General features: G+C 30.7%; 4 protein-coding genes across 7 annotated transcripts; 1 reads left to right on the forward strand and 3 right to left on the reverse strand.

Moving 5' to 3' along the window:
• Positions 1 to 6,431: 6,431 nt before the first annotated feature.
• Positions 6,432 to 8,415, reverse strand: LOC136972770 (uncharacterized). Its single transcript, XM_067267410.1, has 2 exons — positions 8,272 to 8,415; positions 6,432 to 7,757 (listed from the first exon to the last, which is right to left on the reverse strand). Exon 2 carries the CDS (start codon positions 7,699 to 7,701, stop codon positions 6,481 to 6,483), a length of 1,221 nt encoding a protein of 406 aa, XP_067123511.1. The 5' UTR covers positions 7,702 to 7,757; positions 8,272 to 8,415; the 3' UTR covers positions 6,432 to 6,480.
• Positions 8,416 to 21,702: 13,287 nt separating this feature from the next.
• On the reverse strand, positions 21,703 to 51,251 carry nau (nautilus). 2 transcript variants are annotated; one of them, XM_067267420.1, is made up of 4 exons: positions 51,057 to 51,251; positions 46,501 to 47,179; positions 33,252 to 33,327; positions 21,703 to 22,202 (listed from the first exon to the last, which is right to left on the reverse strand). In XM_067267420.1, exons 2-4 carry the CDS (start codon positions 47,164 to 47,166, stop codon positions 22,084 to 22,086), a joined length of 861 nt encoding a protein of 286 aa, XP_067123521.1. In that variant the 5' UTR covers positions 47,167 to 47,179; positions 51,057 to 51,251; the 3' UTR covers positions 21,703 to 22,083. The 2 variants fall into 2 exon arrangements, with proteins under 2 accessions (XP_067123521.1, XP_067123520.1); XM_067267419.1 differs by lacking the exon at positions 51,057 to 51,251 and adding an exon at positions 50,010 to 50,280.
• On the forward strand, positions 50,249 to 96,414 carry LOC136972779 (uncharacterized). 3 transcript variants are annotated; one of them, XM_067267425.1, is made up of 5 exons: positions 50,249 to 50,544; positions 73,491 to 73,584; positions 84,961 to 85,013; positions 87,754 to 87,928; positions 95,897 to 96,414. In XM_067267425.1, the coding sequence occupies exons 2-5, from the start codon at positions 73,527 to 73,529 to the stop codon at positions 96,052 to 96,054; spliced, it is 444 nt and encodes a 147-aa protein (XP_067123526.1). In that variant the 5' UTR covers positions 50,249 to 50,544; positions 73,491 to 73,526; the 3' UTR covers positions 96,055 to 96,414. The 3 variants fall into 3 exon arrangements, with proteins under 3 accessions (XP_067123526.1, XP_067123527.1, XP_067123525.1); XM_067267426.1 differs by lacking the exon at positions 50,249 to 50,544 and adding an exon at positions 72,384 to 72,687; XM_067267424.1 differs by lacking the exon at positions 50,249 to 50,544 and having other exon boundaries at positions 73,393 to 73,584.
• A 7,110-nt stretch (positions 96,415 to 103,524) lies between these two features.
• ple (tyrosine hydroxylase ple) lies at positions 103,525 to 126,678 on the reverse strand. The gene is made up of 13 exons (XM_067267444.1): positions 126,591 to 126,678; positions 121,836 to 121,970; positions 115,573 to 115,689; positions 115,312 to 115,492; positions 115,160 to 115,248; positions 106,274 to 106,341; positions 105,862 to 105,912; positions 105,526 to 105,671; positions 105,310 to 105,445; positions 105,105 to 105,231; positions 104,926 to 105,021; positions 104,575 to 104,708; positions 103,525 to 104,055 (listed from the first exon to the last, which is right to left on the reverse strand). Exons 1-13 carry the CDS (start codon positions 126,645 to 126,647, stop codon positions 103,887 to 103,889), a joined length of 1,506 nt encoding a protein of 501 aa, XP_067123545.1. The 5' UTR covers positions 126,648 to 126,678; the 3' UTR covers positions 103,525 to 103,886.
• Positions 126,679 to 128,519: the final 1,841 nt, after the last annotated feature.

The following is a 128,519-nucleotide window of genomic DNA, read 5'->3' on the forward strand; positions in this document are numbered from 1 at the left end:
AAATTCGATTCTCAAATATTCGGAAAAGCTCATTTGCTTTGGGTCTCAAAGTATTTTGGAGATACGATCTTAGGGAGTGTCTACTTCATTAGGGTCGGCATTTCACCAGCTGTAACAGAGAACAACGTAACTTTTTAAAAAGTTAAGTGGAGCATTGTTTCGTATACATTTTGTTGCAAGTCTTCGTAATAAATTTAATTGATGAATAGGTTTTTTCTGAAGGTAATATAATCTTTCACAAAATGTATTCAATTTCTACAACGTATTCTCTATTCTCAGACATTTTCAGAATTAAGTGTTATATGAATCTCTGTGGGTATTGTCAGAGGATTAATAAAGCGTGTTGGATCAAATGGAAATTTATACATTCCTAGTGTCCTGAAATAGTCAACTTCTTTTGCAATAGTTAAAAAAAAAAAAAGAAAATTGTGCAATATTTGGAAGTGTTAATGGCGTTTAAGGCTGGAAGTCTAGTCAAAAACGTTTTTTTAAAAACTTTCGATGGTTAACATCAGCCATGAGCAACTTACAGCCCTAATAAGGTGTACCCAGGGGTTCGGCAACGTAATTTTCCTGTTTTCTGCCTCGTGCCATAATTTAAGCTGACATTAGTGACGAGCATTCAAACTAAACGACTAGTTAAGATGGAAAACTATATTACTAGTTTTCTTTTTACCATATGTTGTTTGAATAACCTACCTAGCTTGCAAAAAAAGTTTCTATTTAATCAGTAAATGTAGACCAACAATAGTTCGATTGAAAATTATTTACCAGAAATCAAACTAGCAGTGGGCCAAACAGCACCTTTATATTGGTGAAGTTTTGAAATGGTTTGGATCAGTGGCGTAGCGTGAGTGTCAGCCGTCCGGGGCGGAGAAAAATTTCCCCCCCTTAAATACGGGGAATCCCTACAAGTCAGTACAGACGGTGTTGTCAGTCGCTACAATGAGCAAGATGTCATTATTATACATCCATTTAAAGAAAGGGGATTCCCTATTTTCGTCACAGAATAAGTAATGAAAAATTCCGTGCTCATTTCAATCGGTCACGAATCGTAGGTGCGACAAAAATATGAAATGAAATGGTTCAAATTTTTACAAGATATTATTGTGAAAAAATGCCGCTCCCTAAAAGTGCCGCCCGGGGCGGGCCGCCCCTGCCTCCCCACTACGCTACGCCACTGGTTTGGATAATGAGAGTTAAATAATTACAAATTATTCAGAAAAGCTTAAAAAGGACATTTTTGGTTTTTTTCTTTTTTTTAAATTTTATTTTCTTTGGTCAAAGTGTGAAGTGTTAAAAAAAAATAAAGGCAGACTATTAAATAAGTCATTTTTGCCCGAGATAAATGGTTTCGTCAGACATGATGTTTACAATTTTAAGCATACTTAAACTTGTCAAACGTGCAAACGGATTCATGCTCAACTGGCGAACAGTGTGCGCGCATTCTTTTGTAGCTGACTAGACTAGATGTGGGAAATCCAGTTCCGCATCTGGAATTGAACTGTTGGAACTATTCAGATTGCGGAACTGTTCCTCGGAACTGCTTAGTCTGTTGAACTAGACCAGGAGTGGCGAACCTGTGGCGAACCTGTGGCAAACCTGTGCGGGAGAAATCATCTGGCACGATTTCATATCTGTAATATATGAAATCGTTCCAGATTTTTCATAACAATCACACAATTTTAATTTTTCACTTGTATTTTTTCAATCATACGGTTTATTATCTGACCATCCTTTTTCAATCAGATTCTTTACATTTATTCGAATTAAAGTTTATTATTAAAGCTTAAAGCATTTCATTTCTTTGATTATTGTTATTCGAAGTCTAAAATTGCGGCAAAATTATACATATAAGACACATGGACTCAAATAAGGTGCGCTATCCTTGGACTAGTCTAGTCCAGGGATAGCGCACCTTATTTGAATCCTTTTTTGACTTCCTCATCGGTTTTATATATACAATGAATCTACTTATGATTACCTGGGAGTTGAAATTTTTTATAAAAACCGACTAATAACATAAATAAAAGATAAAAAATCATTATTGAATTAAACTCAAACTGATTACAATTATACATTTGTACAGTACAGTACAATTTATCTTTATCACAAATTGTACATTTATACAACATTACACATTTATTTATGCCAGGGCTTAAACTTTTTTTATTCACGACCCCATTTATGATTGTGATTTTTTCGCGACCCCCCTCCCCTAAAAATATAAAATAAAGATATGTATATTGCAAAATATTTATATAAGAAATACAATGAAAATATACATATATATACAGTAGAGAGTCCTAAATCGGCACCCTGGTAATCGGAATGGCCGGTAATCGGCACGATTTTCAGTCGGACTGTGTCGTGCTGAATCGAACGTTTTTGATACTAGATTTACTTCTAAAGTATAATTTTCATGTTTTTATATTCTTCAATATATTTATTTGTTTGTACAAAATGCAGAAATAATTTTTAACGATACAATAGCCTCGATGATTATTATAAAAATTTTCGTTAGGCTTAAAATCGACGAAAAATTCAACACGAAGCGACACGCAACGGAGAAAAATTTGAACATCGGACAGGTTAATATATTTTTTCGTACATAGACCGTAATCGGAACAAATCCCTAATCTGAACAACCCCAGTCCCCAATTGATTCCGATTTTCGGTTCTCTACTGTATATTGAAGATATATACAAATTTGTAAAAACAATAATGGTGTACTACCACAGTTCACTCTTGTGTTACAATGGAACAGAGACAACTGAATACACTGAAAAGCAACAACAATACACTAGTTCACACTACAATCAGTGTTGCTGAATCGTTGTCTCGCTTCACCAGAAGTGACACAGAGTGCAACTCACGAAACCTACGACACAAAGCATGCCATTTTCAAACTACCACAAATTATTTTCAATATTTTGCATTAAAATCTCATGACCCCAAGATTTCGCTAAGCGACCCCAAATGGGGTCGCGACCCATAGTTTAAGAAGCCCCGATTTATGCTACATTTATAAACAACTGTTTTTCGGCAACAAAAAATTTATTTTTAAAAAGTTTTCAAGTGTTGTCTGTGATTTGTTTGCATTTATTATTTCCTGAATATAATGCTTTTCGAAGTTTGTTGCTCTATATTGCACACCATCACGAAGAACTCGTAGATCATCTTGCATCTGCGCATTAGTTGAAGGAACTGAAATGTCTTCTATAAATAAGATAGATCTATATTTTTCTGATAATTTGGAGTTATCAGCAACGTCTTGACCTATTTCCGATACTTTCATTTCAGCCTCACTTCCATTTTGTTATCTATACCCACCCAATTTTCAAACTCTCCTTTAGACAGTCGGTCTGAAATTCTTTCGCAAATTTTAGCTGTAAGGTGCTTCAGAAACAGGAGTTTCAGTATTTATTTTAGAAAATTCATCCTTTCAGAAGCAGTTTTCCATGGTTTACTCTGAGACTTCTTTCAAGATCTTTTTAGCAAATGCAATGTATCAAGAACGGAAAGTTTTCGCAATTTAAGATCAATCTGCACTTGCATCAGATTGATCTTAAATTTCATCTAGTTCAGTTATAACAGCTATAACTTGCGAACGAATTTGCCTGCGGCAATAAGCTTTTAAAGTTCGTACGATACCTTAGTAATATGGCGAATTAACAATGTAATGTTTGAAGATAATATTTTAATGTTTTTAATGACAAATTGATTGTGCGCGCCGTGTAATTGTCTACTAACAAAACGATTTTTCGCTTCAATTCCTACTTAATTAACCAATTCTTTAAAATGGCGTCATCCAAGCATTTCCATTAGAAAAGTAATCAACGGGCAAACCTTTGCATCTTTAAAATGCTGATGATTTTTACTTTTTCCAATCAGCAAAAGGTCTTGCATCTCGCTTATCATATTAACACACCAAAGAACTGCCATTCGCTCTTTCGAAAATTTAAATCCTTTAGCAGTTTCATTTTAAAACAAATAAGTATGTTTAGGCATTGATTGCATGAAAATACAATCCAGTTTCATTTGTATTATGAATATCCTGGAGTGAATATTCAGCAATAATTTTTGATCATTCTATTTTTACCCACTCCATAGCTGCTAACAAATCGGCACTTTTTTCTTGACCATGAAGACGTTTATATACGATATTCTCGAGCTTTTCCATCTGTTGAACTATCCATCAGTTGCAATGCAATTTTTCGCCTATTAATTTGGCTATTATGCATCAAAAAGTAATAGAGAGGTTTCAAGGTCGCATGTCACGTGAGAAAACACACGTTTGCTCCGCCCATTCGCCATTTTTGTGGTAGTTTTCGTTCGCTTAGCTCGCACGTGGTTTGTTGTTCGACGCCTTTTTTTTAGTTTAAACGTTCGAAAATACTGCTGTTCTGTTATCATGGATAAAGTTAAAAAAGATTCTTTTCTTGCGGGCTATTCTAGCAATCTAATAGGACGAGATATAGCTCTATATGAAGAGAAAATTTCGTTATGTGGAGGCGATCCATACGAAGCCAGTTTATCAGACTTCGTCGTTGATCAAGAGTTGTGGCCGAAAGTAGAATTTGGTGACATTATAAACTATTTGGTTTTGACAACAAATTTCTACACCCTGTCACAAATGAAAGCGTATAAATCTTTAGAGGCCCATAACTATTTAACAAGTGGCTGGGTTTCTCCTGATATCAAAGTAAAAGTCATGAATAACAACAAAGTAATATTGCTTGGAAAGGTATGTTTTCTTTTGTTTGTTTAAACTCGTGATTTTACGTATTTCTTAACTAAGAATTTTTGTCTGAAAGTAAAAAAGTCTTATTAAAAACAGCTGTGGCAATTTTTTTAATTCAAATTGTTCAGTACTTTTATTTTCTAGTTGAAATGAGTATATAATAAGCCTACTTGTTTTTAGTTTTAACATGTAATGTTTATAAGTTTGCACTAGCTAAAATCTGAAATTACATTAGTTCATTTATAAATGCACTATACCTAACTAAATTAATATAAGCAAATCAGTAAACTCTTTTAGGTTTTAAAATATAAATTAGTGTTTATTAATGTTAAAATTAAATGTTAATATAAATGTTCTAATGCTAGCACATTTCTTGACATAATTTTCTTAAATTCTTGAGAATGCTTTTTTCACATAATGTCTATTTTTTCAGGTTAGTCATTCTCAAAGCTTGAGAGTTCCACCTTTAAAAGTGTGGATTCTTGGCAAATCTTCTGGAGAAATTGTAACAGCTCACTGCAATTGCATGGCAGGTTGCTCTTCAGCATGTTCACATGTTGGTGCTGTACTTTTTGCTTTAGAAGTGGGTGTTAGAATCCGGGAGTCAAAAACATCCACCGACAGAGCAAATGAGTGGTTGCCTCCACATTCAAGAGTTCTTGCTCCTCGACCATTAAAAGAAATAGATTTTAGTTCGTCAATCTCAAAGTATAACTGCATGACTAGTTTAAATATTAACCAAAGGTCATTCAAAAAGAGAAACATGAAGGTAACACCTATGAATGACAGTGAGCTGGATTCATTTTTGTCAGATGTGGCAAAATGTAATCCACAAGCTTGCATTTTGGCTGTTACACCAAGATTTTCAGATCATTTTGTTCCAAGTCAGGATATACCTTTTCCTTTAATGTTTGGAAATCTGTTTAATCCATCACTTGTTGATCTGGAGTGGCCTGAGCTGGAAGAATACTGTTGCAAACTATTTCAAGAGTTGCAACTTACAGAAGACCAGGTAAAAAACATATGTGACATGACAACAAAACAATACAAACAGAAACTTTGGTTTCAGTATCGAGCTGGACGCATAACTGCATCTATTATGAAAGCAGCATGTCACACAAGTTTAACAAATCCAGCAAAGTCATTGATTAAAAAAATTTGTTACCCATTTGAACATCGATTCAAAAGCCCCTCTGTAAGATGGGGATGTGAACACGAAAGCCATGCACGATCAAAATACGAAGAAAAACATGCTAAATTACATCATAATTTCATTATTAAAGAAACAGGATTTCATGTGTTACCAGATCATCCATTTATTGGTGCCACACCTGATGGTCTTGTAGAATGCAACTGTTGTGGCCAAGGAGTGGTTGAAGTAAAATGTCCTTGGTGTCAGCGACAACAAAATATTGATGAAAACACGCCTAATTTTTTAGTTAAGGAGAATGGTATTTTCACAATTAACAAAAACAGTAATTATTACTATCAAATGCAAACACAAATATTTGTATGTAATGTCGAATATTGTGACTTTGTAGTTTGGACAGAAAAAAGTTTGCATATTGAGAGAATTTATAGAGACTTTACATTGTGGAATACAATCATTGAAAAAGCAAAAAATTTTTTCAAATTATGTATATTACCGGAACTGACAACACGTTGGTATTCAAAACAATAGATTTAATAAATGTTTTTTTTTACAATTTCAAACATTACACAGTGTAAACTTGATTTTATTCAAATGGCACAACACTATTACATAAATTTATTAAAGAACAACTGACATGTACAATTTTTTCTATTGACGTGACATTGTCATGTCCTTTTAGTGTCACATGCTCAATTGGCAATGTTGATTCTAAAATTTTAAAATTATTTTTAATGCGACCGATTACTCGCTCTACATGGATTCTCAAATGAGATAGCTTTCTGCTTTCTGCTACTTCCAATGCAGAAAGTTGTTGTTTACCTCTGGTAAATGCAGGAACTGCTAGCTGTGCTCCAGTAATTCCAACACTATCTGTAATGTTGAAACCTCTGTCTGCTAGCACTAAATCCCCAGGCAGTAAATATTTAAGCAATCCCGAATGTTCGGTTAGGTGTTTGTCACTAACCCTTCCTCCCCAAGGTTCTGATATAAAAGACACAGAACCTTGAGGAGTAACACCTATTAAAAACTTTATTGTGTTATGGTGCTTATACTGGGACCATGTCAAATAGCGAGCATCTAACGATGAAGGCCGTTCAACAAAAAGCTCAAAACAGTCTATTATTACTGCAATCTTACTGCCAATAGTTTTTTTAAATTCTTTGGGCATAGTTTTTTGCAGCACATCTCTTTCAGGCCAAACAATCAATCTACTTAACCTGATGTATAAAATGTGCAGCCACTTGTCAAAGATTCGGCATATTGTTGCCTTTGAAATATTAAATCTGTAAGCCAAATCTTCCAAACTTAAATTTAAGCGAATTCTCATCAAACATACTATCATCTCTTGAAAAGGAGTTAATTTTCTGGAATTTGGATGATCAATTTGTTTACAACAAAGGTTCAGCACCAATGATAGCAATTTAAAATTGCTGAGTCCAGTAAAAAAACGAATCTTGTTGTCATCACCCTCAAAAAACTCTTCATTAAGAACATATGTTTTTTTTAATAACGAAACTTCAGTTTTCAAGTTTGCACACTCAAGTTGCAAGCTTTCTATATCTTTAACTTTAAATTCGGTCTGGCAAGTGACAGTTTCAAGTAAAGATGTAGTTTGTACCCATGCATTAGATTTTAAAGGCTCTGCTTCTTCCATTTCTGCAGTTGTAGAGATATCTGCGTCTTTAACAGTAGAAGGTTGGGTGCAAGCTTCAGCTTCTAAGGCAGCTCGTTGTATCTTGCGATTACGTGCTCTTTCATAACGCTCCTGATTTGCAGTTAAGTTGTGGCTGCTCTCATATCCCATGTGTAATGTTGGCACCCAGTCTGGTGATGACTCATCATACAATGAAGAAGGTTTTCCTTTGGGGTGAAAAAAACTTTTTAAATAATATATTATGACAATTTAATATTAAATTAAACACAGTGTATTAATAATAATAATGTTATTAATTTCACATATTAAAAAAAACTTATCATAATGGTATGTTATATATAAATAATAAATAAGAATTTGTCAGGAACAAGTTGAACATTACTATGTAATAATTATTTGTTACTAATGTAAAAATGCCAAGTAAAAAGTAGCATCTTAAAGAAATGTTAATGTTGCTCACCAAAATAACCTAACTTAGCTATTTGTAAATGAACAATGGAAATTATTAGTTTATATCTTAAAAATACACTTATTTATGTAAATTAGACTGGAGGAAAATTGGCTCAAAATGCACTTCTAATTCTTCATCTGCTAAGTGATTATCTTTGTTTAACACTTTAATGTTAACTCTACTGCATATTTATTATAAGCAGACACTATGATACTCATGCAAAAGTTTATTTAATTTATTGATAACTAGTAATTTGATTTATTGCTTACCTGAAATGAAATGTTTCTGACAAACTCTTGTATTGATATTCACTTTATCTGTATTGAAATTTTTCCGGTTAATTCTCGAGAGCCATGCAGTTTGCCTTCGTCGTGAAAGCTCCTCAGTTTGGGATCCTTGATGACAAATAATGCCGGGTATTTTAAAAAATGATGTTCCTTTGTTCTTGAGTGAACTAGCATTACACCCAATTACACAACAAATCACCATAGTGATATTCGCGACGAAAAAAAACAACACAAGAACTCCAGTTAAAGCGCACGTGAGCACACACAAAACGTAAACAAGTCACAAACAGTCACAAAGATGGCGCTGGACAATTGCGCATGCTCATGACGTCACTCGTGATGTCGACATGAAACCTCTCTATAGTAGTAAGTCCATTAACCGGAGCATTCTTTTTACGAACATTATTGAACCAAATTTTAAATGCTGACTCAGCTTGACTAGCATTCTCAAATCGTTTTCTCTTCCGATCCATAAAGTAAAGAAATATCTACGTTTGATCTGTTTTTTTAAGTCGGCGCTATTCGATGAAATATTTTCATCGTTTTCTTCAATCCTGTTTAAGTAGCGTCAAGGAGTAATATTCGTTTGAGAGATGAATAAACAAAATTTTAAAATTTTCACTTTAAAACTTAGGTTAATATCATGCTTTTTAACCATAAGCAAGGATTTTTTGTTATTTAATTTTATGATTTTAAATTATTTTTACTCTAAAACATTGGCTTCATATCCTGCGGTAAAATTTACAAACGGCAACGGGTTTGTTTATTCTGTCAGATATATTTACTTTTTATCTTCTCTATCTCCATTATTTATTTAGAGTTTAAATAAACAGTAGTAATAGAGAAGATAAATCACTTTAGAGACAATGTAGATTTTACATGATCTCCATAGTGATTTTTGATTATTCTCCCGATCAGTCTGACCATCTTCCTGTTGTTCTGTTTCTGATGTGTGATCTCCATTTTTACCAGACGCATTTGGCCGGACATATAAATCATCACAACGTCGTGTTTCCTTAGCAGCTCAGTTGCTTTCACTTCACGTTGTGGGCATTTTTGCTGCTCACTGTTATATCCAGTAATAGCTTTTGCAGACCCCATTGCGCAGAAGCAGATCAGTCAGAAACATTCACAGAGCAAAATGTAGAACAGGGCAGTAAAAAAATAATTTAACGCAGTCAGTCACCTTAATTAATCTATGATATGTCTGCTAAACAGTAATGTATGAATTCATAATTACAACGAAAATACTCTCACGCTTTTTATCACGTCGGCTATATTTATTCACGGTCGCGGGCTTGCGGTTTTTTTTCGGACAACATACTGCTCATTGCTCATGTTCACTACTCGCATACTCAGAACATCTACATAAATATGGTTCATCTTCTGATTCTTCTAATAAAATTGCGAACTCGCAGTCATCCATTTTTTACACAAAATATGGCAAAAATTCGCACGTAACCCTCCACACACTGAAGAAGTTAGTTGTATGAATGTGATAAGATACGGTATGACTGATCAAAATAATTCGAAGTAACTAGCACTAAAGAAAGAGGTCGGAATGCAGATACAGCTTTGTAATATTGAGTCTTGAGAACATAGGATCGCACTTTGACTGGCATATGGGATACCATATGGTAGATTACAACAGTTAGAACCGTGGCATAATATCTCTATTTTTTATATGTCAGTTAGAAACCCGTAATCCTAAGACGGCGAAGCGTTGTCGGACAGCAAAGGTATGTGATGATCGTACAGGAACAGCCAAAAAGATAAGAGCTACTTCGCAATGCTGGAGGAATATTGCATCCATCAGCCAAAAAGATAAGAGTTTGGAGGATAAGGAGTTTTGGAGCCGGAACGTAATTACGGGCAGTTCTTTCCAGGGACGGAACACGTTCCGGAAGTAATACAGTACAATATTTGAGGATGACTGTACTTTACCTTTTTGATTTCTAACATACGATATATTTCTATGTTGTTCTAGGGACAGCAACGCCGCTGCTAGGATATTTCTCATCCGTTTGAGAGTCCTTCCTGCGCCCCTTAAAAATAAGAGTTCACAGTATATGTGAACTAATAGTTTTTAATCACTATCAAAACTCTTTTGAATTGGGTTTGGATGGTACGAACTAGAGGTGGATAGTTCTGAATTAGAACCGTTCCACACCGAGTGTCGAAACAGTTCAGATCGGAACTACCAACGAGTCCTTCGTTTTGTACTTTTAGGAATACGGTTTTTTACGGATTAGATGAACTTTATATTTACAAGTTAGTTGAAGTTTAAATCCAGATTAAAATATAAATTTAAAATTTGCAGAACACAATTTATATTCCTAAATACAAAAAACAAAAATAAAAATTTTTAAAATACTTTAACTTCTTAATTAATTGTTTTTATTAAAAACTAGCAGAAATTTTTTTTTGCCGAAACATCACGAGCATAAAAAAGATAAACGTTAAAACAATGAAGTGAAACAATATTAAAAGTTTGATTATTTTAGCTTACCATTGTTATGTCAAATCACGCACTGTCAAGATCAAATCGTGAAAGGGGTAGTGTCCAGGTTTTATGGTAGTATATTTTCCTTAGAGTCCTAGGAAATAAGCATGAGAAATTTGGAGCAGATTGATCAAAAAGCTTATTCCGACGGACCATGATTGTATCTCGGAACCATTCGTCCAACAAAGTGGAACTGTTCCCAGTGTGAAACTGCTCAGCAATTCCAGTTCCAGAAGCACAACTGGATTTTTAACTGAAACGTTATAATATACTAGTCCGTAAAAGTTTTTTCTTCGCTGGACGAGAAACTCACCAACAGAGCAACGGGTTTGATTTATTAAATACTATAAATCTATATAAATATATAATGCATGCGTTCACACTTGGAGGTTTTACTTTTTCGATGTAATGTTTCGTTCTATTGTCATTTTATAATTGAAATAGGATAATTAAGAATTTTTGTTAGCATTCCTTAACGACAGCATCCGCCTGAGCTGCACACCATAAACGCCCGCTTGCGGCGACACTAAGAGATAGTGTTTTTAGGCTGCTTCACACACTTAAAAAACCTTATTACGAATTCAAAAGCCAGTAAGGAAAAATATGGGGATACTATAGATTTATATCTATGGAATTTCGGGACTTTGAGTATATATCTGAACTGAGGGGACCGAGACGAGTTCAACGATACCCTACTTTTGGACCGGAGACGAAAAATAAGAAAGTTATCATAGTTTTTAAGTTATCATACTTTTTTAATGCTTTCATACAGACGATACCGTAGTTGCTAGTGCTGCCATCCCACGGTAAAATCTGCAAACAAATTTAAAAAAAAACACGCTGAAAGGCAAGAATTGCACGAACAGTCGAACGCCACTTCCTTTTTTTTTCTTTTGTTCAAGAACTACCGTGAATCAATAACTAGTGACGTTAAACAATCGGCGGCCTGCCGGCGGCTCCCCTCCCGGGGGGAGTCCGTCGGGAGCACGAACAGTCGAACGCCACTTCCTTTTTTCCTTTTGTTCAAGCATCGCGACTCCCGATCGCGATAGCGCGGTCGGCTCGTAGTACTAGCCGACCGCGAGCGATAGCGAGACTGAGGGGCCGTAGCCCCCGAGATCGACTAGCGAGGATGTGCGAAAAGGACTTAACTCGAACTGTAGACGATCAGTGTGCTCATGGATCAACATCTGCCACTGTTGAAGGTATATATGGCCGACTTGCCGGACTGCCTGTTAAACACGCGATAGGCTTAGCGGAGAGAGCGACGCATCTCTTGATCATCGCACGATCGGCGAAAAAAGTATGATAACTTTCTTATTTTTTGCCTCCGGCCCAAAAGTAAGGTACTGTTGAACTCGTCTCGGTCCTCTCAGTTCAGATATATACTTAAAGTCCCGAAATTCCATAGATAGTAATCTATAGTACACCCAAAAAGATCATCAAGCCCTTATATCGAAAATCGTATAATTTTAAGCATTTCTCACCTCATATAGAGTATCAGTATTTTCGGCTTTATTTCTCCGATAGAGCGATATTTCTTTTCGATGAGCATAGATTTGGATTTCCCGCTCCTCGAGTATGGCCATACAGTAAACGTCAGCCGAAATTACTGCTTGGCCATACGCGGGAAGCAGGGAATAATGCCTTCCGAGGTCTTTTAAGCGTAACTGTCCCCTATTCTAACTGTCTCCGATTCCAACTGGCCTCTATTCTATCCGGCCTGAATCCCAATTTCGATTTCTTCCCTAAGGAAACCCTTAAATCTCATTTTTAGGTGAAAACCTCCTTTCGAGGAATTAACCCATCAACCTGACAACCTGTCCAGTACTTCGTTATAAGTAAAACTTCATTGCGGTGAACATTATCAATACAAAAAACTAATGAGATTCATTCGATTCGTTGCTGGATATACGCAAAAAATCAACTGTTTCGTTGTAAAACATGAAGGTTTTAAAAAGATGGCGTATGGCGAGGAAGCGAAATTTTTTCAGCCACTTGCTGGCGCCATCTTACGGCAGAAAATTACAATTTTTAATAAAAATAATTTATTATATCAAATTAACTCATTATCAGAAAAAAGTTTGTTTTAAATGCTACTTTGTACATTAATAAACAATGAGTATAAACTAATTTTTGAGTTTTACACATTCTTGTTTTGAATTTTTAATTCATTGAATGATATGATAGAATATTGTATAAAAATGTTTGAAATTTCATAAAAGAATGACTTAATTATTATCAGCAGAAGTGATTTTTACATAGTTGCTAAATTTAATTCACGTATTTATTGGTATATACAATGATGATAAATATCATCCTGAATTCTATTAATATATTTATCAAATGCAATATTAACTTTGAGATTTTATAACGATTTCTTTTAAGTATAACATACATAATCGTACTTTTTAAAATTATAAATTACTTTTATCGAATAATAGTTGCATATTTTTTACACTGAATTATATTTTGTAATGATTTTAAATATTTATTTTGAAATCAATCACGCATAAAATTGCTATTTTAAATTGCTTCATTTAAAATTTCCGCTTTGAAAATTGCTGCAAATGCGTTAAAAATAGTTTAACTAATTATTTAAAGTTTTTTTTTTTTTGCCAATTAGCAGGTCCAAAAACATGAATACAGCAGAAAAACTTTGCAAAAATATAAGGTAAATTAAAAGAACATTCCCAAAGATATATAAGCTATATTGAATATAATACAATAATATATTAATAATATAATATTATAAACACACACATATATATATATATATAAACACATTATTAACATCTTTTCGTGCTATCAGTGATAACCCCCAATTGTTATCAGTTTTAACCAATGCTTTAAACGTTAAACATTTAAAGAATTGATTTTAATCGTTATATGTTTGCAATACGATAATTTCAATTGCTGCCGTTAGCCTATTCTAGCCGTTGTTGTAGTTAATAATAATAATACAAGATTAATTAATATATTGATAAATAATAAAAAACTAGCGACGGGTTCCTAGCATTGCTCGGGTTTTTGAGGCGGTGTGGAATCGAGAGTGTGATCAAAACAATGGTCGTAGTAAATAAAATGTGCATTTATTGACTTCAGTATTTATAATAATGAAACTGTAAAAAACAAAAAATTGCTCGGACTTGAGGGACAATAGACAAAAGATCATCTCGTTCCTTTGCATAACTTTGGTGATCCAAATTTTGCAAAGCATTACTAGTGCTCCAGTTATGAGATGGTAGTCCAACTGGCTCCGAGGAGTTTAAAACCTCCACCGGGTAATGGAGGTTTTAAACTCTTTGGAGCCAGTTTGTGGTTTATGTAGTAAGTTTTATCAAATTAGTATCCGGATCATTAATGAATTTGCCATTATCGATACGCAAAAGTTGTTTAGCAAATTCTCTGCAGATCTCAGATCTGTCTCCCAATAGATGGACCGTCATCTAAAGGGACAACTTTTTAACGTGATTCCAGTGATGATGCTTTCAGGCAGGCATTAAGCTACTCGGCAAGAGTCGGCTGAGAAACTGACAATATATTATCAACAAACCAACATCAATTAACATTTATTTATTATTTTTGCCAACAGGTGGTGCTACATGTAAAGAATTCAGATTCTATAAACTACCGCAATATTTTGGAGTAATATATAGCTTAGTGTCGATAGCTTAATAATAATAGCTTAGTGTCGATTTCAGAGTCTAAGTAATACTCATACAAACTTGATCCAGATCGAGGAATGACGATCTGTACAAAAGACAAACCAACAAAAATTCATTTTTATATATTGTATATAGATTATTACTATTATCATTCATAAATCTTTAAGGTATACATACATTTTTACATTAGCTTTTAATATTATAATCAATGAAACTAGAATTTCCTTTAACTGTAATCTTATTTACTTACTCCACTCAATATTATCGGTCGGTTATTAGTTCAGGCGAGTCCCGAAGTGATTACAATAATTGGAGCCTAGTGTAGTCTATACATTGTTGATTCTAGAATGTTGGCTCAAAAAATCTTTTCGTCCATGTAATTCCGAATGCTGGAAGTTTAACTTTAATTACTTTTGATAATGCCGAAGTTTCGGTATCCGATAGTAACGAGCAGCTTTTTTCAGTTTTGACTCTTTCCGCCCTGTGGGCATTAAGAAGGCTTTTTTCCAGGTCTGTCGTGGATTTAGCCTGGCCCACAATAGGCAAGTAAATTATTAAGGATATGGACCGATGTATCCGGGACAGATCGTTCATAAAAAATTCCTATGGTTCACTCATATTCGATCTCGTATCCCCAGAGTGGTTAGACTGGTACTTTAACCACCTCGGCCATTCGAATAGTCGTAGCAAGAGACTTGTGTGCTTATTCGAACGTCGAAATGGAAGTAAGTGCCTAAGAGTCTAACTTCCAGTAATTTATATTTAAGCCTTGTATGATTTCAAATATACTATGTAATACGCCTTTGAGCGAACTTTACTCAAATGCTTAGTACGCTTTTTTATATTACCAAATATGAATTACTCAATTTCACAGAGAATATAATTTATTTAAATTAAATAATTCTGATCACAAAACATTAAGTTTAAGAGATTAAATCCTCTAATTAAGAAAGGAGAAAAGACGCTACTTAAAACTGCTATTTTAATTTTATAGCGTTTTCCATAAAACAGATAACCTATGTCAAGGCAAGTAATAATAGCATACAGGAAAATTGAGCTGCTTTTAATGTTTGCAGTATCAGTTCATTGAGAATGTAAGAATAGACTACATATTAACTCTGATATGCATATCCTGAGATACAGACAGACTAATGAACTACTGTATTTGAAAAATATACTTATAGTGCTGGCAACAAAACCAGTTTTCGTAAACCTCGGTTTTAGCGAAAACTGAAAAGCGTTTACTTGCCTCTTTTTACTTTTAGTTGGCATAATGCTTGGATTCAAGATGATTCCACATAACTGATATATCACCAGAAAATTTCAGTGTAACATTTATAATTTGGACATGGCATCAATTTATCATCCTTGACTTTTACTTTCTCGGCTGTTATGAATACATAACAAGGAAAAGTATTGAAATCGTGTCAAATTTCATCCTCAGGGGTTTTTATTATTATTATTTATTTATGTTATTATTATTATTTTTTAAATCTCCACGTTTTGAGACCTCCTGAACCCAAATTCAAGAAAGGGGAAGAATTTCGTGGATGTGTGGTGTATTGGCGTCTATTTCGTTAATATCTCAGGATGGGGTAATGATTAAGAAACGAAATTTGGCACAGTCGCTTATGTTTAAGGGGTATTGATGATATTATATTTTGGTGGTTAAAGACGAAGGGGGTGGAGAAATAGAACGGATTCATATCTCGAGAGGGGTGAAACTTAACGAAGATTTTACTCGTTATTAGCATTTACAATTTTATTTTTTATAAAACTTATCTCTAATATCAAAATTAAGCATTTTATAATAATAGTATAAAAAGTTTTTCCTAATAAAATATCGCAACAGATGGTGCCTTATCCGATTTTATTTAATCTCATTAATAATATAAAAGTTATTTTTAAAATAAAATCTAATAAGAGCAGGGAAAATTAGGCAATTTGTTTATGGATTTTTTTAAAACAACACTCATTTCACAATCACTCATGTTTAAATTAAAATTAATATGAAAATTAGGGCGAATTAATTTTAAAGCGATAAAGTTTTCCAACGTTATTTGTTAATTACTTAGACACACCATCGAAGAAACACTGGACTCTTTTTGGCTGGAGTAATACTTGATACAAACATACTCATGAATTTCTGCTTATATTGAATATTTACTGTAATAGTTTATTCATAATAATATTGATAAAATTCAATAATAAAACATTAATTGTATAGAATTAAAATCGGTTTTGAAACTGACTTGAAATCCAATATAAAAATAGGTTTTGTTGAAAACTGTTAATCGATTTTCGAGAATTTTCTAGTATATACGAGCGATAATATTGTACTTATCCTTCACATTCAATTACGGCTAAATACGGGATTCCACGGAATACAAGTCGAAATTTGGACCAGCATGAAACGATTTTTTCCCCCAGAAGCTTTCGTGTTTATTGCATAAAAAAATTAAATTTTGGAGGCCATAGGCGAGTAGCTCACTGACTCCTGTCTGGTTTCGGATTAAAATATTGCTTTTAAAACACTCTTTCATAGCTTTTTAAAAACTGTTTTAAGAAAATTGGTTTGGTTTCCTGTTCCGTTTTTAAAGACACATTCTTTATTTTAATACAATATTTTCTATTTTTTTTTTTTTTTTAAATCTCTGCCCTGTGGGGACTAAGAAAGTCTCTTTTAGCAAGCACATTACGAGTTCGTCCAGGCCCACAATGGGGACTGCCGGATGGTGAGGGACGGGGCACAACATATTTGGACGGACCACCATCTGAAAAATTCCTGGGGATTTTTCGTCCGCCGAATTCGATTCCGGGTTCTCCAGAGCGGTAGGTTATCATCTTGATCGCTCGGCCATCCGACCTTAAATGCTGGATACTGTACTCGTATTTTTCTCGAAATAAATAATATAATAAACTAAACGGCAGAGATAATTTTTTAAAATTTTAAATGGTTTCATAATTTATAATACTAAACTTGGACTTTTCTCTTGGTAGTTTTAGTTCTCCAAATTTAAAGAAATTCGTAAAAACATACTTGTAATTAATAGTTTCTTAGTCGCTCAAAATTTCTGATACAAAAGAATTTACAATTGTTAAAGTACTGTACATAGAAACATGACAATGAAATTAGTATTAAAATATTCCGAATAAATTACAGGCATAATCCAGTGTCCAAACTTCTATTCGAAGTTTTGCTACAACGAATGATATTCTTAAGAGATCGCGATATTTAAATCAAGTAATTCCGACATTTTGAGTTTCGTTCAAATCGCATTTGTGAAACTATTGAAAGTCGCTCTAGTAAAAATAAAAAGTAAAAGCTGGTTCCTACTTATACAAGGTAAATACGATGCGAAGTGACGCTTTACGTACAATATTACGTCGAAGTTGATAAGTGTTCTACTTTTTACTCGTCGCTCGACGTAAGTAAAGCAGCTAATCACACGACAGACACAGACCATTTTGTGTCAATATGGCCGCTGAATGTATTCGCGTGCCAAGTGATCGCAAAGAGAATCCAGAAAACATAATTGCTCTCAGTAATGAACAATTTTCGAAAGAGATAAGAAAGAGTCACTTTCTTTTCGATATAATGAAGAATACAAATACAGTATCCATATTGAAGGAGAACAGACGAGCAGCAATAGGACTGAATTTCGTTTAAATTGTTTGTACTATTTGTTTATTGCAACCAGTGCATATTCTAACGTTCAATTGGACACAAGATGTGTAATGAGAAGTTTGAATTATGCAGTGGGAATTACATATTTGTGCAGTAATTAGTTGTCCGATTCTGAGATTTTAAATATTTCTTTCGTCTGATTATATTAAAGTAAAATATTTACGTAAATTTCAGTATATATATATAATCCGGTTCACAAAAAAGAGCTACAGAATAGATAGCAATGAAGAATGTTGGTAGGATTTATCATTTGTATCGAATATATACAATGGATATTTTTTATGCAACCGTAACATTATTGTTATCAATTAAAACTATAATCAACAATCACAGCGCACTTAACGTATAGTAAATTGTATCACATGCAGACGCATAGTGAACATTGTGCACGTTTAACGGTTAAGATTGAACGATGATTGAAATTAATAAATAATTATGCAGATATAAGACTTGTATTATTGTCCTTATTTATGCCGTTTATAACAGCTTATTAACACTAGAATTTATAGGCTTGGCTAAAACATTAACTCATATTTTTGCAGTAGGAAAAAACTTTAGAATAATGCTTAACTCCAATTGAAAAACAAATTTTCACAAAGTTTCACCGTTTACTTGTAGTTATTAATTTTATTAGCAACACAATAATAAGCAAAGTGGAAAAGTTTGCGTGATAAATTCTAAAAGCTACAAGTTAAAGAAAAGCTGTATAAATAATAAATATACTTACTCTGAAATGCATAATAAATACGTGGAATCAACGTAATAGGCCAATTAAAATCCATTTTATCATGACTTAGCTGTTTTTTTTCTGCACACTTTCCTTTTATTGAAGCTTGATAGTGCAACTAGTATAAAAGAAGTCAGATACACGAATCAATACAACTCGACAATGTACAGATCTGTCCTGAAATTTTGTGAGAATCATCAACCAGTCAAAAGAGAGTTTCGTTTTTACGCGCGCCTTCCCTCTTTGTGTGTGAATAACAGTACTCTACGTGAATGTACTGTACTGTACAGTTCAAAATGTAAACGAATCTACGTCGTTTTCTTACGCCAGTAGAATAAGCCTTAAGAAGCGACTACTTTCTTGGCATCTGTTTTCGTTTGTTTCAGTGGAATTGTGTCTTTACTTTTCTGCAGTTGTGATGTTTGGTAATTTTTATCACAAGAATTCAGTAGACTACAGTCTTACGTGTTTATTCTTAACAGTTTATTACAGTCGGTTCCCTATCTAATTTGTTTATTTTCATTTTCCTGTTTTTTATACAGTAATATTTTAATATAAAATATGATGTATCATTACATTTTTAGAATATTTGTCTTTGTGAGTATAATGTATTTTAACTTTAGAAATGCCTAAAAGTTTGTTCTGCAAGTAAATTGGAATTACCATAAAAAAATTCTATTGAATCGGATAGAATATACCAGTCAATAGACATTTTAACACAGGAACCAAAAAACCAACAGTAGTCAAATGAGACTTTTCTCCAATGTGATACTCCCTGCACGCAGAGATTCTAATTTATCGGATCGCTTTGTATTTAATTTAGTGAGTTTGTGGTGTCCTCGCTCGAAAATTTTGTCGAAAACTTTATAATACAATAAAAATTGTAACCGATACATAATAAAAAAGTTTTCCGGAAATTTGTTTGGTTTTTAGAGAATTTCGACTGTTTTTTTTCACAAAAAGAAAATACAATCGAAATCTGCCTAACAAAGAATATATTTTACATCGTATTAAAGTAGCAATGGGAAAGTTTGATACTATAAGATTTAAAATCTTACAGGAATATATAATATTTTTAATTAGATTTCTCACCATTGTATAATCACCACTAGCAATTAAATGATGTAGAGATAGATTTCAACCATAGTTAAGAAGACATTTTCAAAATTTTGCATTTGCGTAAAAGTATTATCTTTTACTTCTAAATCCGACCTATAATACTTAAGATTTATGTTCCCTGTTCTCGAATATTATTGAAATAAGAACGATTAGAAATTGCCAGTTTGTAAAACTCATTAATTGCCTGCAGTTAAGACGATTTTTCATTTCACTTTCGAGATGTTTTGAAACAATTTTTTAAATCCAATTCGCGTTTCTTCATTTGGTGTTCCCCAAATCCTCTTTGCCTAAATATTTCGTTAGAGATAAGGTTTGGTTTTTTTTATAAGAAGAAATTTTATTACCGAAGTAAGATGTGTCATATTCAAAGATTCGCATAGAAATTTTCTCAAACATTTAATCGGCATTTTTTTAAAAAGTGAATGGAAAGCGGTCGTCTAGAATTAATAACGCTAATAACTTTCTAAATTTATAATTAAATTGGAGTAAAACAAAATAATTCTCCAGTGAAAAAGTTGCACTTTAAATGTTCTGTTATTTGAAAGGATTTATCAAGAGTTTCGTATGTAACGGAGAAGCGAGTAACGAGTAACGAACAGAGTAACGAGAGCGGAAGATTTTTGCGAACTCTGATAATCGTAGAAAATTAAATAAGTCAAACTATTTAATCACGTTTTAATGGAATTTGGCATACGACATTTCTCTGTATCCGAAAGGCGCCGGAACGAAGATTCTCGTGGAAAATAAACTTTTTAAAACTTTCTAAAATTGAAAAACGTTATCGATTTCGAGTATTTTGGAGGGGATAGAAATAATACGAAAAAAGGAATAATGTGGAAAGGAGAAACGCGACGACGTCCGTAACGACGTCGACGTAAGCTTTAGACCTCTGCGCTCGTATTTTACAGTGTCGGTGGCTACTCGGGTGTCTGTCTGAAATGTGGGGAGGTCGCGACCGACTAATTTTCCGGCTGACGAGAGTCGCGTCCAAGGAGACGACTTATGTCGGCTCATCCGCTTTCAATAACTCCTCTTCTGCCCCAACCACCACTTTCGTCCGCGTTTCTCGGCCATATTTCGCGCAAAATTCTTTTCTCGGTTATTCGAATGTCTACTATATTGTCAGATTCTCTTCTATTCTCGATCCTGGTATTAATTCCAGGAGAATAGAAGAAGAAGCAAACTTAAGTCCGCGTTACGTCGAAGGGTGGGGGTGAATTAGTGCGGTGGCGTCTCGGGGCGTGGAAGGGAATGGGGAAACAGATGTCGAGAGTCTCCCCGGTCGTAACGCTCCGGTGGGGGTGGCGGTCGTAGTTCGCGTCGCCGTAAATCTTGGAGGACGCCGAGTTCCAGATCCGGACCGCGGCGATTTATGTCTTTCGACGTCTTCGTCCGTCGGAAACGCGGGGGGAAGACTCGACTATTCTTTAAAAATAAGGTCCGACCCGGAGAGCGGCTCCTCCCTTCGATCGGAATTATCGACGAACGACCCGGGAAAGGAATAAAGGAGGTGACGAGACGGCGTCGATTGATGGACGCGGTGACGAAAGCGTTTTCCGATCGGAGGTTTAGAGTTACGAGGAAGGGACGAGCGCGCCGAGTGATTAACTGTTTCGACCTCGGTACCTTCCGACGCGACGCGATGAAAAACTCTTCAACCTTTATTAAAGACTTCTTCGAACTCGAAAAAAGGGGCCACGGGTAAAGGTGGGAGTAGAAAATGCGGAGCGAAGGGCTCGTCGTCCGTTTTATTAAAGGCACTTTCGGTTACGCGAAGTTCCTTACATCGAATCTTTCTATACAACAAATAACTCTTAAAAACCGATTAAATCGAACATCTCCGTCCTCTAAGAGAAACTCTCCTTCTGTGACGTCGACCGATCCATTCTTCGTCCGTAATTCGTGGCGCCACTTCGTTGGGAGTTCCAGGTAACGTCCGAATGATACTTCTAAAAATACTTTGACGTTTCGAAAAGCTGGCCGGGACGGGAGCGCTGCGGCCACATTGCCATTGTTTGAAGAGCGGAGAAACTAAACAACGTCTCTATCTATGTAATCGCATCGATGGCCGGCACTCCCGGTCGATTTCTCAGAATTGTCGTTCCGACGTGACGGAACTCATGATGTTGGCGGTGTGAGGTGTGATGCTCTCCACGATCAGCGACAGGCAGTCCAAACTGGAAATGGAGTTAGCTTGAGATTCCATTCCTGCCAACAGAAAGAAACGGTTAATACCCCGGTTACGCTCTTCTTCTCTCTCGCGCTCGTCGAAATAATAACTGTCGTATATGGAGGAAGATAAAAAAAAAAGTCTGAGGACGGCCGAGGAGATACGGTCTGGATGGTTCCGAAAACAAGGGAGAGACTGTTAAAGGAATGTTATCTTCGGAATGAGGTTATGTCTCGTAGAAATATTACTTTTGAGATAAAAATGACGTAAACTTACTCGAATAAATTACAGAATTTGAAAGTAAGCTCCCAAATATATTTAGATACTTCAAAATTATAAAGCTAACGTGGGTTTGAAGACGTTAAACTTTCAAATCGCTAATGAATCACGTCTTAGAAAAGTATTAAAATCTATTCGTTCTACTTTAATATTTTCCTAAGATCTCATTTATTAGACAAAGGGAAAAGTTAACCAAAAAATCGTCTATCAATTATGCCAAAGGAATCATTATTACCGTTTATTATATTCTAATTTAATACAATATCTCCGTTTCAAATAATTAAAAATATCCGAAAATATTTAAAAATAAATAATAAAATTGTAAAATATTATATGACTATAAGAAATATTTTAGCAAACATGAAAAAATAAATAAATAAATAACTCGAAATAACGGATTTATGTTATTTATCGGAAAGAACGAAGAGCTAAATGTGTAATCCTGTGTCTGGCCACGTATTAGATAATATAGGAATAAGAATATTCGCAGATCTAAGCGTTGTTGATTCTACTTAGAGCCAGACTCGAAGCGAGTAATCTGGGTGGATCGAGTTACCAAAGTGATGCCGACGGTTTGCCCCGGGGTCATAAAATAGCATCGGTATTTTGCCACAGTGGTGATTTACGTACGACCAGACGTAAAAATACTCGAGTAAATTCTCCAATCTGGCAATCTAAACAAGATAAATATACCGTTAAGAGACAGGTTTAGAACCGTAATTCTCATACCGACCTTTTTTAAACTTCCAATAACGCCAATCTCGTTCTTTTCCTCTTACGTCTAAAGTAATCCCTCCTATAAAATAATCGACCAGATCTTCCATCCTCCTTAATGTTTCCCTCCCCCGTCTTTAAAAAGGCGAGACGAAACTCTCAAAAAATTGTACTAATTCGATATTTTTGATCAGGAATTACAGAATGCATTCAGAAACTCATTCCTTCCTACTAATAGGTCTACTCTTCTATATCGTCGGCATTTGTTTCGTAAATTTAAAAGCTTGAGAAGAAAGAGAGACATAATAGCGGATTGTTATTCGATAGGATCCCTTTTTCGTCGATCGAGTAATAATTTCGTCTTCCTTAGAACAAAGAATGAAAAGAAGGGGATCGAAAACGTAAGGCCAAAGAACCGTTAACGCGTCGAATGAACCGTAAAAATCTGACAGCTGTTTCTAACACAAAGAAATAGTCGGACAGTAAAATTAGCTACCGATAAAACCCAAAATTTACAACACCAGGTTGGCGCAATAAAACGCATTTTAGCGCTAAAGACCGCCCATCTCATTAGATTAAACTATTATGACAACCAATGAAAGAGCGGCGTCTCGGTCGTACCACAAGTCATTCAGATTTATAGGTGTGTAAAAAGGATGTACCAATTATAGCACTCCGAAGCCAAAGTGTAGAAACCTAGTAAATTATATCTTTTGGCTTCGGGCCCGCCGTTTTTTTATCCCCCTGTTTTTATAGACGGAAACCGAATACGGAACTCGTGTAATTTGTTCTAAATGCTCCTGCTTTTAATGAAGACGACGAAGATTTCTAAACCGAAACGAATTGGAAGGATAAAACTGTATTTAAAATCATGCCACTCCATTAAATTCACTGAAATCCGCGGATAAACTTTAAAGAATTTCGTACTCTACAAAGAATGGCTTCTAGCTCGTTTTCCTCATAATACGCGCCCTTATTTAATTCCTCTCCAAGCAAAGATTCGTTTAATTATTTAATGACAAGACGTCAATTGAGCTAACGACTAAGAAACAAAATTATCTTTTTAAAATCACCTTTATATTCCAGAAAGGAAATTTGAGTTAATCAATAAAAAGTTTCAACGTTATTTCAAATACTAAACGAGTTAATAGATTTAAATCCGGCCTTTTTGTTAAGGCGACATGTAAAATTTAATTGTTTAAATGTTAAGGCGATGAAATAAAAAAGAATTTTTTAGGTGAATTTTTCGGTTTATTTGGTAATTTATTATATACGAAGTAGGAAATATACGAGCATTATCGAATGAAAAGGAAAACAGATATTTCACAGAAGTCGGAAAAATGATATCTCATTCGACGCTTCCATTGGCCTTGTTTGTTTAACGCGGAATTTGCCAGAATAACTATAATTCTCATTCGTTTAAATTATAAATTGCTTTTAATATCTCTTAGAAAACTTCTAACATAAGTTTTATATTTAAATAAAATTTTAAAAATTGATTACAATCGTTCGGATCGAAATATTTTCTGAATTTTCATTCTGTTAAACATTCAAATATACTGTAATTAAAAAGTGAATGAAATTACTAACTGTTAATAATGAAATAGTCAATTAAATGGCTTAATTTTATAATTATAGCAAAATATTTATTATTAACAGTATTTTAATAAATAATGCGTTTCTAAATTATCAGAAACGAGAAAATTTTCGTAAAAATTTTATTTCGAAAAGTTTGGTTTAAAATTGTTTTTAGTCGTTTCATTTTTAAATGTATTGTTTCTTTTGTTCTTTTTTGATATTTGATAAACAAAAACGTTAAAATTTGAAGAAAATATTTCGAATAGACACAAGAACCATTTTAACAACGATGTCTTTAAAAATTGTAGACCGTTTTCATCATTATTTAATAATGTTGAAGGTGAATACTTTATATAGGCCTATTCAATTCCACAAAGTACAGCTTTTATATAATTACGATTATAAAATTTAGTAGACATTATTTACTCGTAGATAATATTTGTTATTCTCTTTTCGACATTTTGGTTAAATTTTCATTAATATAAATTTCGAACTTTCCGATCTATTCGCATCTGACATTTTCTTTAGAAACAATGGTTTTTGATACCGGAAATAAAGATTACTGTCACATAGTTCTGGAGTATTTCTGCGACTTTAATTTCACAGAAAACGTAAGAAAATTCACATTTTACATTAGCTTCTCGGATGCATGTTTTATATAAATTCGAAAATTCGGAAGAAATAAATCTGGTTTGTTTTAACGAAACCTCGTTGGCAAAGCATTTAAACTATTCGAAGTTCCTTCGTTTTAAGTTTTTCATAAAAGATTAGAAGAAAAATATATCTAACAATGAAAAAATAATATTTTCCTCTTTGTTCAAGAACGTAATTACGAGTAATTACAGTATAAAACGTTTGCGAAATATTTTAATTACTGTTTTAACTGATTCTTCCGAAGATATGATCTATTATTTGAGAAATCTCGGTGATGGCGTAGACTTAAACAGTATGAATTTTATATTATTTTGAGAAAATAAATCGTCTTTCATTTGTGTTTCTCAGTCTAGTTAAAGCACGCAGATTAAAAAGTATTAAAACAACTCAAAAAATTAAATTAAATTCGTCTTACTTTAGTCCTTTAAATTACCTTAAAATTTCTAATTTTATATATCAATTATATATTTTCTTTTATGTCTACAGTCGAAGAAGCATCTCCGAATTCATTATATAGGACCGACAAAAATCACTTATAACCGAACGAATGCATTTTCTACTGCGAATATTGAATAGCATAAAGCAATCTATATATTTTAAGGAATTAGCCTTATTAAATATTAAAATTCTTTAGGAAGAGAAAAGAAAAAATTGTTCGAAGAAATTTGAAAATATCCAGGATTTTGCGGATTTAGTAAGTCGTCTGAGCTCGAAATATACAGAACTCGCTCAGGAGATAGCCTAGACTCGTCTTTTACTCGTTCGTAAATTAATGAAAATAATATCCCGAGATAGCTAATATAAACACTTTTTGCTAACTTGTTTAGATTTTAATTCGGATAAAGAAATCAAAATGGAAAGAAGTAGAAATTTTTTCTGTCTGTTTTCTTTATTCTATTTTTAATTTCTCGAACTAAAATAGTGCAAATTGTTTTTCTAGAGTAACTTATATTGTCTGTTCGAATAAAATACGAACTATTTTCAAATCCTGTCCCAGACTACACCTCCAATTGTTTCAAGATTTGATAGACGAACAAAGAATAAATGGAAAAACTGTTATTTAGTTTCTACAAAATCCTCACTTGTTACGGACGACAAAAATAACTTCTCTTAAACAACAGTTTCGTATCACGGGCTAGCATTTTATGACATTACTTCAAATACTTCAAATATAGAAACTTCTTATATTAAACTCGAACCAATAGACTTCTACATCTAAAAGAGCCGGATACAGATCTGTACGATCGATCAATTTATTTTACTTCCGAGTAGTTGTTGGAAGTGAAACCTTCGGATTTGTCTTTTCGATAAAAATAATATAGACGACATCTAAACAAGCTTTAAATTGTTATTTAAATACTAATATATATATATATATATATATATATACATATATGTGTGTGTGTGTGTAGTTGTGTGATGTGTGTGTGTGTGTGTGTGTGTGTGTGTGTGTGTGTATTTATAGTTAACTTTTGACTAGTGTCTGTGTCCAAATCAAAGTGAAACTACAAGTGACATCTCTCTAAGTTTCCGTTATTTCTTACAAAAAAATTGATCATCCATTAATAAGAAAAAAAATAAACAAACACGAAGAAGCATTCTTCTCAACGGTAGGCTGGACGGATGAAATTATCTCTAACGTGAAAAATGAGTTACGGTTGATCGAAGAAATCATTCCATAAAATTTCAAGAGACTAGAAATATATTAGAGTAATTCTATTCAATGTAAAGAGAAATACTTTGGTGTCTGATTTAACTTTCTTCGTTTTCTTTTATTCGGATGGATTGTCGTGTAACAAGTTTGATTGTTCAGCTATTTCTATGATTTATGTTCATCAGCTTTTTAAAATAATTGCATATATGCTCTGAGTTTAAATTTCTTCTATCATGCAAAACGTAATCTAAAACTGCTTAAACGGACGAAACAAAATACTGTACTTGTAGGCTAATATTTGAATTTAGGCTTACTAACTAATTAACGTAATATCTAGATTTAAATATCGCTTATAAAATTAAACTATCAAATGAACTTTTTGTCACATTTAGATTTAGATTTATTAGTTTACTAAATTGATCTAAATGGAATTACTAAGTTATATTTCTTTAATTAGTTCCTTATTGTTATCAACATCGTTTGTTTCTTCCCAAATTATTAGCCAGACTCATGTAATATGTTGCCTATAGACGATATCAGGACGATCACAATTCTTATCGTTACTGTTTTATGAAAATTTGAAAAACTCAGATAAGTTTATATAAGGCTTGCGCCTTACATCTCGATTTTATTTGATTTTAATTCATATCGATTTTTCCTATGTGTGATTAATAAAATGTTAATAAAGTTAACTTCTATTTAACTTCGTGAAGAAATTTGAATTTATTCAATGATTACATTTTTGGCTTTTTCTTCGCGCAAACTTTGTTTTAAAATTTTAAATTTTTTTACTTATGTAGAGTGAAATATTAGTTCGAAATGTCGTATTTTATTATTATTATAGTTTATTAATTTTTAAAATTATTTGTACCCGGTGGCTTTTCGTGTCGATCTTACGAGAAAAATCGAATCGTTCCATCCCATTGAGAAGGACCTTGGATAATGAGCCAAAAATTTTCGTGAACAGATTATAGGCCTATATCCTATAGTGAATTAGAGATCTTCCGTAATGCGTTTCACCAAAAAAACTTATTTTCTAGTATTTTCGTTAATAATAAGATTCATTTACATCTAGTAGCATAGTAAATTTCACGGAATACAAGTACTGGCTGCTTTTATTGGCAAAGTCTACAAAACAAAGAGTCACTTTACAATACAATTAAGTTTGGAAAAGGAAGCAATCATAGTATTTTTGATACCATTTTCACGAATACTAGATTCTTTTTGCGAATCCACAATACGAATTCACACATGGAGAAGTGAAACGAATAGTAGTCGGCAAAGAAAATAAATAAATATATTCGAAATTCAAAATGATGTAACTGACAAATAGAAGGCCTTCGGCAGGAAATTGATCTATAAATAGAAACTTATGAGGCCTTCCTGTCAATAACGGATACACTAAATCTCGAAGAACCCTAACAACCGGTTTTAACGAGACAGACTATCTACAGTATATAGATAAAACAGTATTTACTTCCAAAAATTTGTTAACTTAAACAGCAAGTTGTGTAAGATTTGTAAATTTTTATCTGACTAATATAATATGGAGTTTAATATAGAGTTTTCTTGCCATTTTTAATAATTTTGTGCCGGATAAGCAAGATAATCAGAGCGTTAAATAAAAATACGTTCGATTATTCAAAGGAATTTATCCATATTTCATTTTCTTAATGTATTAAATTAAATTAAATTAAAGGAAAAAAGTTCTTTAATTTCTCCTTTATTTCGTCAGCTGCTCGATTTATTTAGAGAAAAGGTGGTGGTTATGGAATTCCATTTTGTATTATAGAAATAAGTTTAACGGTATATACGTGAAATAAGTACTTCTTATAAGGCTTATAGGAATTTTAATGGTATTTATTATATAATAAGCAAAAGTTCTACTTTTTTTCTGTACATTTGTACAGAAAAAAAGTAAACAAACATAAAAGGTTGGGTTATGGTATAAGGAGGAGAATATGGAATACAAGTAACTATTATTTCAAAGGGCACTCTTATTTACATAGATCACAAACGTAGCTAACGTTCAGCACATTTTTCATGAGCCCACATCTCACAGCGCACACACTGAACACATGTTTCGACTCTAAAGTCTTTACAGAACTTAGCACTACAACACACTTCATATCATCATTAGCTAGTGAGGACAAAGACGCGGACTCGTAGTCCTCAACTAATGGACTATATATTTTGTGGACAAAGGTGTAGACGGGCCATTTTAGATGTGTTCTTCGCACTATCATATCCTCTAATAGACATTTTAATTGGGAGGGGATATAGAGTATTTACGAGGTTAAGTGGTTCATAAACTCTTCCGTGACCATTTCGTATTTACTTAAGTAATACAAACATATTTTGACACTAACACAAAAATTTTATTGCATTATTTGAAACGTCGATGAAAGCCTTTGAAGTGGAAAACAATTGAAAATTTATCATTAATAAAAGACATATCTGACAAAGTTTCAGTCACGAGGAAAATTTTTTGTCTTTTATATCAATTCACGGTCAATAAGAGATTGAAGCACAAAACAGGAATAATTTCCTAGGATTCCGTAACCCCTATCTATTCCATAACCACTTCCATTTCTATATAAAAAGGAAGATTTTAAAACTATTTTTACGAAATATCAATACTCCAGTTCCGATCTCTTATTTGTTTTAATTCGTTCTATTCGGACTGTCTACTAATAAATACAATAACTGAGGAAGAAAATAAAGCGATACAAAACAGAATCAAAAACCTATCCGAAATATTTGAGAAAAAGTGAGAGGAATGCAGAAAGTTTAAATTGATAAACTTAAAAACGATGTATTTGTTTATTTAAATAAAGTAAAATTACTTTTATTCTTTAATTTTAATTTACGAATTGTAAAATTTCAAACAGCGATAGGAACAATTTCGCACAGTTTCGTAACGTTATCAAAATCAAAAGAATAACGCATTTATGGATTGTCATGGAATTCAAATTCAACAATTTCTAAACGCGTTTATAGATTTAAAAAAGTAAAACTGATAAACTAATACTTATATTTATAAATTTAGAACGAATAAATTGCGATTGTAAGAAATACGTTTTAAAATATTTCATTAAACAGTTAATTTTTGGATTTATTTTGTTACCATAAAACTGTTTATATTTTTAACTGACTACTAAACAGCACTTTAGCACTTAAAAAGTGTATGTGCTGTACAGTACTTTTGAAAACTTGTTAACTTTTTTATTACTTATTTTTATTTTAGAATAAATAGGATAGAAAAAGAGTCGCGAGGACCTCGGCGGATATTCCTATCTTTTCGATTTTTATTTATAAATATAAGGTCTCTGATGAATAATTTTGAAAATATTATCAATCGTAATTGATATATTTTTCCTTTACAGATGATTAAATACTCAAAAAATAACTTATTCGCGGTCAGATACTTTTAGAAGTAACCTCTAGGGATTTAAATAAATTTTTAAATTGTGAGATGAATGACGAATCCTTAGTTACAAGGAGAAAAATATTATTTTTTCATTTTTGTAAGTACAAGCAATTATTAGTTTTAACATATACAGTCTAAAGTATGGAATCTGCGCAATATTTAATAGATTCAAATTATCGAAACGAATTCTCAATAATGAAAATAATAATAATAATTTTGCTTATAATTTAGATTTAAAATCTACGTAACGTTCCATTCGAAAATATTTTTAACATATCGAGTTCGGGCTATAAAATGTCTTATTTAATTATGATAAACGTATTAAAAGAAATCATTAAATCTGGAGAATTGGCAAGATCGTTCTCACCTTCAAAATTTATTTTCTCTTCAAATATTAATGGAATGGTTGGAAAAATAAAGATGAACTTTTGAATTTTATTTCATGCTCGCTGCCTAAGCGTTATTCATAGATATACAATTGTCTCAATTTTATTAATTATTTGACATTTATTGTTTCAAAATTGCAAGTTTTTGAATAGAAAATAAATATTATCTTTGTTTTTTCACTTAAATGAAATGAAGAAAAAATATGTTTAGCCTAATGTGCAGGAAATATAACTTCAAAATATTTAATTAAAGAATAAGGAAGTATTTTTCTTTCCATAAAAACAATAAATGATCGATGGCGTCGTCCAAATAACGAAAATTTCGATACATTTTTACATAGGCCTGCACGAAGTCTTAACGCATGAAACTAGCCAGATAATGTCATGAACTTATCGCTGTTATAACACAAAATTTAGTTTTTAAGCAACGACAAGAACCTTTCTTAGCAATCTATGCGATCGTTAAGTAATATATACCAAGAATTGAATATCATCTATCTTGTTTTGATAGGGTAACTGATATTCTAAACTGACTCTTCTAATAGTTTATCGCTCGACAAAGGCCTACGAAAGAAATATTTAATCTTCTCAAAAATATAAACTTAATTTAAAACAAGTAAATGTTTATCGCCTTTGCTTTCGTTTACCGCCCAGCTCGTTAATTGTATTTCCTAGAAAGTTCTGTAGAAGGTTTCGGACGATTCGATAGGCCTACTTCCATTATAAAAGTATATTCGTGGTACTCGTATATCCAAACGATATTATTTATCAGACTTTCTACATTTAAAGGCTAGAAAAGAAAAGAAAAGAGAGAGAGAGAGAGAGAGAGAGAGAGGAAAAAAAATGTTTGCTTCGTTAACTACTCTTTAATTAATTTAAAAAGTCCTTTGTAAAACGGTGTCCTTCAATCTATAGGCCTAGAATTAAAACGTTTCTGTTAAATCTGTAAGAAGCACAGTGGTACGAAGCGGTTCCGTGAAATACTTCTATGGAAACTTCATTATTATTTAAGCTGCACGAAAATTTAATTTTCTACCGTTTCGGTGTTTATTTTTCTAAAACTTTAGCGAATTAATTGGAGAATTCGCGCCTCTTAATAATTAGGGAGCACGTTCATTTCAGCTAATCACAAATTGTTAGCTAGTAGCCAATAAAATAAGAGGAAAAAGAAAGTCGTCGTCTCTTCGATCTTAAGTTACTTTCGACTATTTATAATAAACAAATCTATGTCAAACCTATTAATAGAAGAGAAGAGTTTTCGAACCGCGACCGACCGACGGTCCTTCGAAGGCAACGCCACCTTCTATTCTACTTTTACATTTTCATTTTGGGCGTTGCACAAAAGACGATAATGAAATCGACGCCTTTTTATATTATAGTGGATGGGAATCGATCCCCGGGCCTAATGCTTTCTATATTAGTAGAGAGCGCGTGGGAACGATCACCTATCGATATTTCAGGTAATCTAAGAGAGCGGAACCGAAGCGAGAAGAAAGAAAGAGCGTTTGTGCCCGTTGGAAAGTCTCCACATTTTTTCAGAAGATAAACAAACTTCGTTTGTGAGACTTTTACTCGGTTAACGAGTGAAAGAGGGTTTCGCCGTAGGGGAGTCGACGGAGACACACAGACCCGAGGGGGGTAAACCCACGGAAGGCGGGAGACTATCCCCAACCCGACCGCGTTTTTACGAAAGCGGAGACCAACCGTGGCATATTTCTCTTCATAGTTCGGATAGTCGGAACCTTTGACGCGCACGGAAGCGTGCAATCGCGTCTACCGAGTCCCACGTGCAAATTGGTCTTCTCGTCTTCTAGTCCTCCGGTCTAGACGAGAAAGAGTTAAAATCTCTACCGGGACATAGAACCCAAGCGAGAGACCGTAAATTTTAACGAAAATAGCTTAACATTGAATGAATAAATTTAATAATCGTTCGAATTCTTCTTCGCAAAAATAATCGTACATTTAATCTCCCTTATTTTTTTCGACGCGGCTTAAAAACCCGAAAATCACGGGAACTTTCCGATGGTCCTTTGAAAACTCATTCATTAATTTTCAATGGAACTTTTGCTTATTCTAAGGGGGAGAAGAGTTTTCTCTAAAATAAGAGCTTACTTTAAATATAAAGTAGGAAAGAGGAAAGAAGAAAAACTCGGTTATATTTAGGAAAGAAGTGGAGATGAGAAAGATAGTGGCAGGCAGAGAAAGGAGATAAGATGCAACGAGATCGCTCACAATAAGAGACGTCTCCTCAGATGGATATCCAGATAATGTTGTTGAACGAACAGACGGACGTTGTCGGTCGGCAAAAACCAAGCCAAAGAACCTCTCGAAAAATTCGCTCGCGTATCGCTCGCGACCGCTTCTATTCTTCCTGCCAGGAGGGGAAACTTACCGTTGATCGGTGCGTAATTGTTATGAGAATCGTAGTGATGAAGGCGATCCGCTAAATACGGCGGACTGTTGGCGGCCTGAAAAAACAAAACGGCAGTTATTAGTGTTTTATTCTTATTTAAGAAAAATAAACCTCTCGTCATCGTTCGTTAGACGAGAGATATTGGCGAGAACGTCTCTAATTTTGTCGTGGTCGAAATCGCGTAAAGGGACGTCGGAGGCAAAATTAGTAAATTTGAGAACGGCCGGTTAATAATAACGGAGAGAGAATAGAGACGTTATCCAGAAGACGGGGTCGGTCCGTCTCCTCGACCTATTAAGTGGTTTATGACGGGTCGTTTTGATAACCTAAGCACGCGATGAAAAACGTTTCCGTAGCTTCCGACCGATGTCGACCGCAGGGCACGTGACGCGCGTCTCGAACGACGATTGGTCGGCGATATAAGTAAAATACCAATAGTAACTGTTTATAGGCGTTACTCCCGGCGCAATTTTCACTTTTTAATTCGCGGCATTTGCTGAGACGCGTCTGCCTGTTCGGAGTTAACTTTTACGATCCTTGGACGGAAAACGTCCACCTCCCGTAATAATTGTCAAAGATCCGTCACGTATTCTTTGTTTTTTAATTTAATTTCGATATCGGAAGTTAGTGTGACCGGAGGAAGAAGGATTCCGAAATTGTTTGGGTAGATTCGAGAGCGACACTTAAAGCGTGCGACGAGGAACAAGGCACGAGAAACATTCGTATAGAAAAAATAGTATATTTTTCTGTCGTCGAACGAAGAGAAAAGAAAGAGGGGGACGCGTCAGTCGGGGAATCTCAATGCCCGTTTGGCAGCTCAAACAAAAGCACGGGTGATTAATGACAATAAAAATAATGCAACAATTCGGCTTAGTTTTCGTTAGATCTAGATTCTCGCGCGTCAAAAACAAATAAAGGAGAGTCTTAAGAAAACTTCCTCTTGACTTTTCGTCCACCTCGACGTTCTTTGGGCTTCTTCGGGGATTTGGGAAGGAGGCGGAGGACCGAGATCGTTTTTCGGAGGCGTTAGAGAGTGCCACTAGATCTTCGGAACCGCGGTTTAGGGACGGCTCGGTTCAAAGAGACGAACGGCGAACTCGTCCATTAAGTTTTCCTCGAGGTTCCTCCCAACGGACCAATTTTCCGTCTTTAAAAGCGGAGTACGGGGCAATTACTCGCGGGAGTCTCCATACATCAGATTGACGAGAAACATATTGCCGTAGCCGAGACCGCCTTCCTCCCCTCGTCCGCCACTTCCGCCCGAATTAGCTACTGTCTCTCTCTTTCGCTCTGCGCTTTCTCACGTTCTACGAAAAGTCGTTCGACGACGAGAAATTCCGACCTCGTTATAGAGAAGTCAGACGGACCGCGCGACCGGGCAATAAAGGCGGGTCGGGCCATCGGGGGGGGGGCACCCGTCACGCGTCCGACCGACGGCTAAGTGCGTGTTGAAAGTGGTCGATAAGGGTTCGAGGATGACGTCTCGCAGACGCACTCCGTCGCCTCCTATTGGCCCTCCGCCCGCGACTTCTTCCGCGGGCAGAGCGACCCGCGACCTCTCTCTGCCCGATAATGCCCTTTGAGTAACGACGTCGACCGACGGACGTGACGCGTCCGTGTCCGCTTTCTGACGGTAGTGTTTTTTCTCCCCGCCTTGTTTATGGATAAAATAAAGAGACGACGCCTGACAATCTCCCGATTCGAATTTGTCTCTCTGTTTTTCCTTCGAACTAGAACCTTGCCATTGTTCTTTTCGCTCTCTACAATATCGTAATAAGGAATTTGCTCTTCTCCTCTAACGACAACCGAATGTCGGAACCAGAAAGCGCTTTATCAATAAACGAAAGAAACGAAAATCACCGGTCAGTCAGACGAGGAAACAGGACCCTCCACTCCCATTCCAGATGAATTATTTTTTACTATTTATTATTTTATTTGAAACATTTATTTTACCTGGTTGCATTCATGCGGTGTAACTAAGTAAAATAAATGTTTAAAATAAAAAGAGCTATACTACACTCTTTCCTATTCATTCTAGTCCAAATAATGAAAAATTGAGATGGAGAAAGAGAGAAACAATGCTTGATGTTGACTGGAATCCGATTCTTCTTCTCTGACGATGTTCAAACGTCATCGAAGGAATGTCGGACGAATAGTCTAATCGTCCGACATTATAGTCTGATAGTCACCTATTGCTTTTCTTCTAACGGAACATTTTGGACTGTTTGGCAAGTTAATTTTCCGAAAATATGTCTGTATTCTAACAATTTTTCAGTATCGCGAAATTCAATGAATTTCCTTTTAACAAATACGAAATCAAATCTTTCATTCAAAAAATAAATATAACTTAGAATCGAAAATAATCCGATTTTTCCAAATTTTTAAGATTGCATTGTGACGAATTAAATTAAATTTCGTCTTCAGCTTGAATAGTAAATATTTTATACAATTATTTTCCTATTGAATAAATTGTTCTAACTAATAATCCTTGGCTTTTTTTATCTTTTACTTCATTTTATAGTTATAATATCTCTACAAGCTAAATAGAACTAATATTTTCTTAAATATAAAATATATGCATATAATTTCGAAAAATAGATAATAAATAAATAAATAGATTTTCACGAAATGTATATAATTGCTCATTTATAAGATCGCATAATCGGACGTGTCGTTGGACGCATCTGTTCGAGTTTAGGTCACTCTTTTAGTTACAAATTAGCCGAAAGGCTTATTCATTAGGCCTATTCCAATACGATTCCAAGGAATACAAAAATTAAATTTCGACGATCACCAAAGCGTAAAGTTACGCGAAAAACTATTTTACGTCTTTTTGCCACCGACTTTGCTAAAAAGTGTAAAATAAAAACAAACATTGCTAAACTTATAAAATTCGATACTGCATATTAAAATTCCGCCGGCGTGACGTTCACTCGGATTTTCTTTGGGTTCTCGCGACGATAACCTGAGCTAAAATAAAGAATTACGTTTTAAAATATATTTTATGTTTAGGCCAACACAAAGTCGAATCTAGGCCTTTTATTATAAACAGACTCGAAGTCTTATAATTTATACGAGTTGATAAATTTAACGCGTCAAAAATTTTTAGTAACGCTCTTAATTCAACTTTCTTTTATTTAGTCGTTGACCTTCTCGATTTCAATAATTTATGGTCGAAGCTCTGACAGTATAAAATTTATTAACTCTTAAAATATTCACTTTAAACTTCTGGGATCGTCTTGGTGAAATAAAAAGGAATCGTTCAAAATCTTATATGTATATTTATCGACTAAATATTAGAGATTTTGCATATAATAAATAAAACGACGATTCATTTGTGAGCATAATTTAGTAGCCTACATCATAAAAATAAAAATTATTATTAGATTGTATTAATAAACACAAATTTAAATAAAATGGAAAGGTTAATAGAGTAGAAACTTTGCATTTATACATAAACTTTGTAAAAATATATAATTAAAAATTGAAAATTCTTTTAATTTTGTAATAAATTAATAGTTAGAAAACTCAAAATGAGAGGACATAAAAGTCTAAGTGATTAAACTGAATTCAAAGATAAGTTGTTTTGCTTATTAAAACAGTTAATTAAAAATGTGGATCTTGATGTACAAATTGAAAAAGAACAATAAAATTTGGGTAGAATACTCAAATTATCAGGGAAAACTATTTAGATTAAACGAACATAAGGAGAATTTGGTAATTTTCAAAAAAATATGCAAATATTCTTGTGAGTTTTGGCAATGTGTGAATGAATTTCACTGATTTTTATAAGGATGGAGCATTAAAGAGAAATATTCTTCAGGCCAATAGAGAGAGATCGGTTATAATTTCGAGTTTTATGTCTATGATGGAATAGAAAATTTAGTAATTATTCCTAGAAATATAGACATAATTGTTTACTTTAATATTTTGTAAGATTTGAATCTATCACATATACTAAAAGTTAAGAATTCAACTTCATTACAGATTTGTCTTACATGGAATTCATATATGCTGATGGCAAATAATTAGGTTAACCCACTTCTAATGCTACTGAATTTGATTCTTAAGTCAGAAAACTGCGCTTATTCAGCTTCTAACATTGCGAACACGGAGAACTATCGAGTTCCGCTCATTGTGATGAACACTCTGGTTTACTTGTATTTTTCTCAAATAGTATACTTGATGGGTATAATTATATTTTTGCTCTTTATATTCATAAACAACGAACTAACGTGGTAGTTATTATAGAAAAAATATAAAAACGTTTTAACTGTGTTTTATTAATTATACGTGGTTTTATAAGTGTCTAGGCAACATCTAAGACTATTTGGAATGAAACACAAATTCACGCGGGACTTACTGACACGCAACACCTGCGTAAAACAAGATCATACTGTATTTTATAAAAATTGTTCAAGAATAACTGAAAAAGATAAGTATGTCACAATATTCTAAAAGTTATAAAAATATCTTCTCAGTCGTCCTACATCAATCCTATAGAAAAAAATAGATTTATGGCAAGAGTTAGAAATATTAAAAATATGAAATTAAAAGCACAGTAATGCCGAAAATGAAGTCAAGAGAATAGTGGAAAAAATTGATAAAATTGAAATAAATATTAATAAATTAATAGAATACACATCACGGCCAATAAGAAAAATAATTGATATAAAAGGTCGTCATACAATATTAATGATTACGTTAATTCTTTAATTAATAGCAATAATTATATTTATTTGAATACTTTTGCTAATATAAGCATGATTAACACATGATATGGCACATGCTGCCGAATTGCTAATAAATATAGAAAAATTATTTCTGTGTATTTTTATAAATTTATAAAAACTGGAATAATCAGTAAAATTGTATTTTCTGTATTGAACAAAATAACTAATTTAATTATTGTTGCAGTTAATATTTCATTAGTAATGTTTTAATATTTATTAGCAATTCAATAATATTCCAACGAACGTTATTTGTATCATTGCGACAGTTTAAATTGACTTTCTTCTCTTATTTTTGCACCGAAGAGAAATGGATTTTTAAGCTTTAAAATAAAATTTTCATTCGTCTATAAAATATTCTTGTAAATAAACATACAATAGAGAAACGTCAAAATAAATCTAACCGAAGGTTCTAGAAAGATTTAGTTGTGATTCATTTAAACAAACTGTATCTCTTTGTTTCGTAAGTTTTTCGCGGTCAATTAATTAACTATCTCCGCGACTAATTAAAGTTGCGGAGATAATCGTTATACCATTTTTAGAACTTTTAAACAACTTCAAAATGACAATTTTATGGCCGAAGGTTTCCTTTTATAAATACTCGAAAAATATTATGGATATTTATATTTTTATCAGATTTTTTTTAAAATTTAATAATGCGAAAAGTAGTATTTTGCAAAAATGTCTACTTTCCTGAACAAATTCATTTTGTAACGAAAATTATCTTTTTACAAAATGATAATTTAAATTTTTTATAAACATAGAAAATGAATTACATAAATAATACGTATTTTATATTTTTCATATTTTTCTAGCCAAAGACAAGAATCTTAAAGTTGCACCCTGCATCTACAGTATAAACAGTAGAAGTGTTATAGGTAAAACAAATAGATGTTAGATAGATTTCCTCACCCTCCTAATAATGCTTTTACCCCGGACGACTTTTGTGGAGGATAATTGACGAGAGGCGTGGACAGGTGGTCACGACGACTTTAAAGGAATTATTATCTTCCCTAACGTTCCGCAAAATGGAACTTGCTATCATTTGATTAATACGTTGCTTTCGGATTATAAGATACGTATTTGATAAAACGTAGTCTGCATTAAATAGGTTTTTCTTTTCTAATTAATACAAGTGAACTGTTCGTAATCATTCGTTATAATCGGTCTATTCTTTCTCCATCGCCGTTCGATCGCGACATTTCCGGAAATATTACGAATTTAAAACTTTACTCCCTCGTACAGTACACTACTATATAGGCTTAAGTTTGATGCACCGACCACTCTAGTAATAATAGAAATCGAGCGAATCTATATACTATGACGATAAAAAAATTTATCATCATAGTATATAGATTCGCTCGTCAATAAGGAAACAAAATGGAAAATGTGACTTTCCTCGCGATTATTATAATAAATGCTGTTTTTATGTTAATAAATAAACCAACTAGAAAAATGAAATACGTTAAACAATTATGAGTGTAATGTAATTTAAATGGTTCTAAGAAATTAAATAAAAAAGATTATTCGTTAGCAATTTCTACGGGATATAATTTACTTTGCTCGAATATTTGTTTAATAAAAAGTTGTTTACGTTCTCGTAATCAAAATAAGTAAGTTCAATACACGTTTAATGCTTTTCACTAATAGCCAAGATAGAAATTCGTTCGCTAATAATAGTTAACATTTTAAATTCATTCATCGAGAGTGTCTCGTTTGTTTAATGTTTCTTTTTTTTTTTAATATTTAAGCTGTATATATATATTTTTATTTACTAAATAAGTTATTTTTTTGTCTATATTATTATTATTATTATTATAAAATTTGTTTATTTCTTACTTTTAATTTAAACAAATTGATTAAAACTTGTTGAATATTATTATCGAGTTAATTATTATTATTTAATAAATTTACTATTTCGAGAGCAGAATTTTCGTCTTCGTTCAAGACAGATTTGTTAAAATAGATAAAATAGTTTGATTGAAGATAGCTGAAGAATTCATGTTTGCATTTTATTAAAATAGTACAGTAACGCTATAATTATATATTGTCACTGTATTTGTTCTATACAAATTTTGGAGAGTTTAACCAATGCTCGGAATGTTAAATAGACAATTTTCTTAAAAAAATTAACAAATCTCTTAAGATATTTCATGAGAGCAATATTTTCTAATTAGCTTGTTAATAATATTAAGAAAATAATTAACTCGCAAAATTAATTGATAAAATATTACTCCAAATCCATTAGTGCATGCCTAATAAAAGGCGTTAACTTATTTCGCACTTCGAGTTTAATTCTTTTGTAATTCTTTCTGTTTCATTTTGAAGATAAATAAGGAAAGAATCGAAAATGTCTGCTTAATAAAATAAACTGAAATATTTTCGTTCCGAGTATCTGATTGTGATGCAAAATTTAGAAAAGCGAAAATTGAAATTTAATTTTTTAGATCAAATAATAAAAATAAGTACATTTAAGTATATATACATATTTTTCGTTATTAAGTCTTATCACAAAACCGAAAGATTCGACAACGCTTTAGCTTAATATTTTTATCGTAAACATAATTATGAATCAGTGTCCATAGAAAAATATTTTTTTCAGGCGACAAAGTTTACCTAAAGTTTATTTGATATGTTTAGGAAGGAAATCTATTTATAAATAAAATAAAATAATCTTATGATAATAAAAATATACTAATTTTAAACTTATTCTGTTTTGTATGGCTCGTGGATCGAAACACAGAATGGTGGTGCTTAAATACAAAACAACGATTTCCAAGCATAGTATAAAGTGTAGCATGGAAGCCACGATGAAGATCAAAGGAAGATTAAAGAAAGGAGAAAGAAGACTAAGGTGTTTTTGTCGTATCCGTTATAATTACTCACGATACTCGACTTATTTTTAATGCGTAATTTCGGGACCCGCTTCTAATTTTGTAGGCAACGATACCGGGTCGAGGAGTATTTTCGGATTCTGACTTCCGAGTTTGAAAAGACGAGAGCGTTCCTTATACCGAATCGTCCGAGGCTGAGTCGAAAAAATAAGCCTAGGGTAGACGTTTACCATTGATTCTTCCGGAAGATCTGGGCTCTCAAACGTCGTATTCAGTGCTAAATGGCACTCGGTAAAGGACTCCATCCTGGTGCAAAGGACATTTCAGTTCGGAGTGAATACGCAAAGGCATCATTTCGAAAATTCGAAAACATAGTAAAGCACTTATGAAAAAAAGGAAAATTGAAAGGCGTACGTAATTTCAGAAAAGACTTGTTATTTTTAGAGTTTATGAGAACAAACTTTAAAGTCTAAATATTTTTAAAACTAAGATTAGTCTGCATTTATGAATGTAAACATCATAAAATATCGTTTATCATATCATTAAATTAACGTAAGCAAATATTTTCTATTCTAAAGACTTATTTAAACTTACATTCATTGAACGATTCATTGAAAATAACCTAATTTCGAGAAAAATGCGATTGTTATTATTTTAAGAAATTAATATTAAAAAGTTTTTCCTACTTAATCATATCGATAATTAACGTATTGGTATGTTGTGGCTAAGTATTTATCTGCATGTCGATTGTACTGTACAGTACGTTTACGCTGATTGACTTTAGTTTCAATATATATTGTTATCGATGTTTACATAATTTAGTTCATCTTGTAGTACAACATTTAAAGATTTTAAATCAAAATAATTAACTATATTCGCATCAAAACTTGTAAAAATATGATTAAAATTTAAGCATTATTTATGCTAATCTTTATTTTAAAAAATATTAACTTAATGCTACTTTTGTAAGAAATTCTATGAATTTCAACAAACCGATGATTAAAATTTCGATATCTGTATCATAAAACGCTATTTTTTGACTATTTATAACGATCATTCGAGTAGGTTTCGAAGAGATAAAGTTCTTATTTTTGTTTAAAGAAGAAGAAGAAGAAGAAGAAGAAAAGAATACTCGAATGCAGCAGCTTTCCAAAAATAATTTGAATTCAATAAACTTTAGCCTTTGCTAGAATTATTTTTTTTAATGTAAAGAAAAGTGATGTATGCGAAGAGTATAAATATGGCAATCTAGTTTTGGCATTTAGTTAAGCAAGCTTTATCAAATGTGAGAAATTTCTAGAAAATTATAAAAATAAAATGAAAAATAAGAATTTCTAAACTCTTATTTTTCATTTTATTTCATTTCTCATAAATGGCATCGATCGATAAAATCGTGTCATTTAAACATTCTAAATAAAGCATATTCATTTAAAATGTAATTAAATTGATAACCTGTTTGAGAAAGAATGTAAATAAACTTAAGATGTTTAAGCAGAATTTATTTTTATAGTTAATCCGAGTTAAATCTAAATAATTATAGCTTTCTTAATACTTTTTTTAAAAGTAAAAGGAAAACAAGCGCAATATTCTAGATAACTTCTTGAGTTATAAAGCCTTAAACATTATTATTATTATTTTTATCTTTGTTACAATCTTGTAAAATTCGTCTTTTGTAAACATTTTAAAATCTTTTCATAGACAAATCTAAGAAATGTTTGAATAATAATTTTATCGATAAAAATTTGTCTGTAATAACTACAATGTTATAAATCAAAATATTATGAACCGTTCTTTGAAACTGATATGCTTTTTAGAAGATATTAATTTAGAAAAAATCTATTTTAGAGCGAAATATTTCTTTACTTAACAAATGAAATAAATTAAAAACGATTCCTTTTTAAAGAAAAACCTAATTAATATATTTATGAAAAATTCAAAAACAATTAAGTATGTTATAATAATAAATACGAGCATACTTCATTTCCTTTATTATTCGGTAAACTGATCTCATTTTTAATTTTTAATGATTTATTTATTCTATATGATCTTTTCTGAAAATTAATTGTTTAGATGCAATTACAATTATTTTTGAATACTGTATAATTTATATATTTATATACGGTATATGATTAACTTTTATAATAAATGTTATTTTATTATTTATTATACTAATTCGAATTTATATTTTATAAAAATATGAATTTTTATTTTATTATATTTGAATTTTTATTAAAATATATATAAAAATTAAACCGTTATAGTAGTTTTGTGATTTTTAAAATAATTATATTTCAACAAATTAAAAATAAGGGTAAAAAAATATAAATTATACGTTTTTTCTCCGCACGTTATCAGTATTTTAAGATTTGATCATTTATCTTAACAAAAAATTGTCTGTTAGGTTCCAAAGCGTGAAAATTCGATGGAAGGACTTGACAGTCGAGAAGTATCAAATTCGAATTAGTGTAAGTGGCGGAACAAATTCCGGTTTTATCATCAACAAAATGTCTTTCGGACTGATTAAATCTCGCGGCCATTCATTTAAAGCAAAACTTAAATTATTAATGTATATTAATTGCAAAAGTTTTGTTACAACAAATTCAATTTCCTCTTTTCCTTCTGCGCGATTGAAGTTTAGGTAAAGTTATTTCAAATTACCTAAAGCAATTTACTAAATTTAAAGGATATAGATATTTTGGTTTGTATCGAAAAGTTTTGCAAGTTTAATTTATTATTGAGATTAATAATTTCTAAAATATTGCAAATAAAAAATTTTAAAGAAAATATTGAATCAGAAAAAGTCCAAAAATAAAATAATTATAATTAATTTTTATATTGTAATCAATAAACTGTTCGTATAAATTACTTATTAAAAAAGAAAAATATATATTTTTAACTGACAGACAAAAAAATCTTGCAATAACTTTGCACAAACTGCTTTTAATTCATTAGTTTATATTCTCAGAAGGGGTAATCGTCTCGGTAAGCTTAGATATATAAATTAATATACCTTAGTACAGTATTGAATAAGTGTTTAAAAATAAATGATATTAAGACAGATCTATTCTAATCGACTGATATTTACAATTGAAATTAATCACGTATTATAATTTAATATAATAATTTCGGAAGATGAGAATGACGAAACGAGTCACTAAAAAGTTAAATAAGCCTTATCGATTCCTAAGTCGGATATCGGCTTAAACAAGCTGTGAGAATATTGGTGAAAAAATACTTTCTTAATGAGGATTGGTCAGAAATGTGATTGTCTAAACGATGATTGGACAGATAAGGTACTACAGAGAAGGGCATAGGTATATAAAATACTATTGTATTACTCTAATGTTCATACACCATTTAAATTATATTAATATTTAATATTTTATTGAAAATAAAAGTTCCTTAACTATTTAATAATTACGATATAATTAACAAAATAGTGTAAGAAAAATGTTTAACAAGTACAATATTTTATTTAGGCTAATTATTTTAACAGTCGTTTAATAAAACACGTTATTTTATTGAACTACTTAATTAAAAGAACAGTTTAAACGTATAAATTTTTCTGAAATATTTTTATTTTATTTTAAATGAATTTCTACTTTAATAAAACTTCGGAATTTATTATTAAAATAAATTTTAAAAGCATCTCGAGCAAATTCGTAAAATTTAATGTAATTTTGAATACGCCTCTATGTACAGTACATTATGCATTATACTGCATAATTTAGATAGACGCGTTACACTTTTTAACGCGTCTATGTAAATTATGCAGTATAATGCATATTTTAATGTTCATTTATATTTTCATATAATTTTTATTACCTAATTTAATTTTTAATAGTTTATATAAATAATTCAAGTCGGGGATTCATTTTGAAATTGTTTTGACGTTTGATAGCTCTATGATATAGGCCTATATAAATTCGATAACGATAAAGTTTTCAGTTGGTTAATGGATAAATTATGTCGTTTAAGTAGAACTTCAAAATTTTAAGAAAAGCAATCGAATTCAAATTTCTAGATAATTCAACTGTATTATTAATTCTATTCATCAAAAACTATTTTAAAATGTTTAAAATAGAATTTTATGAATATTAATATTGTATGACTTTTTAAAACGAATATTGAAATTAAATCATTAACTTTCGTAGCTTTAGCCAATTATTTCGACCTTAATATTTGACCTCCAAAATTAGAATATTATATTTTTAGCGGCCGTTTTATTCAATGAATTAAGTCTTTTTTAAATCATCGCGTGCAGTCAGCAATCATTTCTGAGGAACCTTTTCGTTTGCCAGACAAATTACTCCTTTCAGAATAGGAAATGATGGATTGGATAAGTTAAGCACTCGAATCCTCGTTAGATCCTAAGCAAATTGTTCATCCTTCTAACTTGTTTCTCTTACGGTAACGGACGAGAATATACTTTGTTTCATATCGGATTTTAGTCTTTAATCTCTGTTTATTATTTTAAAAGAGAAAAGTTTGACATTAAATTCGGTAGGTTTTTATCGATCCGAATTTAACAGCGCTCTTATTATAACTATAAAATGAGTGCTAAATTCTTTAATTTGGTGAAGAGGACTATTGTTTTACTTCGAGATTTCAATATCGATTCGCAAAGTAGTGACGAGAACCGGTTCCAAAGCGTAAGATAACCTACATATTTTTCTACGAGACGTCATAATCTGCACGTGTTATTCTTGGCCTTATACTCCCCCTTAGTTCGTAGCGAACCCTCCGGCGCGTCGAAGCGCGCAGATAAGATCCCCAAGACAGAGTCGGATGCGGCTGGCGAGCAGATGGCAATAATTAGCTTATTGCACTCCGTTTCTTTACGTCGGCCGGGAAGCATTCGAAGAAATGTCACTCCCTTTGTTATTTATTAATTAGATCATCGATTATCTCGGTACTTAGTCTTTTCGGTGGTCTACGAAATCTCTTTTTTTCTTCGATTCGATTCATTTAATTTATTAACAAAAAAATTAAAGAGAAAAAATTAATTTCTTTGGTTAAAATGCTAAATATTCGCCGGAGAAAAGTTATTTTCGTCCGACTGTGAGAATAAAGTCGGTGCTATACGTCGTCATTGAACGTGGGATCGAATTGCGTTATTTAAGCGGCATCTCGAGAAAGAATCGCCTTCTGTAAGACGGCACCTCCAGCCGTTACTATTCTGGTATTTAGCTTATTTTGACTACTATTATGCGGGATCCCTTTATCGTTTGGCAACTTATTTCGGAGGAAATCGGGCCGTTTTTCTCGTTTTTTCCCCCACAAAATAAACAAATTCGACGTTGGTTACGTCCTCGTAAATTCGGAAGAACGTGGTACGATGGCGAAAAGAAGAGAAAGATTAGATAAAGAAAGATGACTTTGGAGAAGAGAATGGAGAAAAACTATTCGAGTCGCTACAAAAACTTCATCCACTTAAAAAAAGAAAGAAAGCTAGCTACTTTCGTTCGTCATTCGAATGTTAGCTTATTATAGAAGAGAATTTCGTTTTATTACTTTGTTTTTGGAATTTTTCGGGCCAACAGATCGAGTTACGCCAGTCGCGATTTCGGACCGAATTAAAGGAACTGTCACGATTTTCGGTTTCTCGTCGTTTCTTTTATCGCGATTTTTTAACTGTTTATTTACATTTTTTGAAAGACTTACCGTGTAATCGCTTCCACCGCTTCCGGAATCGGGATCCCTGAATTGTCTTCTGTCCGTTCTGGGTAGAGTCTGCGAACCGTGTAAAAGCTCTTCCAGACTTTCGATGTAGTCTATGGCGTTTCGTAAAATTTCGACTTTGGGTAGTCTTTGGTTGGGATTGGAGCAAGTCCTTCGTTTTAACGTTTCGAAGGCTTCGTTCACTTTTCTCAGTCTTCTTCGTTCTCTCAACGTGGCAGCCTTTCTCCTGTCTACCGTCACCGTCTTCCGTTTGCAGGCTTTGCAGGCCCACAGAAGACATCTGCGTTGAGCGTGGCCTTGGAATGGTGGAGCCAAGACGTGAGGAACGTGTTCTTCGTTGTCGTCTCCCGCGCTCGAACGTCCGTCCGAAGAAGTGGAAGTGACGGGAGAAGGAACCGCTCGTATTTTGCAGTCCGTGACATTTTTGTCGTCACAAGAAATTGGTACTTTCAGACGAAGGGGAATTTTGTAGTCCGTAGAGGCGTCTGGAACGGGAGGACTTCCAGAAGGGGGGAAAGGCACAGCGGGCCAAGGCGGTCGTTCGCCCAGACTGGGAGGAACAGGAGCAGGTGGAGGACTCGAATACAAACCATACATACTGGAAGACGATGAATTTTCGTATCTGCAACTCCTCATTTCCAAAACCATTTCGTTTCGCCTCCTAAAACGATAGTAAGAACCATAAGACTGGTAATTAATGAAATAGTTACCTCTCATATTTTAAATTTTAATTAGCTTCGCCCCTAAATTCTGTCTTACGTCTATCCGAAAATATAGGCTCCGCGTCTACGTTCGAGTGAAAAGAATAAACAGAATTAGGAAATAACGAGATAAACTTAACAAAAATAGACGTAAAAACGTTTCCCGAAAAACAGAACAGGAAAGTCGTTGTTAGAAAACGTCCTCGATAGAGCGTACTGTACTGCTTCGGTAGCGAAGACATATTTGCGGAACGATTCTTGGACGATGCCGCTTTACAAATTACCGATGGCCCTAATAACCTCTCGGAAAAGAAAAAAGAGAAGATTTGCGAGGTTCGAATGCCACTCTTAACGAGAATATTACGACAAAAATATCTCTATGACTTCGACCAACGAATGCTTTTCTTATGTCTTAAAATATATTTGGATATAGCGCGACACACAAAGTTTGTTTTTAAAATTTTTTCGGATATCTTCGAAGAAAAATACGAGTCTTACGAAAAAGTATGAGGTTTTTGAAAAATACGTAAAAAAATAAATACACTTCAACAGTAATAGACCGTGGTTGCTTTTTAATAAATAAATACGATATATATTACTTTAGAAAATAATTTAAATCTAAATTTTCTAGCAAATCGAATCAAAGCGAGACATTGTTTCAATTCATTCTAGTACACCGAACAGCTTTAAGTCCGATTATACATTAAGTAATATTTACTACTTAGTTAGCTTTAACAGAAAATTTTGCATAGTGATTAAATAGCAGTTCAGGATCTAAAATTCCTCAAACAGAGTTTTAGTTCTTTCCGGTCTCGAATAGTCACAAAGGAAGACGAACAGACAGATTTTTGTCGGAAACGATAAAAATTTCGTCAATAAACGTAATTCCTAGTTTCAGTTTAGAATTTCTGAAAAGAAAAAAATTCGGACGTTTACGGAATAGAAATGTGTAAAAGAATTTAATATTCTCTTATTAATCAAGAGAACAAAAGGATCAATCGATTCTATAAATTGACTTAGTCTTTATCGGATACATAATAAATTTTGTCACCAGTTAAGTCACTTGTATGTCTCATTCCGCGGTTGAATCGAATTAGAGCTACCAAATGCTTTGGTAAATATCTACCTTTCGGCTGTAGAGCATTCATTTAGAAAACAAGGTTATGAACGATATTGTCTACAGAAGAATGGAAAATACCCCGCAATATAAACCATTTTCTAAATCTTTTATAATTTCTAACTTCTGTAGAAAGAATATTCTGTAGTTGAAATTTCTTAGAAAAGATAATACTTCTTTGTAGGCCTAAAGTTTTGTAACCTCGTATCGTACTGTATACTTTAAGCTATGCTATTACTCTTCTGTACTGTTTATGTAGATTTAACAAAGACATTAATATAGATTAATACAAGTAATATCGATCAATTATTATCTTTTGTTACTAGCTTAATATCTCTTCTCATTAGTATTTACATAGGCCGATACATAAATGTTTAACTTATTGTATACCGATAAATTTTAAAAACTTAAACTTAATTAGTATAAATTAATCTAGAAAAAAATAAGCACTTAAATTGAAAAAGTTAAGTTTATCGGGAAATGTTGGAGTTTAAAAGATTTAGAAATGGCAGTTTCCACATTTAATCTATAAATATAAGAAGTTACTCCAGTTATTATGCTGTTCTTGGCATAAAGTTACGTAATATATAACTGCTAGTGAATATACAATTCGTTCGGCAACTATTCGATATAATTTTATCGTGGATTATCCCTAAGAAGCTGAATAATTCATACGACTTCTATAAAATTTGGTAGGATATATCCACTTACGATAAAATATACTTAAAGAAATTTAAACTTTTCGGGTTTTGAACGAATTTGGATTCCGCATTGACAAGTCAAGATTGCATGTTTATTACAGACTTTATTGTGTAAGAAATTTCTTAATATGTTTAACTGTTAACTTGTTTAATAAGTTATAAACTTACATTAACCCTCAGAACAATTTGCTGGTCAAATAAATTTTTAAAAAAACTATAAAAAAATTTACAAACACAAACATATATTAAGTTTCGATTTAACTTTACATACTGTATTTATTCTTGATATGTTTAATTTTAACTAACTAAATTTCGAAATTTCTTTTTAGAGAACGATATAATAGCAGTAATTATTAGACTTTATAACGTCAAATATAACTTTTTTTCTTTATGTTTAAGGAGTGGACTAATCATCAATCAGAATAGACAGACAGAATTTCATTCCTTACATTAAAAAAGAGGGAGAAAGTAAATACCCGTCATCATTTCAAAATTCCACACATTTATCATTTTTATATTTTCAAAACAAACCTAAATATTTCATTATTTTAATTTCTTGTTTATTTTTTTTACATTCAAGATAAACTCTATTCCTTACAAGAAATGTTGAAGGATTTTTATTTTTGTAAAGAAATAGAATAATTTAATTGATGCCTTAAAAGTGTATACATTGCATTTATATATACATAACTTTTAATATTATATTTCATTTTATATTTAAAATATATCATGTTCAATAAATGTAGAACGAAATTAATTTAAGTTCTTCAATATGTCAGCTCGAAAAAATGTTGTTAAATCATGGATAATCTTAAACATAAGTGTAGGTTATTTTGAGACGAAATTAAAGTCATATTAAGGTTAAATATCGTTTCGAAGGCATTTAGCACACATTGTTTGGAATTTGAGCGATTAGAACTCGTTAATTTATGAAGTAGTTTCCGAAAATTGCATCCAAAGGAGAATACTCACCTTTCTGTTTCGGAGATCCGAAAAATGTTTTGGTTTTGTGATCTTTAAGATGTTACAGTCTCTTATCCGGGTCTATAAAGTAATTCGGTGACGAGCTAAAGTGATTTCGGTAGCAATAAACCCAGCATGACCAAAGGATGAGATTGCAGAGGATGGCATGATTGCTTCGACTCGGGATTGACATCAATGTGAGGTCTTCCGACCAGGGGGAAGGAGCGAAGATCTTTTTGGCAGATTTTGTGACAACCGAGTATCCATTCCTGTTGAACTTTACCGTGCGCATGCGTTAAAGTCAGCAAGAACTATTACAGGGATAGAGTTTCACCTTTAAAGTTTCCCTTCTTCCCCATGCCCTCGACATCCGTTGGAGGGCAGCAGATGGGAACTAACTAATTGAACGATCAAATCACCTCTGACCTAAAGAATGAATAATTTAAGTATTCTTTTTACATTATTATTTGGGCAGGTGAACGGTTTTAGTAGCGAATGTCGGCCTGGCATTTTGTGGCATGAAAATGCGCACGTTGGCGTTTAGGTATGTCATTCATTCGATACTCAGGATTATTTATTAGTCGATATCCTTTGGAAGGACGAAATGTGACACTGAATGGTCGAATAAATTGTGAAATATAATAATTTGGCTTTTTTATAGCTAACTTTCTTTATCGCTCAGTAGTTTATAATTGTTTTATACAGAAATCAAAATACTTTCGTTATAAGCAGACGTCAGTAACATTAACAGAGTTTGAATTAATTTCGAAATTTCAATCGAAAATTAGATAATAATTTATAATTTAAATAAAATATCGATTTTTAATTACACAAATTTCTACATTCCAATTTTAACTGATTTCAATATTTATTGCAAAAATGTATGAGAATTTTTATATTTAGTTAATTTTTTCAGATGCAAGTCTAAAAAATATTAAATTTTCACTTAACTACCACATTTATAAGTGAATTAATTAAAACCGTTTATTTATGAAATGGATTCTACGTATAATTATAACAAATATTATTAAGTAAACTATTTTAAATTAATCTTACCCAATAAAAAACGCCGTTTTGGACGAATCCAATAGCCAAGTGTAGACGTAGAAAGGTCGAGGAGAAACTTTATTCTTAGTTAAATCGATGCATGTCTAATTCATTACTTACACTCCCAATAAGAGGTTCGCGACGGTAGAAAAACACAAATTGTATATGTAACAAAATATTATAACTGATACTTCTATCTCTTTCCTTCTGTAGTTATTCTCCTTCTTATCCAATTATCGTTCGTAATGATAATTTAACTGACACTAAACAAATAAATTCCAAGTGTTAAACAGACCAATAAAAATAATCGCCACTCGATCGTCACTTAGCCAATCGGAGTTATCCATACGAATCAAATTTCGCATGGTCGATGAAAAGTATTAAGCTTTATGGGAGTAATAAAAAAATTAATTAGGAGAATAAAAAGAAAAACGAAATATGGAAAGTCTGATTTTGCAGATGGAAAAGAATTTTCGAAATTACATTGTAAATAATATAAGAGAATTTAAAAGTTTGGAAGTATTTTCGACCCGACCGTCGTAAATGTCAATCGTCCTATTTTGTGACCCGAAGGTCGAAGGTCGCCTCTCGGTCGATCGCCATTAAATCCGAGAACGACGGCGAGAATCCGTGGGATTTTTCGATAATCGTCCATCGACGTACGGACCGTCTACTCGGAAAAACACAGTCGGAGGTGGGATGTGGAGGAGGAGAATCGATTTCCGGTATCGATTCCGATTCTGCGGTTTCGATGTGAATAAGATCAAGGTCCGAGAATAGAGGGAAGCGGCGAGTAACACGTGTCCCAATGACATCACTTCGATTAGTATAGTGTATCGAGTCATTTCCGCCTTAAAAAGATCGGAACGTACCGAATTCGGACGGACCAGAGAGGTCCTTTTTGTTTTTGAAATTAGCGCTGATGATGCATAAACATATGGAGCTGACGGTTGACTCATTTATTAATGAGAAGTCTTTCTTCCCTGAATTCACACACGTTTCTCGGCAGGAAGTGACTTTGATTCTTTTGCATTTTTGATTCTTAACTACAGTCTTTTATGAGATCGGATGTTTTAGTCAACCCGACCTTTTATATTTTTGATGAAGACCGTATCCTCGACTTTATCTAATTTCTTCATCCATCCTACTTATCCTCTGTTTAACTTTTGTCTTCGACCTTCTCTGGTTATTTTGTTTAAAATAACGAATTCTCGTCTTTTTTTTTTTTTCTCATGGTATTTGTCCATATATCAAATAGAGCTAATTCTCTTGCATCGTGCACAGATAGGCTATTCCTTACTTTATTTAAAAAAATATATATTTATATATTTAAAACTAGTAGCAAACAGATATTCGAATATAAAATATCTGTTTCTTCGGTAGCAAATAATTACTAAATGAAGAATATTAAAATATTACATTTTCATTACATAAATTACTGTTTATTAGGAAATACTTTACACCGAAGTTTAATCTGTATAAAAGTTATTTATTCTGAATAATAGATTCACTTACATTAGAGTCTAAAGAAATCAGAGCAATATATGCGCCATTTTAGTCTTTAGAATTAAAAAAAAATGTGCCAAAGCATATCGCATGAAGGTTTTCCTTTTTCAATGATAACTTTTAAATTGTCAAATTGATCAGAATTCTTAATTAAAGTGATATAAAATACATTATTGCGAATTCAATACATTTTTTCGGAATAATTTTAATACTGTTTACTTTTCAAATGAAGAAATATCATCGAATTTTCATTCGTTTGAGGTAAAACGTTATAACGTTTAATCGCTTTAAAATTTATTTTTGAAATTTTTAATGATTCATACTTACGTTTATGATTATTAATAACGTAAAAATTATAAATTACCTTTAAAAATTGATATCGAAACAGTACATAATTGGAATAACTAAATATGGTAATATTACTAAAATTGTAATGTAAGTAAATAAACTTTCGATTATGTCTTCATCATTTTTAATTTTATTTAATAAGCATTAAGTTGTTGTTTTAAAATAATGATTAAAATATCCGGAGACTTTACTTACCCGATGACGACTGAGCCTATTTCGGAACTTACTTTTTCGTGAAATGGACTTGAGAAACGAAATGATATCAAGCTTCATTTCCATTTTAATAAATTTACAATAGTCTCGTCTGTCCTACATCATTTGTATTTGTTTCTTTGTGAAACAAACAATTATAACACAGCGTACTTATCATTTTTGTTAACGTTAAGAAATTATCTTAGAATTAATGTAATAAATAAACAAGGTATAATAAGATTCTATGTTGTACTTTGGAAGATGTTTAAACAGATCTAATTTGCAAAATAAATTAATAACTTTTCCATATTAATAACTTTTCCATATATATATATATTTTTTAATTATATTACATTTTCATTAGGCTATATAAATTTGAATTTTCGTTAAAACTGTTTGCTAAGTAAAAATTTCCAATGTTTTAAAATAATATTTAGGCCTATATAAAATAATTGTCAAACTATCATAGTCAACAGTAATAATTTCGCAATGTATAAAATATCGCAAGCTTTTACGAGTTTTGTTTTAACTTATTAAAAGTCGTTTATTGTACAGTACGAATATCATAAGTGACTTTTATATTGTAATTTGGCAAGAATTCTCTAAAGGAACAATTAATCTACAAATATATGTCAGGAGCTGTGTCAGAAACGTTTAAAAGATACAGACTGATATATACTGGTCGGGGACAAAGAATCAGTTACATCTCATTCGCTACATAAAGCTTTAATTCGAAAAAAACACTGAATATTACTAACGAAAACTTTTGGCATAGAACTTTTCCGGCAGAAAATTGCAGGGGCGAATTCACGCCTACGAAAGTCCCTGCAATTTTCAACATACCAAAGTATTTTTGTCCTAAAGTGTAAAACTGAAAGATGGAAGAACTAATAAAATATCTAAGATTCAATCTTTTTTTCTTTCTTTTGGATGGCTGATGTGGGCGAGAGAAGCGGATGCAACTCTCCAACTCTGAATTCGAAATGGAATTCTTTTTTTTTAATGGAATTAAATTTATAAATTTTAAAAATATTACTTTAAATGTTTGCGATCTTATCATATAGACCTATATTTTGTATTTATAGATTAAACAAATTATTTTATTTTGAAATAACCCGTCTTGATTGTAATACAAAAAGAAATGTAAACATATTCCTAATTTCTCTAGCATCTTTCTGGATAATCCGTATTTTTATTACTGTATTATTATTATTGTTGTTATTTTTTTTTTTAAAGCATAGACTATCCTAAAATCGAATCGAAATAGTAATGATTATCGAGGTAAGTCTCGATCGATTAAATTTTTTTTTGTCTTTATTAAGTCGAAGATCATTCGTTCTCGATTTAAATTTAAATTTATTTGAATATATGTCTTATTAAGAATAATTAAAAAATTAAATATTGATTTTAACATTTTATATGTTTCTACTAAGGGACTATCTACTAATTAGTGGACTATCAAAGACTGATTTTAAAAAGTTGAATCTAGGCTCAATTTTTTCATCAATCTTTGGTACTAAAATGTATGACTTAATAATCAGTTAAAAATAGAAGTGACTTTATAAATGTGTACTTTGAGTACTTTAATTGTATGTACTGTACAGAATTATATTCTATACAAATATGAAATTGGCACTATTATACGGGATATTTTTACTTTTCTTATCGCTGTAACAGATTGATTATTCAGTAGTTCATTAGGCTACTTCACATTTATTTCTGCTTTGCAAATTTTGTTGCGCATTTCTTATTTAATAATTTTGTTTTTATTTGATGATAAAAACGCTAAAAATCCGATCTGTGGTTTGATTTTCTGAACGTATATTTAGGCTTTTATGCTAATTTAAATAATATAATATAATATATTATTTAGTTATAAAAATACCTACACAAAATATATATTTATTTAATAGAGTAATTAAGTTGCAATTCTGTATGATTCAGTATGTATAGGTATTTTTTCTCATTCGAAAAATGTCTGTATTTTAGTAGTATTTGTTAACATTTTAATTATACTAATTTATTACATAAATAATTATTATATTTAAAAAATTCTTTCTAAATTCATTTCTATTTTTAAGATTTTGCTTTGAAAAAAAAAATGAAGAAATTAAACGATTTGCAGAAGTTTTGGTATAACCTGATTACAGAAAAATACCTCGAAATAAGGAAACTGTCTACGCTATTATGTTTAATGTGTGAATCAATGTATAAATATGGATTAAAGTTTTCCAAAACGAACTTTATAAAACCAACTTTCGATTTAGGCTAATTGATGTTCGTGTGCAAACTTAGCATTCGATGTCAATTGCAGAATTTATACCTAGCTTTATCGAAATTATTTTTTTTAAAAACACATCTTAGAATAAAGGTGTACGTATTTTTATTTATAAAATAAAATAAATAATAGTTAATTACAGAAAAAATGTTATGTGATATTTAGTTTGAGTTTATTAATTTTATTGGCACTTCAGACTGCGATGACTTAAGTTTTATTTTTAATACTGGCCCAAACGAAAAGTAGTTGATGGTTTTCCCGATTTATTTTGCATTATCGCGAATCTCTGTGAACTATATCATATACGGATGACCTATAAATACATGTTTAGAAATGAATAATTGAAATTCTACGAAGAATTTTGACCTTCTTATTTAGAATTAATTTAGTGAAATGAATATTTTCAAATTTCTTAAAATTGATGGCTACCGCAATCAATGCAAATGCAAAAATCTGAACTGGTTGCGAAGAAATCCTGTGTAATTAATAGAAAATATTAACGAATCTACAACATTTTCTTAATCTAATGAGATTATGTATTTAGATTTGCATGGGCGTAGGTCGATTTTATAAATAGTTTTGTAGGTTTGCGACTCGTAAATTCGCTCTGTTTATTTTTATTTAGACATTTAGACTTATTAACTCGCCCAAATATCCAATATTAGTTACTATCGTTTGTCACTCAGTTTAATTATAATCGCGAATATTCTAGATTTGTTGGCATCCCCTCCCCAAAGTGTAAGCCAGGATGCCAACAAATCTCATACCGCCATTCTCTTCATCTTTCTTTTGTGTAGCGACGAAAACAATTTAGTAAATTTAGCCTCGTGTCTGGCCCACTAAATTTATTATTTATCATCATTAATTTGACGTATCGTTTGCGTTTATATGACAAAAATGCTTTCTTTAAACGTTCTCAATGCATAAAATAGGTTTTGTTAGCATGTTTTTTTTACTACCAATACGTTTACAAGAGTTATTCCACTGATAATTTGTGTAAGAAAATGTGTGTTAATCGAGTTTCTCGTACTTCGAGCTGTAGCAATTTGAACTAATGACGTCGAGGGTGAAATAACGATATTAACTCTATTTTTAAAATTAAATTAAATAAGCTCTTACTAACATGCAAAGTTACAATTATGTCGAAAATTCGTATTTGTAATTAATGAAGAATTGCTGAAGTAGAACATTACTTTAACATAATATATAAAAAAGAAAAATGATTTTAAAACATAAATAACGACACCAAATTCTCTATTATATACCGAGATACGATGACGAATTTATTAGAGTAAGGTGACGACTTTAGAATTTTTTCTTTGATAAATTTATTTTCGGTAGAAGTCATTTATAAATTCGCGCGTGCTATTATAAGTAGAGTTATTTAGTTACTTTATTTTCTAATAAAATACTGTAACCGAATAAATTTCCTCTTTAATTTTTTAAATCGAAGATGTAGTGTACACAGACGACCACGACTGTTATTATTTGCTACAGATATAATTTATTATATATCAGCAATATGTTGGTTTCAAATCTAAAATAAATGATATATAAGGAGTCGTATCTTACTCGATGCTTTCCTATTATTTTTGAAATTCATTTTCGAACTCAAACAATTTAATTTTGATATATCGTAACTGAAAGATATCTTAATGTAGGTTGGGAAATTGGATATGAAGTAGGTTAGTAAGTTAAATTCAAGAAGACGAATTATCTTCATCTAATCCTATTTATATCAGATAAGGAAATGAATATCTTTTGATATTTTAGCATCGTAGTGCCAGACATTTAGTCTCTGAAAGGAACCAGATTTGTTATTTTTTATTAGGCAATCTGTAACTTAACGTTAAAATTTATATATTATTTCGGTTGTCTTCTATTTCTGGTATTAATTATCGTTTCGTAGGTGGATAAATTTTAGAATTTAAAATAAAAATTTCGGCCGTCGGTACCTTTCCCTACACTTCGTATCTACGTATTCGAATAGTTAAAGGAAATAAGTTTACGCGTGTTTAAATTAATAATGAAATGAAATTGGCATAAATTCAGAAGATGATCAAGAGTCTGGTTAAGCTCAGTATAGAATGGCGTGTTTAGAATTCCTCGGAAAATACTTCAAAGAATAAACTATCCAAAGAATTCCATTCGATGCCAAATTTCTCGGAAGACAAATTCTTGTTTACATAAAAGAGATTTAATATTTTTCGACAATTAGTTCTTTCATCTAAACGGGTGAAAAGGAAAAAGTTCGCATTTCGAATTCGAATCTCGTAAATAACTTTAAGGATTATAGTTCTTTTTAAATTCGAAAGATGGCACCGCCGGGGTTACGACATAAATAGTAAAAAAAAGAAGAGGGTAAAATTGATGTTTGAGAATGACATCTACAAAAGAAAAAAATGAAGAGTCGGAAAAAAAGACACATGGGAAGTAAACACTCGACATACCACTACCATAATATAAAAAAGAAAGGCAATTTTAAGTCGGAAGAGACCGTATTTAGGTTGTTGCGAGACAGCCAGTTGCGAGTTGTGATTTTTTAACTATCGAATGATTGGTGAGGATGACATTCTCTAAATGGTTGACACGACTATGTGTTTGACCAGGAATAGTTTTAACCGGGAAAAACTCTTTATTAACGATATCTGTCTCGTTTTCTGAAATTTCGCAAAAAATCTCGATAAAAACGTCATCTCGGTTTTATCTTTAGGAATGGATTATAAATAGGCTAATTTTTCTCCCACTGACATTTTTTATGATTTACAGCAGGCGGAAAGTTCTACCTCCTATATTTTTCAAATAATTTCGTGTCGCATTTTTCTCTTTCACTTTAAGGGATAATTTAGTCTACGGTTTCGTTTAAAAACTGTTAAAAATGTCTTTAATTAAGACCGGTTCGTCGCTTGTTACACTTGACTTATTTTTATCTTTCTCAATACGATAAAATATTTAAAATTGGTTGATATAATACAACGTCTTGATACCAGTTTATAAGTTAGCCTTTTATATTCTAAATCTTTAATTTTATATTTAATATTTGTAATTAGAAAATAACTTTTTAATCAGTTGATAAGTATGAAAGAAACAAAATTCGTGAGGATTTGTATGTATTTTTTCGTATTTTTAATTTACTTTCCTAGGCGAAACGGCCTATTATTTTCATACGTAACGAATGAAATGGTGATATTTTTACTTCACATGATCCCAGAAAGTTTTTATTATTCCCTCGACTCATTAAGGAAGAGATAGAATCAAATGCAGCGATTCTTTTCTGCAGAAACTATTCGCGGATGCTTCTCGAATTTCCACTTACTGTTATCGGATACTTTTTCATCACTTTTCGGCACCGCTCTAGTCAAACACAATCGTCACTTTATATTACAATTGTATTGTTAAGAATAGATTTTTAAGTACTCTATTGTGTTTTCGGAATCTTTTTAAATTATCTGACTGTAAATTTTAGAGTGGTTTATTACGTCTTATTCTTCGCTAACCACGTGTTTGAATCGTCTTTTTTCTTTTTCTCTGGCAGAGTACTGATAAGTGAATAGCAACTGACTGTTATGATTTACTGATGAAAAGATAAATTTTATTATTGAAAATACTTTGAAAATAAATAGTTAAAAAAGAAGAAGGGAAAAGTATTTTAGAAATTAAGGGAAGCGTTTTAATTAATTTATTAATATCTTATATTACTAATAAGCAGTTTTAAGTTTCAAAGGATAAAATATTTAAATACGGCGAGTCCTGTTTTAACGGATCCCTATTTAACAGACTTCAGATTTAACAGATAAAATTTCTGTCCTACAAGAAAAACACAACTTTTTTTAAGTTTGCGAATAGAGCATGCTGAAAGATTGGGTCATTCAAGTATGAATTATTCAATATATTATAAAGTATATTGAATAATTAATCAAGATATATACATTGAATAATTAATTGAATAAAATAAACAAGTATGAATTATTTTATATTATTTCTATACTATATCATTTTAATTTATCCTATACATTTTAAGTTCGTTAAATCGAAAATACATTCGATTTAACGGATTTAACCAATTTTCGAAAATAGCACAGTCTCCTTTCCCACAATTATTCTGTTAAATCGTAAGCTAATATTATACTATATTATAAATTATTATATATAACTTATTAGTTTGTTAGTCAGTTTTGCGCTACTAAATTAAAATAAAATAAAATAATTGTAAAATTTGATTAAATTTAGCAATAAAAGTGTAAGTAATAATAAAGTTTCGTTTAAATTATCCTTGATAATAAAAACAACTAATTAACATTTAGAAGAGAATAGAATTTATCCACCGAAATTAATTAAATTCGGAATTGGATTAATTCCGAATTTAATTAATTTCGAAGATAAATAAGCTTTTGAAAATTATTTAATTCAGTCACAGCGTTATGAAAAAATATGTCAAATCGTTAACTTGTTTAAATTAATAATAAATTTATTTAAATTAAAAACTGCGAATTTTCGAGAAAATAAACAAATAAAGAAAATAAACAAATAAAATCAATTTTTGATATAGGCCTATATATATATTAAAGTTTTATAGTTACAGCTATATTACAATTGCAAATATTATCTACCGATAAATGAAGTTTTTAAATGGTTTAGATTTATTTTTTTTTATTTTTAATTATTTCAATGCTAGTATCGAATTTGTAATAGAAATTAAAAGTTACAATCGAAAAAGATCAAAAATGAAAAATTCGAGGGATGAAAACGATGACATAACATTTATCAATAGATCTTTTTCTGTTTATGTCCTGAAAAATTTAAAATTTTAAAATGAAATACAACTCAAATTCATATTTCTTATATCTTACTGAATACAACTTTGGAATTAAGAAGAATAAAATGTTAACATTTTTAGTATATTTTATTCTTACATTTTTTTTTCTGTACGAGAGTTAGTCGTGAGAATATTTGGCGACACATTTTATATGGGAAGTTGGAAAGCAAACTCTGGACGGTCATTCATTCCCCGGCATCCGGGGAATGGATTTTTTTAAATCTTGTGGAAAAAAGAAATATTTGGTAATAAAAAAATGAATTAACTTACTGAAAAACATAAATACTCTCATTTGTTTTAAATGACTTTCGTTTTGAACAGCTGCATTTTTGGGTTTAGGAAAAATCAAATTCTAAACTTTTTAAAATACTTTTCACTTAACAAATGTAATCTTTTTTGTTTCCATTGCATTTGTTACTTGTAGTGAAATTAATACCGATCTCTGTATCAGTTAAAGTAGTTATTTAATTACAAAATATGCTAACTGATTGATATAATAATTTAATATTACTGTATATAAATGGCGAATTAATTTTATATTGTCTAAAATATTTCTTTATTTAATTGTTTTAAATTTGTATTAAACTTATTTAAATAAATGTTTCATCAAAGACATTAGATAAAAGCATGAAAGATCTCTCGATTTTCTCGAAATATAAAATCGACGTCATTTTTTTATGTCATGCCATTGCAAAAGCGAAAGAATGACGTCAAACAGACGTAAGCAAGTACTCTTCCCTGTAAGTGAGAGTTAAACAAATGATAAATCTGTACGTTTTTATCTTAATCCAATATATGTTATCTGTCTTACGCAATGTATAAATATCGATTAGTTTATAAACGTAGTAAGACTTCAATGTGAAATTTTTTCGCCGTTTTGTAAAATATCTTAAAATTCTATATTAGAAAAGTATTTAATATTTCTGTAATGTCAAATTATATTGAAATATTCTATACAATCCCGAAATAAAATAACACGCAAATAGATTTGCTCCGGTTTATATGAATTTTTTGATGTTTTGGTCAAAAATTTGAAGTTCTTCGTACAGGCCTATAATTTTTCGTTATAAAATATAACCGGTTGTAAATCTATAATAAAAGAAAAAACAGTAGATATTAAAAGTGTTTTATCACTGTGAACGGGAAGTGGCATATGGTGAACTTGAATGTAACCTTCGTGATGAAACGTATTCTTTTACGATTTGCAACAGGAAAGAAAGAAAAAAGAAAAAAATGATCTCACAGTATACAGTCCGTAGATTCACTTCGCATTAGAATAGCATCACATTTAAAAAAGTTCCTTTATTTAAGGCCTGTAGTAAAATTTTAAATTAAATATTTATCATTTATCATTAATTTTCTACTTTTATTCGTAAATAAATCAAAGTAAATATTTAAGATTTTATAACAAACTTTTTAAATTAGGTTTTACGTTAATTAAAAATTATGGCCGTTCTACTTTTGAAACCAGGTTAGACTTTTTACGGGTCGACTTATTACCTCAAATTCTTGAGTTAAACTAATCGTTCTAGATTAGTAATAGTAATATTATTTCATTCGAAGGAATGAATTCGTAGGTTTGCACTTTACCGAAAAAGGAACTAGTTCAGGAATTTGTTTTCTAGTTATTTTACTTCATTTGCACGTTACGTAAAGTTAAATTACGTGATCTATGCGCAAAGTTACGATTTTAAAGAAACTAAACGAAGTTCTTAACACGAAGCTAAACGCATTAATTCTCTTCCTTGATTGGAAATAACGAATATATAGGCCTATATATATATATATTTATTTATTTAAATTTAATTTTATAATACAATTATTTTAGTTAAGGCAAACCCTGGCGAAGCATCTTGAAATGTGTAACTGTGACATATTTCGTCTACAGTTAAATTTGCTTTTAAATTTTTGAATAAAACTTTTAATATTAACATGTTAATTAATAAAATTTTATATTTTATTAATCAATACTTTAATATTAAAAGTTTTAAAATGTTTTTCTGTTTTATCGTTTTTCTTTTCTAAATTATCTTTGACTTCGAAATCGTAAACGTATTTAGAACGTAAATGATATTTCGTTGACGTTCTAATATTAATTAGAAAGAAAATATTCGAATCGTTCATTTAAAAATAATAGGAAATATGAGATATAAATCAAACATTTGAATTAGTTTAACTGAAAATAAATGACGTAGTAGCCTATAATTGCGTTTTATAAATATTGGATATTGCTTTGCAAGTTCACATGATTTTTATTTTAAATTAAAAATAAATATCATTTCTACGAAATATATAATTTAAATCAAATTTAAGTACTCGAAAAATTAAAGGATAAATTAATTAATATACATTTAAATTTAATTTACGACTAATGAAACAAAATTCGGTTAATCATAATTTTTCATTAAATATTAATCATATTAAAACTGATGAAAGAACTATTTAATTCATTGTTACATTTAATTCAAGTTGAGGTTGTCGAATCGAAAAGCATTTATGACCACATACAATTTTTTAATTATTTGTTCGACTGCATTTATTAATAATATACGGAATTAATGCTAAAAACTAAGGATGGTCATAAATTAATTTAAAGATAACGTGTTACAAATACAGTGAAAGCTGCTTAGGCGACCACCTGCATTCGACGGGCACCTGTCAAAATGGGCAAAAATTTTTGGCACGGAATAGTTTATACATAGAGTCTTCGTATAAGATACCCGTATTAAACGACCACCTGCGTAACGCGACCGCGGGCATCGATTTTTGGTCCGAAACAACATACAACTGTAATAAGCGACCACTTCCGCCAATATATCTGGTCTAAACTCTTTGTCGAACCCACCTCGGGCACTTCTCCCACCCTTGAAATTAGGTGCAGGTGTTAATGAATTAGTCTAGCAACAAAAGAAATTCATTTCAGTTTGTTCGAAATTGTCTGAAAACGAAAGAAATGCAAAGTGCTGTCGTTAGAAGATCGTGTTAAAGTTATCAGAGAAAGTGAAAATGGTTTATCACAACCGCAATTAGTGGCAAAGTTTAATTGTGGAAAAACGAAATTTATGCTACCGTAGACCTACAGTATTTTCCTTAAGGGTATAAAATATTGTACACGATACAATTAATCGGCTGATCTCATCGTTTGATAAAATTTATTTTATTTATTTTTTTTACGCTCATATACAGTACATGTGCGATAAATAGTTTCTGTTATCAACCTGCCTTATTTCCACGATATTTTAAGAAAAATAATATCCAAGTAATTTTTGTACGCAAAATATTCAAAAAACAAAACAAAACAAAAAAAAACAATAAACGCATTAATGCAAAAATCAGTTTTACAGGCAACCTTCTTTTTTCGATTCCGCCACTGTCATTGGACAATCGCAGAAAGTAATGAAATCGTATTATGAGAAAAAATTAAAAAATCGTTTTATTATTAATAATTTTTTATTGTAGGCCTACTTAAGTAAATATTAAATATTAAATAAGATTAAACGAACGAAAATCAAAACCAAAGTGATGGAGAGATACGACTCGCTTGTATATCGAAGACGTAATACACGTAACTGAGAAGCGAACGAAAAGAACCGAGTTGAATTAATTAATTCGGAAAAAAGAATGTGGATTATAATCGAGAAAATGCGAATATTGTATTAATCTTTAAAATATTGGTATTAAATCTGTCTTATAAAATCACGATGACTCCTGTAAATCGAGTTATCCGATAAGAATAAAATACAATACCAATATAACCAATATAGCTCTATTGTTGAAAAAATTCGCGTATTTTTGCTCACCTCGAGTTTTGCTTAGTAGAAATGGTTAAAAAGTGCGCAAAATAAATACGGAAATACGGTATTACAGCACCACTAGTATTGGACGACCACCTGTCTAAATTCTAAAAGACCACTTTTTGAAGGAACCGTGGGTGGTAGCCATAGACAGGTTTTACTGTATTGAAGAAAAATCGTGCATTTTTTTTCAATATTTGTTTCCAGAGATTATAATTTGATAGTATTAAATCGTATAGGAAAAAAATTTTAATTTTAAAATATATAGGAAATGAAAATTTCAAAGATATTTTTCTATATATAAATCATAAGTATAGAAAACTCCTTTAAAGTGTTGTTTGGATCAAAGTCCTTATATTTCTATATTTCTATTTTTGTATTTAGATATGATATTTTCTATCAGAGCCCAAATATTTCAAATAACCTATTTGAAAACACAGTTTTATATAAAAAATTCTCGAAACAGATTTTGATATTTAATATTAGATTTTACATTATATTTATATACTTTGCTACAAATGTAGAATCTCTCATTCGATTTTCTTTAAATAGAATGAAATATAGATAAGAATTTCATTGCTTTTTATCACTATAAAGACGAAACTTTTTCTCTTCTCTAAATGTTAACGATGTAATAATGCATTTCTGCCATAATGAAAAAAAAATATTAATTAATTAGTCATTAATTTAGCATTGAATGTTCGGAACTATAAGATCGTTCAGTCATTTCTAATAGATCGATCTAGGAAGAATGAAATTAAAATAATAATAATAATCTAGTTTGACCGAAGTTAAACATATTTCGAATATCGCAATTTTTAAAATGATAAATTGTCGATATAAAAACTTATGAATACTATAAAACATATTTATTATCTAATAATAAATAGCATAAAATTCACATTCGGTTCTAATTCATCGAGAAACAGTAATTCATAAATTCGTATATAATTTTCATAAGAACAAATAAATACACTTTGCTCAAATTGTGTTTCGTTGCTTTAAACTTTAGTACCGGTATTATGAGTTTTTACCGGTCAAATTGTATTTTAGTATCTGTATTATCGGATTTTTTATTAAATTAATCGGTCACAAAATCTTTCCGATGTCACATTTTACGTAGAAAATATCAAAAACCCAAATATATATATAGTATGACTTAATTTTACTACTCGTAGTACAATAATAAAATCAAAATTATATGCTTGTATTACAAAAATTTTGGAGTGTACTACTGTGCCAGTTTAAAATTTGAAGTAATATTACTACGGTATAATTAGAAGAGTCGCCGTTTTAAAGTCTCAAATGAATAAGATATATTTTAAAAGGCACTGTATACGTATTAACAACAATTTATATCTTTTGTTTTTCAGAAATCTTTTTACTTTTATATATATAAAAAAAACTGGTTTTTGTTACAGAATGATATAGTAGTGGCAACGAGAGGTTCCTTATTCAAATATATATTTAAAAATTATCAAAACGTAATTGTGGGAAATCTTAAACAGTAAACACTAAAACAAAATTTTCAAAGATCGTATTTGGTAACTTAAAAAATCATTTTTAAAAATACGAAAGTATACTTTTAAAATTTAATAATTTGAAAAGCCGATTTTTAAAAATCTCTAGTTTTATGTAGGATCTCTAAGAGCATTTAGAATAATTCTTTAATGGACTAACCATTTTAAGAAGACCGAAGAGACTTCAAATTTTTATATATTTATTTTTAAATTTTATTTTATTTTGAAAAATTTTCAATATTGTGAAGAAATTATTCGAAACGTGAAAAGATTGAATAAAGTTTGTTACCAGAAATTGCACGGAAGTTATCTGTATCAATTCTGTCATTAATCGATTATTATAATAATGAATAATGCTATTAATTGCTTAAGCGAGAACATTTCACAAATGCATTTTATTTTTTGTTTATTTCAATAAAGTTGCATTCTTCTCTTTGGAAAAAGTGTTTAATTTAATAAATCGCGCCTTAATTAATTAATGAAATTATTTATTGCTGAAATAAACTGTTTTAAATTAGAATCGTTTCTATTTAACATTTAGATTATAAATTATTATATTTTAAGAAGAGTGATTTAACCATTTACTCTTTTGAAGGATTTTTATAGAATTTAGACAGACACTCGAAACCTGCGGTGACTCGCAATTCTGTTATTTTCATATCTGTTTATATTAAAATTTACGTTGTAAAGTCGGAATTCATTTTGGTTAAACGAAAAATAAACTATGAAAATTTAATTACTGTAATTAAGTAATCAATGTTTGATTAAATTGATATTTCATAAAAGATCAACTTAAAAGTAGATGCCGACAAATTTAATTCTGTCGTCAGAAAATTGCATAAAAAACCGTATTTCACATATCTTAACTTCGATAACATACAAAAATTATACTTTTTAGATTTGTTTATTTATTTTTTCGTTATGTGATTCGAAGGTGACGTTGATCCTGACAAAATCGAATAAACCATTCGTGTAATCGAAACACCCGAATTAGAGGATATCATGTTTGTGCTTATAGGTTGTATATTCTATAGGTTCCTATAGGACAGGGGTGGCCAACTTTTGTGTACATAAGATCTACTTTTTATCTTAAAAATGTGTCGCGATCGACTTGTCGTCGTAGGCATAGTCAAAGTGGCGAGGGGGGGTGTGAAATACATACTATGTTTATACACTGTGCTTCAGTACGAGGTGCACTCCCGCGAGCTATGGGTAGATAAGGAAAATATATGTTCAAAACTATTTTCTATTTTTAAATCACTTATTAAGTTTTGAAGATATAAGCTCATAAAGAAAATTAATTTCCAGACCCATCTTTTGATATTTGCAGTTACGCGTTCATTCCGTACAGGCGGCACCTAAAAAAAAAATCGATTTTTCGACACTTTCAAGATAGATTTTTATTAACTTAAAATATAATTTAATTTTTTTTAATCAATTACAATGTATAAATTGTGGTACTATTTGTTCGTAAACTTGAAAAAGTTGTTATAAAACTGCACAGTACGGCTGATAATTTGATTATAAGATTTTACTTTCGCGATTTTTTTTTGGGCGAGGAAAATTTATCATGGAAGAATGATATAAGATTTTTAGACTTATTTTTTGCTAATCTATCAATAGCTCGCGGGAGTGCTCTTTGTACTGAAAACGCTCTGTATATCTACCTACGTAAAAAACAACGTAATTATTTAACGGGCCAAAAACTCACGTCCAGGGGAATTAAAACAACACGAGTAATTATTAACAATATTTATTAATTCAAATTAGCTACTGATAAAGACAGATTTAGAATTTATTTTATTACGTTACATTAATGGGAGGACTGAGTTTGCACGTCTCTTACCAAGGAAACATAATTAGGTGTATATTCTGACAAAGATAATAATAATGATTCTTCAGTATGGGAATCAGTCAGGACAGAATGTTTAGTCTTCGTTAACTTTAAGTATGAAAATGCCAGTTCACACAGGTATGTAGTTCCGAAACAGGAATAAATATATTTGCTACATTTGGTGATACTGGGATATTTTTCTCAATTGACGTATTTCGAAAAATCCAAAAATATAGAGGCCTGTTGCCAAAAACGCTCACTTATCAAGTAAATAGATAGGTAAGAAAAGCCATAATTTAATTTAAAACATAAAGAACAAGTACTTACATTTTAAACAAATGAAAAATTGAAACTCAACGTTGTCACCGTGGATAAATAATATTGATTAATAATAATAATATTGTTAATACTAAAGAAAAGAAGCTACCGCATGACAGTATCAAATATTCAAGCTAAATGGCTGTGTTTTCTACGAGTCCAGTCATAACTGCATGCATATTGTTGGTTTTGCGCGTTACGTTCACGCGTTGCGTTCAGTTACAAGTGTAACACATTAAGTCAAGACATCGCGAGCGATCGACCAAAATTTGGCATCGCGATCGACTTGTTGGCCACCCCTGCTATAGGATATATGCTGCATGCTGTAGGCTTACACAGCATGCTTCAGAAAAAACAAGGAATAAAGTTATTTTCAATACATCTAAAGAGAATAAAATTTAAACTCGAAGCAAAAATAATATGGCGATTTTCAAAAGCTAAAACAAAAATTATCATTTTTATTTATCAGGAAATTATTTTTAGCCTAGATGAAAATATTTTTGTTGGGAAGTTGGAATAAACAAAGCCGGTAGGCTACTTGCCGAAATTTAAGTTAGTAATTTAGAACGTAAATTATTTCTTCATTATTATTATAATTATTGTTTGTTAAAACATATTTCTTTAAGGCGTATATTATGTTTAATCCGTATTCAATTTTGTTTAATTTTTAATTAATTAATTTTATTATTTTGTATTACAATCATCTTATAAATAATAAGCAATACATAAAATTAATCGTAAACAATAACAAATCGTTTTATTATTTGTTATTAATTGAAACAATTACATAATAGTTGAGATGAAATTCGTAAAATCGGATTTTAAACATATTACTCTTATAGTACGGTAAGCGATTTTTAAAATTATTTTCGTCCGAAAAGTAGAACTATTTCTTATTATATTAAAGTGTAGGATTATCAAAACGTTTTCGATTAAAGAACAAATTATTATTATTAATATTAGCCGCGCGGGGTTTTAACAATTAACTGGAAAATGTATAGCGGGAGAGAATAAAAGAGACGTTATAAGCCACAAGCAATAGAGAGGTACCCGTGTCATTCTTCAAACGTCCTCTAAAACGAAGCGAGAGAAACTAGACATACGTCAACGGTTCTACTTCATTATTTACAATAATAAATCCGATCGATTTACTTTAACCATTGAAATAATTCAATCAACGACGGGAAGAAAGAAAATAAACTGCTCCGACCTAGACTGGGTGAAGGAAGTGCCAGAAGAACGAGACCGACTCGTCCCGACTTTCTACAAAAAATCTAAAGAATATCTGTACTTTTATCTCTTATTATATTTTAAAAAAGGAAAGAATATCTCGTATATCGATTGTCATAAAAGCTAATAGACATTTTTTTCTGTATTATCTTTTTAACTTTTTTTTAAAAAACTACCGAGCCTCTGTAAAGAATAAGTCATGTTTAATGTAAAATAAAGCCTATATTTTATTCGCTGTTTTAACAAAATTCACGAACGTATTTATAACAAAGCGTGTTTTGTTCCGAACATTTCTACGTTTAATAAAGGTATTAATGTATCAAGGTTATCAAAAATTCAAAGTAATAATTTTATTACATGTAATTAAATAATCAAAATAATATAATTTTATTACAATAAACTGCTTATATTAAATGTAACATGTACACATAATCATTGGTTTTATTTTTAACTCGTTTTTTATATTTAATTTTTAAATTCATTTTTTCTCTCGCGTCGTTATTTTATATTATTGTATTTAAATCTTCTCGACAGATGGCAGTAGCGATCGACGTTTTAACCTTTTCCCTCCCTTCTCTTCCTCTGAGCAACAAAAAACTTTCTATCCTATAAATAAATTTTAAACTTATTAATCAAAATTAAATAAATGTTAAATAAAATATTAATGAATATTACATTTATTTATTCGATTTCCTGTGTTTTTTTTAATACATAAAAGGTGAATTTACATTGTCATTTTTATTGTCATTCTGTTAAAATAAAAATGAAAAAATAAAATACGCTTAAAAGTAGACAAAATACAAAAATTTGGTCGATGCTATACTCTTATATTGTAAACTTATATAATTTATATACAGTATTTTGTTGCAATAAATAAGAGAAATATAATAATCTTACGCTGTACAGTTTTTGAAATAGAAATAAAGATTTTTATGATGTTTGAAAGAACGTTTGGAAACCAATATATCTTTTATTCCTTTATAAACGATTTGGAGCCGAATAGTGTATTTAGAAAGATGCAAGTCAGCTTCGATGTTATTAAAAAAACAAAATTATCACGAAAACCTGTTGAATGTATTCATTTTTATAACAGTTCATATTACTATTTCGTTCCTATTTCTTTTTATTGATAACGTGTTTTAATTTAGTAAAATAAATAATTAAATTCATTTTGTTACGACTAAAAATTCTTTAATACAACAGATATGTTTTTATTATGCTGATTTTATTTTGATATTAACTTAAATTTAAATACAAACCTGCAATCGTTCCTCTTGATTAATTGAAAGGTATTTAATTTAAAGATTTACATCCGAATAGATTTAGAATATTACTTTGGTTGTTTTACTTTCGCTGGATTTTCGCAATTATAATTTACTGAATAAATTTGTAAATACATAATAAAGGGAATGTATTAGTCATTAGTCGTTACGCTTTGATAATTTGTAAAGGAAATTCTTACAAAACATATCTTTAAAAACACCGAAATAGTTTTTAAAATTATGTTTATTATTATTATTATTATTCTGCTAAAATTCTACTAAATTATTAATTTTTAAACTGATAAAATTATAAAATCCTTTTTCGCATATAAAACAATTTATGTTGTTTTTAATGTTTTAGAAATTTTCTCAGGAAAAAGAGTCAAAATTTTCTAAAAATTATGAAATAATTAACCGAATTTCTGACTTATTATTTAGAATTGATGCTAATTTTAAGTTTCATTGTAAAATTAAAGTAATTATCATCATTTATTTAATACGTATTTGATTATGGAACTTTACTTTTTTCTATTTTATTTAAAACGTTTTAAATCTATTTAAGCGCGATGTTTTCGAAAGCGTTTTATCTTATGGCTGAGGAGAGATGGATCGGGAAGAATGGTTTATCTTTCGAAATATTGTTAGATCATATTTTCTAAAATCAGATTTCGTCGAGAACCAGTTTGTTCTACGCGCTATAAATCGCGTTAATGAATGGAAAGCAGGCGAAACTAAACGCTAAATCAAATTTTATTGTAAATGAAATCGTCGTTACATTATTTAAATCTCTATATTTTGACGAAATATTATAATAATATTCTAATTACCGACGAAATCTGGTCGAAACTGGTATGGCATTTAAAACGTACTATACGTTACGTGTAACCTATTTTTCTATCTATAACTTTAATAAATTATACGAAATAATGTAAAAATACAGTTAAAACTCGATTTAGCGCCATAACTTGTTTGCATCTGACATTAACATATTAAACCGAAGACCAAATAGTGATATTTACGTACAGTACTGAAGTCGTATGATTTGGTGGTAATAATTTCGCTTGCGCTTTGAAATTTTACATTTAGTAATTTACAAATACAAAAGAATTTTCTAAATTTTAAAAGGAAATCATTGGTTGCGCTATTTAGGAGAGCGCTACGTCGAGATTTGACTTCAATTAACTCATTTAAATATATAACTTTTAAACATTTCGATTCAAAATATTTACATAAATCAAATAAGAAAGGTTAAACATCAACAAAGACTGTATAAAAATCCAATTATTAAGAGGTAAGTCGATAAATTACATTTTAAAAAACGAGCTGTTTTAATCTGTAATGTTTTTTTCAAATGTTTTCTTAACTTTATTCAAAATCTTGAATGCGTAAAATTAAATCGTATAAAATCCTCCGAGGTTTGCTTAACAAACATCATCTACTAAATAAAAATATACAAATGCTTCTTACCGAAAAGAAAATAATTATTTTTACTTGTCGCAAAGTTTGTTTCTTCGACATTTTAAAATTCGAGTCATTAAAAATTGTAAAAAATTGTTTTGTTGTGTTCACTGAACCGTTTCCATTTGTACGATTTATTGTTATATTTACACGAAAATATTTTCCATAACGATGTATTTATTTCAACATTTTCGCTTAAAAATAGAAATAAATAAATAAATAAATAGAATTGCGTCCTTAAAAAGCTTTTAACCTACAAAAATGAGACGTCGAATATAAGTTTAAATATATATGTTTTTTATTTTAGAAATTATAAATATAAAAGGTTTATATTCAGTAAGAAGATAGGACTTACAAGAATATTTATATATTCTATAAATTGAGCGATAACGAGTTTTAATTGCTTGGACTGTGTGGACGGGGCTTTAGCGTCAGTGATATAATAGAGAAAGATATTTTGACGTTCATAAACGCATCAGGAACACGCTCCGGGCCTGTAACAGATCCGGTTAATTGGATATTTATCAAAATAGCTATCGGGATGTTATGCGATTATCGGTTGGAAAAATTGATCCCCCCGTTTGCTCGAAACGAATTCCCTCAAATTTACAAAGCGTTCCGATTTTAGTTAAGTATGGTAAAGATTTTTCTTTTCGATCGTCGAAGAACAAATTGAATCAAAAGCGAAAATGTCTTCTTAATTAAATCTTGTCGACTTAATTAGACAACGTCGAATGGAGAAACTCTTAATGACTTTCGCTTGGCGTCAATTACGGAAAAGCCTCACTTTGTTTCCTTTCTTAATAACCTTTTATGAAGGAGTCAATAAGGGATATTTCTTAATTAATCGGAATTAACCGCGTGGATGATACGAAAGGACGGAACGGACCGAGACGATTCGCTTTCTACAATAAAAGGAAGTATAGAAATGCACGCTTTGGATAGGGGATGAAAAGCGGCCTCTACCACCGATCCTTTTGTACCTTCCTATAAACTGCGCCTGCTCTATTATGAAAATGTAGGTGGGTCGTATAAGCGGTTAGGTATCGGAAGATACTAGTAGTCGAAGCGCTCTTTGTTTCAGGTAAGCTGACGCGACATTCTTCGCGTCGTCGCTTCCGTACCTTCGCTCGCGACACTGAACTGACTTCGCGCGACGTTTGCCTTTAACCCATTTTCGTTACAATTAAATGAATAGTGTCGCTTACTTATTTCGACAAAGTTAACTTTTAGCACGCTCCGTAAATTATTATCGAATTGAAAAGATTTAAGTAAATAAATAACGTGTCTACTTATTTTAAAATTAATATTTTACTGTATTTGTTAATTATTTTCAGTAGTTGAAATAATTGGATATTTTTTAATTAACATACGATTTTTAGTCAATCCTGACGTAAATTTGATATAAAAAGTTTTGCAATTTTTTAATGTTTCTATAAATTTGTATTTAAAGTATTCGATTAGAGATTTGCAAATATTTTCAAAGAAATAAGCGATAATATTCGAATTTATTAAAGTATGCAAATAATTCAAATTATGAAAATGACGAAGGGAAAAAAATGAAAAATTTTTGTTAGAATTTTTTAAGCGAAATTGTAATAACGTTATTAAAGTTAATACAGGTATATCTTAATGATGCGCTATCTATTCAAATAAACGATAAACGTAAACAGGTAATTATAAAAACGATCCGAGCAAAGGGAAGAAGAAGAGGGATCCAAATGTCAAGTAGGTTATTTGAATTCTCTACCGTCTTCGATTAGTCGGAAAAAAGTCGAAGATAACGTTTTCGCTGCGCTTTTTATTTTAATAATTGTGTTTTCCGAATGCAAATGAGAATTTTCGATTTGTTTGCTTAGATTAGTTGACGATATGTCTTTTTTTCAGGTACTTTATTCTCAATCGAAGTTAAGATTAGTCGGAATGACGAAAGAAGAATGCGTGGCAGCGGTGATTGCGGTCTCTTTAATTGGAATGATCGGTGAGTTGGTGATAAACTAAAACTTTATTTATCTCTCGTTGCTTCTGTTTATGTTCATTTCAAATTTATTTTCGGAAATTTCAAACAATAGGCTTATTTAAAGGATGTTATCGAAGAAATAACAAATTAGATTTCAAATAAGTTTTACGTCCTGACGACCGTCCTGACTAACCAGCTGACAAAAAAAATGATTAAATAAAAGACTTATAATAACGAAGAGACGTATTATTGGTCTTTTCGTTATTCGTCTTGTATCCGTTTGAATCTGAAAGTGGACTTAAGTTCGTCGTACCTCCGCATCTGGTTAATTTTGGGTCGAGTCGAATTTTAAGGTGATAAGCTGTGTAAATCAAATATACCAAGACCATATCCTATATTTGATTATCACGAAAATATTGCGAAGCAGTAAAAATAGGCTCTTTAACTGACGTCTAGAACTACGTCTATCTACTGAATTGCTTGCAAGCTAATCTGTATCACGTAAATTGATTTATGCATAACGAAGGTAATAAATTACTATCAGAGATAAAATTATTTGACTGAGGACTTTAAACCTTCATTTTCGTTTATAATTAAATGTCCAGGAGAAATGCGATAATGACATTTTTCATCGCATTTTAAGTCTGGATTCTTTGACGTATCAAAACTACGAGTAAAAGTTAAAAAAAATATTGTTTAAAAAATTAGTAAATGTAATTGTCTAATTAATTTGTCGCTTATACATATATTAACAAGACATACGTTTGAAAATACGTTTTAGTTTTAAACGTAGTTTTGAAAATATATATTTATTTTATTTTAATGTAATATGCAATGGTAATTTAAAGGAAATTTATATACCAGAAATTGAATTTTTTATATGAGTTTGTCGTAATTGCTAAGTTTCGCAGAAGTTTAATACAGATTATATAATCGTAAAGTTAATTCAATGAAATAGGAAAATATAAAAACAACTGACCACAGAAACCTGATGTGACAAGAGCTTATCATAGAGATTGAAAAGTACAACACATTCTGTAAGCGTATTATCAGATCAACAATATTCTATGACTCTAAGTGCTGGATATATAAAAACAAGACATTTTCAAAGGTTGTAAGGTGACAGATATGAAAATACTAAGATGAATATAAAGAGTGTCTGAAAGACGAGTAGGATATAAAATGAAAACGTCAATGTAAGTTAATTGTAATAATGTATGTAACAATGTATTGTAATAGTAAGGATGGAATTGAATCTGAAGTGATTGTTTTCTCAAAGGGTAAGAAGGCCGAATCAGTACAATATTCATGAAGATAGTAATAAATAATAATAATTATTATAAAAAAAATAATAGACTTCGTAGATGACGTGGTTAAAAGGTGTCAGAGAAATCGAAGAGTTGTAATTCCGAACCACTCACCAACTCTGGTGGGTCAGGCTCTTTTCTAACGGGGATACTTTCCATCCGATCACGTAGTCTTAATGTGATGAAATGAATGACATCGATGTAAGGACTTTCCTGTAAAAGCTACAAGAAATTACAGATCTATTATCTTTTCTCTTTTTTATTTCTATTTTATATAGGCTAATTCTCAATTTTAGAACTACTCCTGCTAGATTTTGATTATTTTCTCGCACGAAATTTAATTTCCGACTTTTGCTTCGCAGAACAATCTCGTTCTTATCGTACTTTGTGGATCAATTTTACCTTTTTAAAATATTCGCTAATACGGAAGAACAGAATACATGTTACATTTTTTACTACATGCCTCAAATGTATTTTTATTTTATGCTAATTATTGACGAATTGACTTGAAAGTAGGAAGACGAAGTCGCTTTTTTCGCTTAAATCAGGGGTTAAGAACCCCTACAAATAATATTGTATGGGTTCTTAACCTTTTCCATGTATTGATTAATCCTTTAAAAAAATTTTTTTATCGAACTCCTACAATATTATATATAAATATATATGCAAGTCTCCTACATAATTTTTAAAATGTATCTTCCTATATTTATTTGAGAACAAAAAAAAAAAATTGTAAAATTTGTAATGCTTTTAAATAAATTTTTATATTTACAAAGTTTTATCGAGCCCCTTCAAACTTTCTTCGACGGGGCCGATATTGGCCCGTTAGGGGAACCAATTCCCTAAGGGTCCAATATCGACTCCCGTTGGGAAACCTTGGCTTAGGTGGCTATTAGGTGAATTATTGCAAGTTAAAATTTAAATCTTATGTACGAATTGCCAAGAATAAGAAAAACCAATAAATTAAATTACAAATTAAAGACAAGAATAGATAAAGGTTCGCAATTATTCAAAATCCTGTTTGGATGAAGGAGTATTGTATGTCTCTCACACACCACCATCAAATATTTCAGAAATTAACATTATAATACTGTTTTCGGCTCACTATTTTGTGGATATAATTACATCGAAATAATTACATAATGAAACTTGAACATCAATTTACTCAGAATTTTAATTTTGTAACATTTTCATCAGTAGTGTCTTCAATTCTGTTTAAAATATTTGGAATAGTTTGAGCAATGTTAACGTGTAGATTTGTCTCCATAGAACGAATTTCGAAAAGAATTACAAAGTGTAAAAAACTTCGCATCGTATTTTGCTATTGCGTCGAGTTTGAATTTCACGCTTTTCCAAACTGAAATGATTAACGAAATTTCCTAAAAGTAATTTCTCGTTTATCTCCAGTCATTTCTATAGACGTAAATGTGTTTTCTTCGCAATCTCTCTCTTTTTACTTTCCCGGCTGTTATGTATAACAGAAAGAAAGTATGGCCATCGGTCAAAAAAGTTCCCCAAGATTTTTACATTTTTCGACTCAGGACACCTTGAAACGTCGAGAAATGCAAAAAAAATTCGGGTTTTTTTTTGTATGTATTAATGTTAGCGAGTGAGTGTGTGTGGGGGGGCACGATTTTTTTCACCCTGTTTGAAAGCTTAATAACTGCTGTAATTTTTGTCGAAAATTTCTAAAATTTTGCAGGGAAGTTCTTTATTAGATGGATTTATGCTATTAAATTTGATGGTTAAAGGTCGAGGGATGGGGAGATAAAAGGGGTCGTGTGTATCTCCAGTAGGATCAGACTTAATAACGGTTTTACTCGTTATTAGCATTTACAATGTTTTACAAAATTTTTATAAAAAATTGTAAACTTTTTGCCATTTTATAATTGTTAAAAATATATATATATATTTTAAAATAAATATGATAACAGATGGCCCCACCAAATGTCGCCTGCAAAGTTAAGCAACTCGTTTCTGGATTTTTAATTTATAGATCGCCAGTAATAATAGGTTTCTCATTGTTCTAAGAATATGATTTATTAATTTTTCATTTCCTAAAACGATATCCCTAAAACTTTTGAAAAAGTGACCTGAAATACGAATCATCTAAGTTGAAATGTGCTGATTAAAATACATTTATCTTACAGAAAATTATAATATAAATCATAAATCAAAGTATAATAATCCGATTTCTGTATTAAGTGAAGTCGATTTGACTAAATTCGATGCTTTTACAAATTTTGAATTTGAATTCAAGAGATGCAAATTTAGTTATTTTTAAACATTTATAAAGACATCTAATTCAATCAAATCCAGAAAATGAAGAGTTTCCGTTCTATCCTAGTTGCACATTAAGATTAAACTTTTGTGGAATTAAAATCTTACAAATAATTTAATTTAAGCGGTAGTCCAATATGGAAGGTTTTATCCGATTACGTTATAACCATTAATTATTTAGAACGTATTCTAATTATGTAAGTAAACAATTGGATTTCTTATTAAGGAATAGCGTACGAGAGATTTCGAGGTATTGTTACCTTTTAACGAAGTTCGTCCATCGTTCCTTAGTTGATGTTTATGTATTGTACTGTACAGTACAATACATAGTGAATCGTTATGGATGTTACGTCGACAATTATGATACTGTCGTTTTCATAAAGACTACGGTTCAGTAACGAAATCACTCAAAAATGCGTAAATTTCATTAATTTAAAAATTTAATGTAACATAATAAGATCTTAAGAAAATATTAAACAATTAGCGAATGTTTTCTTTTGTGACTGAACGCGTGTATTTGCAAGTTTTGATTCTGAAATTATTATATCGTTTTGCAGTAAGAATCGTGGAATGGCAATTATTTGATTATAGAACGAAATTTCAGTAATGTAATTAAATATATTAATTGTTTTATTACATTTTTTTTAATTTAGATTTTTTTTACAAGTTCAGCAGTCCCTCGTTATATCGCGGATTCGGATATATCGCACTTGTTTGGCGGTCCCCGAATTTTAAAAGCACTTGAATCAATAAATTTTAAATTACCAATTGCCATTTGAATTTTTTTTTTTTTTTTTTTTTTTTTTTTTTGCAACGAAATACGGTATTTTATTCCTTCCGTTATCCTTGAAACTACTGCAGGTAAAACAATAAATTTATCAAGATCTAAATATTCAAAACAGGTGGACAGATCAATTATCCGTCAATTCACACAAAGGTGGGAAAATTCGAATTCACTCCTTAATGTGTAAGGAAAAGATTTCTTTATTTCAGAACAGAAAGTTTTAAAATTTTTATACAGTAGTAACTTTATTTTGCGTTTTAGAGAATATTTACTGTGTAATTTATAAGTTTTGATGTTCTATTCTATGTTCAATATTTAAAGCCAGCGACAGGAGATGTCAACTTTTACCAAGAGCACTTTATTTTTGGAACGGACTGTACAGGTACAGTACAATACGTTGTGTCTTGTCTTCGTTTTATCGTATCTCTTTTGACGACTCCTTGAGCGTTTACCAAAGACATTTATCTATTTACAAATTGTTATTACGTATTAAATACAGTAAAAACTCGATTACTTCTTAGAGTTTGAGTTTTTACCTCTTTCGTCTTTCTGGATTATTCGTCAGTGTTTAATTTAATTTTTGGAGTACAGTAGGGTTACGGTATTTATTTATTATTTTTTTTTTTTGTTATTCCTATAATTGGGTCATTCAAATATGTTGTCACTAGGATTTAACGAGTAAGTTTAAATCCTTTGTGACTACGTACTTTCTCCCTGACATATTTTGTCATTAATTTTTAGACACTCCTCCTATGCTGATGTCATAGGTCAGGGGTCAACAATCTTTCAGCGGTGTTATGCTGAACGTAAGTTATAGTGTTATTCCGAGTGCTGACATGATTCCACCAAGTTTATTATATATATTATTAAAATTAGTCTGGTTATAACGGACTTCAAAAATGTATAATTTTGAAGTTAAGTTGTTAATTGAATTACGTTCTTACATGTGAAGCGCTTGCAGAGCCGTAACTAGGGTATGGCCAATGTGACCCCCGCCATAGGCGCCGATTTAATAAAGGTGCCAACGAGAAGGTTTCGGAATAATATGTATTCAAAATTAATAACACAAAAAATTTTTATATTTATATTTATATAGTATTTTGAATGTCATTAGATAATATTTTTACAATAGCATTTTTTTCAAATAAAATTATTTTTTTAATAATAAAAATTAAAAAGGCGCCATTTTTATTCTTGGCCATAGGCGTCCAAAATCCTAGTTACGACTCTGAGCGCTTGCATAACACGTAGCTGGCGACTCGGAGAGTAAATGCATGCGCTGTAATGGAAATATACAAACAAGAGATTCGTTTTTAATGTACCACGACCTTCGCTGAACTGTGACTTCCGTTTAAATGTGTAATTAATAATTAAAATATAATTTTTACTACATTTTTATTCAATCAGAAAATGCCACTGAAAATCGTCCCGCGTGCAACGTTTTTCTCTCTCATAAGTGATAAGCTATCCTCTGATATTAAAATCAAGTATTTCTGTAAAACAGTCTCTACTACATTAATTTATTCATATTTCTTGCCAAAACAAAGCTAATTTTAAAAATAAGCCAATTAAAGAAAAATGAACTGATTTGCCACAGAAGAATCTGATGACCTAGATTTAAATTAATTTGTTATATATTAGTATATCTTTCAGCTGTGTCATTATCTGTAACCCGTATCCGTATAGGTTAAATTGTTGCCATTATCCTTTTATATTAAAAGTACTACTAAAGAACTTCCAAAAAAACATATTAACACAGCTCTTCTACTCCGATTCTCAACGAATAATAGACTTTCTGCTAAATTCAGTTTTTTGAAACTATCGTTGGTCAACCCAACTTTGATGATCCAACCGATTTTGTTTCGACGTGAATTTTCTATTCTGATTTCAGGTTTAATATTAAACTATTTATATAGCTCTCAATTTCGATTAATGACTATATTCATCATTGGTCCAAGAAAAGTGGGAGAAACAAGCCTCCACGAGAATTTTCAACATCAATATGTTGGAAGCTACGTTCACAACGTTGGTGATAACAATATAAAATTAATTGAAATCCACATTTTCATTTTTTTTGTCCTTTTTTTTAATAAAACATTGGAGAACCATGGTTCGAGTTCGGGTAAATTTTCATGCTATAGTTGCCATGGCAACTACGGGTCCCGTCCCTCCCCATTCAACCGCCTTCACTATGACCTATAGTCCTAGACAATGTATGATGGATATGAGAAAAGACTCTGTTAGAACAGAAACTCATAGAAGCCCGCCTCTAAACAGAAAAAATTAAAATTTAAAATTTCCTTCAGTTCCTAATGATATATATGACAATATCTTCTGTGGAAAGATTTGATGAAAATCGTGCGAGAAACATTGCACTTTACGACATGTTCTTCGATCTATTGTTAGAGTTACCTCATATAAAACATTAAGGAAAGCCAAACTGTTATATATATGAATTTTATCGTAACTTTATTTAAAGAGTTACTTAATTCTACTGAAATACATAAAATTAATGGGAGTCAACTTTACAAAATAAACACAAATTTCAGATAGCCACGAAAAAAAGAAGTTTCTGAGCTAAAAACGATTCAGTAGACGATACTTACCAAAAACTCAATCATTAAAAATGAAGAAAAGAATTTTGTAAGGAAAGAATAAAAATTATGAGTCTAAAATGAAAAATTTTTCTATGCCGGGTTCCAGAAAGGCAGTCCTTTTCTAAATTTCATATATACAAAAAATAAAATGTAAATAATTTCAAAAAAGGAAATAGCCAAACTGCCAATTAGACTTTCTGACGCCAATCGATCCTGAAAAGACAAAATTCTGAGAATTTGGTGTCAAAAGAACAAATCTGGCAACTCTGTCTATTGAATTAAGCAAGACCATGCATTGACACATTCAGACTCGCCGACCGTCACATGACTTGTCACCAAGTCGAGATTTGAAGATACGTCGTGAAAATATTACCGACACATACCGTAGATAAAAATATAAATAATAATTGAAAAAATAATTGGTCGAACTCTTATGGAAAAATTTGGAAATAATTTTAGTAAACTCGATAATCTTTTAATCGTAACTACTAACGAAAAACAAAACTTTCTTCTCTGGATCATTTTCTGATATTTATATATCGTTTATAATAGTCTAATAAAGACAAATTTGAAATCAGATTAAAGTCTGTCCGGATGTCATACGAAAGTATATGACGCAGCACATGCATGATACGTGTGTTCTGTGTAATTTACCAACACTCCAATGACAAAACTATAACCATCTTGTTTGAATAATGCCAATGCTTATTGGTTGTTATCTGTTATGGTTGTGAACAAGAGTGTGACTGTATCCCCGAATAGACGCCATTACGTCGATTTCTTATCTTTATTGAAAATTTAATTTGTTTAAATTTTCTTTCCTTCTCTCAAATGTAGATTTATTAGAAATTATAATTTTTATTGTAAATAAGGATTATAAATTCGACAAAAGAAAAAAGGAGAAGAATTTTTAGATGAATTAGTGAGTTATGCGTTTATATTTCCATAATTTTTTAAATTTAAGTAATTATTGTTCTTTCTTTATTTTATTTTATTTTACTCTTTCTGCCCTTTGGGGACTAAAAGGATCATAACAATCGTGATTTCGGCTAGGCTCAGAACGGGCTTGTAGTTTTGTGCAGGCTTCAACACATGGACGAGAAATGAAAAACGATATACTGTAGATCCTCACTGTCTATGATGAATTATAGAATCTGGATAGGATTAGAACAGAATTCTCTACATATTCTGCATATCTTTAAAATTAAAGTAGGCCAAATGACTGGGCGGTAGGACTGATTTTGAAGATATGTCTGAACTATATTTTTAAGGATGATTATATTCACAGTATGTAATTCTTACGAAAAATGATTAGGAGACGAATGGCGTAGAAAGATTTAAATGTTATTGTTACGAACTACGTTTAGTCGAATAAGTTTTTTTTTTTCGATTTGTTATCGTAATTCTAAACTAGATATATTATATAAAAATATCACAGTAAAACAGTTTCGTTAAACTAAAATAATACGAAGGCGGGCAACCAGACAAATCGTTAGAAGTTAAGAAAAATGCGTTTTATTTAAAAATAAATACGAGTTATTAAATACATTTGTTATAAGTGAACTCTAGAGAATATCGTTAATAATCTACGAAATATCGGTTTTTTCTTACGGTTAACATTTTTAACGGCTACTAACTCAGAACAAATAAAAGGAAAAACTTCTTAACACAAGTATATGAATTGATCAATAAATTAATTACTGTATATATTTAAGTTTATCGTCTTAAGACGTTTGTGTTCAATGACGAGATGCCACTATTAAATACTATGAGTGTGTAATCGTTTTTATGAGAGGAGCGATGGCTTATTAAACATTTGAAGTAAACTACCGAAGACGACAATAGATAAACAGAAAATGAAAATTTCTCTATGATTTTTACACACAAGTGTACATGATTAAGAATATATTCCAAACAGTAGTAATTTAGTATTATTTTAATAAATTTTCGTCCATTCGAATCAAAATTAACAAGATTGAGGTTACGTTAGCAAATATCTAGAATTATTGATTTGTTTTTATAAGAAATTGTAAGCAATTATTTTCGAAATATTATTTTTATACCGTTTAGGGATTAGTATTACCGAATGGTAAGAAATTACCAAAGAATTTCGCAAAAGTACTTACATAAAAAGCAATTTATTTTTAGTAATTACAGAGATAAGGGGAAAAACGATTTAGAAATTGATAAAGATTGCTAAATACGATATTCCGAGGATTAGTTTTGATCGACTCTTTTAAACGAGAATAACTCCTACGTCTGGCTATCAAATTGGTCTCTATCTTTAATTGCAATAAAAAAGAAATGTTAAGCGATTAATATTATATAAATTTTAAATGTAAATAATTTTCTAACTTAGTTGATATTATTTAATTTTCTCTTTGGTTAAGCGTAAATTGTTGACGTTACACCAGTCTTTAATAGACAGTATCGTTATTTCTTAATTTCCACCTATTTTTTCTTCATTCGTTTTTAAGCAAAAACAAGAAACTCATAAAATTTTTATATAGAAATTAAGAGTAACGAAAAGTCTCGCAAGACTTTTTAAAGGGTTTGTTTACTCAAAATATATAACTGAAATTCTAGAATTACCTACCTGTAACTTCGAAACGGTTAACGGAACCAATCTACGTAATTTTATTATTATTAAAGTTATTTTTAAAAATTATATCCCGTGTTATTAAAATAAGAACTCTTAAACTCTTTTTAAATATGACAAATTTTATTTATGATTCTTATTATTCACGCTATTGCGGAATTACTTTCGGCATCTCGACCTCGACCGAAATGTAACGCTGGTCGAATTTCTGTTTAGTAATTTGTTAAATATCTATAAAACTCTTTCCTTTTCTGTAAAAATAAATTATTTATTAAACAAATCCTGTGATTTTTTTTCTCTGCCTTTTATAGTCTCTATTCTAAAAAGTCTTCTTGTATGTCATATGTGATTTTTATTCTTTTAAAGATAATAAATAAAATAAATTAATATATTCGAAAATCATTTAATTAAATCGATATCATTTTCGTATAAAATGATAATGAAATTCGCAGTATTTTCTTGTCTTTATACGAAGCATTATAAGTTATACGTTAACAATTCATTCAAACCTCTAAAAGGTTCATTTTATGTTTTATCTCAACTGAATACTTGTTATTACGTAATGTAACTTAACAGATGCAAACAAAATACAAAGTTTAGATTTACTTATTTAAGACTTAAACAAGAAATTATAAAAATGGAGTTTGAATTTTTCTTTATAAATATTAGAATAGGAATATTCGAGACTAACTATTTAATTTAATTATCTCTTAATTTGCAATTTATGAATGGATATATTGTTAACTCTTTAACTTTTACTACGTCCCATTTCTCGACATTGCATCCTTTTTCGATATTACGTAGCACGATTGATCACGGAGTTTCTCGTGTTAAAGTACTGTCGATTGGGTTACGTTGCATCGAAGATGGGACGTACAGTACTTCAGAGTTTGCGAAACCGAAGTCAAAGATACTCGTTTAGTTATTGAGTTCTCTCCATCATTCCTCTTAAATTTCGAAAAAAAACGATCGAAAATTTGAGTTAATTTGTGATTAAATATTCAGGCATTAACAAAGCTACTACTTCATTAAAAATTTTATTTTAGTTAAAAGACGGCATATTTTTTTAAATGAAATCATTCGACTTTTTAGATTTAGGCTATTTGCGTAATCTGAGTGTCATATTTCAAAAATGCGTCATTTTTTAAAGTCATAATATATTTACTCAATATATAATATTTCGTCATCTCTTATGTTAAATAAAAAAGACGTATACAAAAGATAAATGGGACATATCTGTTCTTCGCATCGATCCTAAGGCAAATTCTTGAATGAAAATTCCACGATATTACATTTGTTCCCTAGAGATATATCTGTAAAAAACCAAACTTAAAACTACGAAGAAAAATTGCAATAAAGAAAATAAAAAATTAACATAATCGTAATTTCTTCATTGGCTAATCCTACATTATGTAGTCTAAATACATTTTCTTAATGTTTTGTTTATTGTTTATCATCATTCAATTGAAATAGTTTATAAATACATCTCACAGGCTTGATTAATTGAATAATAACAGAATGTTTACTTTATTTACTTTAACTTTTATTTATATCTTATAATAATAAATCTAAACTTTTGTAGAAAATTTAAAATTAAGACGAAGCGTATGTGTTTATTTCCGTTCATTATATTTTTAAATATAGAAATATTTAATCAATAAAATTAATCTAGAAACGTTTAAACAAAACATTAAAGTAATTTTCATACGTTTAGATATCGCATCAAATCTAATGCATTTATCTATCGATGATTGGAATTTAAAAATATTTACTGTATATTATTTCTAATAAAAGAATATTTTACATTAATTTCAACAATTTTTATTACAGGAGGACAAACACTGAATAATGAATTATATTTCTCCAGATTACATCCGATTCAGGTAAATATTTTCAAAATTGTTTCGTAGTTGATCGTATCGAATTTTTTAAATTAATTAATAACGTATTTTGTGCCGTAAACACTAGAAATTATATTTAAAGTTACTATTAACTTCGTAAATAAAATTTTACTATCACTTATAATAAACTTCGTCGTTAATTTTTTTATGGATGTAAACATCCAATGATCTAGATGATTTTAAAACTTATCTTTCTATTTCGAATTTCCATTATTTATTAATACTTCGTCAAAACGACAAATTATACTTAAAACAGAATACTTAAAGAAAATGGAGGACAGATTTTTCATTGTTTGTTGTTGTGTTTAGTGTAGTGACAAACAAATTTTATAATCTTATCATAAACGCCGATTACTTTTAATTGTTATATCTGAATAGAAAAAGGCGACTTAGTTTAACGAAGAGAACAATTACTACAAAATTGTTTGTCTACTAAAATTAAATCTAAATCTTGACGATAACTTTTTAGGGTAAATTTTTAGTAACTGTCCTATACGAAAGCGCAATTCATTTACGGTTTATAGCTTACTAGTTTTTTAATAAATTCTCTATTGAAGAATTTATAGATAAACTAGCTGTTACCGGCGACTTCGCACGCACGGATTTTGCAAGCAAACACCATTTATATTTAGTTTTTCAACAACCATAATTGTTATTTAACACCTACCGCTGAGAATGATGAGAATTACTGAGAATCAAACGAAATGTTTTGAATTTGATCGATTTTCTAGAACGTTTACAATCGTTCTATAATCGAACCAATATGCAATTCAATAACAAATAAATTCGAATAACAAATTAGAATTTAAAACGGTTCGAACATTCGGTTAAAAAATCGAAATATATAAAAATATTTATAACAATGTCTGAAATGTTATCAATTTAATATACCTAAGTACTCAATGAAGATTAAACGTAGTTGAAAACAAAAAATTGCATCTAAAATAGTACAGTAGAAGCCGTTCTTCAGGTTAAACCTTAATCCTCTCCCTCTCCTCCCGCGGGGGAATTTCCAAAAATTCCTTCTTAGTGTACAGTACGTTTTCATGACATACCCTAACTGTGTACCAAATTTCACCTCCTTAGGTTCAGCGGTTTGCTCTGGGCGATGATGAATCAATCAGTCACCCAGTCAGTCAGTCAGTCAGGACAAGTAATTTTATATATTTAGATTACTTCGACAACAGGAAGTCATAATCCGTAAAAGAACTAGAACTTAGGACTTCGAATAGAAAGAACTAAATGTCTCTTCGGTTCTTTAATTTCAATTATTTTTATTTTTATTTACAGTGACCTAGTGGATAAACCACTGAACACTGGAGGTGACGGTTCGCGCCACTCCAACGGGAAATGAGAAGTTTTTCCGGTTTACTTTGGGTTTGCTAACATTTAAATAGGGAAAGTTTCCCTCAGTCTTCCCGGAAAACTTTCCTTTGGCAGACCACTCACATGTTGCGTTGCCAAATTCCATCAGATCAAACCAAACCAATTTATATCTATTTATCGTTTAATTTCGTTTGCGTGAAAACGAAATAATTTGATTGAATTCATTAATTGCGTGCGTATTTGTGAAGTTTCGCTTCGTTTTGATCCTTTCCATATTTTTTTTTCTGGATTAAAGAAATTTGATTACTTGTTTAATTATTCTTCAGTTTTCACAATAAAAATTAATTAATTTAAATTATAATTATTTTTAGAATGAATTTTAATGATTTTGTCGAATAGCAAATAGATAGTTTAAGAAGTACTGTATTAAGAAAATGTTTTAAAATTCCCTATTTAATTAATATCATTAAAATTATAAGTAAAGTTAAAAAAAACTTACAGCATTTCTTAATTTTTAACTAAAATTATTTTTTAATGTTTTACATAATTTTTGTAGTTGGTCTTTTATCTTTATCTGGAACAGGGACAAAAGCGTGCTGTGTGGTAAATAGTTAAACAAAGCCAATCAGCAAACGAAAATTCAAAAAGATTTTAAATTTAAATTTGAAGCGACGTTTATTATTAAAACTTTTGTTGGTATCAATACTTTTTATTTAACAAATTGGATTTAAAATTCCACTGTACAAATAAAACATTTAAATTTATTAAATTTAAAATTAAATTAAGTATAGATTTTAAATAATAATTCTAAATTAGTATTACAAATTTTATAAAGAAATAAATGAATACATTTTGCAATAAGAACTCTCGTTAAAAACTATAAATATAAACGAGCAATTATTTATTGTGGCATCGTCACAATGCCGGGCTGCAATTTTTAATCATATTTTTAATTTATTTACTTTAAAATATATGCTTTTCTTCTCAAATCTATAGTGTCTTGCCCCTGTATATCATACTTTCCTGCTAGAAATAGAGTCGTGCCGGTTATCTATCTAACTCCTTTCAGGGAAAAATTTTGAACTAAAATAATATGACTTCCGGTGCAAATAAGAAGTTCGTATATAAGTAATTATATAAGACCACCATATCTGGTCTATATTTCCATCTATCTAACTCCGTTCTCGAAGTAAAGAAAGGACAGACAACGGACAACAGTGGGAATTTATAGGTCTACAATTTTTTTCAAATTGCAACCCAATTATAATAAAATACTAATATGTTTAGGTTAACGTCGGCATAAAAATAGAAATTAGCATATAGATATAATAAAAATACTAACAGAAGTTATAATATTCTTAACAAGGTATTTGTAATTATTTTTTGGTGATGAAAGCGACGAGTGACGGAACACGAAGCGGCCGTGATGGACGTATGCGGATCGACACAGAGCTTTGAGAAGATGGGAGTGGCCGTTAATCAACAATTGCAACAAGTCACAGTTCATCCGGACACTTGGGTCTTCGTTACTCGATGCACGGCCATAGGCAAACCCTGTCGCGGCGTTAAAGGTAAGTCTCTTTACCTGAACACTAACTAGCACAATCGAATAAATCTTAGCATTCTTTTTATTTTTACGATAAAGATGTAAAATATTGTAAAGAGATAAACACCCCATAAACAACAATATTTTATTTAAAATCAAACGTTTTCAGTTTATTTGATAGACCATCTTCGTTCATGATATGAGGCCGGTTCGTATTTCGCGAGAACGGAAAAGAGAAGAGAAAAGGCACAAAATACATTTAATGTGCAAAGTCTCGGACATAGAGATTCAGTGACCAGTGACATAGAGATTCTTTTAGTCAGTTCTGTTGGTAGCCTACAATTCCTTGCATCTTTTTATATGGGACTGATAAAATTGAAATGATTAGAACTAGAGAAGACTTATCTTCGTTGTAGTCTATTATTTCTATATTTTATGTCAATTAAACGAGAATAGACATTATCTTCACATCTGTATTATTTAAGACTTGCCTAAAATATCGAAAAATAATTTTGGGATAGTCTTCGTAAATTTCTTTTATAGAGATTCTCCGTTCTCTCTTCTCTTCTTGAATTAATTAACCGCACAAGAATACTCGCTTATTTAAAATTTTTTACGACTTAAGTATGATTTTGAAGGATTTATTTTATACTGCAGGCACCGAAAATTTATACGCGTTTCTCTTTTGAAGTATAAATGCCTGTGTGAAGCGTGTAATAGAAAAGTATAGAGACACATTCGCTTCTCTTTTCCGTTCTCACGAAGTATGAACCAGTCTATAGAACTACTCTACAACATAGAAACGTTTGATTTTGAATAAAACACTGCTGTGTATGGTGCGGTAAAAATATTGCTTTGTATAATTTTAAAAATTTTATGTAGAACTTTCTAATATATGTAACTATAGAATACAGCTTTTAAACAAAGCTTTATATACACTTACATCACAAATAGTTATAAGTAAAATGGTTTTGATTATAATCCTGACGTCTTCTTTATTTCACTTAGCATCCAGAAGTGTAGATTTTGTATCAAAGTAGATAATCCTTTGTCAAATTTTTACGAGAAGACACAAAAATATTTAAACAAATTTAGGCGATACGATTTTTCGAATGATAAATAAACTCGGAAAGGATAGGCCTATGCTTACTTACAGGGCTGTGAAGAGGAAGAAGCGGGAAGAAAAATCCCCAGCTCTTTCCTCTCGTTTAAAAAGAACTTGTTTGAAATAACTAGACGAAGAACAGAGAAATTGAATCAAATCTTTCTTTTACTCAGTTCTATCCCAGCAACTTCAATTGAAGCATCTCGAGAGAGCTTTTTCTGCAATGAGACATTTCGTCAAAAAATTATGAGTCCGATTGTGTGATAACACCTTCAACAATGTTTCTTAAGGCAATACTTTAAATCCGGTTAATTTTTTGTTTGTTTTTTGTTTTTTTAACATTTTGTAAAAGATATTATTTTTTAATTTATTTAATTTTCGCGTCTTTAAAAAGGCAAATGTTTTATTTTATTTTTTCAATCAAAATAAGTAAACAGCTGAAATTTAATTATTTTGTTTCTAACTTCCTACTGGTCGATAGCGGGTTTTCTTTAAAATCAAACTTTTATGTAAGTTTGATTAAAAAATGTGAATTGATTCCGGGAATTCCGGAATTTATTACTATATTTCCCGCTTCCCCAGGAATGATAATTGCCTGGAGATTGAGAACAACTCTAGTTCCTACTTCCTACCCCTGTAAAATTAGTATTTATTTTACTAACAGAAAATAAAATCGTTAAGATTGCTTGTTATTAATAAATAAATATTCTATGTATTTCATTTGTTCAAAAAAAAAAAAAAAAAAAAACTAAACAAAAGGAAAACGTGACCCGCTCTACTTTTTGGGCTCATACAAACTCTCAACCTCATGCTTTCTTATTTATTCCAATTACTCTTCAATCTCTGTTGATTAATATCATTTAAGAGTGTTATATTATTTGTTCTCCCATAGTTATTCATTGCTTTATATTGTTAAGTCCAATACGGTATAGTACATAAGTAGCGGCGTCGTTAAAGTCAAAAAGTTCGTACGCTTTTCGTTATACGCAATAGTACAGGAAATAAATAAGAAATATTCGTTATCTACGGATCTTTTAGTCATTTTTCTTATATCTTGGTTTATAGGTATTTTTTTCTTTTTTTATTCTCTCTCTCTCTCAACCTGATCATAAATTCTCCTCCATGAATTAATCAAATATTTTCCAAAGATTGTAGAGAATTTCGTTGACTTATTACAGTATTATTTAACGACTAAGCTGAAAAAAATATAATTATATACACTACCAATGTTCAAAATACAATAAAATCACATTAATGATTGTCCTATCTTAATTTATTTATACCTCTCTGTTTGATATTCGTTTTCTAAAAAAATGTGAATGTACTGTACAGTACATTTTTAAAATATGAGAATACGAAGTAATTATAGCATCGTTTTATACATGAAAAATGTTGCAATTAGTAAAACTTTAAACCATTAAATCGTAGTTTAGAAATTAGCAAATTCTTTAAACTGTAGCTTACAAAATCGATATTTTTTTTATCATGTTATTAGTAAGATTATACCCGTGGGACTGGAAGAGATTAGTTCGATATCTCCTCCACATAAAAATAATTATAAAAATAGGAAACGATTATAATCTAAATTGTAGCATTCTCTTGAAGATAGCTGAAAGTTTCGTTTAGTGTATTATGACGAAAACATAAATAAGAGAGGTTAATTTTTGTTCTACTTCTGACAGATTCGGACTATCAATGCCAACTAAAAATATTTTCATTTAATTTTATTTTTTCCGTAATATTCGGAAATTAACGAATAACTATTATTGGTAAATAAAATATGTTAACTGAAAATAATCTTATCCTAAACATTTTTTTTAAATAAAAACTTTTCGGCATCTTTAATATGAGTTAGTATTAATAAAAATCAATTATATTTTGTAGAAATTTTTTGAAAAAAAAGTGAAAACTTGGAAACAAAAAAAAGGGATTACAAAATTAAATGTCAACTTTTATAATTTGCACAAACATAAAACATTTTTACAAGTTTTTCCTTAACAAATTTTCTGAAAAAATTATTTAAAATGATCGAATACGGTGACATTCAGAATACCGAAGAAGTTTTTCGTCCTGTTCAAATCCGAATTTTCAGAAATGATTAATAATGGATTTAATATTGTTTGGAAATGAAGTAAAACTACATACAATTACTTCTTTCTTTTCTCTTTTAATTGAATCGAATCTTCAAAACGCGCATAGATTTTCGATGTTTTTCAGGACACATGAGCTTATTCGATAATGAGAATGCAGATCAGTTAGCTGAACAAACTACAAAGAGACGTCTTAAAATAATACACACCGTTTCAAATACTAAAGTAAAAACAGAAGTTAGAAGAATAAACTCTCAGTTTAACATATACAACACTCTCAGATTCCAAATAAAAAAAGTAAGAATTTTGAATAGTTCCAATGGCCACGCATTCTTGGTCGACTTATTATAACACGTGACTTGTAAGCCTACTGTATAAACGAAGTATTTTGTTCTAAATTTCAAATTGTTGGTCTCCCAATTCTCGCATTTTTTTCTTAAAGTGTTAATTTTCTTTTTCAGTTTTGTAATTTCTTTAGATTTCTTGCTTTCTGGGATATCAAATCTTCGTCCTCCTTAGAGATCCGACAGCCAATTCACACATGGTCACTTTGAGCATTTAGCAACATTTTCTTGCCCTTTAAAAGTTGCCTGTAACTTGTTAGCTTTTAGTTTTAATGGTATTCTTGTTCTGGTTTTGCTACGGAAACTCTTAGATAACACATTCACTACTATCACTGGCCAACAGACCTTTCGGAGTAGACGTCCATGCAACTGTTACTTTGTCACTTACATGGACGTCTCACCTCTGCAATCTCCCCAGCCTCTCATCTCTGTTCTATTTATTCGCTCTATCTTTTCGATACGCCTCAAAAGAGTAGGCCTAAATCAGTAACGCGTTATCCTATGGGAAAAAACGGCGATTGCCTGAGTTTCCACCAACAGGTGGCTTTGAATCAATCGTTTATAAACTCATTACTGTAGTAACAATATCGAAATTAAAATTTGGGTCATATAAGGAAACCAAGATTGCAGTGTGGCGCATTCTATTTATTTTATACGAATAATTAAAGTAAAACCCTTGTGACTCGTGGACCGGTTAGCATCTAGACCCGTTAAAATGATTACTTTTTGCCATCTCAAAAATTGCGCTAATACAAAAATATACTACTAACAATATTTCTTTGATTACATATTACTGTATAAATAATATATGTAAAAATACACTTTCTTTTGACAAAATATAATTTAAAAAAGAGGTCGACGATAGTAAATAGTCGGAAATTTTAGAGTGAATACTGCTATTTGTAGATTTAACCGAGGTGCTACTCCCAGATATTTATTAACAGATTAAAGGCAAATACGAAGGAAAGCTTTTAACGGAGGTCGTTTGACCGAGAGGGATGAACTTGCTTCCTCCCCTTTTTTACTTTTGTTCGTTCCTGGCGAAAGTTTGACTTTTAATAAAAGTCATTCTTTTAATATTGTCTCGCCTAAAAATCTCCCGTCGACACGCGAAATTGGCCAAACCATCGACTTATTATTATATTTTCCCCTCTTCCAGACGGCAGTAGCGCCATCTCACTTCGAAAATTGTAAATAAGTGACGTGCGTCGAATTCGGTTTTCGCATTATTTTAATATACAAATTCGAAAGAAGAAAAGTAGGATTTTGTGTTGGATAGGATCATTTAATTAAACAAATACAGCAATTACTTTTTATGATGATTCTTCCAGTATTTTGTCTTTTTTTTTCTTTATGACAAATATGTTTGCGCTTTGAAAAAGAAAAAATTATTTATGTAACTCGACCGGAAAAAAGAAGAAATTATTTATAAACGAGAAGGTAGACTGCGACTACTATTTACAATATTTTGAGTTGCCGAACAACAAGCAGACTCTCTTCTCGAAAATAATTATTCTCCTTCGAAAATTTTGATAATTTTTAATGATAAAGTCGTTTATTCCATCGCTTAATTTCGGTTATATTATAGTGTTAGGATGTGTAATATATAAAGTTTGAAAATATAGATTATAAGTTACATAGTATCTATATATATACTGTAAATAGTCACTTTATGTGGTTATGACGTGCAGAGAAAAAGAAATAATGATTTAAAAATTATATCGCTTACATAATCAGCTGATTCATGCCAAACTTTTTTGTTTTTGCACAACTGCTAGTCTGGCAAAAAAACTGATTATTCAATGCTGTTTCCTTTTACCTTAGGGTTTTCGTTATTTATTGTTTAATTTCATTTGATAGGATTTTATGTTATTATAATTGTACGTTTGTATACGCTTAACCAGCAATTGTTGCTTCTTCGCCAAAAAAAAAAAAAAAAAATATGGCCAAAGACAACACTCCGGTCACCTTGCGGCTTCTTCAATAACTTCTATTATTAGGGTCGGATTAGCTTCCCTAATGTGCGAATGTGCTCGGAACAATTTGCTTCATTTGACTTCCGATAGTCTTTCCTTTACAATTAGTTTTAGAATAACAACGAGGAGAAGTAGGATATCTACCGAAGGCAGTAACACGTTCATGCCGTCAGTCGTTATTTTCCAAAACATCTACAGTACAGCAGAGTCTCTATCGTCCGTCATTCGCCAGTCCGACAAGTTTAGTCCGGCACTCCTCCTCAGGGAGATGAACATGACTTTTTACCACTTGAAACTTATGCGACAGAGAGAGACTGATGTACAGTACAGTATTACAGTAGAGTATGTATATACTGTTAGTCGCTAATTGTTCGTTGCATGTGAGGTCGGCAAAACAGTCACAATCGTGATTAATACGATAAATTAACCTGTGAAATAAGTGCATTTTTTAGTGTACAGTATCATACACACATACAAAATCCAGTAATTTGACAATCTACTATAATTCGATAACCGCGGTCCGATATATGTCGGATTACAGAGAATACTGTGTTTCGCTGCTTACACTGTGAATAGCGGGCATTGTTGACAGACGTTACATTATATCAATGTACCATGCGTTATACAAAAATGAATAAAATAATGTTCATGGCAAACGTTACGAAGAAAATAACAGGATTCTGTAGACGCTTACAGATAAATTGATCTTTTGTAAGGTTTTTATCAAAAAAAGAAAAAAAAAAGCTAAAGCTTCATCACATGTCATTTTTATGGGCACTTTGTTACTTGGAGACTGGTATGTTTTCTTTAATTTCGTAGCTCTTCTTGGAGAAGAACTAGATACTTACTTCACTATTTCTGCTGCATCACGTCTACCTGTAGACCGTAAGTTCAATTCAGCTGAAAGAAGAATTTCATCAACATTGTTTGATGCCAGCAAAAGTTTCACTTTGTTTTTTCGAAATCTATCGCTACTCTCATTGAATGACTTTTGGGGTCGGCCGATAGTTTTTCTTTCTTGAGCACCGCTTGCATCAAAAAAAAATTTAACGTTTAACTAATCACTACTTTTATCCAAGAATTGTTTCAATATGTAATGACAGTTAGTCCACCGTTCTTTAAGCTTTTTGCAAAATTCAGCACTTTTTTGCACTAGTTCACGAATATGTTCATCAGAATCTTCCAAACCACTTTTAGACAATTCATAATCACACACATGGGCCAATCTTCTTGAAACATTCGGTTTGTTTCTCCAAACTTCAAATAGCTCTCTTCTTAAAATTTCGTTCTCCAACGTTAAAATCTTTATTTAAAAAAAGTTGGTAAACATGGTCATAAAACAAATATAAATACTTATACACTCGGATGACTTACTTAAATCTTGAAATGGTTTCACAACAGACTTAAACGGCCTTTGCTATTGCAAAGGCCGTTTAAGTCTGTTGTGAAACCATCTGTTGTGAAAAAAATATGACCTTAAAAATACGTAGACCAAAATAGAGAATAATGACACGTAAAAATTTTTAATGTATAGAAACTAAGGGTACGTGATTGTAGTTTTATTTACCAAATAACTTTATTTGATCGGTTACAAATTACGTGTACACAAAAGAAAATCAGAAGATAATGTCGGACGACGTAAATGATGAAAGATTGCCGTGCTATATAAGGGATATTTGCATACTCCCATGCGAATCCTGTTAATTACTTTTAAATACTAGTTGTTACTCATAAATACATAATCATTTAGGATCACACTAAAACATTATTTAGGCTGATTTGATGTATAGTACAAAAATTTTAACTTTTGTTCAGTCAGATTTTTAATACGAACCACTGTGCATCGTTCGGTACTATATTTTACTGCGGACACATACACTTTTTCCATAGCTACTCATCGGCTTTGTTCTTTATCCTAAGCGAAGTAGAGTAATAAAAAACACGTGCTTCAAGCGCGCGCTACAATCATTTCGATGCCGTGTCGAACGTGACTACTAATGAAGAATGGTAAGATTAGACACCAGAGGTAGGGGTGATCAGACGTGCAGAGCGTTTCTAATCACAAGATTGATTCGCGTTTTCAGTTGTTACATAATCCTCATCGGCTGTGTAAAATATGCAGTTAGCTATATATTTTTTACCCAGACAGACAGAAGTATTGGCGATAAGCAGTAGCGTATTGTTATTTGAACACTGCGTAGGAGTGATGGTAAGATATGCTTAAGACTCGGCATCCTCTCTATTTACAAAATGATTACTTTTTATATCATCTGTTATTCTTTTTATACGCAAGCACAAAATTATTTGTGTCGAAAATGTCTTTAAACCTATATTTGAACTAAAAGTTGTATTCCGAAGTAACGAACGTGATCTAAGGTAGAACACCAATAATTGACACGAGTCGAAGCGATACAAATTAGATGTTTTAACCGACAGTTACAATTTAATAATGGAGAATTTTAAATTTATATTTTACAGATAATATGAATTCCGTTTGCCGTCCTAAGAAGTCTTGGGTTCAAGTTTACGGTCGAAGCGACGGAGATTCGTGGCAACCTCACTGGGTGGCCGTAGACACGGCCTGCGTTTGTTCTCTCCAACTGAAGCCCTCGGCCAAACTTCATTTCTTACCCTAAAATAATTAACGATTATTTATTTTAAAGAGGATCGTTCATTGTAACTGTGTAAAACGACATATAAAACACTATAACAGAAATTCAAAATGATTTCCTGTCTCAGTTGTCTTTTAACAAACGACTTCCTTTGTTCCTTCGCTTAATTGTAAATTTGAAACTTTCCCTATTATCGACGTCTGCACTATATTAAAAAGAGAAAATCGTATAGGATCCATAACTGAAAAAATTTTTTCTGGCGAAGATGATTTTGGGAATCAAACAAAAATATGTGAATAAGGATATTTAAAGAAAAGTATTGAATTCGTTATTTATGTCCAAAGAATTTATATGAAATAGTTTGAATTTAAAATATTCCCTAATAAAGATAACGTAAAAGAATGTGAGTGTTGTATTTGCGTAATTGGGAAGTTACCCTTATTAAAAAGACTTTCTGACTTTTTTCAGTTTTTAGTTCTAAATAACAATATCTATGACGAAATAATTTTGCTTAATTCTCAAAAGCAGGTATTCATTGAAAATAAATGAATTGAATTATTATAAAATGTTTTGGAATTAAGCTATCATATCATTTTTTTCGTAAATATTTTAATAAGTATTCGAGCGTAAACCATAGAAATATAAATGAAATAAAACGAGCAATTATTTATTGTGACACCTCACAAAGCAGGACTGCTATTTTTAATCATATTTTTAATTTATTTCATTTAAAATATATGCTCTCTACCTCAAATTAGTGGTGGCTTGCTCCTGTACATCGTACTTTTCCTTTAGCAATACAGTCGTGCCGATCATCTGTTAACTGCTTTCGGGGGAAGTTTTGAATTGAAATAATGTGCCTCCGGTTTGTAACGGAAGTTAATATGTAGTTAATTGCTCTTGCCCCCTGCCTCTAAGCTTTCCATATCTGGTCTTGACTTTCATCTATCTAACTCTGTTCTCGAGTTAAGGAAGGATAGACAAATAGAATAACAGACAGATAAACGGACGGACGACAGCGGGGATTTATAAGTCTACAATTTTTTCAAATTGCAGCCCAATTATAATTTTTTTTTTAAATTTATTCTGCTAAACTTTTTCTAATGAAAATTTCGTGGCATCTAGTCTCATTCGTTTATATTTTCCTTTTTTAATTATAATTATAATTTTGTAAGCTAAAAGTGTATTTTTCGTCGAAGATTTTGACTGATGATAAAACTATTTAAATTTACGACATATTCTTTTTAAAAATATTTTCGAAAAGTTTCTTCCAATTACATTTGATTTTCGGAGATAATTGCCTCGTTAATTACAAATTAAAAGGTGTGAATTGCCAGAAATGTTGATCTTTTTTATTTTAAATGTTACATTAGTATTAGTTATAGCTCTATAACAGAAACCGATAAAAACCAAAACGTTTTCTTCCAAGCTCCTATGTTCTTGACGGATTTATATCGACCGTAGGAATTTCAGTAATGAAAGATATTTCTAAGCGAAATATTAAATGTAAACAATTATGGCAAAAGAAATTAATAAAAATGGAAAAAATTCATAGTGAATTTCTTGAAAAATAAGTTAAATAAATAAAACTAATTTTTCGAGAATTAAAATTATGTTTTAAATATATTTGCAAAGAAAATACTTCATTTTAATATAATTATTTACTTGTCATTTTTCGTTGTCACAAGATTTTCATTTATGTTAAAATACAGTACCGGAACCAAATATCCGGCAAGTTCGAGACCGGAAGTGGTCCGAATTTCTGGATTATCCGGTTTTCTGAACATGAGCTAAATACTCATGTATACTCAAAAATAGCTTAAAATAAATAATAAAAGTAAAAACCGAAATTGTATTTAATAGTGAAAAGTTCAAATTCCAATACAGAAATATTTTTTAATACTATACAAAATTATCCCTTTTTACATAATTATCCTTATTTTAAATAAGGATTTAAATCATAAGCATAGTTTGACACAGATGAATGTAGTAGGCATATTAAAATATATTTCATATAAAATCTGTTTCTAATTTTAATTTTTGTTATAAAAACATCTCTTATTTCACACTTTTTCTTTTGTCGAAATCTTAATTAATAAAGCAATTTAGTAAAAGTTCTAAACGGAAATGACTCAAAAATGACTTCCTCGTTCTCCATCTTAAACGCCAAGACACTTTTCGCTTGTCCATGGCATCTTGCAGCAAAGACACGTTTTGCGATTCCGTTTTTTCGTTCTACGCCGCATGTATGCATTCGCTTTTATTCTGTTGAAAGCGGTGGTATTTGCAGCTATACAAATGAATTAATAAAAAACGCTAATGCAATTGCCTCGTTGATTACGAATTAAAAGGTGCCAAGAATTACTTGCACTGCAACATTTGCGAAGTGCGAAATATAAAGCGCCTAAATATACATGCAAATGCATTCTCCCCGTTTGATACGAAAACTATCGTTTGTTTATTATTTCATTTATTATTTGCTAATGCTTATATTTTTTGCAGTTCAAGTTTTATTGCGACGAAAGATTTTTCATTCAGAACTGGAATACGATTCAAATAGTTTAGTCCAACAGATAGCAGCGAAGACCAATTCACTGGATGACAATTTTCCATCTCTTTCTTTGTTCGGAATCTTTCGGAAATAGGAAAAGCCCATTGTCAGGTCCTTCTGGCCTATTTTTTACAAGTAATTGTCGAACACAGAGGATATATCGGATTTCCTATTATGAATCTCAATGGAATATATTTTATTGTTCTGACGTTAGATACATGCTATCATTTTATTGACTATCGAAAGCGATAAATCTTAGCGGCAGCGATAAACATTCAACGCGTCGGAATTTTCCTTAGTGGCGTGGCAAGCCTCTAGAGAGATAGCTTGTGGGATTGTTTCTACAGAAACTACCACCATCGCTCTCCGCTGCCACTGGAAACTTGTAAATTAGATTAAACCTTAAGAATATTAGTGTAATACCATGCAGTCTCGGCACATAGATGTGCCAATTCCTATAATAATTCATAGAAACTGTAGCCTACTAAATATTTACGTATCGACGTGTTCATATGTAGCGTTGTATGCTCTACGATGATAAGCACGAATAGAAAAACTGACACAATTTTCATAATGCGACAAGAATTCTTCGAAAAAAATTAATTTTGAAACTCTAGAGAAAATATGAGGCCACTAAAGGAGAACTTCCATATTTTTTTGTTACAGAAATTTCTGGGAAGTGCTACAAAAAGCATGTTACGAGAAATCCGAAAAATCAATAAAAATTTATTGGAGACTAAAGATGAATCAATGTTATTCCTTTAACACGAGTAATTTGAATTAGTCTCCGTGCGGAAAATTGCGCTGGTACACCTATATATGTATCGATGACATCGGGCCATAATTTACAGGACTACAAAAAATCGAAGCAAACACTTTTATTTTGCTATAAATCTTACATTTAATTGTGTTTCTCAATGTGTTTACCTTTCGTATAATATATACTCCTCACTCAACCTTTAGATTTAGAGCCCGGTCTAGCATCTCTTAGGAGACTTTTGTAATTTCTTCTCAAATGACGCGTTTAATTCATTTAATATGCACACGTTTCGTTTCTTTACTCTTTGTTTCAAATACAGTAATGCCTCGACTTACGCGAACCCAGAGTTACGCGATTTTTAAATCTCATCGATTCGTCTTTTGTTTGAGCGCCACGCAACTCTTGATTACTCACTCCCCCCACACTATTTGTTCAGCTTACATGTTCGGACGTGTCACGCGGAATCGATGCATAGCTACAATTTCTTTTGTGTTATTTATTTCTGTGTTTGTTATATCTACGGAGACTTGAGAGAATTGACTCTTCTGCATCAAACAAGAAAAGAAAAACTTTATCTTTGGAATGTAAAGTTAACATTATTAAAGACTACGATACAAAAATGAAAAGGGGTTACAAATTTTAGAAAATATAGATTCCAACGCAGAGCGCATTTCTTCTACAAAACGAGAAATAAAAAAATTATTAGCATGCTACGAAGAAATTTTGCGGGAGAAAAAAAATCTTTGAGCCGTCAGACGAATTTGTTAGATTTTATGAAGCCTTCTACATAAAAATAACTTCGGTTTACGATTTTAATAATATAATTTGTTATACATATGTATTATCTAAGATTTTATTAAACAGTTTTTTCTAAATTATTCTTTTCTTTAGTCTCCGGCCCCAATTAAAAATAATTTGTATGTATTTATATGCGAAATTATATCCCGACTTACGCGAATTCGACTTACGCGGTTATCGCTCAGTCCTACCTATCGGGTAGGACTGAGTTCGACGTAAGTTCGGGGTATTACTGTAGTCCCAAAAAAACTAATCGCAGGGAGCAGTATCAGGACTGTTTGGCAACCATTGTGTGGGTTTGATAAATGCAATTTTACTTTTCTATAAAAATGGAATTGTAGCTTTTGCTATATGTGAAGGCACAGATTCCTGATGAAATACAAAGTTGCCATCCGGAAACAGTCTTTTGGAATCTGACCGAAAGAAAGAACGAAGAATCTTCTCAATGTATTTTTTTATGATACTTTTGCCCCAGATTTTACGAAATTTGGAGTCGTTGTTCCCTTCGCTGAAATTCCGGCCCAAACCATAGTCCCTTGCGGATGACATGTTGAAGTTGATAGTGGTGCTTCGGAGCAATTTTGGTTCCTGTTAATGTAATACCTTTCTCTTGCCTCGCGATTCACTGAGATAAAACCAAGCTTCGTCAGTTGTAATAAATTTTTGCTAGATGTTTTTCTTCAGTATGGATACATTAGAAAGCTCATGGCATGCAGGTTTCTTGACAAGTTTAAAGCCCACTTTCTTCAGTTTATAACTGGTTACTTGTTGACTAACACTAAACCTTCGTCCCATTTTTGACTGCGTTGGTGGTTTTCCATACTGGTCATAGTCTTTTGTCTCTGTAATGTCGCCTTTGGTAGGATACATTTTCGTCCATCGCTGCTTTTCTTTGATCCTTGTCTGGATGCTCTCTGCTTACTATTTTTAATGTTTGAAATCTGTTCAATGGAAGTGTTTTTTAATTCTTCTGAATTGTCTGAAGGACCACCCAAGTTCTAAAAGAGTCCTAATTATCCCAACTGTTTCATCCCTTATTTTCTTATTCACTATTTTGTTCTAGATAACTGTTCTGGAAGTGTGCACATGCTACACTTTCTACTATTCAAAGGTCATCACATCATTACGCAAATCACTTTCATTAATCTAAAACGTTCATTTAAAAGTAATGTATTCACTTTGATTTTCTGTAGAGTCGAATAACAATGCCATTTACCTAATGATTTCTAAGAGCTTAACAGTACTGAAAACATACTAGTGTTTTCGGTACTAAAACCCCGTACTGAAAGGATTTTATTCCTACTTAAAATTTACATTCGTATTACCCTATGTTTACATTTCATGCTTTGACGCGAAATTGCCGGAATAGTAAATAACTTTTTGACCTAACGTTGAAATTATTCAAATGGAAAATAAGTATCGAAATGTTTTCGCACAGCAGACAATTCTCACGACTTATTATTGGTCGCTTTTTCATACAATTTTTATATTTTTGTCCGCATAAACAATATTTTCATTGTTTTCTTTTTTAAGTAGTCTGTATTTCGATAAACTAGCGACACGAACGACTTTCGTCGAAAAAAAAGTTTCATATACAGTACAGCATTTACAGTACCGAATCAAATGTCCGGCTTCCAAAAATCCGGAATTACCAGAAAACCGACTAATTTTGATGGGCTGTAGTATAGCTGTAGTTCACTGCGCAGCTATTTTGTTTGGGTTTTCGTGGCGTACGCCTCGCACGACGCTACTTCCAGTGTGGCTGTTACTATACAGTTTCTTAAACAAAATACAGATGTTGTACACGTGATTCATGTACTTGCGTCACATAAACGTAACTACCGAAGTAAGCCTACAACCGTAATTGGTTGTAGGAAAGACGTCTCTACCGTCTGCGTCACAACAATTGAACCTCACTCCACTTTTGCGTGACGAAAAGCAGCAATTAAAGTGAGTACAAACGCCTCACGTATGTACAGTACATCCGACTTTAAGATTCTACATCTTTACCCTGAACGTTCTTCGCTATCTCTGGAAATTTGGAAGTGAAATCAAGGCTTTACTGCTCTAACGGTTAGCATCTATAGAGTATACGAATACATTTAACTTATCTATTTATCTGAGGACGAATCCCGTCAATCAAGAAAGGCAATTAAATAATTACGCTTTTTAAGTCATTAAATTTGAAAAATCCGCAAAATTACTAATTTCAACCAGAAAGAAATTCGAATGGTATAAAGTTAGGTATAGATATATACAGTAATATAAAGATCGCATAGCAATTACCGCATTTTTCGATAAAATAAATATAACTTTATTTCAAAACTTTAGAAACATTGTATCTGCTGCATATTAAGAGTTAACATTGCTGTTATTTTGAAACTACATCATATCGTATTACTATATGAATACGAGGATAGGCGACAAGTCAGAAACCTCCCTAATACTCCGCTCTATTTGTTGTCTTAACATTGTTTTTACCATGATAATATTTATTTATTTAACTTTCCTCGTATAGTAATATCCTTAGCAAAACTTTTTCTCTAATTTGTAAGTGTATTTGATCTTTCTCGTGTAAGTTATTAGGAAACTTCTTGAAAACATCGTCATCACGAGATAATTAATTTTTAATAGGTATTTAGAAATTTTCATTATATAAAACTTTTTGATGAATACTTGTATACCCAACTTATTAATAAAAGGTCCCGTTTAAAAATATCGATAACTACAAGCTAGGCTAAATGTTCGGATTTCTACTTCTTTAACAAAATTAACTTACAATAATTTTATCAAACTCTTATTCGACTCAAAATTACATTAACTATAAATTTCGCTTTTAAGATAGGTTGATAATTGGGCTGCAATTTGAAAAAATTCTAGACCTATAAATTCCCACTGTCGCTGTCTGTTTGTCTATGTGTCTGTCCGTCTTTCGTTAATCTCGAGAACGAAGTTAGATAGATAAAAGACAAGACCAGATATGGAAATCTTAAGGATCGATTAACTATATACGAATATCCGATGCAAACCGGAAAGCACGTTATTTCAATTAAAAAATTTCCCCCTGAATGCAGATGACCAGCACGACTCTATTATTAAAGGAAAAGTATGATGTACAGGAGCAAACCACTACTAATTTGAAGTGGAGAGCATATAGTTTAAATGAAATAAATTAAAAATATGATTGAAAACTGCAGTCCGGAATTGTGACAATGACACAATAAATAATTGCTCGTTCATATTCAATTTCATAGTCGCAATATACTTCCAGATAAATTAATTTAATGTATAATGCGCGAATCGTAAAAAGTGGGAAAATATATTTAAAAAATTGAATGTTAAAATATTGAGATTTAAATTGTATAAAAATAAATCAAAATGAACATTTGCTTTCCAACAATTTAATCACAAACGAGATTACAAATGACAACGAATATCACCATCATATCGACCGATTCGAGCCATTGCCTTTATAAATATTATTATTTTCGATATTGGCAATTTAATATGATTAAAGCACGTTGAAACAGAAATACATAAACGATGGAGTTTCCAATCTGTCTAAGGCTTAATGTTTACTTTTGTATAATAATTAATTTCAATTCCGAGACGATTAAGTTAACTTGGTTCGATGCCGGTTACATTCGGAACGGATATAGTTACGTACCAGCAAAATATATATATTTTGACGCTTTGATCTACTAATTTTTATTGCACGATAACAAATAAAGTTGACTAAACGTCGATCTAAAGTACTTTCAATCTGGTCAGAGCGCTACTCAGTCGACAGGTTTCCGACTTGATGGAGTCGACCAATCGAACTAATTGTTTGACGTCGTCCAGAACCGTCACCGATTGTGTGAAGGGATCGTACCAGATCTCGAACATTCGAGGAATTCGTTGATATACAAATTGCCTGAAACACACAAAAATCTTATATCATTTATTTTAAAAATAAATTCCATTAGACGATTACGGAAATTGTTCGATTTACACAAAAAAGTAGGCCTATTATTTTGAACGAAGTTTATAATTATTCTTATAATTTTTAATCAAATTAATATATTATTGAAAAATTTCGAAAGAAAATTAAATTAGAATAGAATTAAACGTATACTTCTAATATTTCAGGTAAAGAAATACTGTGCATAGAATTTACAAATACGGGAAAGTACAGTTAATATATTTTCTGCATTATAGTTTATAATTAAAATAATTTAAAAAATAAAATAGTTTTCGTGAACCGACAGAGTTTTATTAAATAAAGACAAATTCAAATTTGTGTTGTGAAAAGAAAGAGCTTCAACATATTAAAAATATCAACACTATATCAAAATTCTGTGTTTTATTTCTTGTTTATTGATAATTTTAAGAACAAAACAAAAAAAAAAAAAAAAAAAATCTGGGAAAAAGCCAATATATTTAGGGAAATTACCGAAATTTTTCTTTGACGTCATCGAAACTCTCGGCCACGTAATACACGTCTTGATAATCCTGGTCTTGATAGGGTTGAACGGCAGTCTGATCGGGAACGAAATCTCTCAGTTCGGGTTTCCCGGATAAAGCGTGCTAAATTCGTAATAAATATTACACAATATTAATTTCAACGAAAGAAGAAAGGTAACTTTTAAACGTTTCGAGTCATTAACGACCGACTTCCGCCCTTATTGATTCTTTACTGAAGTCATTAAACGCGGTCGAATAATTTTCCAAAGACGTCCAACTTTCGAAAATCAGATAAAACTCTGGAATAATTCGCAAAATTGTCAACAAAAATTTAACATACTTTAAGTTCTCCGTAAGAGGAGAGCAATCCCGCTCCGTAAGCTTTAATTTGTCCGTCTTGTTTGCATAGTCCGAATTCTACAGTGAACCAATATAACTGAAAATAAAATGTAAAAAAATATAAAATTAAACTTGAAATTGTCAAAGTCTAATTAGAAAATAAGAAAATAGGCGAATTACCGTTGCGAATTTTTCGATATTTTCGTCCGATGCTCCGAGAGATGCCAAACCTATTTCTTGAGAAAATTGCGCGAAACTCGGATCGGCCAACATTGGCACGTGTCCCAATAATTCGTGTATACAATCTCTGAAATTTTAAATTGTTCCTTTATATTTTACATACAAAATGGCGCTTAAAGAGAAAAATCGTAAAGTAAATATTTACGGTTCGGGTGAATGATTCGGGGAGGAACTGTGTCGAACATATTGAGTGCACTGAAACACCCGATAAGCCAAACTGGCCAAAAAGTCTCTGGCAGTTAATAACCCCGCAGCCGGTCTAAGACTAAATCCAGTTTTTCCTATAACCGAATTAAAATTTCTTGAAATAAAATCATAAAATAATTAAAATAATACGTCAATGGGAATAAACGAGCTTTACTTTTCAGGAATGAAGAAACGTCTTCTAATTGAGGTATGTTATTCACTCGATATCCGCATTCCTTTTCTAGTAATTGAAACACTTCCAAATGTTGTCGACAAGAATGGCTTTCGTATAAAGTGCTTAATTCCTTATATACGGTCCCCCTACAAATCCAACGATTTATAATAAGTTATACCTTTTTACTATCGAATGATATCCAAATTAATGTCACTAAAATACATTCGCAATTTAGCGACATTTATTTGAAAATAATTAGTAATAAAATAAAGTATTATTCTCATCATTATTCTTGTCTGACTCATTAGTTTCGCTTATAACGATTTACTTGCTTACCACGTTTTAATTTCTTCTTCGGTATATGCGATTCTCGGTATGGCTTGACCACTGTAATCATAAATATAACTTTCTATTAAGAAAAGCACAATCAATAACCTTCTACGCTATATAGACTTTTAATAAACTGTTACGTAAAAATTTATACTTTTATTTGAATTGTATATACAGATATTTTAATTTAAATATTTCAAATCCATTAATCTTACGATAAAGTTTGTACGCATTAGAATTTAGGATAGCATTTTCTTTATTTTACGTATAAAATTCAAAAGAGAATGCTTTGAAAGGAGTCTGTATGGTTATTTGTAATGGATCCTAATGGATAAGTCCGGCTTGTTAGTTAGAATTTCCAAATTCGGAAAAGACATCCTTTTCTATATCGATAAAAAGGAGATGAATATATACTCACTGTCTATATTCGAAGGCAATTTGTGCAATCTCTTTCCTGCGAGCTCGATACACCACGTCCGAAAATCCCTGAAATATTAATTATTTATATTTTAAAATGTTTTCTATTATAAAATAATTTTAAAATTAAATTATTCGAGTAAAAAAATGTTAGAATCGATAAACGATGAGAAAGCAAATATTAATCCAGTTCTTTTATTTAAAGGATTTCGTTTATGTGACTAATATTTACAGTTCGAAAATTGTTTATTTATTTTTAAAAATATTTAATTTTCATATCTAAATAAAGAAAACGTTAATACACGTTTTAGTTGTTTATTACTGGTTTAGTTTTATTGGTGTTATTAGTATTGGTTTAGTTGTTTATTATTAATTTAGTTGGTTATTAAATAAAGGAATGAACATTAATTGCATGTAAAGTAGTAGCTCAATGACGAATTTTGTGCAAAATTTGGGTAATAAGTATAAATAAGTAAAAAATAAGAATAAATGATAATAAATCAGATTCAATCTTGGAGTTTTCTAGCTATAATATACACATAAATACATAAACATATACATAATAATTACGTAAATACATAAGCCTGTATCGATTTTCCTCGATTAAATTTCAACAAAACTAATTATTAAAAAATAATGAACTTATAATAACTTAATTAAGACAAAAAAGAAAAATTACTTCAAGAAGCTTGAATTAAACTTAATTAAATATAATAAGGACAACAAATTATTTTGGAATACAGTAAGAAGATACCGATTCAAACCTAGCATAAGCGAAAATTCACCAATCATCGACTTCGATACTTGGAAAAACTTCTACCAACGCTTCTCAATAATTCATCTGGACCCACCAATAATATTAAATACACAGGCATACAACGAACACCTGGATGTTGACTTTTCACTTGATGATCTAAATGAAGCAATTCAAAAAATAAAAATCAATTCAACCCCAGGTCATGATAACATTCCCAATAAATTCCTAAAAATGCTACCTAATAGTTCCAGATTAAAACTACTTAATATCTTTAATATTATGTATAAAGCAACCTCCTTTCCTGACTCTTGGAACACTGTTATTCTCACTATGATATACAAAAGGGGCGACAAGTCTTCCCCTAACAACTATAGACCTATAGCACTGCTATCTACAATAAGAAAATGCTTTACTTCAATGTTAACAACCAAATTTCAACAATGGACCAAAGTCAACGACTTAGAAGCCAAATTCCAATACGCCTTCTCTAAAAATAAAGGTACTGAATCTGCTATTTTTATTCTACTAATGATAATTCAGCTTTATCTTACAAAAAAACACAGGAAAGTTTATGCTGCATTCATCGATATAAAAAAGGCCTTCGACTCAGTCTATACTCCATTACTAATAAATAACTTAAAAGCTTGTGGTGCTAGCAATAAATTTACAGCTACCATAAATAAGCTTTACTCAAATTACTCTGTTAAAATTAAACAAGGCAATACGATTTCTCCTCCATTGATTCTTTCCCGTGGAGTGCTCCAGGGTGACCCCTTGTCACCCTACCTATTCAATTTTTATTTATTGGGCATTGACCATCTTTTTAATAATTCTTCCGAAGGCATTGATATAAATAATCGAATATTTCATTATATCCTCTTCGCCGACGATCTAGTCATATTAGCCCCAAATAAAATATCACTTCAACGCAAGATTAATCAACTCAACTGTTATCTTAACTCAATCTACTTGGAAATAAACCCAACTAAAACTAATATAGTAATTTTTCGTAAGAACAATAAATTATCTAATAAAGAGACACAAATTTATCATGAAAATACTCCACTGCAAATAGTCAACGAAGTTACTTACCTAGGAGTCGTATTTAACTGGAACCTGACTTTCAAAACTCAAATTTCAAAATTAAGCATCAAAGTTAAACATGCAATTGATAATCTATTATTTCTATGTGCAACAATGAAAACATCAAATTTGAATATCCATCTCAAACTCTACAACACCATTGTAAATCCTATCATTTATTACGCAAGCCCAATATGGGGACTGGATTATCTATATAACCTTGAAACTCTACATATCTACTTCCTTCGAAAGTTATTTCATCTTGAAAACACAATACCTGGATATGCCATCCGACACGAGACTAGTCGTACTTGGGTTTTTCCCCATATATTAAAACGAATTATAAAATTTTACTACAGACTTAAATACAAAAGTGATGACAATACCGATTTTTTATATCAAGAAATGATAAAGCAGAGCAATAACGAGAAAAACAACCACCTTTGGCAGTATAAATTTCGAAGATTATTAAACTCTTTTGGTATATCAGAATTACTGTTCACCGACACGATTCAAGACTGGAAATTCGCCTATACTCTCCTACTAAATTCGGCTGTATCCCAATCAATTAATAAAGACCAGCTCTCCTTAAATCAAAGCAACTACCATCCTTGGTATATTAACATACTCAATATTCCCTCTTTTCAACCCTATATGTGGCAACCAATTGACCTAAACGTAAAACGTCTAATAATGCAGCTACGTCTCAATAAATACTCTCTTTTTGTTAATAGAACATATATAAATTTTTCGACCAATTACTGCCAATTATGCCAATCTGATGGCTTTTCTATGATCCACCTACTCCAAAACTGTAAAGCACTAACTAAATTGCGTGAACAATATGACATAATAAGAATATGCAACGTTGGATCACTTCTTGACTTTAAAATTAACCTAAACTTCATCAGCAGAAATGACGCCTATAAAATTTATAACTACTTTGCAAAAATCACTGAAAAAATTCCCGATAATAACTAATTATTTGTTGTTGTTTATTTAGGCAAATTCTTTATAACAATACAACCCAAAGGTAAAAACAGTGCCTTGTAATAAATTATGTTAATTAATAATTGTTACAAAAGTATGTTTTATGTAATTTTATCATGTAAATTAATTCTTTGTGTAATACTTGTATTTGTACCACCCCCTTAGAGGGAAATTTTCCCTTTGCAAATAAATGATGATTATTAAAAAATAATCGTATTTAAATTATTAAAAATTAATTTAAATTAAAAGGCAAACTATTTTAATGAAATTATATTAAATAATTTTTTCGAGAATTTTCATAAATATATGTTGTTGTTTGATGCACAGTGATGCAATTCTCCAAGTATTGATACTTTATGAGTTTTACTTAAGATCCGAATGTAATTGATGTTAATACCGTAAAAATTTAAAAAATTTTCGAATCGATAAATAAAACATTGATTTTGTGAAATACTTTATAAAACAAAAGACCTACTACTAATAGATTGCAGAATTTGAAAAATCAGTTTCTTTGTAGCTTCATATTATAATTAGAGCACCCAAAATTTATGCTGTTTGTAGATTTTTAAGAATTCGATTGTTTTAAATTACTTTTACGGCCATGAAATATTTTAAAGACGTATCCATTCTACTCCAGTTCATATTTATTGTTAAAATGGTCAGATTTTATATAATTTCTATAACGCAAAAATAAATAAATAAATATCGATAAAATGAACATCTTATAATTAATATCAAAGGGATATTTCTTTTGATTAATAACTATTAAATGTTACCGTAAAGTATTTAAAAGATTAATATAAATTAGCTAAGAATTCTCATTATATTTTACTAAAATACAAATTGTATTCTGTCGAATCTATTTTATTTCTGAATTAATAAAATTTCGAAGTTTGTGGAAATACCCCTAAAATAAGTAGGAGGTCTATTTTGTAATGCTCTTCAGTTCCTTTGAAAACTTCGAATGGTCTGTATATTAAATCAATATATTAGGTTACGCGCAACGTTCTTTTATATACATGTACTGTACTACATATTGCAATAAAAAACGGATCTTTTTGAATTTAATTTCTCCAACATTTTTACTTTGATCTATATTTGAGAGTGAGGATTAAATATTATCTCGTTTCTATGAGAAACGTCTGATAGCATATCTTACTTTCTATAATGACTAGCAATTACAAAAATTATATCTTATTATAAATTGTTGCATTTCGTACCGACAAATTAGTTTTAATATTTAAAACGTTTCTAGATACAAAGAACGAATTTCAAAAAATTAGAATGTTTGGCTTTCATTAGTTATAAGTTAATTCGTCGAGTTACAGTATGTATTGTATAGTACAGTACTCTACAGTACAGTATAAACTATAACAAGCCTGAATATAAAAGTAGTGACATCGAAAAGTCGCAAATATATTTTCTTTACGTTCAATGTCACGAATACATTAAAATACACCTTAGCTAATGAAGCATTCCATCTTTTCTTATTCAGTGTACAGTTCATCAGGAAGTGACGTTCGTATTCATTTAAATTTCCCGTGATGAAATAACATATGATATTGATTGTTTTATAAAAGCTTATTTTGTAAAATGTACTTATTTAAGAGAGATATTGTTTATATTTAAACTGAATTACGGAAGTTTTTACAACGGAAAATGCGTACAGTACTTGTAAGATACATCTTTTTAGTGATAAAATATGATTATGCTTAAAGTTCTTAGTGTAAAGTATCGGAATTTACTAAATCCTGTTCGGTAAAAATTCTAGGTGCACTTTTCTTATTATTAAAATTTCTCTGGTATTACGTCTTCGATATATAGGAAAGTCATTTCTAATTAATTTAATTTTTTTGTCTTTTACATCCTCCGACTCTACATCGAACGTTATAGCATATACGTGTGAAATATGATTCAAAAACAGGTATTATCCGCGGCGACGGCAATCTTACGAGTTTTAGTATTCCCTCAGGTGACAGTAGGCCTATTGTAGTGTAATTCACAAATGAAACAAACAGTTTTTTGAAAAAAAGGAAAAACATTCTTTAGAAAAATAGTCGAGATTAGGGTTTTTCAAACGGGATCCCGGTTGTTTTTTTAACCCGAAAAATACCCGAGAAATTCTTCTAATTCCGGGAAATCCCGCAAATTTCTTAAAAATTCACATTTGTCTTATTTTGTGTTAAGGTTGAGGAAATTTTGCAAATAGAAAGTATAATTAACTCATAAACTGTCAGAATTCATTTGTATTTATTAATTTTAAACCTACTTATTAGTTTTTTTAATTTTTCTTTGTTATGGTATTTCACAAATGGTCAATAATCAATATGTAGCTTATCTGTGGCAAGATTCTAAAAATTCTTTACTTGTCAGAACCTGTAACATCTGGAACAATTGTGTTCACACTGTCTTAATTTTTAACCATCAATAGCTTGAATAACTGCGTAACGCCAGATTGTGCAAATTGGGCAAGGATACAAACGAGTACGAAGTATGCAAGTATGAAATTTTTTAAAATAAACCTAATTATTAAACCCAAACGAATTGCCGAATTATCTGGATTGGTGCTATAAGCTTGGTGCTGCTATTAGAGCAGCAGAGGTAGACAAATCAAGAATACTAGAGAGCAAAAGAAGTACTACAATCCCGAAAACGAACTAGAAATCTTCCAGGCTACAGGTGAAAAAACACATAACATTCGTCTTCTCTTAAATGCAATCGTCTTTAATGAAAACGTGCAAGTGGAATCGTCTTTAAGACGATTCCACTGACATCAATTGAATCGGAAAGGGCATTCTCGGTAGCGGGACTTTTCATTACTAAAATAAGAACCAGATCGAGTGATTTGAGTATTGACCATCTTTGCTTTTTAAAATCTTATTATAAAAATTCACAATATTTTGCATTGTTTTATTTAAATAACGAAAATTACCTTCTAAGTTACAAGATTGATCTAAGTTCATTTTTTTCTTTAAATTTTCAACTCAGTTCAAAGGCACTTTTGTTGTAAGCATTTTCCAACAAACTTTAATCAATTTTTTCTATTTGTGAAAATTTCTACGTAATTCAAAGGTAATTTTTAATATATATCTTACACAGCATTATTAATATGATTTTAGGGGTTGCAGAACGTATTAAATTGCTTTAAATGTGAAAAATAATTATATTATTTGATTTCAAGATAGTTTGCATATCTTAAAAATAATTAATTAATTCATGGATAAGAAGGATGAGCCAGAAGTAGGAGAATTGACAGTAAACATGGATGATCCAGAAGATATATTAGTGATTAGAGATGATGAATCAGATGCAGAAGATTTACAGGAAATCGAGAAAATTGTAAATGATGATTCGGAACGCAAAGGATATGAAATCAAATTTAATGCTTTTTGTGAAATAACTTAAAAACGTAGGCGTTCACGCCAACACATTTACTTGAAAGAAAAAGAATACAAACTTTTAACGCAAAATTTGAAAACATTTTTAAAATTAAGTATTATCTACGCGCATGAGCATAGAGATGTAAAAGTGGAGACAAGCGGAGATATAAACGTATAAATAATAATAACTGATCGCTTGTCTCCACTTCTACGTTAAATTAGGAATTAAAAAAGCTCTTTTCTTCACTTATTCTTTTTCCTCAAACTTATCTAATTTGGACGACTCATTTATATTACTAAAACTTTCTGTTTCGGAATATCAAGACCTAAATTGACTAAAATCGGATAAAATTAAATAAATTATTTCCTGTTGTTTTTTGTATTTTTCGTTTTAAAATTACAATTATAATAAATGCATTCGGATTGGATTAATGCAACACAACACACAGGCGTTCTGCCAAGGGGAAACAATATGAAACTGGCTCCTTCTTTAGGTGTTGAACACGTGAAGAAAACATGGAAAACTGTACTATGCCAACCCATTGATCAGGCGTAAACAGTTTCTACAATCAACTACCAATGCTCAGTGGTGTTATCTACTTGTCATACATATCGTTAGGAATAATTTCACAATTCTGCTCCTCAATTCAAAAATTGTAAGAAAGAACGTACTTTTTGGCTGCATATAGCAGACAAAAGTACCTTCTTTCTTATAAATATAATTAATAATCACTTTTAAAAATGTGCAACAATTAAACTATTGGTAAATAAAGCGCCATTTCTCACCTTGTGGTGACTTTTAGCATCGATTATTTTTTGCCAGTAAATCAACTCAATAAAAATATTTCATTGCAATAATAAATTCTAAGTAATTTATGTAGAAAATATTAGCGATTAGAGATGATGAATCAGATGCATCATTTTTAACAAGCAAAAAATCACAAAAGTTTCATTTATAACTATAGTAATTAAAATTAAAATTAAATAATTAATAAAATACAGGTATACTGCAGGTTTACGTCTAGGGTTTCTCAAACGGGATGCCTATTGTTTTTCTAACCCGGGAAATTTTCCTCATCCCGGGAAATCCCGCAAATTTCTTAAAAATTCACTTTTTTTCTTATTTTGCGTTAAGATTAAGGAAATTTTGCAAATAGAAAGTATAATTAACTCGTAAACTTCAGAATTCATTTGTATTTATAATTTTAAACCTACTTATTAGTTTTTTAAATTTTTGCTCGTTATGGCATGTCACAAATGGTCAATAATCAAAATGCAGCTTATTTGTGGCAGGACTCTGAAAATTCTTTGTCAGAACCGAACCTGTATGTAATATCTGGAATAATTGTGCTTATGCAGTTTTAATTTTTAACCATGCCCAGTAACTTCAATAACTGCATTATGCCGGGTTGTGCAAATTGGGCAAGGATACAGACGAGTACGAAGTATGCAAGTATGACGTTTTTCTTCATAAACCTGATTATTAAAGACAAACGAACTGCCGAATTATCGGTTATAAGCTTGATGTTTCTATTATAGCAAGGTAGACAAATCAAGAATACTAGAGAGCAAAAGAAGTACAGTACTACAATCTCAAAAACGAACTAGACTTCTTCCAGGTTACAGGTGAAAAAACGCATAACATCCGTTTTCTCTTAAATGCATTAAAGACGATTCCACCCACATGAATTGAAGCGGAAAGGGTATTCTCGGTAGCGGGACTTTTCATTAGTTAAATAAGAACCAGATCGAGTGATTTGAGTATTGACCATCTTTGCCTTTTAAAATCTTATTATAAAAATGTACAATATTTTGTATTGTTTTATTTAAATAACGAAAATTACCTTTTAGCTTAGAAGTTTGATCTAAGTTCATTTTTTCTTTAAATTTTCAGCTCAATTCAAAGACATTTTTGTTGTAAAGCATTTTCCAACAAACTTTAATAAATTTTTTCTATTTGTGAAAATTTCTACGTAATTCAAAGGTAATTTTTAATATATATCTTACGCAGCATTATTAATATGATTTTGGAGGTTGCAGAACGTATTAAATTGCTTTAAAAATGAAAAATAATTACATAATTTGATTTCAAGATACAGTATTTTGTATATCTTAAAAATAATTAATTCTATCCCGGGATTTCCCGGGATCCTGGAAACAGTTCAGTTTAAACAATAAAGAGAAGTACAAAAGAAATCAGATTAAAGAATATCTTTCATCTTCCCAAGAAAAAAGAAATTGTTTTATAAATCAAAATAAAAATAAAGAAATTTTTATCGTATTATAGCAATATATCACATAAATTTGATATTTTTTAAAGTTGCAAGTTAAAGAATATGATAAAAATAAAAACTTTTTATAATATTTAATAATTTAACAGAATTACAAAAAACGTACAAGACCATTTAAAATAAGTTTTTAGATACAAATTTATAAAATTAATCTTACAAAACCTTTAAAATCTAAATATGAATTTCAAAAATTTTATTTTTTAATGGTAGATATTTTTATTTAATATTTATAAAGTTTGCTATTTAAAATTAAAATTCAAAAACTTATTTAAATAAGTTTAAGAGCTAATAATCGTTTTCTCTAAAGTTTTGAAAGAGAATTTTTAAAGAGTTATAAGAGTTACTTAGTTGGATTCGCCTAGTGATCTAATGTATACAGAACTTACCGGGTGATCGTGATCCAAATCGGGTTCGAACTTGGAAGTTATGTGAGAGCAAAAGTCCAAGTCGCTAATATGTCGAGGGAACCAGGGTTCTGTCACGAAGGATGAAACTTATTAATTTCGTACGACTTTCCTTAATCGATTCTAGACTTTACCTTTAATGCTCAACTTCTCGGTTCCCAGGACTACTGCTTCGGCTAATTCGCTCTGTCGAAGACTTTTAATCAACAGCAGTAATCCATCTCGAGTTATATTCAGACGAGCGAATACGTCGTAGTGACGAGAATTACGTTGTGAGCTTCTTGTTTCCAAATACGTTATTTCTCCTTTGCTTGTCTAATAACGGTTAAAACTATATTAAAATCTCAATACATAAATTAATTTATTGCCTAATTAACGGAATAGTAATTACTTACTTCGACGATCGTTAGAACCGAGGGAAGAAGATTTATTCCTCCGTACAAGTTAAATATTATATTAGATGTTTGTAGTTTCTCTGCTTCTTCTTCCGGTATTTCGCTAACTAAAAATACCTACGAATAAGTCAAAGTTTAGCCTAATTAGTTGTATAAATAAATGAAAACATTTTTTAAAACAAAGAATATCGAAACGAAAATGAACATTTATTAATTGCTCATTAAAACATTTACGGTATAGGCCTATGATATTCAGCTTATGCACAATTCTGTTATTTCGGCACTGCTAAATGTGTTGATATAGGCTATAACAGCTTTGTTATCACTCGAGACAAAGTTAAGCGCGTAAAATATTTTATAAAGTAATTATTTGTTTTATAAATGAGCTTATTCTACATAAAGTAAGTGACGATAAATTCTCTCGTCACGTAGAACACTAGAATAAAAATATAAATGTTGAATCCGTCATGTTACTATTATCGATGGATCAAGTCTATCGAGATAGTTTATATGGATAATGCATTGTTACTGAAAGATGAACGTCGTATAGTAGTTAAGATCACACACGTTTGTTTTTTCTTTCAGTCCAGATGTTGATTCTTTTCTTTAACCCGTGATGTAACATTAATGTTATGTCACTTTTTTATTTTGTACATGGAAATCAAAATTTAAAAAATTTACTCAAACTAAATTTACTTATTTCGATATAGATATTTACTGTTTCGAATTATTATTTATTAGCGAAACTCTTATTAGTGTTCGTACGCTTATTAATTTTTCTAATATAATTAGAATACGGTTCGATTTAGTCTAATCACCTTCTAAATTAATTTTTAAAAATTAACGCAAAAACTAATGATGGTTAGGTTCTTTCTTCTATGTCTCTTCCGTTTTTTCTATAGTATTAGCAACTAAAAATCCTTACTCACAGTAGTCTAAGTTTATAAAGATTATTTTGTCAGTCCAAATAGATTTCATAGATTTGTAGGAGTACTTTAATTATAGAATTTAAAAAGATTTAATTTTATTGAACTGCAATTTGAAAAAATTGTAGACCTATAAATTTCTACTGTCTGTCCTTCCTTAATCTCGAAATCTGAATTAGATAGATGAAAAGAGACCAGATATGGGAAGCTTAGGAGCAGGAGGCCCCGATTAACTATATACGAACTTCCGGGTTGGACCGGAAACCACGTTATTTCAAATCAAAAATGTTCTCCTAAACAGAGTTAGATAAATGATCGGCATGACTTTATTGTTAACAGGAAATGTACGATGTACAGGTCAAGATACTACTAAAATTGAGAGCATGGTGATAAAAAGTTGCAGCCCGACATTGACGGTGTGACAATAAATAATTGCTCGTTATTTTTATAATCATATAATGATAATTTGTCACTTGTCTGAAATGGAAAGTGTCCTTCGATGTTCAATTTTTCTTATCATTTGATTTCTGTCAACAAGTAATTATTCTATTAATATTATCGCCTATATTATTAAAAAATCTTAAGTAACTGCATAAAAAAATATTAATTCAAAATTTTGGTAGTTTGTTTGTTCACAGTATCAAAGCATGAGTCATCTCTAATTCGATCTACGTAATAATACACGAAAATTGTCAAATTTTTGCAAAAGCGCTTATACTAAATAATTATTTTCCACGCAAAAATTTAAATTTAGGTCATATCTTTTTAAGTTGTCTTTAATTATAAATTATAAAAAAAGATTAAGGAAGTTTAATAAAATGAGAAATCAATCACGTAAATACATTAATCAAATACCGTATTTCCTCGATTAAATCTCGTCAGTTTATTTTCAACATACACTATAGTACGGATCCCCAGAGTTTATTTGAAGCCTTGGGATTTTTGGGAGCCAGTGTTTATTACCATGCAACAAAAGAGGACTACATAATAATTGAAAGAAATCCCTCAGTTACCCGAACTATCAAAACCTGTATTTATGGATTACAGCTAACGTTTGAAATAACTTAATTCCCGTTTTTATAGTCAACCCGTTCAGCGTCTTCAAATTCGGTTATTACATTGTTATTCGTGTCTGCTTCGATGTCATTGTAGGAAGATGGTAGTCAACATCTTGACTACCATCTTTTGACTACCGTCTTACTATAATATTCTGGTTTAAATTCACTATCTCTTTAGAAAAGAGAGTATGAGTTTGAATGAAAATTTCCCTAATTACTCTTCAGTTGATAAGCTCTCGACTTACGAACTCGATCGCGACTTTCCCACGTTCAATATTCGACAATATTTATAATTTTATTTCTAAAAATGTTACCGCGAACCTTGGAATAAAAATAGCTGGTCGACTCAAGACAATTTGAAGAGGTAGAATTTTAGTTAAACTCCTTGCAGGCCACACTAAATTATATTAGTCTATGGACTGCAGAACATCAACATGTTTCACACACTTTTCAATCCGGAGTTTATTTCTTTATTCCGCGAGATTTATTAGAAGACAGGAGTGTATTTTCAATTCCGGGATTTAATCGAAGGAATACGGTATATGTACGCAGAATATCTTCTTAAGTCTTTATTATTAAACACAAGAAGAAAATCTTCAATGTTATGAAAGGACAGAAACGCACTTCTGTAAAAATACTCGAACCGAAAAAAATAGAAATCAATTACATGTAATTGCAGATTGCTGTTCCGGAAACAAACGCTTTTAATGAAATTACTTTCTTTCGGAATAAACAGTACAATAAAATTGTTAGGCCTACTGATTTAAAAATATTGATAGTAAAATTTGGAACTAAACCAATTTTTCTATTGTTTTCGGCACAAGCCTGTTGGTTTTGGCGTTTTTGTCAAGTTGATGTTACAATATTTTTTATCGAGAAAGTATTGGAATAATATCAAATTAAGTTAATTTTAGACTTTTAGTTTCAAATAAATTCCAATCGTTTCATTTTGCTAAACTGTGATAATTTTTTCGCAGTTTCTGTGTCAAAAAGGAACAGTAAAGAAATGAAAACAAAGTAATAACATAAAAATTCAAAATGTAGAAAATAATCGGAAATTCAGAAAAGATAGTGTATATATATATAAGGAGTATTTAATGAATTAAAAATAAATTAAAATTGGAGCGAAATCAAAAATATTTAATAGTAATAAATGCCCTGATAAATATGCAAGACGAAAAGAAATTTAAAAAATTTTAAGATAACTTGTTAATATTTTTATGTTAAAAGGAATTGGTCATTAAAAATAATGAAACTCCGAATCAAATTCGATGTTTTATCGGTTAAAAAGTAGTATATGTCACAGTTTGTTTACTAATTAAGGAATTAGTCGTGAGTGAAAATCGAAAAATGTAACAAACCTTCATACTTTATCTTCTCGAAAGTTTTGTTGTATAAAAACAGATTAACCACGAACAAATAATAATTTTTTTAAAAGTTTCCATAAAATAGACTTACTCGTTAGAGTGACTATGAAGTAAAGTGTGATTTTTTTATAAAGGTCATTTAAAAGTTTATAAATTAATTAAAATATACGAAAAAATGTAATTACCTCGGCTAAAAAGAACTAAATCGATCGGTATATCAACATCAACAATTTTTTGCTTGCGAGTTAGACATATCGAAGATTAATAGTGGAATACCATTTAAACTGCAGACATTTATAAAATGTATGATATCGAAATAAACTGCCAACGAAGCAATGAACTAAACAAATTGAACAATATAGAATTAAGATAAGAAATTAATTTTTGTGTTCATTTAAACGTCGTTAAGAAAATATAAGCGATTAAGCAACAGTGGAACAGCCTAATTACAGAAAACGAGAGGAAGTGACGCAAATATGACAGTAAACTAAATAAACTAGAAAGGATTCGAATAAAAAAGATTATGACATTAGAAAAATGGATGTAGTCTTCCGTTTTCATAATCTTTATGATGTGAAAAAATCAACAATTTTTTAAAATCAATTTATTTAACAATTATTTAACAAAAATAAACTCTTTAGTTATGGGATATTCTTTAGAACTAGGAGAGATTCGCTAATCGAAAGATTTTCTCATGAATGTCTTTTGTCAAAGCCTTTTACTGATTGAAATATTAAAAATCAATCATTTCAAGCGAAGGAAATCAGAAAAAAAATGTTGATTCCCAATTGTATAAAACATCTATATTTATTTTTTGGTACTCTGCGAATTTCGTTGCTAAAAAGCCAATTTTTTAAAATATTAATTTAAAAACAGTCGTATGGCTGAGGGGATAAAAACGTCAGCCTACGCTCTGTGGAATTTGGGATCAAATCCGAAAAAGCAAACCCAGAAATATTTTATGGGAGGTAAGTCCCGGTATGCCCCATTGTGAACGTGGACGAACCCACAATGGATATGAAATACTAGGGTTAAAAAGTGAAGGAAAAAATGTATTAATTCTGAATTGAATAAAATCATATGACATGTATTTGATCTCTCGAAAGATACTTCGTGTGTAGAAAATGGAAGAGATTAACATGATTAGATTTTTTTTTAATATAAAATTCTTTATATATATAAATATATATTTGCAAATATATAAGTAACACCGCCTCGTATTTGTATATTGATAACTTTTGCGCAGAAATTCATCAAATATTTTAAAATGATATCGTATTATGTTCTTCAGAAGAATAAAAATGACCAGATATTAACTTTGTTATAATTAACGAGCAATTATTTATTGTGGCCTATGCTAGACTGCAATTTTTAATCATATTTTTAATTTATTTAATTTAAAATATACGCTCTCCATCTCAAATTAGTAATGACTTGCTCCTGTACAGTACATCATACTTTTCCTTTAACAATAGAGCCGTGCCGGTCATCTATTAACTGGTTTCAGGGGACGTTTTAAATTGAAATAATGTGCCTTCCAGTCTGCATCGGAAGTTCTTATATAGTTAATTAATCGGGGTCTCCTGTATCTAAACTTTCATTTAACTCCGTTCTCAAAATTAAGGAAAAACAGATAGACAAACAGAAGGACGACAGTGGGAATTTATAGGTCTACAAACTTTTTCGAATTGCAGCCTAATGAATATAACCTACGTTCGATTTCTTGTACGTACTTGTGTAAACTTTTATGGATCGACGAATTCTTTAAGAACTATAGATGGAGTAGGTCAAGTACTTTTGTAATAATTCCAAATCTTCATTCTCTATTCGAACGGTAATTCGAATTTCCTAAAATTTAATTGTTCTTCATTTGCTTACGAGAGGAATTATAGCATCTTAAATGATGTTTACAGTATTCTAAAAGCGAGTTAAAACTAAGTGAAATTATGTATAACTTTAATATCATTAATATATGAACTAATCGCCAGGTAACGTTCGCGAAGGAACTAGAGGAAAATCATTTCGCTTCGGCGAGTTTATTTGAACAAGAGTGTGAGCGAAGAGGTCATCTTAATTAGGACCAACATAAAACTGTTAGTTCTATACGTCGATTCGTCTCTATCTTCTTACTTATTAACATATTCGAAGTAGCATTTCTGGTTCCTTACAAGAAACTTCTTTTGACATTCGGTATTCGAACTGAATAAACATGTAGACTCTATATTTCGTAAGCAACGCTCAACTAATTCTATAAATTACTTAAAGAGAAACGTCACTAATTACATATTAAAAACAGATAAGAATATAACAGAAATTTGGAAAAACACTAACCACGTGTTTTAAAAGTTTTACTCTAAAGTATATTCTGGAACTTTAAATTCCATTCAAACTTTTAAACTTTAAGTTTGAAAGCTACTTTACTAATTAGTATAAATAAAATCTTATTTGAATCGATTAAGCAATAAAAGGCGATAATTATTAACGAAAGTATTTTTTAATTGCGCTTAATGTAAATCGATCGAAAAGATGATGGATCATTACAGTTCAAATACGAAATTTGAGCCGTTATACCACTATTTGTAAATATTTGATAAATGTAGAGTAATTTTTTTAATTCGACCTTAATTCTACTTTTAATATCTAGTAATTTTCATTTTGCATATTTTGAATTTTTTTAATACTTATTTTATCGATAATATTGATCGTTTTATTTAATTGTCGTTATCTTTTTAATAAATGAAAATTCGAGATGTTCGTAATAAAATTTCATACGAATCGATAGATGAAAGTATTTGAAATTTTTGACTTTCGAGTAATTTCTATTCTGTGAACGAAAATAAACTAAACTTTTGCCTTAAAAACGTAAAAACAGGAGGAGAACTATATGTACGAATAAATAAAATGCTCCTTACCTCTTCTTCCGATAATTCTTTATCCTCCGAAAGATTTTTGTGCTCTTTCAGCCAATTTTGCTTGGCTTCTTTCAATTTCTGAGTCTCGAATTTTGCATCGTCCACCAAAGAACGTCTTCTCGAAGGATATCCATGCTGTAAGAATTACCGTAATGTATTATCTAAAATGTTATGTTTTGATATATTTTTTAAAAATTAAATTAGTTTAATTTCCTAATCAGAATATATTCCTCCAAAGAACGTTTGTAGATTGGTAACTTCGTCGAGTTCATATAAAAATATAATCTAAAATTCACTTACAGAATGTATTAAAGTATTACGAGTAAATGAAAACCGATAATTATATTGGCAGGTAAGTTTTATTCTTACAAAAACAGATTCATCGTTTTAACAGAATTCATTAAGCAAAAAGGTTCCTCGCGGGGAATATCGAGAAAAGGCGATCCTCGCGCAAAAATAATTACTTAGTTTTACTAGAGAAATTCCCAAACGGGAATAACGCGAATCTTCCAGATAATCCTCGAAGGACGATACCTGAAAACAACTATTTGTTTTTTGACGTTTACTCCCGTCCCGACGTCATCGATTTTACTTATACGTCAAAAAAAAGAGCGATCATTCGTCATGCTACTGCCGTGTGACGTAAGATCCATAATCCGTTTCCGTCGATTCCAGACTAAGGTATTAGCGTAATCCATCTTCCAATCATTTGTTAGTCTCCGTCGCCGTCGTTCGACTTTTATTCGTTTGTTTATCGGAATTAATACGTTTCGTCCGAGCGTTTATCGCCTTCTTCCTTTAGCAAAACGTTTAATAACCTTAAGAAGAAACGAGCATATTACATTTAAGAAACTTTCCACGTTCTTTGGAGAGAAGGAAGGAAGCACTTAACTCGGTGACGATAAACTCGGCACGAGACCCATTCGCGGCAGATTCTGTGGAGAAAACTACTTTCTAACCTGCGATATTTTCATTTTGTGTCGTTAGTTAAAGCTTCTATTATAAATTCAAAACTGTTAAAGTTTATTAATTTAAATAGGAACGTCGGAAAAAGTTTGCGCTTCGAATTCCTGTAGAAATGTAGTTTTGTTCGTAAATGTTTATGATGATTTAGTAAATTACAATTAATTTCTTTCTTTTTTGCCAGGACTTTATTTAAGAATAAGGCAATATAGATAAAACGAACGATAATTAGTCTGAAACTAATTTAAAATTCAGCAATCGCTAGTGTAGAAAAATTGCGGTTTTCGGCTCTGGTAGTTTTTGTCGTGGAAGAGACGAAGATGGAAAAGATGTCAGTCCGTCATGCCGTCGGAAACACGCGAAAAAGGTCGATCTTTGGAAGGTGACGCAATTAAAGGACAGATCGGTCCCACACTCCGGTTATTCTTCGATCCTTTTTACATCACTTCCTGTCCGTCTGAAAGAGACGCTCTCCGACCGGAACCTCTTCGACTTGCCTATTGTGACGTCTTCAATGGAACTAATCTATTGTAAATATCTTAGTCTCGGAAAATTGTGCAAATCTGAAAATTGAACGAACGAATTTTTTTTTATGTCAATTACGCCCACTTATATCAGAAAATTAACTATAAATAAAAAAATACGAATTTCGTGATGTAAGTGATATAAATTTCTCGATAACAAGTATTAAATAATTGCATATTAACTGAGACGAAAATACTTTTTTTTTCATGTCAAACGATTACACATTTCAATATATATTTTACAAGATTAATTTTAAAAACATGATCATTTTTTTATTGAAAATTTCCTGAAAGCCGTCTGGCTACCCGTTAATTGGCTGCCCTTTCTTATAATTCGAGTGTTTAGTAAACGTTTAAGGCGACTACAGAGCGTAAGTTAACGATATAATTTACATGTGAGAAAACATTCGACGGCGAGTTTCATAAACTGTAGATTCTAGAACCCCGATTGAAGAAAGAATCGATAATTTTGTTCTCTTCCAAATAAAACTAATTAATATTTCTAACTTGAATAAACCGAACACCCGAATAACGACAATGTTTCGAAATGTCTACTCGTATCAAAAGACTGTATTGGATAGGAATATTTGTTCTTGAACTTGTCTATGTAGGATAGAAACATCTATTCGCGCATTATCGAAGAGTTTTAAATTAAAAATAAATAGGCCTAGATTAGATATAGTATTTAAAACGTAATATATTTAATATATAAGATTGTTATTTAAACGATTTGATAATATTTACTCTATTATAAAGATGTCGATGAAGTTTTATTACACAGATTAGACCACATCGAGATTAAAAATAAGCTATAAATAGAGTCCGCAGATTTATATATCGAATTATTATAGCAAATTTCAAAAAATTGAATTAGGAAAAATTACCTTCTTTAACTCGAGTCGTAAATTTTAATTCAGCCAACTTTTTAAATGTCTATTCACACGTTTTACTCTATAGCAGCAAACTGTAGGACAAAAGACTGTAAGCGATATCTACAACATATTCGTGTCTAACTTTTCCACAAATGAAATTTTTCAGAATTTCGAAATAAGAAGATAAAATTAAAATTATAAAATAAATAATTAAGTCCATAAATCTATACGATAGATCAAAGAAAAAGATTATAAACGACAATGTCTCGGCGAGCGCCGTTTTTGTTAAGACAAGTGCCTTCGAGTTTTCGAAAAGGCTGTTCAAAGAAAGACCCGAACTCGGACTCTCATGTTGAAAGAACGATAGCGTGACCACAGAAGACTATACAGCAAAGTTAGCAATATAATTTAGATATGAGAAAACATTCGATACATAGTTTCAAAAATACATTATTTTGAGTAGCGTGGATCTACGCAATTATTTGATATCAAAGTTAGGTAAAGGGATCACGTCGAAAGAATCAATAGCAACTTTCATTTATTACTTAAACCAGAAATGTACAATGAAAATATTAATGCTGTTGCATTCTATTCCTCTCTCCTGTCATTCTCTATAGTCGAAATTTCTTATTAACCATTAAAAATTTAGAAATCTTTTTTTTTTATTGCTAATGAAAAATTACATCTACAGACGGACAACTGGTAAAGAATAGGTGTTAATCTTTAAAAGTAATGTCTAATAAAATATCAAGAATTAAATTTGTCATGTAACAATAATTCAAAATTTTTAAAAGAATCATATTTTATTAATCCGGTATCATTACTTTAGCTTGTATCTATCAGCTTTTATTTATTTATTCGCTTAAAAAACCACTAAGAAAATACTACAGATATGATACGAGATTATTTATTTTCACCTTTGAGACTAGGGATTTATTTGCGGAACCGATTTATTTGCATTATTTTATAATCAATTTATAACTCTGGAACTAATAAAACGAAATTCACTTCTAGAGTTATTTTTCAATTCATTGCCGCGATCGCCTCTCGGATTCGTTAACAGCGAGATGCAGAAAAAGAGAATTTTCTAAAATTATCAAAGTTTAGATAATTAATCAACTTAACATATAAATTAAACCGTAAACTGAACTCACTATTAATTTAATAAATAATCGAAAGAAAAATCTGTAACCCTTTTAACGCGGCAAAATTGTAGAAAAGGTCGAAGAGAATATATAGAAGAATTTTGAGAGTTTGCATAATTCAAATTTTTTTAGCATAAAACATTTTAAACTTTATCTTTTCGAATATTATTTCTCAGATCTGTTCGATGTTGTTATTTATTATGTGCGAGAAATGTCGAATCTTGAATGAATGGTGATAAAAATAACGATTAAATGGAAAATATTATTCGATCGAAACTGACTTACGATCTTCAATCTCGGATACATTTTTGCTACAGTTTTATTTTTTATGAATATATTTTTAGAGAACAACACATAAACGGTGCCTAAAGAGACTATTCTTAATAAATTCGAGTTATAACGATCGAATCCTTTATATAATTGAAGAAGGATATGAATTCTTAAAGCATATATTCACAAAACGGCAATTTACGAGCCGTAAAAACTAGCAAATTCTGTCGATGATAAAGATTTATGCATTGAAATCGCGAATCGACTGAGTATTCGCAGCGATTATGAATCCCTAGTCTCTGTTGTTACTCATGTTTTTCTTTGAATTCTACATCAAAGTATTTATTCAGTAAATTAAACGATAATCTAATTTCAGTTGCGACAGATATTCATTGCCTTTACAAACATTTATAACGTCAAATAATGCGATTTCAAACAAATTAAAAACTCGATAATATTCTTAAACGGGATAATCGAGTACTTTTTCGTGTTTTGATATTTTATTTCTGTTCTAGGTCCATAAAACTGTGCGGAGTGTGGCGTCACTGAACCATTTTCGAAAACGATTAAATAATTATCATGATAAATACGAAAGTCTCTGGGAAAATAACTTTATAAAATATTATCATCCATCGACAGAAGTATAAAAATATTTTAATCACAAGCGGCTTAGCTTTCATTAACTATTCATTCAATCTTCGAGCTAATCGGATTAGCAGCCATTGTCAGATTTTCCTTTATACTCCAATGCCCATCATTCACCAAAATTCGATATATTGCGGACCTTTACCTATCTACCATATTCACCGTAATTTATTTTTTTAAATAAATAATTTATATATAAAAAGTATCAACGTACAGTACTTCACCTTTTCTATAAGTATTCGATTTAAATGAAAAATAAATTATTACAACGAGAGATATAGAAAAGGAACAATTAAGAGAGAAGTCTTAATTAAACTTTATAAAAGAATAACCCACCTCGATGCTATAACCTTTGATAGCAAATCTGGCTCTGTTACTCCTAGTTGACGTCATGATGCCTACCTACCGCCCGATCCTTCGCTTCTCTCTAAATATTCACTGCTGACCAATCACGTTCAAGGACTGAGATTGATACTTTTTATTCGTCCCTCACGACACTAAATTTTGATATTTCTTAAACGTACGCGACCTTCTAATTTTTTAATGCTGTTTTATACACAATTTGTTGTCGACAATTATACAACAGTCTACGCAAGAAAGTATATTTACAAAACAACAACGACCAAAAATATATCTAAAAGTATAAATTACGGACATTTTTAAAAACTTTATAATGCAATTTTACTGATTAAAAACAAGTCACAGTTTTTACGAAATTTTGTGTAGACCTGTTGAGTTAGACCCGGTATTGATTTACTTTGAACTTAGAAGTAGTTTTGCCTAGAACGTCTATTGGTTGTAAGGTAATGTGGGGTTGTAATGTAATCAAAAACGGGATTGGAACCCGCGATTCTTAGAATAAGAATGACTAAAGAGTAAAATGCAAATCGAAAGATTCTATTAGTGAAAGTTTCCTAACGATTGCGCGATATTAACGCATTTTCTTGGCACCAACGCGCTAGTAAACACAGAAAATGATCGCAAAAGAGAGTAAAAATCGGTAAGGTACTCGATAGGACAAAAGTCTTTAATTAAAATTTATTCGTACGATAAAATGCTCGCGACTTCCAACCAGGTTACGGTTGGTAACAAAGCGTCCCGCCGAGAATTATGTAAATGAGGGAATGTAATTCTTTGTAAATTGGGATTTACAAAGAATTATTATTATTTTTTTTTTTACTGGAGCGATGATAAAGAGTTGGAGGAAGATGGCGGTAATCCGACCGACGAAGACGTTTAAACAAGAAAACGGTCGTTAATAAAACAAATAATGTCGTTAGAAAAGTGGGTGAATTACTCGACTAATTTTAACTCGGCCATTCCGTTTATCGGCCCGCCGCGTTGCTATGGAAACCTTGATCCCGTATTTTCATAAAGGAAAGATCTCCGTCTACTAAAGCGTCGTCTTCGCAAATTAAGTGTTCATTTTTCCATTTTTATACGGTCAATAATTTCAATATATATTCTATAATACTGTATATTAATTTGGGAGTTCCGTGTAAAAAAAAAAAAATGAAATTATTGAAAATATGAGCGTAAAAGGCTATATGGACATTTTTAGTTTTATTATAATATAAAACTTATTAAAAATTTCTGTAAAACAAAAAAATAAATTAGTATGCCTGAGATATTTAGCCTATTATTAATACAGATAGGGATCAATTCTAGGGTCTATTTGATGGTGCAGATTATTTAATGTCATTAAGTATCCACTAGAATTGGCTGTAAAATAAACCCTAAATTAAATAAACTTTAGAATACACTTGACATTTTAAACTATAAATCTCATTTTGAATTTCGTAGTTCTATAGGCCTATTATTTGGTAGTAATTTTACTTATATTTTGCAGTAGTTTTGACGTTTTAAATTCTTCCGGACAATAGAAAAATGGGAATTTAAAATCAAAATATCTTTGAAATTGTTCTCATCGTAAAATTTATTGTCTTTCTCGACCCTTTGACGCCATGTCAATAGTTCCAAGCAACATCTTATTCTAGAAGGTCGATCGCGCTCGACACCTTGACCAACACATTTCTTTTAGAAATATTGTTTTTAGAAACACGAATATAAATGAATTGAGCATATTATAAATATATTTCTTTTAATTTTATTAAATTCAATAATTATATCATTTTAAATATAATTTATTTGAAAAAATAAGGCAAAAATAAAGTCGTTTCAGAAACTTTCTTAAAGGATATTTTGGAAAATTAAAATATAATAATTTTTCTCTCGTACGTTAATTATTTTAATGTGTTTATAAAT

The sequence above is a fragment of the Centruroides vittatus genome, unplaced genomic scaffold, assembly GCF_030686945.1.
Source record: "Centruroides vittatus isolate TY-2023 unplaced genomic scaffold, ASM3068694v2 contig_301, whole genome shotgun sequence".
Lineage (NCBI taxonomy): Eukaryota > Metazoa > Arthropoda > Arachnida > Scorpiones > Buthidae > Centruroides > Centruroides vittatus.

Excerpts from the sequence above, each read along its gene's own strand:
- ple (XM_067267444.1), bottom strand. The coding sequence starts at position 126,647 with ATGACGTCAACTAGGAGTAACAGAGCCAGATTTGCTATCAAAGGTTAT. Across the intron at positions 105,446-105,525 it reads CGTTTCTTCATTCCTGAAAA|GAAAAACTGGATTTAGTCTT; the intron begins GTAAAGCTCGTT and ends ATTCGGTTATAG. Across the intron at positions 104,056-104,574 it reads GACGTCAAAGAAAAATTTCG|GCAATTTGTATATCAACGAA; the intron begins GTAATTTCCCTA and ends TGTGTGTTTCAG.
- LOC136972779 (XM_067267424.1), top strand. The coding sequence starts at position 73,476 with ATGTCTTTTTTTCAGGTACTTTATTCTCAATCGAAGTTAAGATTAGTC. Across the intron at positions 73,585-84,960 it reads CTCTTTAATTGGAATGATCG|GAGGACAAACACTGAATAAT; the intron begins GTGAGTTGGTGA and ends TTTTTATTACAG. Across the intron at positions 87,929-95,896 it reads ACCCTGTCGCGGCGTTAAAG|ATAATATGAATTCCGTTTGC; the intron begins GTAAGTCTCTTT and ends TATATTTTACAG.
- LOC136972770 (XM_067267410.1), bottom strand. The coding sequence starts at position 7,701 with ATGGGATATGAGAGCAGCCACAACTTAACTGCAAATCAGGAGCGTTAT.
- nau (XM_067267420.1), bottom strand. The coding sequence starts at position 47,166 with ATGGTTTTGGAAATGAGGAGTTGCAGATACGAAAATTCATCGTCTTCC. Across the intron at positions 33,328-46,500 it reads GCGGTGGAAGCGATTACACG|GCCGCCAACAGTCCGCCGTA; the intron begins GTAAGTCTTTCA and ends TTGTTTTTTCAG. Across the intron at positions 22,203-33,251 it reads CAATTACGCACCGATCAACG|GAATGGAATCTCAAGCTAAC; the intron begins GTAAGTTTCCCC and ends TTCTGTTGGCAG.